The sequence below is a fragment of the Engystomops pustulosus genome, chromosome 1, assembly GCF_040894005.1.
Source record: "Engystomops pustulosus chromosome 1, aEngPut4.maternal, whole genome shotgun sequence".
NCBI lineage: Eukaryota > Metazoa > Chordata > Amphibia > Anura > Leptodactylidae > Engystomops > Engystomops pustulosus.
The window spans coordinates 93468216-93577676 of record NC_092411.1 but is presented as its reverse complement, the minus strand read 5'-3'; the positions used below and the strand labels follow the sequence as shown (position 1 = coordinate 93577676).

Below are 109461 nucleotides of genomic sequence, written 5' to 3'. Positions count from 1 at the left end.
GTTTTCTGGTGTAAAATAAGCTAACTAATAGGAGGTGCAAAGACGACTAGACAGTGTTAAACTACAACAGACTTCTCATCCAGCACTTGAATGCAATATGAATCTTGTGCAGTATAAGACTGTCTACTCTAACTGTGCACTTACAACACTTTTCATTCATCTTCCCCTATATGTTCCAAAATATGTTTGCCAGCTGTATAACAGCAGACTTGCCCTAAGTCACCAGCCTGGTTAAGTGGTGAGTAATTGGCCTCTTAGCCTTGACATAACTTCTGTGCTGAGCTTGTTATTGAGGAACCAGAAAAACAGATTTCACATCACTGCAAATGCCTTTTCTCCTTTTTAAAAATGACTTTACCGATGGAGAGTAAAACAGCTAAAAGTAAATAACCTGTACAATAAAAATGTAGTGGACATGCGTGATGGATAAATAAATATATAGACAGACAGCACAGCATTTTATATAATCAGAAAAAAAAGAAAGAAGAAAGTTGGCTCCCCTATTTACCCAAGGAATGATGTTTCATCTCTATCAACTTGCTTGAGAAAGGTTCTGCAGTTAAAGCCAATACTTCACACACTGAGTAAAGTGTTTTTTGTGTTTAAAAAAGCTGAAGTGAGGTATATATCCATAGGGGCTTATTCACTAAGGGTCCGCGGCCACACTTTCCGATGTTTTCAGGATTTGCACGGCTGTGACAGGTATTTAACAGGGAATCGAGTGGCGTGCCGTCGGATGATCCGACTGATTCGTACTGAGCACAGGATTTAACTTTCACATTGTGTCGCAAGATCATGCGCTTACATACACCAGGAAGTAGAAGGGGAACTCCGGTGGACCTGACCGGGGAAGCAACAAATGCTGGATATCGGGTGCAAGATCGTAGTGAATCGCGGCAGAGTGCTTTATCGTCGGACAATGCACTTTCTGTGAACTCCAAGGACCGGGTAAGTAAATGTGCCCCACAGTGTTATATACAGTGGGTACAGAATGTATTTTTACTCTGTGTCATTGCATCCAATTGATAAGATCAAGATAGTTCTTTTTTTTGCTCATTAATGTATACTCTGCATCTTGACAGAAAAAAAAACAGAAGTAGATATTTTTGATAAATTATTAAACAAGAAAAACTGAAATATCACATGGTCATAAGCATTCAAACCCTCTGCTGTGACACTCATATTTAACTCACATGCTGTCCATTTCCTTCTGTTCCTCCTTGAGATGGTTTTACTCCTACATTGAAGTCCAGCTGTGTTTAATTAAACTGATTGGACTTGATTAAGAATGACACACACCTGTGTATATAAGAGCTTACAAGGTTACAAAAGAATTTCTACAACACTCAAGGTTCCTGAGACCTGGCAGTCCAGCCAAACTAAGTAAATGTGGAAGAAGAGCCTTGGTGAGAGAGGTAAAGAAGAACCTCAAGATCACTGTGGCTGAGCTCCATTAGTAGGGAGAAAACTCCACAAATTCAACTGTTAAGGAAGCCCTCCACTAGTCAGGGATTTATGGCAGAGTCTACCAACAGAAGCCTCTCCTCAGTGCAAGACATATGAAAGCCGCATACAGTGTGCAAAAAACACATGAATGACTCCCAGACTATGAGAAATAAGATTCTCTGGTCTAATGAGATGAAGATTGAACTTTTTGGTGTTAATTTTGTGGTGGTGTATGTGAAGAAAACCACTGCTAATCACCTACCACATACAATTTCAGCAGTGAAACGTGGTGGCAGCATCATGCTATGAGGGTGTTCTTTAGGTGCAGGATAAAAACCTCTTCCAGACCTCTGAACCTCAGACTGGACAATAAGTTCACCTTCCAACAAAACAATGGGGGTCATTTACTAAGGGTTTTTCCCGACGTGTTAGCCGAATATTTCCGATTTGCGCCGATTTTCCCTGTATTGCCCCGGGATTTTGGCGCACGCGATCAGATTGTGGCGCATCGGCGTCAGCATGCACGCAACAGAAATCGGGGGGCGTGGCCGAGTGAAAACCCAACGGATTCAAAAAAACCGCCGCATTTAAAACAATAAAAGTGTCGCTTGGGACGCGCTTACCTTCACTTGGTCCGGCTCGGTGAACTTGAGTGCGTTCAGATGCTTTTCAGCGCAGCAGCGCCACCTGGTGGACGGCGGAGGAACTACCTTGATGAATCCCGGCCGGACCCGAATCCACCGCAGAGAACGCGCCGCTGGATCTCGAACGGACCGGGTAAGTAAATCTGCCCCAATGACCCCAAGCAAACAGTTAAAATAACAAAGCAGAGGCTTCAGAACAACTCTGTGACCATTCTTGACTTGCCCAGCTACGGCCCCGAATACTGTGATATTTTGTTTTTTCTTGTTTAATAAATTAGCAAAAATATCTACATTTCTGTTTTTTTCTGTCAATTTGAGGTGCAGCATGTACATTAATGAGCCAAAAAAAATTAATGGGATCTGAATATTTTCCATGCCCACTGTTTATCTATATTATCTTACAGCCGAGGTACCTAATTTTAACACAAAAAACTGGAAAAATCTATTGACTTGCATATAAGCCTAGGGTGGATAAAGCATTGGTCACATCCTCCACCCAGTATATAGCTCGCCAGCCCCCAGAATATATCCTGCCTCCAGTATATAGCCTGCCTCCTGTATCCAGTATATAGTCAGCCTGCTACTGCCCAGCACATTTAAAAAATAAACTTTATACTCACCTTTCCGATGCCCCCTGTAAGTCCTCTTCTTGCTTCCTAACGGTGGCCAGCAACAGGTCCATGCACAAGTCCACGGTGCACAGACTAAAATCAGCCCCTTGCTGACATAATAGGGTGTGCGCTGCCATCACGCAAGGCCTGTCGTTCCCAGCGCACACACTATGATGTCAGCAAGTGGCTGATGTCAGTGTGTGCGCCGTGGACCTGCGCAAGCACCTGCTGCTGGCCGCCGCCAAGAAGCGAGAAGTGGACCTGCAGGTGAGTATCGATTTTATTTTTTTTATAGACTTGAGAATAAACCCGCCACATTTGGTACTGAAAAACGTGGCTTATACTCGAGTATATGCAATACTTTATAAGACAAACTATTTCTTTGTCCTGTGGGCCAAAACTTATGCATATGCATCACTTTTTTGTCCCAGTTTTCTGGTGTAGACTAGACTGACTAATTGATGGTGCAATATGTACCACTAGACAGTCTTATTACATGTCAGATTTATCACTAAGAATTAGACACTTTGTTAAATCTGGTGCAGCATAAGAGCATCTAGTCTAACTCTACCCTGTTTTACTTTGCAACACATCAGATAAATCTCCCCCACTACGTCTGTACGCAGAGAGGGACATGTATTAATTTGGGTGCAGGACAGGTTGTTGATGGAATTGTGCTATATTTTTCAGTGGGATGTAAGTTTTTAGCGCAAGGGATTAATGAATTGGCGCACAGACTGAAATGTTTAAAACTCCCTAGACCAGCTTTTAGCTATTCTCTTTTTGCACCATACCTTCCGCAAAAAATCACCTCTGAAAAATAGAAGCGCCAGAAAACTGGTGGATTCACAAGTGGTGCCAAAATTTTGCACCCAAGTCGAGTGTGTCCAAAAACACCAATATTATGGCTGTTTTTTTAGAGACTGTGATAAATGCAGGCAGGAGGAGGACTGGACATGGGAGCATTTTCCTTCAATAAAACATATTAACATATTGCTATTACTGTATATACTTCAGTATAAGCTGAGTTTTTCAGCACAAAAAATCCACCCCGAGTACCCGCACTGTCCGTCGTAGGGATCGTGACGTCAGCCAATCGCTGAAATTCTACTATGTGCGCCGGCATCGGCACAAACTATGTCAGTGAGCAGCTGACGTCATGGTGTCTGCGATGGACGGTGCAGGGACATGGAGCCTATGCCGGAGCATCACTGTAGAGAAGAGGACCTGCCAGGGGGAGGGGGTGGACATTGGAAGGCGAGTACACCATTTGTTTTTTTCCTACAGGCATTATATTTGGGGCAGGGGCTGCAGGCTATATACTAGGGGGCTTACAGGCTATATACGACAGGGGCTGGCAGGCTAAATAATAGAGGTGCTGGAAGGCCATATACTACAGGGGCTGGCTATATACTACAGGAGAATGGCTGGCTATGTACTACAGGGGGTGGCAGGCTATATACTACAGGGGGCTTTCTGGATATATACTACAGGGGGCTGGCAAGCTATATACTACAGGGGGCTGGCAGGCTATATACTACAGGGGCTGGCAGGCTATATACTGGGGAGGCTGTGATCAATGCATTTCCCATCCTTGGCTTATACTATATATATAGGTTTTTCCAGTTTTTTGTGTTAACATTAGGGGTCTCGGCAAATTATACTCGGGTCGGCTTATACTCGAGTATATACGGTATCTTATATACGGCATATTCAATTATAAACATAGAAGGTTTGGAAATATATTGATTTACATTTAGGCACACTTCAACGTGTAATTTTCAGTATATGGGGGTAGCAGCATCATATACAATTGTTCACACAACTGCATGGAGATGTTATTTGGGCTGCATACTGATAATTGCACTATTCTGTAGGGTTATTCTATATAAAAGTATGCTATATGGGAGGACTCAAAATTAATGAGATTCTCTGCTTTGGGCCTAGGGGAAAACTATCCTAGAAATGTATCTAAATAATCTGGCCAGGGCAAAGCTGATTGTAAATATGTTATCTGGTATACAGCCACCGAAACACCAAGCCTTGTTAGCCTTCTGTAGAACATGTCTGGTTTATGGTACATAGGACTGAACTTTATAAAAGTATATCATTAAGTTAGTAAAGATGAGATCCAAGACAATATAATGGATGCTGTACTGGTTCTTTGTAACATCAGGTTATTTGAAGAAAATACAATCTTAGGCTTGGCTGTTTCTGGGGGTTTTGCTATGTAACACAGATTTTCTATCTTCACAATCAGTTAGCCAGTGACAATCATAATGTAAATCCTTGTCACCAGCGTGCTGGGGAGGATCTGTTTTAAGCAGATAGTCAGCTCTGCCAAGTCCAAAACCGCTGCATAATAAGACGAGTGTTAAGTAATGTCAACCAGGGATCCCCTTGATACAAGCAACAGCCACTTTATCTGATTTTCCTTCTTCCTCCGCAGTGAAGTAATGTCACTTATTTTAGTTCATTGATTTTCCTCATTTTCCGAAATGTTGAAGTTTGCTAAGAAAAATGGTTGTCTGTTTCATGAGGATTGTCTATCAACATGTTCTCTCATCTACTTTTAAAATCAATAGTAGAGAAAACACTAAAATTCTGATAAATTCTATGATTCCAATATGTAACAGATATAGTTTAGATTTAATACTCTAATGGTGATTATGAAGGGAGCTTCTTTGTTCAGTCAATACTGAGATGTTGTGGCCAGCCATATAGGAATATTACAATACATGGTAGTCATTTATTATGGATGTAATAGTATCTCCTTAGCTGGCGAAAGACAATGGGGGTAATTTATTAAGCAAAATGTGATGGAATTCATGGACAATGAAAGCTGGATAAAACTATCTATAATCCCTTGTGTCAGGTTCCAGGGGTAGTGGACGTTGACGTAAGCCAACACCTGGGACCGGAGTCTAAGTGGTAACCGGCTTTCACAAGAGCCTGCCGCAATGCTGGTTGGACTTGCTGCTTCGTGGTACCACCAGGTCGTTCCACAGGCGCGGCTTTGTCCGCAGTGGCAGTCAAGGCAGGAGGTCAAGAGAGGCGGCAAAGGTTCAGGGTCAGAGGCAGAACAGAAGGTCAGGGCTGGCAGCGGAGGAGCGTAAACGGGAATAAGAGGTCATGGGAATAAGCTTTTTCTAAGGCTGTAAGGCACAAAGATCCGCCTGGGAAGACAGAAAGGGGCTGAGAATTTATCAGGATTGGCAGCCGTCCAGCGTCAATTCTTGGTGTGCTGGACCTTTAAATCTCCGGAAGCCGGCAAGCACGCGCCCTAGGAGGCGGGGATGCCCATGCCGGCCTATTGGAGCCATCACTGGATCGTGGAGAGCCGTGACGGGCTGGGGGGAAACAGAGAAGCACGGGTGTGCCTGTTACCTTAGTGGTGGGTCGCAGGAGCACCCATGACACCTTGCACCATATTTAAGAGTCTGTGCTGAGTTACCTATTCCTGAAGTTCTCCATTCTGGTTGATTGCCTTCAGCTCTGCAGTCTGTACTGTCTGTGTCCATGCTTAGTCATTTGGTGCTTTGCACTGTGTTCCCTGAAGGTAGCTTCTATCCACATCATGACCACCACATGAGGTAGTAGCCTTGCAGCCCTCCGCAACAATACTGGGTGGGTCCCCTCTGTCCACATACAGTACTTCAGATAACGAGCTTTGGAGGACCTTCACAGGTCCCGGAAAGGTTCTTGTAGCCATGTTTGTTGAGGGTTGGCACACGTGTATGAAGAATTCTGGACTGGAAGTCCCACTCCCTCTTTATTATCTTTACAGGGCAGTATTAAACTTATTATATAGTATAATCCACAACTGTGCACATTTATTAAGGGTTTCAAACTGTTTTAGCCACCTTCCCAACAAGTATGACAAAAGGAGAATGGCCTTGTAAAAGCTGCCTGGTCCTCAGTGGAAAAGTCTGTTGCCAAAAATGTAATGCTACCAACATTTTGGCACAGTTTTCTAGTGTAAAATAGACAAACTAATATTATAAATATGACGCATCACAAGACTCTGCACTCTTCTACTTTTCAACAATTTTGGTAAATCTCCCCCATTGTCCCGGCTTGAAAACGTCATGAACAATTACAAGTTGTAAAGTAAGACGGATTGCATGAAAGATAACATTATTAAATCTGGTCCATTGTTTGTCCATCTTACTACGAGAATATCCTTCTTCATTGTGCCAAGGACACAATATTGGACCAACTAGATCCTGTTTAAGAATACTTTGCAATCATTAGTATATTTGTGTTGATTAACAAAAAAATTGTTAGAATGTATTGGATGGGATATCACATGTGCAGAGGTTAACATGATCATAGGGGAAATGCAATTTAAATGTACAGGTTGGACCCTCAGGGTGCGGTCACACATTGCAGTTAAAACTGCACCTAAAACCACCTAAAAACTAATTGCGATGCAGTTTTAACTGCAACATGTGACTGCACCCTCACAATGATTTACTCTACAGGAATCCCAGCATATCATTTAGTAAGTTAGCATCAATCTACGGTACATGTTCATTTACATGCAGATGTAAACATGGCCTTAGTTGGTAAAGTGTTGTACAGTAGTTGAGTTTATTGCAATACAAGTTATTGTTATACAAGTACAAGCAATGCATTTATATTCGCTTCAGATGCATTATATATTAACCTGCTGTAACCACTACAGAAGACACACTTGACATAAAGATGAACATAGGTGAAGCTTGACCTCTTGGGTTTTTGAGAAAAAGAAAAATGATAGCCTGTTTCTAAATTCTACCTTTTCTATTATTGTACTAGAGGACCTGACAAAAAGTCTTCCGAACTGATAGACATGTACACATAGATTTCTTTTAATCTGTTACCAAGAGAAGTCCATAACACAGACACAAAAAAGGCAACAAATACATCTTCAGAATTTTCAAGGCTAAGATTTCTCATAAGTGTCAGATAAGCGTATGCAGGGTTTTACCATAGCTATCTCAATTATATTATTGAGGTGCTCCCTCGGTGATATAGGGATGACAACGAAAAAGCTAAGATTGACCTTTGCTGTTATATGGAACTGAGCTCTTAAAGTAGAGATTGGTATCTATATATATATTTTTCATAGTAACAGTCACAATGCACCTATCATAGAACTGTTATTCCGTAACAGAATCATTTGAGAAAAATATTTATCAATATTTAATATGTTCAATGAATGAAGAAGCATGTAGAGGAATGTATTTCAAATACAGTGATCAAATTATACAAACTTGTAGCATCCCTGGTTTATATAGGCTATACATCTGAAAATGATGGTCTAATGATTCTTCTTTGGGGAGCACAGGGTTAAAAAAAAATCTGCTAAAGCGGTTGTCTGTGCTATCAGGTAGAGCTGCACTGATGTGTGATTGGTGGGAATCAGGTGAATGCAGGATAATGCAGAAGTTATTTCTCACAGACAACATTACAAAAAATGAGTCTCCAAGAAATTGCTTCTTAAATATACACCGACTAGAAAAAATAAGGTGTCAGGACTGAATCAAGAAGATGCAGAAAGGCAGACTCTGAAATGGCAGAGAGATAATAGAGGCAGCGAGTAATAGGACAGAACATTCTGAGGGAGAGGATCTGGAGATGAAGCACATGATGTAAAAATTATTTATAGATAAAATACACCCATAAGAAGGCTGTGCGGTCACCGGCCCATCTTGGAATGTATTTCCATCATAAGACTAATTGCAATTGTAGGTCATAGAGGCTCAAAGCAACACAATACCAGACTGTTACACCCACCGCCAGCAGAGTGCCATCAATAAAGGCAGACCATGTGGCTGCTACGGGTCCTGTGGGCCAGAAGATGCCAAAAAGATAATGGGGGTCATTTACTAAGGGCCCCATTCACGTTTTCCCAATGTGTTACCCGAATATTTCCGATTTGCGGCGATTTCCCCTGCATTGCCCCGGGATTTTGGCGCACGCGATCGGATTGTGCCGCATCGGCGCCGGCATGCACGCGACAGAAATCGGGGGGCGTGGCCGAACGAAAACCCGACGGATTCGGAAAAACCGCTGCAAATATAAATATAATGTCTAGCCGACCAGAAGTGTTCCTGTGCTTCTCAATCGCATTGCAGCATCTTTCTACTACCGTATATACTTGCGTATAAGCCGACCGAGTATAAGCCCGAGACCCCTAATTTTACCACCAAAAACTGGGAAAACCTATTGATTCAAGCATAAGCCGAGGGTAGGAAATGCATTGATCACAAACCACCCCCCCCAGTATATCGCCAGCAAGCCCCCAGTAGTATATATCCAGCAAGTCCACAGTAGTATATAGACAGCACGTCCCCAGTAGTATATAGCCAGCCTGCCCCCAGAAGTATAAAGCCAGCCCAGCCTGCCCCCAGCGGTATACGGCCAGCCCAGCCTGTCCCCAGTGGTATACGGCCAGCCCAGCCTACCCCAGTGGTATACAGCCAACACAGCCTGCCCCGAGTAGTACACAGCCAGCCCAGCTTGCCCCCAATAGTATACAGCCAGCCCAGCCTGCCCCCAGTGGTATATGGGCAGCCCAGCCTGCCCCAAGTGGTATACGGCCAGCCCAGCCTGCCCCCAGTGGTATGCGGCCAGCTCAGCCTACCCCCAGTGGTATACAGCCAACCCAGCCTGCCCCGAGTAGTACACAGCCAGCCCAGCTTGCCCCCAATAGTATACAGCCAGCCCAGCCTGCCCCCAGTGGTATACAGCCAGCCCAGCCTGCCCCCAGTGGTATACAGCCAGCCCAGCCTGTCCCCAGTGGTATACAGCCAGCCCAGCCTGTCCCCAGTGGTATACAGCCAGCCCAGCTTGCCCCCAGTAGTATACAGCCAGCCCAGCCTGCCCCCAGTTGTATACAGCCAGCCTAGCTTGCCCCCAGTAGTATACAGCCAGACCAGCACTAAAAAAAATAAAATAAACCTATATACTCACCCTTCGGCGGCCCCGATGCACAGCGCTGCTCCCAGGATGTCAGCGCGGCTCCTCTTCTGTCTTCCACACCCGTCTTCTGTCTTCGGTAACATCCTGCAGAGCGCGGCCACGCTCGGGAGAAAAACATGGTGGCACCCTACAGGATGTTACCGAAGAAAGAAGTCAGAAGACAGAAGAGGAGCCGCGCTAACATTAGGGGAGCAGCGTTTCGCATCGGGGCCAACGAAGGGTGTATAAGTTTTTTTTTAAGTGCTAGGCTGTCTGTATTGACTCGTGTATAAGCCGAGTTGAGGATTTTCAGCACATTTTTTGTGCTGAAAAACTTGGCTTATACACAAGTATATATGGTACCTGAAGCTGGCTACTTTATGGACATGTATTTCAGGTTTATAGAGCTAAGGCCAGTCAGCAGGTTACTGAGAGGGCTCCTAGTAGTGGCGTAACTAGAGTCCTCTGGGCCCAGGAGCAAAATTCCTTATGGGACCCCCTCTTATAATCAATATAACTAATAATATCTCTGCCTTTTAACAAGGGACCACCAACCTAAGGGAGATTGTTATGTAAACAGTCCACTATATAAATCCAACTGCTCCCTTTTTGTTGCCGTGTGCCCCCTCTTCTTTTTTGCCAACTGCCCCTTTTTGACAATACACCCCTTTTTTTCCAAGTGCCCCCTATATTTATGCCAAGTTATTGAGAAATGTCCCCCTTCTTTACCAAGGGCATGTGCGAAACGGCCCGTCGCCTAGTCGTGGCATGCATCGCCCCCCTGTGTTCGTCCAAATAAAGATTTCTATGTTACCTGTGCCAGTGAGTGCCGCGTCTTAGCTCTTCGTGGGGCTGTATATATTAGGGCGAGGCTGTATATGTAGTAAGAAAGTGCAATATATACAATTGTGAAGAGGAATGAACTGTATTGCATATTTTAAACTTTTGAAAAAAAAGCTGCAAGTCGCTTGTTGTTCGTCTCTATCAGTTTTGCACATCGAGAGACTGAGATTCTTGCCCATTCTTCCTTGAAAAACAGCTCGAGCTCATAGAGGTTGGATGGAGAACGTCTGTGAACAGCAGTTTTCAGCTCTTTTCACAGATTCTTGATTGGATACAGGTCTGGATTTTGAATTGGCCATTCCAATACCTGGATACGTTTATTTGTTAACCTTCCATTGTAGATTTTGCTTTACGTTTGGTATCGTTATCTTGTTGGAAGATAAATCTTTGTCCCAGTCTCAGGTCTTATACAGGTCCCATTCTTCTAGAATAGTCCTGTATTTGGCTCCATCCATCTTCCCATCAATTTTAACCATCTTCCCTGCTGAAGAAAAGCCCAAACCATAGTGTCGCTCCCACCGTCTCATACTCCTTCCATTTCAATATGATCACTTGCACAGTGCTCCATGGGATGTTTAAAGTGTAAAGAATATCCAGGCACACAAAGTTTAAGTTGGCACCATCCACAAGCACAGACATGCAATACCACGCAGCGTTATGCATAAATGCTGGACTCCTTTCTTACTTCCTTCTTACAGCGGTAGACGAATTAGCCAAAGGTTTATTTTAGCCGAAACGTTATACTTTGGATTACCACAATAAAACTTTTTTCATTAACTTCAACTTAAACTTTGTGTGCCTTGATATTCTTTATACATGTAATGGGGTAGGATGCCTTTCAGAAGCACCAACCGATAATAAGGAGTGCATAACAAGGACATTTGATATATAGATGTTTAAAGTTTGTGAAATCTTTTTGTATCCAAACCTGGCTTTAAAGGAAACTTGTCAACAGGCGAATCGCTATTAAACCAGGTGTGCTGTTTTCAAAGCAATGTTAAACTTCAGATTTTTTTACAGACACAGGGACAAAACGGAAGAAAAACGGAGGCAAAATGGAATGGCTGCGCAACTGAAGCTGAACAGCATCCCCAATGTGAAAGAGCCCTAACTTTACAGTTTTCACTGACTTTGCAAAAATTTGCTGTTCCTCCTCTTCAGCACATGCGGTATGGGCATACCGCGTGTGAGTGCACCCTTACAAAAATCTGTCAAATGTTGATCAATAGAGATTATTTCTGAAAAAATCAAGTAATCACACCTTGTTGATTTTTAATTTCCTACAGTCCGGCATACAGAAATATATAAAAGGACTCCGCCTTTTTAAGTCTTTGAACAGTGGTGTAACAAGGCTGTAATGGGCCCCCGGTACAAACTGTGTGTCGTGGCCCCATAAGAAAACCATTATTAATGTCCGCACCTAACACATTAAACATGAGAATATACATATACACATTACATATACATACACAAAATTAATGCAATGCACACATAAATATATACCATCATATAATACATAGTGGCAATAAATGTACTGTACAATAAGGCCGAGTGCAGAGATAGGCATCACTTACGGATGAAATCAGTCACAGTTGCTTCCTTCTCCCTCTGTGTTTGCATGGTCCACCCTTGTCCGTATCCTGGGGGCTCTTCACAGGTGACAATTCTCCATCAGCTCCATGTCATATCAAATTCATAACAGTAACCCTCTCATGTCATATCAAATTTATAACAGCCCAACCCAGTCACATCAAATTATTAACAGCAGCCACCTGTCATATTAAATTCACAGCAGCCCCCCCATATCCTGTAAAATTCATTACAGCAGCCCCCCCGCTCATAATAAATTCATAACAGTAGCCCCTACTCATAATCAATTCCTAACAGCAGCCCCCCCACTCATAATCAATTCCTAACAGCAGCCCCCCCACTCATAATCGATTCCTAACAGCAGCCCCCCACTCATAATCGATTCCGAACAGCAGCCCCCCCACTCATAATCAATTCCTAACAGCAGCCCCCCATTTATAATCAATTCCTAACAGCAGCCCCCCCACTCATAATCAATTCCTAACAGCAGCCCCCCCCACTCATAATAAATTCCTAACAGCAGCCCCCCCACTCATAATCGATTCCTAACAGCAGCCCCCCCACTCATAATCGATTCCTAACAGCAGCCTCCCACTCATAATCGATTCCTAACAGCAGCCCCCCACTCATAATCGATTCCGAACAGCAGCCCCCCCCACTCATAATCAATTCCTAACAGCAGCCCCCCATTTATAATCAATTCCTAACAGCAGCCCCCCCACTCATAATCGATTCCTAACAGCAGCCCCCCACTCATAATCAATTCCTAACAGCAGCCCCTCCACTTATAATCACTTCATAACTGCAGCTCCCCCACTCATAATGAATTCCTTATAGAAGCCCCCTTATCAGTATTCATTAAAAAAAGAATAAAATCAGTACTTACCCAGTACTCGTTCCGCTGGCCAGTATACACGGGCTTCTCCCGTGATGACGTCATCATGCACGCCATCATGCACGCCATCATGCACGCCATCATGCACGCCAGGATCATAGAAAGAATTCCAGTATCCCAGCTCTCTCCTGGTGGCCTCCATGTGAGTCCTTTTCAAGGCGACCGATGCGGTGCTGGTGATGGTGCCGGCACCACTGCCTCCTTAAGTGCAGCAGAGGGCCCAAATGCATCTCAGGCAGATGCAGGCCCTCGCCAGCACCGGGCCCGATCATGGTTGCACACCCTGCACATGCAGTCGTAATGCCCCATATATGGGAGGTCATATTTGATGTACTTATGTATATTATGTACATAAAAAAGCCACATAGACAGGATTTTATCCCCAGGTTAAACCTTTTAAGTAATAAGTACCATAGGTAGTATAACGATAGAGAATCCCCTACACCTAAAGGAAAGAAGGTTTCTTAACCTTTATAAAAGGGGATTGCTTACTGTAAGAGCAGCAAGGATTCCTCCTGTTTTCACATGGAAACAATTTGGGCCCATTTATATGTTGCATCCAGGCTACAAAAATAGACAGGCAGTCGGCATGTTTCCAGTGTGGTTAGGCATGGTGTATGCAACGTACCACACTGCATCAGGAACACCCCCAATGAAAGGCTATGGGGCCGTGAGGAGCTCTATATAATGAATCCATGAGGGCTGAGGGGAGCTGTATATAATTAATCCATGAGGGTTAATGGGGGTTGTATATAATGAATCCATGAGGGGTAATGGGGAGCTGTATATAATGAATCTATGAGGGGTGAGGGGAGCTGTATATAATTAATCCATGAGGGTTAATGGGGGTTGTATATAATGAATCCATGAGGGGTAATGGGGGGCTGTATATAATGAATCCATGGGGAGAGGGGGGCTGTATAAAATGAATCCATGGGGGGGTGAATGGGATTGTATATAATAAATCCATGGGGGGTGAGCGGGGCTGTATATAATGAATCTATGGAGGGTTAGGGGGACTGTATATAATAAATCCATGGGGGAGAGGGAGGGCGATATATAATGAATCTATGGGAGTGAAAAGGATGGTATATAATGAATCCATGGGGGAGAGGGGGCTGTATATAATGAATCTAAGGGGGATGAGGAGGGCTTTATATAATGAATTCATGAGGGGTGAAGGGTGCTGTATTTAATATAACCATGGAGGAGCGGTAAATAATAGAACCATGTGGGGGACTGTATATAATATAACCCATGAGGGGGTTGTATATAATTAAAGAATTAGGGGGCTGTATATAATATAACCCTTCAGATATCTGTATATAAAATAACCATGAGGGGGCTGTTTGGGATGATAAACTAGATAATATTTTAGGGAACAGGGGACTGTTTTAGTTCACTGAAAAGAGGCCCACTGAGGCTCTGTCACCCAGGGGCCTACTGAAACCTGGAGCCGACCCTGATTGCAACCGTATGGAAAATAGTTATTTTACTACAATCCTTGTTTTCACACTATTTTCTTGAAAAATAAGAAAAACTTTGACATCCGATTTAAGGTTTAAAGGTCGAGCTCATAGATGCTTTGTGTGTAAATAAATATCATTAAACATATCTGTCACCACCATTCATGTGCTGTAAACCCCATGTTGCCTCTTCAACCTCCATTTGGCTGCTTTCGTGTGACATGCCATTGGGGGCCGGATATATCTATACACATACAGTATTCTGAGCCAGAGATCTAGAGGTCACATCGAGTACCAATGATATGCTAGAGTACTGCCTGACTCAAACAGAGCTAGTTATTTTAACACATTTAACTAGCTTTATGCATGACCTCTTTATGTGACCCTACTATATGACCATTATATACAATAAATTATTTCATTATTACTTTAGGCTTTTGATTTTTGTGCATTGAATCAGTCATACTACTGCAAGCACACAGAAAGATTAATATAGGAGATATATATATATATATATATATATATTGAAGATAGATAGATAGATGCATATTGGTGGCTTAAATATTGATTTTCTGCATCCCTTCCAGCCATTTCAGTGGGGAAGGCCACTGTCTGGGCTAAAGGGTCTGTAGATAACATATTACAGCTGGAGGGAAAGCTGACTTGCAATAATTAATGGTGCTTCTGGTAATAGGATTTCCCAGCCCCGAGGTACTTTTTTACATAAGATATTGGCTGGAGGGTTATGATTTATAGAGCCCTGATCCCAAAGAGAATCTGTAAGAGGACTCATTCTAGAAGGAAATTCATCAGTAGAGGCAAGAGTAGACAGAAGCATAGGGCTAGGAAACTGGCAAGTCAGTGAGGAGAAAAATGAAAAGACCAGAAGGTATAGAGAAAATGCAGGAGTGTTGTATTGATCAATAGCTAGAACCGAGGTCAAAGGTTAATAGAAATCTTGCAAACATTCTGTTCTCATCAATGTAGAAGGTAATTGTTGGTCTCCAGACTCCCTCCAGTGGAAAGACTGTGCATTCTCAGGTACTTGAACTACTGTGTTTTATTCATTTACATGACTTTATTATGGTGGATTAAAGAATTCCCAGCTGGGATTTGAAGTTTTGAAGTTCAGAAAGACTTATCGCACTTCCCCCACAAACTATCATGATCAGCGGCCCCACTAATGGTCCCAACTTGCCCTCCTTTTGCAAGCGTTGGATGTGTCCCGAATATACTGCAGCAAGAGCAGCTCCACATGAAGCTTCTACCAACATCAGTTCATCCTCTGTTAAAAAAAGGATATATAGTGGTTAAAAAATATGAAGGCAGAACTATTGATCAAGGTACCAACATACCTACTACATATTAGAATTGATCTAAGAATATGAGTTTGCATATAAAGAAAAAGACTCAAAAGGAGAAGACAAACAAGCCTGAGAGCTAAAGGTGTGATCTCACAAAACTGCACCTCTTCTTCTCATTTAGCTTCTGCATAGGTCCAGTTTCCTAAGGCACAAAAACTAAAAGCACTGATACTGATGCTGGACATGTGAATGATCCCTGCGTGGAAGGACGACACTTGAATAGATAGGAGGGAGAGGGTAGGTTTGAGACTTGTCTAATTGTAATGAGGGATTAGGACAGAAATGAAGATGGATTGTCAATTTTGAAGCAGTGGCATCTGAAAAATGATCTCAAGAGTTTAAAGGCAGGTTCAAGTCTAAAATGTGAGGAATGGCATGCCAGAGGATAGGAGCAGCTGGAAAGAACTGCTAACTGTTATGAAAAGAAAGGGGTCATAAGGAAAGAGGATGATTTATTTCATTCTTAGAGAAATTTCTATATTTATAGAAATATTTCAAAAATAAATGTCTAGGTGGTGGGCGAAAGAAGATATGTACTGTATTTCTTACAGCATACAGAAATCATAGAGAGACGGTCCCGCAAAGGATCCACTCTATTGTCCTGTCTGGCTCGCTGCAAATTCCCTGACAATAACTGTGCATCTTGGGAGTTCTTAGAAATTGTGATTACATTTAGAATCTGTCACAGGCGTCAAATAAAAAAGGCATCAAACTTGTATCAACTGCTTTATTAACAAATAATAGGGTGTCGTTACAGGGGTAAAATGGAAGCAGATTAACAGGTGCCGGATGGGTTCCTATTGTAGAATTTACTAAGAGGGCCCAGGGCTTTAATTTACATGTACACAAGTGAACTTTACACAGGGAAGAAGATGATTCTTTCCACCTACCTAAGAACATCTCCACCGCCTGCAATGCCTCTCTGTCATCCACAGTCACAGAGATGACGTTATATTTCCTTGCATACTCCAGTGCTCTGTCACATACTGTTTTTGCACCTAGACATTTGGCAATGCTGTAAGAGACAGACATGTTAAACATTATTATAAGAGGGAATAACAGAGACCACTACACAAACCTATGGACGGGAGAGCGCAGCCTCCAACCTACTCATGTGGGATAAAGGGACAGTTCTCACTTCAGAGGTGTCAGATTGTCACAGTTAATTGGACAGTCCAATCTGATTGTGAGCATGAAGCTGTCAGACACAGACTGGGTCTTAATAACCCTAGTAAATTGCAGCTTGGAGAGGGTCTGTAATTACACGTACTTTTCTCTCCAGTGAAAGACAGGTGAGCTTGCTATTCTATGGTTACTGTCCATTTGGTCAGTGAAATGAGAATTAAACTACTATACTACAAACTGCAATTATTTGCTTGTAACTCCACCGTATACCCATCAGTATGAATCTATTTCCCGTACATATTCCACTGACTGTTATTATCCTTTTGGTTTACGGTTAAAATGTTGCTCCTAGAGAAAATGTCTGGAAATGTAGTAATCCCTGAAGCAAAGAATGACCATTCTGTTTTGCAAACAAAAATATCAGTGTCAATTTGCCATAGCTTATTGGATAGCATTATACTATACCGTATTGGGACCCAGGTTTATTCTGACCTATGTTCAAACTTACATTACACACATTCATTATTTCTCCATTTAAAGGGGTTTTACTAACAAACAAGTTAGGCCCTATCCATAGGATAGGAGCTAACTTGCTGATCGGTGGGGGTCTCAGTGATGAGACCCCTTCAGATCACGAGAAAGGGGTTCCTGTCGCTCCCCCAGATGAGTGAAGCGCTCAGCAATATATGTCAGCTCCATAGAGATTAATGGAGCATAACAAACAAACAGGGAGTGACGAGGGGTCTGACCGAGGTACCTTGGACCCCGTCGGAACCCCTTTTCTCATGATCTGAGACCCCCACCGGTTAGCAAGTTATGTGGGAAAACCCCTTTAATATAGTTAATACCCATTTCCAGAACTAATGCAATGGGTGTAATTTACTAAGGGCCCGAACCGCGTTTTTCCCGATTTTGCCTGAATTTCCCCGGGATTTTGGCGCACGTGATCGGATTGTGGCGCATCGGCGCCGGCATGCACACGACAGAAATCGGGGGCGTGGCCGTACGAAAACCCAACGAAACCGGAGCATTTTTTTTTTTTAAAAAGTGTCGCTTGACACGAGCTTACCTGCACCCAGCAGAGGACGGTGAACTTCAGTGCATTCCAATGAACTTCAGCGCAGCAGTGACACCAGGTGGACGTCGGAGAAACTACCTTAGTGAATCCCAGCAGAACCCAAATCCTCCGCAGAGAACGCGGCGCTGGACCGGGTAAGTAAATCTGCCCCAATATGTATATCACTATTGGCCACCATTTGTACAGTGGAAAGTCACCTTTTAATATTTTTTTAACCTAGTAACAGCCAGTACTTATATCCTCTTCTTTAAGCTTAAAGAAAATCTCTCATATGTCTAAGTCTCATGCACAAGACTATATGAAAAATCTGCATCAGTAGGCACTCTGTTCCATGTTATGCTGGATTGTATAAATGTTGCTTGTTTTCCAGTTACTGTTCTATGATGTCATACAGGTATTGTATCAGTAATAATTGCTCTGATGCGGAGGAAATAATACCGCATATACTCCACACAGCTTATACACAAATAAAAAAACTCATAGACTCAACCTCCAGCACTCCCCGCAGCTCCTCTTCTCCTGGCGGGTTCCTGCTCATGCATAGTAAGATATGAAGCCTGTGGAATTGGACCACATCTTGGCCCGATCCCACGGACTGCACACTGGATGGGATTCGCTGCATTATATAGAAATATACTGTATAATGCACAGACATTCAGTCTGCCGCAACTGTATTCATTATTAGTATGTATGTGCATTATATATTTCTATATAATACAGGGACTCCAATTCCATGGGCTTCACATGTTTGTGTGCAAAGCGAGTAGTTGGATCTGTGAATTCTGCCCACGCACACACCAATAACATCATAGTCTGTGCGAGGGCAGAGTGCATGGAGGTGTCTCTGCCATGCAGTTACACATGGAGCAGAAAGTGTAGTGGAGTAGCAGAGGGCGAGTGTAGAAGGTGCATGGGGCATTTCAGTACTGAGGAACCTGGATAGGGGAATTTTATTAGTTAGGGGAGGCGGCATGGTGCATGTCATTAGTGAGGGGTGGCTGCATGGGGCATTTCATTAGTAAGGGGCTGTTGTATTGAGCATTTCATTAGTGATTGGAGGCTGCATGGGGCATTTCATTAGCGGGGCAGGGCTCATGGGAAATGCTTTAGTGAGGGGAGGCTGCATGGGGCATTTAATTAGTTGGGGAGGCAGAATGGTGCATTTCATTAGTGAGGGGAGGCTGCATGCGGCATTTCATTAGTGATGGGAGGCTGCATGGGGCATTTCATTAGTGGGGGAGGGTTCATGGGAAATTCTTAAGTGAGTGGAGGCTGCATTGGGTATTTCGTTAGTGAAGGGAGGCAGCATGAGGCATTTTATTATTGAAGGAGGCCTGCATGGGGCATTTCATTAGTGAGGATAGGGCTGCATGGTGCATTTCATTAATGAAAAGAGGCGGCGTGGGGCATTTCATTAGTAAAGGAAGGTTGCTTGAGGCATTTAACTGGGGGAGGGCTGCATGAGGCATTTCATTAGTGAGGGGAGGGCTGTATGGTGTATTTTAGCAGTGAGTGGAGAGTTTTGGGGTGTAAAAATAGGTGCCACTCCTGTGAGTCAGTATGGATGTGTATGCTGGACCTATGATGCCTTTATACGGATTCTCAACTTAGTTCGGTTACTACTAGATCGGCGCATCCTAGGTCACAGTGTGACGTGTGCCCGGAAATCTCTTGTCCTCATTGCATTCATGCTGACAATGGCATCTGCGTCTTAAAGACACAGATGCATTTGTCTGTTTCAACTTCAGGGTTAGTACTCAACTGGCAATTTCAGGCTGCATCAAGTACTGTTACAAATATTGTCAGGGGTCGCCTATGGGGGCCCCAGCCTAGCGGCTATGTCAGGACAGGTGACGTAGCCCACCAGTCCATCGGTGGGCCAGTCCGACCCTAACTATTTGATAAGGGTTCCATGTACCAGAGCCCCACCAAACTGAAACATTTGAATGTCAAACTAAGTATGATATCTTACCTAGTAATGTCAGGTAATGTCACTGGTTTCCCAGCCTGGAGGGCTGCATTCAGGCAATGAGCACCCATGGTCTCCATTGCAATAATGGGCACATCAGACCAGCCCACTTTGACAAGTCCTTCAACCAACCCAGCCAAGAGGCCTCCACCTCCAACTGCAACCACAAGAGCACCTGGTTTTTGGTTCCCAAGGGAAGATTTCAGTTCAAATACAAGACTTGAGTGTCCTTCCCTAAAATAAACATAGAATAAAATAAATAAAAAATTAAAATGTTCTCTCCATGAAAGTCTTTTAGACCTTAGAAAAATTGGACTTTTCTTATCCTGTACTCACCAAAGCAAGGGGTGGTTAAATGGAGATATATAGACAGAACCCGGTGCTTCAGTCAAATGACGAGCATAGGTATCTGCATCATCCCAGACCTGTTGAAAATTCATTTTATTATAACTAGTTCACACATATGTTCAAGTGAATTTCTAGAATTTGGCCATCCTTAATCATTCATGGATGTGTTCTTGGTAGACATGCCGATCAATAAGGTCTCCACTGCTTTGGGTCTTGTGTCGCAGTATTCACCTGTTAGGGTGCTACTCAATAGTTTTTCACAATAATTACAGCAGGAATTGGAAAAAGTGCATATAACAAATGAGCTTAAACAGGACTTTTCAAACTTTTTTCTAACAGGATTGAGGTTATTGAAAATAAGCTAGACCAAACTGTCATTGGAGACAATCAACATAAGTTTGACAATATTTTCTCTCAACTAGAGCTGGTCCGGTCTAAGCTAGAAGACATGGAGAATCGCTTCATAGGGAGACCTTTAGGATTGGAGGGCTACCTGAAACAGAGTCTGGTCAGCAGAAATTAGCCCTCTATCTGTTTAAACAGCTATTGCCTGAAACCCCTGATCATCTTTTTGAGATTTAGGATTCATTGTAGCCTTATTGTACCATGGCCTGATGGACTCTCACACAATGGTATATTGCGACAGCACTATTACTCTACAAAGGAGAATGTGGTCCAAGTGACATGACAGATTTGAAACTGGGGGATAATCCTATACAAATTTTTTTCAGACCTCTCCCACTACAATTCAGAAAAGGAGGCAATTCATCCTCTTCGCAAGTCCCTGCAATTGTTTCCTACACCCTCAACCATGGAATTAGCTTACCCCCAAATTACTTGGCACAATTTCTGTTCTTTATTTGTCCCAGTTCTCCTCCACACCCTGTCTTTCAGCCTGGGAGTTGGACAGCGGAAGCAATATAGATTCTAAAGCTTGGTTTGGTATCTTTTCCTATTTTGCTAAAGTTACCATTAATGTCTCTTTGGTTGATGCGGGATATCAATGTCTTTTATGTTGGCATCTAATATCCTCTAATATACTTTACTCCCCTGATTGTTTTAGAGGATGGTCGCAAGTGGGTTCCGTTATGCACATATGGAGGGAATGTGTGAGAGTGACAAGGCTTTAGATTAGGATTCATCAGTTTATCTTTTCCCTCACTCAAGTAAATATCTGAAAACCCCAGAACTGACTTTTTTACATTTCTTCTCCTTCTAGGCCGCCAAGCCCACTAAACGGCTCATTATGTATATTTTTATTTGGCTGCAAAGATTACAATTGTTCACCACTACTGTAGAAGAGTCCCCAAGTAAACTTTGAGTTGTTCAAAGCAAAATAATCTTGTTTAATGGTAAATGACAAATTGTCAGGAATTTTGAATGATAAGATTTCCCTCTTTGATGCCATGTGGGATCCTTGGATCCAACATGTCAACTGACCTTGACCCAATGAGTGGTTGTTGTGTCCTCCATGGTGCAGTATGCTGTTCCTTATCTGTCCTCTCTTTATCTCCTTTCTTTTTCCTTCTTTTCTATACTTTCCCTTTGCTTCAATTACTGGCTACCCTTTGATGATTGTGTGTGACAAATCCGATTTATCACTCTGTTAGGCAGGGTGCATGCTTCCCCCCTCTGGGGGCTGCTGCCCTTATCCTTGTAGTGTCTCTGTATTATGTATTTGCTAAATGCCAGTCCATTGTTATACTATTGAATACTATTGTGCTTTGTATTTAAATGCTCTGGATTTGTCTATTCCTCTTATGTACATCTGCTTCTGATCAGCATTGTATGGTTCTATTTCCATTTGTTATAACTTGCAATAAAATTCTTTTGAAAGTTAAAACGTTAAAAATAAAAAAATGTGCACACATCAGAAAATAATCCAGCTAATGTGTTCAGATGTTTAATCTTCCTTAGCATTAAAATCATCCTGGCAAACGCGTTTCTAATTTGTCGCAAAGATCCCATAAAATGGGTCCAGTTATCCAATAATCTCTTCTTGTGGGCAGTTTGAAATGATTGGTAGTTATAATATACAGTATGTTCTATGTAATAATTCTATATTTCCCAGACTGCATAGCTTCAGATCGGTTCCACAAAAACTCTTAAGATATCTACAATTTTCCACTAAATCATGAAACCTCAAGTGTGGGGTAACAATTAAAGGCGCATTTTAAAATACATGGTGGTCATACTTCTAGGAGAAGCAGTGCCAGGCATTTCAGTTTAGGATTAGCTATCAAACGAAAAACGGTGAACTCTTTAAAGGACCAAACAAATATAAAACACTATTAAAGCATGGGAAGATCCTAAGTCCAGAGAATTAGGACTGCCCTGGCTGGTGGGCAGTGACCGCAGTTATTTGTGGATGGTTTGTTCGGTGCAGCTGGTTAGCAGCTAGTGAGTTTATGGTAGTTAGCTTGCTTCCATTGCTCCCTGTACAACCGTATTCTCAGTGTTTTGCACCCTCTACTGGATATGCCTTTTTATTTTTTGTTTACCTTTCCATTTACAATCACTTCTGCCCCCAATTCTTGCAATTTATGAACAATTTTTGATGGGGTAGTTTCTGGCACAACAATAGTGGCTGGCGTTCCCAGTTTACTGCAGGCGTAACTAGCTGCTAATCCAGCATTCCCACCTACGATAAAAGGAAACACTGATCTTAAAAAGATAGAACAATCTAAATATTTAAGAACATTTAGATTGTTAATAGATAGATAGCTGTGGACATACATAAAATATAGCAGAACACATTAGGATCATAGTATACACAGGATTTTATAAGTATTAGGGATTGTATAGATTTTGTACCTGAGGAGCAGACAAATCTCTTGCATCCCGCCTTTGCTGACTGTAGAAGAAAAAAATACTTTGATTGTGCCCTGCAATATATTCTATTTCCCAGAGAAATTAGCAGAATCAAGTCAGAAGATGTAAATAAAATAATGCTGTAGCCAGGTTAATTATAATCAAATATTCATGATTTTACTGATCATCACCTGTATGAAAGCAGAAGTTTGGGGAGTAACTGTTGGTGTCCATAATAATAAAATGTGAGCACTGCCACAAACCATCAAAGCAATTCTTTGATGGTGTTTATAGTAAACTTTCTAATATTCTTAGTTAAGAAAGGTCACTTTTTTCTGCTCTTTCTCCGGTAGAGAGGAGTGTATCTATCCAATTACTGTTAAGTCATTAGATACATTATCAGGTTATTTAAAGAGGACCTGTCAACCGGGAAAAACACCCCCAACAAATTAGCTCCCCCTCATCCCGGCCGCTTTATATTTATTGAATTTTTATTAAAATTAGTGTTTTTATACTTAGTTTTAAACGATCCGACCTCTTATGACTGTTAGCGCGCCGCATCGCATAGAGCCCGCAGTGATTGCACAATACATGCGCTGCCGGCGAGTCTCACAGGTCCCTGACTGACGGGGGCGTGAAGGGGGTGTGTCGGCCGGCCCTCTCATGAATACTTTTTATTTTTCTATTTTATTTTTTTCTGCTAGGGGGAGCAGAATTTTAAATAATAACTAATTACATATTAGCTTATAAATTAATGACCCATTTGTATATGAATTTCTGGAACTCTCCTTTAAGTCCTTACATCTGGACACATGTTTTTTGGACGCTGGGGAGGCGCTAGTCATGTAAACAGCCCAGGGCCAATGGGACTCTTAATTCGCCACTTCCCCCTACATATAAACAAACAAGTATGTTGATCCGTTTTACCTTTTGACAAAAGTGTCCTATGCCACGTATCTTGAACGACCCCACTGGCTGAATGTTTTCCAGTTTCATTAGGACCTGGGTACCAGCCAACTTGGATAGAGCTAAACTGTCCTTTAGTGGACTAACAATGTGAAAAGGAATGTCATCTTGAGTATCCATCACTTCTTAGAATGATATCTATCAGTAGATAATATAAAGAACACGGTGTTACATCGTGGGGATCCATTACTTCTTGAAATAATATCACTTATTAACCAGGTTATGTGCAACTTTCTCCCTTCCCCCATAGAGAATACATGCATGCTTGTCCTTTGTAAGTGTGCATGTGTTTAAAGGGGTCATGAGAGACAGGCAAAGTATACAATTAGAAGAACTAAAAACAATGGAATATATTCACCTACAACAAATATAAGCAGCAAAACATTACATCAAGGATTTCTCATCTTACATCCCAGTTATGGGTAATATTGGATTCCATACTACCTACCTGCAATTATATGGGAATATAATTATATTACATGTAACATTACATGGCCCCCACTCATTCTCCTTGTTGCTCAACTAAAATAGCTCCCCTATACATATGGCCATACATCAACCATTGGGTTCTCATGCCAGAATAAAAGATTTGTATTTTGCTATAAATATATTTATGTATTTTGCTATATATTGATTGAACCATAATAACTAGTCTATATTTTGGAACTGTCAAGAAGTTAAAAAACGTTGCCTTTTTTCAGAGAATTAACACCCTAAAAAATAAAATAAAATACAGATGTTATGGGTGAATGGTTCATTATTCTGTGTGAAGTATAGTATGATCCGCATATGCAATATGATCCTCCTGCAATATGTAGTCTGAAATGACATCCCTGCTACGTCTTTGACAAGAATTGTACATGCATGATCATTTTTTTTCATAGAATATTACAGATGTACAATTTCAAAGCAGCTTAAATCCCTTCCTCAAGAGAATGGGAGTTGAAGTGATAGTAGTCCACTTTGGCCACTTCACAGTTAAGGGGGTTATGCTTTTGGCTCTGTTCTCCGTGTCAGTTTTGGAGTCAGTGGCTTCTGTGTATATCTGATCATGTTGGGTAGCAGACATGATATAGCTGTATTCTTAGCTCTGTGAAAAGATCCACTCACAGAAAGAAAGCACTGTATCCAGAATCTTTGCCCATCTAGATCCTAGACCCCAATCCTCCATAAGCATACCTTGCTATTCACCGTAGTCTGTAGGATTAGCTTCTCTCTTCTTGTCCAGGTCAAGGTCCTGAAGGGCGTGTCAGCAAGAGGAGGGAGGGAGCTTCTAAATTACTAGAATGTTTTCGTCACTAGAAGTAACAAAGGGATTGTTTTTGGTTTCCCCATGTTCTACATGTTTTACAATCAATGCATTAATTTCGGTAGAAAACAGCTTTTACTTTTATTTTATGTTTCTATAACACATCTGTATGCTTCCCACTAATATTACCAGGCATTGCTTCTTCTACAATATAACACGCTGAGAAAATCCTTATGGATGGTTTAGTTTTCACAGGTTGAGTAAATTCATGTTGGGTCCTATGACCTCCTAAAAGAGCTGCATTGGCATTCTATAGCACAGTAGCTGTTGATGCAGCAAGCGTGTCATTATCGCTGTGTCATTCAGGCCTCGCATGGACTTTTGTGCTCACTTCACCCAGGAGCTGAGTACTTATCTCTAGTCTGCAGAGTCAGGATCTCATGATTTCCACAATCTACTAGAACAGAATTTTCTATATAAAATACATGTTACAGAGTTATGTTTTACTAGGCCTCAGGTTATGATTTGTATGCTCCATCCACTAAAATGTACAGTTAAACATATTACATTTCTGAATTCATTTTGGGGTTCATAACCTACATGCATTTCATTAGTTATGCATTTATTTTCTATTGAAAAGGTTAAAGGGAACCTCTTTTATCTTAAATCCACCTGTTTACCTTTAGAAACCGTTTCCAATATGCACAAGATCAGTTATGTGAGAGACTGGAGGGGGAACTTCAGATGTCAATTTCCTGGGCTCTAAAGTAGCTAGAAGCATGCTTTTCCTAATTGGATTTAGGTTAAACACAGCCTAGAACAGTGATGGGGAACCTTTTAGCGATCAGGTCAAAAATATAGCATAAAGTAGGAGGAGATTATTATTGTAGCTTCGTTCCCTGAACAGGAAGAATTGTGGGGTCCAGAGCAGGAGCTCCAACTGCAGGATGCTGGGGTGATGGCCTGGGTGCCACAAAGGGGGCTATAATGCTACATTTACACGAACATATGGGGGACGTATAAACACTTCTATGGCCTCACAGCACCGTGCGGCACTGTACCGTTCCATAGCCCGTAGAAAGATAGGACATGCCCTATCTTTCTACGATCTACGGCATCGTGCGCTGTGTATTCCTGTGGAGAGGGACACCTGCTCCTGCTCCTCTCTCGGCACCAATGTATGCCGGCCGTACTACAGTACGACAAGCATACATCGTGTGAATGTAGCCTAAGTGCCACCACTGGCACCCGTGTCATGGGTGCGTCACCACTGGCCTATAGTGTCCTCTTCCAAATCACATCAGACTTGTTGACCCACGACAAATGACGTCTTTTGTCAGTGGGCGGTAGGTATTGAGTTAACAGCACCACAGTTAAGGTGGTATAATCACTTAAAAACCATTTTTTTTTCCTTCCTGAATTATTGTTATATGTGCCTTTAAGAAAAAATGTCTTTGCTATACAGTGTTGCCATTAACTGTATGTTAATATTCCCCTACAGAAACATTTCACCATTTAATCACTGGTCAGATTCCTGCATTTGTTAAGCCCACCATACTCTGCAATTCAAAGTAGTTTCAGGAAGTAAGGCCCCTTCCACACTAGCGTTGCATTTCACGTCAGGGTGCAATGCGTGAAAAACTGACGTTTGTGGCTGCGTTTTTGTTCCATTTTTCCTTGGAGTCATTAGCGGTTTTGCGTTTTTCACGCGCGTGTTGTTCGTGTTTTTCTTGCGTTTTCGGTGCGTTTGGGTGCGATGTATGGAAACATCTGCAATGTGTTCTTCACACACATATATAGTGTTCTTCACATGCTATTTTGTTCGCACCGTTCCGCGTGTATCTCCCGACAATTAAGCAGATGTGCCGAACATCTGCAATCTATTCTTCACTGTGTTTTTCACTGTGTTTTTCACTTAAATGATCCTGTGTTCACTGTTTTTCACCTCTGCTAACTTGTTGGGAAATAATATACGCGCGGAACAGTGAAGAATAGATTGCAGATGTTTGCATATATCTGCTAACTTATCAGAAGACATTCTGACAAGTAAGCAGATGTGCCGAACATCTGCAATCTATTCTTCACTGTGTTTTTCACTTAAATGATCCTGTGTTCACTGTTTTTATTCTATTCTTCACTGTTCTTCACTGTGTTTTTTTTAATTAAATGCTCGATCTCGAGCAGGGGAAATACTCTTATTCATGTCACCTAGCAACCCATCTGTTTAAAACGCATTGCACTCGCATTGCACTTGCAATGCTTGTGAGTGCAATGTGTTTTTGATGCGTCTCCATAGACTTGAATTGGGCGGGAAAAAACGCAAATGAGGAAAGGCCCGTTGGAAACAATGGGACAGAGTGCAATGCAAGTTCTGCGCGTCAAAAGAAGGGGCCTAAGCGTTCTCCTTTTGGAGACTGCCAATTAAGGCCACGTTGTAGTCGTGTGGAGACTTAGTGCTATTGATGCTCCACTAGGGAATTCTGGGAAAATATTCAAATAAGTTTTCCAGGATAGGATAAGTAAAACCATACAGTTGGGAATCTGTTGGTGGGTCCTCAGCCCCTGCATGAGCAGCACTTGGAAAAAGTACACTTACTGTACCTCATTAAGGTACCAAATCTAAACTATCCTAAACACCTCTAAAATACTAAATGTATACATTTTTTGGATTACTTGATCTGTAAAACTAGAATATAATATGATGGCACTATATAAGTAAACTGTGGCCCCAACTTTCCAGTTCCCCCTCACATTGTGGCCCGCAGGTACTCCTGATATATGAGCCCTCCTCAGCTCTAAATAAAAAAAGCTACTTAATAAAAACAATAATAAACACTCGCTACTTACTTCTCCCTGTTCCCCCACAGTATCAGTCCTCTCCTACTGCTGTGTGTCGCTCTAAAGCCAGTAGATGGGATTACAGTATATCATTGCACCTGCCGTCCTCTGCTACACACGGTTGCAGAAGAGGCACAGTGATAATGCAGAGAGTAGACGGGTCTTGGCATTAGCACTGTCATGCCCTTGGATGTCCAGTCACATAACTCCCGCCTGAGCTGTCCGGCCAAATCTGGGACAGTTGGGTGGTATGCAGCTGAAAAATACAGTAGCCATCTTGGGCAAAACCTTACAGCCCTTTTGGGAACTAGAGTTATACTCGAGTATAAGCCTAGTTTTTCAGCACAAAAAAATGTGCTGAAAACCCAAACTCATGTTATACTTGGGTCGGCTTATACTCGCAGACTGAGAGAAAGAATAATTACAATAGGTTAAAAAGACATTTGTTAAACAAAAAGTGTCAGGATTTCCGAGTGGGGTGCTACCTTCTTACAGTATCAGTCTATTTTTCTTTTGTTTGTTTTTTTAAATAAAGGGTTCATTGTAATCTATTTTATTAATGCCATTATGTTATGTTATATAAAAAGTGAGCTTGTCATTAGAAATAAAATGCATACAATGTACAATACACAATGTATGAGCTAATTATTATCAAATTGGTCTGAAGGAAATGGTTGAAAAAAGAAACCCACTCATAAAGCACTTATCCGCATTATTAGTGCTTTGTCTGGCATATGTACATTCCTGAAGGACAACACTTAACACATAATGCAGATATGAGCATGTTATGCATCCAGATATCAATGGCGCATTCACTGTCTGAGCATTTGTTCTGTTCCTATTACTTATACTATACTCTTATACTTTGGCACAATTGGATCTAGATATAAAACAGTTTAACAGACACATTGATCTTTAGAAAATAGAACATCTGAATCTGTTAAGATAAGCCATAGTAGTGTATTGCCATATACCAATTTCATATAGAGCAGTGGTTCTCAACCTAAGGGTCGTGACCCCTTTGTGAGTCGAACAAGCATTTCAGAGGGGCTGCCTAAGAACATCGGAACACATACTTCCAATAGTCTTAGGAACTGAGACACTGCTCCCATGAATAGCTCCCAATTGTCCCGGATTCGCACATCTCCTGTGTTTCCCACCTCTGGGTCCTGACAAGAATCGCTCTTTGGGACCAGGAGACAGAACACAGAGGAGATGTGCAGGACACCACTGTTAACTGCCTCCCTCAGTGCTCCTGCTCTGCTTCACAGGTGCCCTGTCCCTCCTCCCCGAGACACAGCCTGGCAGCTTCTGGAGGGGGGACAGTACTTTAGGATATAGGAGGCACAGTAAGAGGAAGAGCTGCTGGGGAAGAGGGGCACAATAGGATGGTGAACTTAGGGATGGGGGCCCACTATGATGGGAAACGTCTGGGGTGCACACAATGAGGTGCTGGAGGGGGGAACACTATGATGGGTAGCTGTTGTGGGGCACTCTGATGGAGAGCTGCTGGGTGGCATATTATTATGGAGATCTGCTATATGGGGGGACACTATGAAGGGGAGCTGCTGGAGAGGAGGACACTATGATACGGAGCTGCTAGGGCCACACTATGAAGGAGAACTGCTGGGGGCACACTATGATGGGGAGCGGCTGGGTGGTACACTATGACGAGGAGCATCTGGAGGGGGGGACACTATGATGGGAAGCTACAATATGAGGGGGGACTGAAAATGAGGGAGCCACAATATGAGGGGGAAATGGGGGGCAGAACTATACTGTGTGGGGGTGAGGTAAAGGGCATGGCAAAAGGCATGGCTTAGCACCGCAACTTTCATCCCTTTGTCACCACCTTGAAAGTTAGGAAGTATGCTCCCATGTGTGCCAGCGGCGAATGGGAGCTGCTGCTCTCTATTTATCACACAGACTGCCCGTGCACGGTCTCTGTGATAGCAGATGCGGCACAGGCAATGTGGATATTACTTCCCCCTGCGCAGGGTTAAAGGTGAAGCAGCTACTGGGGCTTCCCTGTGACCACTGGCTACTGGGGGCATCCCTGTGACTGCTGGATGAATCAGTGTGACCGCTGACTACTGGGGGCATCCCTGTGACTGCTGGATGAATCAGTGTGACCGCTGACTACTGGGGGCATCCCTGTGAATTCTGGGGAAATCACAAAATCTCAAAATTACAGTTATGCAATAGCAACAAAATAATTCTATGATTGGGGTCACCACAACATGAAGAATTGTATTAAACGGTCACAGCATTAGATGGTTAAGAACCACTGATATATAGACATACAAGCATTTTGAAAAATTTACTGAATTTATTTTAGTTCCTTAACAATTGTCATGTTAATTATGAGGATATCACAACATTGGTGAGTTTTACTTTTAGGTTACAGACACATGACTTTGGTCAGTTTGTGAACCATGCAGTGGCCGAATTTCATGAACTCAACACTAAGCCTATGATGGGACGCATTGTAAAATTTGATGCTAGGAATTATTTTATAAGAAGATGTGGGGTAATTACACTGTGGGGTTTGCATCATACCATTGAAAGCACATTTTACGGCATGGTGAACACAAGAGGAAATAATATACCACTTTGGGAACACAAAGGGACATTATTCAACATTGGGGTGAAATGGGGACATTAAACTGTGTGGGGCCAGAAGGTGGAATTACAATGGGGACCTAAAGGAGGAATTATACCATGTGGCAGCACTGAAGGAGACAATTTTACAATGTGCAGCTGAGGGGTATACAAAGTGATGAAATTATTTGTTCAAATCCTTCTAAAGCTGGAAGGTATACATTAGCTTTGCTACCACACAACACATTGAAAAATCCATGAATCTTCTAGTTTTCATGGGTGGAAAGATTTTGTTGTATTTGGGTACTATGAGCTCCCTGTGGTCTCCTACAAGAGTTGCACAGTAACTTTTGATGCAGTAAGAGTCATTCTCGCTGTGTCATTCAGTCCTCTCTTGGACTTTTGTGCTGGTTTCATCCAGTATTCTATACTGCAGAATCATCATCTTATTCTTAACAGAAGATTATGCAACATACTGAACTGCATGTAACTAGAATATATTTCCTATAGAAAAAAAGTTATTGAATAACATTTTACATGTCTCAGGTTGAAGGTTATGGAGTATAAATTTGCTTGATTTATTCGTTCACTATGTGCTATTAAATATTTTTACTTTTTAGGTAAATTTTGGAGCTAAAAAAAAAGATGGGTTCATTTAGTTATGCAAATAATAAAGTATTTAATTAATGTTCCTATTTAATTTGCAATGAAACAAAGGTGTATAATCTGAACAGTGAATACTTCGGATCTGCAATATCAGCACAAACAAAGGCAAGTTGTGGCGCTGTTTTTGGAAGAAAGGAAGTTTATTTTTTCACCCCTTCTACTAGGTGTTTTGGTTAGAATGGGACCACCATCTATAAAAAGGTCATACCAAGGCTGGTTCTTTCCGGGGACAGGTTACTTTCTTTTAAGGGTGGCGGTCTTCTAGGACCACGGCTCCGAGTTGAGGTTTTAGAGATTTCTAGGTTTTGGTTAAATAGGTTGACGCCAGGGACAGGCACCCTTCATTTCTATTCCTATAAAGACATCCCAACCTTACCATACTCACACGTTTTAACATTCCCTTTCATACTGATCATCGATCAACTACAAGGAAATATAATTTGAGTATCGCATGTTCCTGATCCCTTTGATTTGCATATTTAGTATTAGACTAATGTAGGCACCCAAATTTTAGTATTTTTGATACACTTACCCTTATTTCAAACATTACGTTTTTCTGGTGCCTATATTACAAATTCTTGATCTTTCAACTGGCACGGAATCTCTCTTGATCATAACCATTTCAAGTTATGTTTTAACAATTCACTGGATTTAACATTAGAATTTTGTCAAAATAGTGAGGTGATACCGCTCGGGGGTCAAACCCACCTAAACATTTTTTCATTTTAAATTTTTTTTTTTTGGAAGAAAGCAGTCGTATTTTTTTAACAACCGAACAATCCTTTTAAAGCAAATGTACTATTAGGAATCTATTTTCTGAAATAGTTCTCGTGGTAGATTCCACCCTCCTTGCACCATCCACAAATGCTTTTTATCTAGTACTATCTAGCTCTGCACATGCTGCGCTCAGAGATGCACCGTAGACCACAGCAGCAGTACATTGGCCGCAGTCACAGAGTAAAGAACAACCAGAGGCTACTGCGGGTGTGGTGAATCTACCACAGTAACTACTTCAGAAAGTAGATTCCCGATTGCAGATTTCCGTTAACGTTCATGCACATGACCATATTGGGAATTTTGTCCAAACTCTTCATTGCAATCTATTAAACATAATCTACTGAACTGTACTCTTTGCAACACAAAGGGGGTCATTTACTAAGGGCCCGATTCACGGTTTCCCGACGTGTTACCCGAATATCTCCGATTTTTCCTGAAATGCCCCGGGATTTTGGCGCACGCGATCGGGTCAGCGCCGGCATGAAAGCGACGGAAATGGGGGGGGGGGGCGTGGCTGTAAAAAAAACAGACGGATTCGGAAAAACCGACGCGCTTACCTTCCCCCACGATAGGACGGTGAACTTTAGTGCGTTCCGATGGTCTTCAGCGCAGCAGCGACACCTGGTGGACGTCGGCCAGCCGGACCCGAATCTACCACAGAGAACGTGCCGCTGGATCGCGATTGGACCGGGTAAGTAAATTTGCCCCAAATTCTTTTTTAAATTCCGCAGTTTTTTCGAATCCGTCGGGTTTTCCGATGGCCACGGACCCCGATTTGTCACGTGAAAGCCGGCGCCGATGCACCACAATACGATCGCGTGCGCCAAAATCCCGGGGCAATTTGGCACAATTCGGAAAAATTCTGGAAAAAGCGAGATTCAGACCAGTAGTAAATGTGCCCCATTATCTCCATCTTCTTAATACAGATCTACTGTGCAGTGGCACACAGGGTGACTTTGACTATTGTGTCCTTTTTAGGGTTGTTAATATTTCTTGTATATTTTAATAATCTCTTTAAGTTTAGCAGCACATGAAGACTGCCACTAGAGGGTGCTGTAGCTAAAAAGACATTTCCATTAGTAATTTCAAGCACAGTCATAGCTAATCCCCAGCGTGTAAATATTAAGTATCCATCTTCATTGAAATCTACTTATCATTTGGAGTTCATTTCTTTTCTTATGATCTACATAAAATATCTATGATCTGTAATAGTTGAATTATGTGTCTCAATGTGTGGTTCAGTACATATTTTACAGGTATATTATACAGTAAAGCAATATACTTTGCACTCTGACTTCATTAGTCCCCCTATAATGATTATTTGCTGGACAATATAAATAGTAGTTGAACTATTTGTCCTCTAAAGAAAATATAATAGTGACAAAATGTATTGTGATCCCAGCCTTAAAGAGCATGTACACGTCTGCAGATAGCGGGTGTGAGCTAGACGCAAAGACAACATGGCCACAACATATATGTATTAGGCTACATTCACACGACCGCAGGGGGACGTATATACATCCAAAAGTTTGGGCCGTACATATGTCTGCCATAGGCCGGCAATGGCCGCACGGAGCGATACAGTCCCACACACGCATAAGGGGAAAAGATCCTTCCCCGTGTCACGCCGCCGAGCATCGCTATGGAGAGGGGAGGGGTCACCACTAGAGATGAGCGAGCACTAAAATGCTCGGGTACTCGTTATTCGAGACGAACTTTTCCCGATGCTCGAGTGCTCGTCTCGAATAACGAGCCCCATTGAAGTCAATGGGAGACTCGAGCATTTTTCAAGGGGACCAAGGCTCTGCACAGGGAAGCTTGGCCAAACACCTGGGAACCTCAGAAAAGGATGGAAACACCACGGAAATGGACAGGAAACAGCAGGGGCAGCATGCATGGATGCCTCTGAGGCTGCTTAATCGCACCATTATGCCAAAATTATGGGCAACAGCATGGCCATGACAGAGTGACAGAATGAAGCTAGATAGCATCTAAAACATCCAATAATTGACCCTGACACTATAGGGGACTTCATGCAGAGGCAGCAGCGGCAGGCTAGAGAGTGGCATGGCGACATACCCTAAATGGACTCAGGCTTCAAACCAATGGGTGGCAGAGAGGAACCAAAGGAGGTGAGCAAGAAGCGCTCAAATAATATCGGTACATGATAAAAGTTTGCCAGTATATTTTGTGGATTACACAGCAGGGTGGCGACAAAGTTAACATGGAAGCCATGAAAACAACCCAAAATTCTGCCTGACACAGCTCGTTTGATAAGGGGACCATGTATGGAGGCAGTGAACTAGTAGTAGATTAAAGGTGCTGCAGTTAAAACTATGTTAGTTGGATCTTGGCATGGAGCTGGCGCTCCGCTGCCAGGCGAGCTTTCGCCAATCCAAGCCCCTGTCTCTAGGCTACTCCCCAAACAGCACTTCTAAGAACCTTTTGTATAAGATCAAGTGTAATAGCGTTCTTATAAGTTTAGGATATGGCGGGTGAGGGGAATGGAAACAGATGCGCAAGAAGCGCTGAAATAATATTGGTAAATGATAAAAGTTTGCCAGTATCTTTTCTGGATTACACAGCAGGGTGGCGAGAAAGTTAACAAGTTTGATGTGGAATGCCCTGTAATAGCTCTTGGGCGGTGTGCCTTTTATCGGCTAGGCTCAGCAGTTTGAGCAACGCCTGCTGTCGCTTAGCGACGGCACTGCTGCTGTGCCTAGAGCTACCGACTGATGGCGCCATGGCCACGGATGGTAATTCGGAGGAGGTGGAGGAGGGGTGGGAGGAGGAGGAGGTATAGTAGGCCTTTGAGACCTGGACCGAGGTAGGCCCCGCAATCCTCTGCGTCGGCAGTATATCACCAGCCCCAGGGTCAGACTCGGTCCCAGCGTGCACCAAGTTAAGTGTAGTAGCGTTCTTATAAGTTTGGGATATGGCGGGTGAGGGGAATGTAAACAGATGTGCAAGAAGCGCTGAAATAATATTGGTAAATGATAAAAGTTTGCCAGTATATTTTGTGGATAACACAGCAGGGTGGCGACAAAGTTAACAAGATTGTTGTGGAAGCCATGAAAACAACCCAAAATTCTGCCTGACACAGCTCGTTTGATAAGGGGACCATGTATGGAGGCAGTGAACTAGTAGTAGATTAAAGGTGCTGCAGTTAAAACTATGTTAGTTGGATCTTGGCATGGAGCTGGCGCTCCGCTGCCAGGCGAGCTTTCGCCAATCCAAGCCCGTGTCTCTAGGCTACTCCCCAAACAGCACTTCTAAGAACCTTTTGTATAAGATCAAGTGTAGTAGCGTTCTTATAAGTTTAGTATATGGCGGGTGAGGGGAATGTAAACAGAAGCGCTGAAATAATATTGGTAAATGATAAAAGTTTGCCAGTATATTTTGTGGATAACACAGCTGGGTGGCGACAAAGTTAACAACTTTGATGTGGAATCCATGAAAACAACCCAAATTTCTGCCTGACACACCTCGTTTGATAAAGGGACGATGTATGGAGGCAGCTATATGGACGACTTTTGGAGGAAGCAATGGAGACAACGTGTGGAGGCTGCTATGGAGACAATTTAATTTGGATAGTGCCTGTATGTGGCAGTCCAAAAAAGTTTTCAAACCAGAGGAGCAGGTAGGTGGCCCTCCAGAAAAATGGAATAGATTGAGTGCCTGTATGTGGCAGTCCAAAAAAGTTTTCAAACCAGAGGAGCAGGTAGGTGGCCCTCCAGAAAAATTGAATAGATTGAGTGCCTGTATGTGGCACTCCCAAAAATTGTTTAAAACAGAGGACCGGGTCGGTGGCCCTCCAGAAAAATTAAATGCATAAAGTACTATAGGTAGAGCCAGTGGGCCCTGTCAAAAAATAGCCAGTTTCCTCTGCTTTACTGTACAAAGAGCAGGAGAAGGAGGAAAATGAGGAGGAGGAGGAGGAGTGGATAAATTATTCAGGTTGAGCTTCCTTCACCTGCTGGAGATTGGAAATTAGGAGAAATCCATGCTTTATTCATCTTGATAAGCGTCAGCCTGTCAGTCGACAGGCGTGTACGCTTATCGGTGATGATGCCACCAGCTGCACTGAAAACCCGCTCGGACAAGACGCTAGCGGCAGGGCAGGCAAGAACCTCCAAGGCGTACAGCGCCAGTTCGTGCCACATGTCCAGCTTTGAAACCCAGTAGTTGTAGGGAGCTGTGTGATCATTTAGGACGATGGTATGGTCAGCTACGTACTCCCTCACCATCTTTATGTAAAGATCAGCCCTACTCTGCCGAGACTGGGGACAGGTGACAGTGTCTTGCTGGGGTGACATAAAGCTGGCAAAAGCCTTGTAAAGCGTACCCTTGCCAGTGCTGGACAAGCTGCCTGCTCGCCTACTCTCCCTCGCTACTTGTCCCGCAGAACTATGCACTCTGCCGCTAGCGCTGTCAGAAGGGAAATACTGTTTCAGCTTGTGCACCAGGGCCTGCTGGTATTTATGCATTCTCACACTCCTTTCCTCTCCAGGGATGAGAGTGGAAAGATTTTGCTTGTACCGTGGGTCCAGGAGAGTGAACACCCAGTAATCGGTGCTGGAATAAATTCTTTGAACGCGAGGGTCACGGGATAGGCAGCCTAGCATGAAATCTGCCATATGCGCCAGAGTACCAACGCGTAAGAATTCGCTCCCCTCACTGGCCTGACTGTCCATTTCCTCCTCCTCCAACTCCTCTTCTTCTGCCCATACACGCTGAACAGTGAAGGACTCAACAATGGTCCCCTCTTGTGTCTCGCCAACATTCTCCTCCTCTTCCTCCTCCACCTCCACCTCCTCCGATATGCGCTGAGAAACAGACCTAAGGGTGCTTTGGCTATCAACAAGGGAATCTTCTTCCCCCTTCTCTTGTGAGGAGCGCAAAGCTTCCGACTTCATGCTGACCAGAGAGTTTTTCAACAGGCCAAGCAGCGGGATGGTGAGGCTGATGATGGCGGCATCGCCACTGACCATCTGTGTTGACTCCTCAAAGTTACTCAGCACCTGACAGATATCAGACATCCACGTCCACTCCTCATTGTAGACTTGAGGAAGCTGACTGACCTGACTACCAGTTCTGGTGGAAGTTGACATCTGGCAGTCTACAATCGCTCGGCGCTGCTGGTAAACTCTGGATAACATGGTCAGTGTTGAATTCCACCTCGTGGGCACGTCGCACAACAGTCGGTGAGTGGGCAGTTGGAGGCGGCGCTGCGCTGCCCTGAGAGTGGCAGCATCTGTGCTGGACTTCCTGAAATGCGCACAGATGCGGCGCATCTTCGTGAGCAAATCAGACAGATTGGGGTATGTCTTGAGGAAACGCTGAACTATCAGATTTAACACATGGGCCAGGCATGGCACATGTGTCAGTCTGCCGAGTTGCAGAGCCGCCACCAGGTTACGGCCGTTGTCACACACAACCATGCCTGGCTTCAGGTTCAGCGGTGCCAGCCACAGATCAGTCTGCGCCGTGATGCCCTGTAATAGTTCTTGGGCGGTGTGCCTTTTATCGCCTAGGCTCAGCAGTTTGAGCACCGCCTGCTGTCGCTTAGCGACGGCACTGCTGCTGTGCCTAGAGCTACCGACTGATGGCGCCATGCCCACGGATGGTCGTTCGGAGGAGGAGGTGGAGGAGGGGTGGGAGGAGGAGGAGGCATAGTAGGCCTCAAACACCTGGACCGAGGTAGGCCCCGCAATCCTCGGCGTCGGCAGTATATGACCAGCCGCAGGGTCACACTCGGTCCCAGCCTCCACCAAGTTAACCCAATGTGCCGTCAGAGATATATAGTGGCCCTGCCCGGCAGCACTCGTCCACGTGTCCGTGGTCAGGTGGACCTTGTCAGAAACGGCGTTGGTCAGGGCACGGATTATGTTGTCTGACACGTGCTGGTGCAGGGCTGGGACGGCACATCGGGAAAAGTAGTGGCGGCTGGGGACCGAATACCGAGGGGCGGCCGCCGCCATGAGGCTGCGAAAGGCCTCGGTCTCTACTAGCCTATAGGGCAGCATCTCCAGGCTTAGCAATCTGGAGATGTGCACATTAAGGGCTTGGGCGTGCGGGTGGGTTGCACTATATTTGCGTTTCCGCTCCAGCGTCTGGGGTATGGAGAGCTGAACGCTGGTGGATGCTGTGGAGGATCGTGGAGGCGACGATGGGGTTTTTGTGGCAGGGTCCTGGGCAGGGGGCTGACTATCAGCTGACACAGGGGAAGGAGCAGTGGTGTGCACGGCCGGAGGTGAACGCGCTTGTTGCCACTGAGTGGGGTGTTAAGCATTCATATGCCTGCGCATACTGGTGGTAGTTAAGCTAGTAGTGGTGGAACCCCTGCTGATCCTGGTTTGGCAAATGTGGCACACCACAGTCCGTCGGTCATCCGGTGTTTCCTTAAAGAACCTCCAGACTTCTGAAAATCTAGCCCTCGCCGCAGGAGCCCTCGCCACGGGAGCTTCACTAGTTGACACATTTGGCGCTGATGCACCAGCTCTGGCCCTGCCTCTCCGTCTGGCCCCACCACTGCCTCTTCCAACCTGTTCTGGTCGAGGACTCTCCTCCGTCTCAGAAGCACTGTGTTCACCCGGCCTCTCAACCCAGCTTGGGTCTGTCACCTCATCATCCTCCGATCCCTCAGTCTGCTCCCCCCTCGGACTTCCTGCCCTGACAACAACTTCCCCACTGTCTGACAACCGTGTCTCCTCATCGTCGGACACCTCTTTACACACTTCTTCCAGTACGTCAACAAGGTCATCATCACCCACAGACTGCGACTGGTGGAAAACCTGGGCATCGGAAAATTGCTCATCAGCAACCGGACAAGTGGTTTGTGACTGTGGGAAGGGTCCAGAAAACAGTTCCTCAGAGTATGCCGGTTCAAATGGCAAATTTTGCTGGGAGGGGGCAGACTGGGGGGGAGGAGGCTGAGGTGCAGGAGCTGGAGGAGTGCCGATTTCGGTGACATGGGTGGACTGCGTGGAAGACTGACTGGTGGACAAATTGCTCGAAGCATTGTCGGCAATCCACGACATCACCTGTTCGCACTGTTCTGGCCTCAACAGTGCTCTACCACGAGTCCCAGTAACTTCAGACATGAACCTAGGGAGTGTAGCTCTGCGGCGTTCCCCTGCTCCCTCATAAGCAGGTGGTGTCTCACCCCGCCCAGGACCACGGCCTCTGACCCCTGCAGTAGTTGGACGCCCACGTCCCCGCCCTCGTCCTCTACCCCTAGCCCTCGGGTTAAACATTTTGAAAATGAGAGTTATAACTTGAATTTTTTTTTTAACTTTTTTTTTGTTTTTTTTTTGTGTTTTTTAGTTTTTAAAACCAAACGATGCTATCCTATTGCTATGGCTATTTTCTAGCCAAGTATGAAAGCACACTGCTATGCCAGATGAGATGACGCCGAGTTATGAAAAAAATAAACGTAAAATAAAAAAGGAAATGGCAGACTGTGCCTAATTGAAATACAACCCCGGGCCCTAATAAATTTTCCCACTTCGGTCTTTGCGATGGATATGTGCGTCACTAAAACACAGTGGTCGCAAGTCTGACTCCAAATTGCTCACAATTTGCTAGTAGATGCACTGCAACAACTACAGCCACCAGCAGATCAACCAGAAATCAAATATATATAACGCTACTGTAGGCGTAATTAAGCCGTTTGTATTCTCCTATGGCTATTTTCTAGCCAAGTATTACAGCACACTACTATGCCAGATGAGATGACGCTGAGTTATGAAAAAAATAAACGTAAAATAAAAAAGGAAAATGGCAGACTGTGCCTAATTGAAATACAACCCCGGGCCCTAATAAATTTTCCCACTTCGGTCTTTGCGATGGATATGTGCGTCACTAAAACACAGTGGTCGCAAGTCTGACTCCAAATTGCTCACAATTTGCTAGTAGATGCACTGCAACAACTACAGCCACCAGCAGATCAACCAGAAATCAAATATATATAACGCTACTGTAGGCGTAATTAAGCCGTTTGTATTCTCCTATGGCTATTTTCTAGCCAAGTATTACAGCACACTACTATGCCAGATGAGATGACGCTGAGTTATGAAAAAAATAAACGTAAAATAAAAAAGGAAATGGCAGACTGTGCCTAATTGAAATACAACCCCGGGCCCTAATAAATTTTCCCACTTCGGTCTTTGCGATGGATATGTGCGTCACTAAAACACAGTGGTCACAAGTCTGACTCCAAATTGCTCACAATTTGCTAGTAGATGCACTGCAACAACTACAGCCACCAGCAGATCAACCAGAAATCAAATATATATAACGCTACTGTAGGCGTAATTAAGCCGTTTGTATTCTCCTATGGCTATTTTCTAGCCAAGTATTACAGCACACTACTATGCCAGATGAGATGACGCTGAGTTATGAAAAAAATAAACGTAAAATAAAAAGAAACTGGCAGACTGTGCCTAATTCTACTCAAACCCCTAATAAATTTTCCCACTTTGGTGTTTGAGGTGGATATGTGTGTCACTAAGAGCTAAACACAACGGTAGCAAGTCCCCCTGCAAATTCCTCACAATATGGTACTAGCTGCAAATAAAAAAAAAAAAAAATTATAACGTTATTGTAGCCCTAAGAAGGGCTGTTGGGTTCTTTTAGAATCACTCCTGCCTAACAGTAAGCTAATAGAACACCCTAACGCTTTCCCTGACCAGCAGCAGCTCTCTCCCTAACGGCATCCAGACAGAGAATGATCCGAGCAGCGCGGGCAGCGGCTAGTCTATCCCAGGGTCACCTGATCTGGCCAGCCAACCACTGCTATCTACGTGTAAGGGTACCACGTCATGCTGGGTGGAGTGCAGAGTCTCCTGGCTTGTGATTGGCTCTGTTTCTGGCCGCCAAAAAGCAAAACGGCGGGAGCTGCCATTTTCTCGAGCGGGCGAAATACTCGTCCGGACGAGTATGTTCGCTCATCTCTAGTCACCACTCCTCCTCTCCATCGCGGATAACGTAAGCCTTCTGGCTATGGCCCGGAGGGCATACGTTCATGTGAATTTAGCCTTATACTCATTGTGTCTCACCGCACTGTGTCCGAGCCGTGCAGCCGTACGGCAGAACATAGAGTCGGTCCTATTCCTGACCGGCTTTGCGAACCGGCTGCTTAGCTCCCTAAGGAGAGGAGACAGCTCAGCAACTATTTAACTGAAACGTTACATAGCAAGCAGACAATAACACCGCATGTGCTATGTTTATCCAGCTGTCTAGGCCACTATGATAAAACTGATGTGCAGAAAACTTCTAAAGAGCTCCTAAGATAATTTAAAACGCTGGAGTAGATCGCTACCTAATACTAAATCTGCTCCCATGAGTTCTAATAACTAGTAATTACAGCAAAACAAAAGCATTTCCACAATTTACTTGGCATGTTAGCTAAATGTAAACTCATTATTAAATGAAATCAGTGAAAGCAAGATATATGCTTCCATATACACCACAGATTCCTAGGCTCTACAAAAGATATCATGTCCATTTATAACTATTAAGTGACACGTCAACTGCTATTTTCCTCTTGTAAAAAGAAATATTCAAGAATTTTTCTACAAACTTCCCCTAAAAAGGGTGGATATTACAGCTGTGTAAGGTTGGGCACGGTAAGGCTAAATTCATGTCTGTGTTACAATTTATAGTACTATAGGATTGAATATAGGGGAGTTTAAAATGACACTTGCCCTAGAGCCCCTAAACTTGACTCATCTCAGGCAAATATGACTCTTCTATTCTCATAAATACAGTACATTAATACATATTACAAGGTTTATGGTCCTCACTATTCATCTATGAAATTTTGTTAAAAGTTTAGTTACACTTTAGAGATACCATATATGTATTGGTTGTAAAAATGTACACTTTTCTTCCAGTTAGATTCCTTTATCATCTGTTAGCTTGTGGGTCATGTAAAATAACTCTCCAAGGCATCTAATACTGATGTTATTGTGCAGACTTGCAGGAAGCTTCACGCTGCTATTATGCCATTAACACCGGAAAAATAGCACTGTAGACAGCAGAATGATATGGACAGGGCCTTGTTCCCCGATTTTTACATATGTTTTTTTACCAATTTAGCATTCATATTGTGGGCATAATCATAAAAAATGGAAGCAATAAATTAGGGAAATGATGGATACACAGCAATGTATGTATGTGTGCTTCCACATTTATTCTTTATACCTGAACGGAAGTATGTTAAGCAAATGGTCTTAAATGTTGTATTTTCGACACACTCCTTGTTTTAACTGTGCAGAATACTAACCAGAATACTGACATTTGAAACTGGCCATAGAAAAGTTCATGGGAAGAGCGGTGCATATCATACCATCTATATTGTATACATTGGTCTCCAGAGGGCAATAACAAAATCTCAACATATAAGAATTTAAAATAAAATTTAAAGAAAATAAGCAGATAATTGGTAGAGATTGGAAATAGCAGGTCTGTCACTAAGATCTGTTACTATTACAGCCAAGAACCTCTCCGGTATCAAAGGTATTTAATGCTCACCATAACTGGTCCAGTTCTATGCATGAATCATGACATATCCGATGGAGAAAGTGCTGCGTATGACCACTCTTCTTTCAGCTTCAGCGGAGCATCAAGCACATAGTCCCCATAAAGTTGAATGGGGAATGGCTGCGCATGCGCAGCATTCTCTCAATACAACCTGGCTGCAGGAAGGAGGTCAGAGGACTTCCATGTCCAACATAAATGTGGGTCCCAGAAGTTGAACCCGCATCTTTCATCTATGAACAGTTAAGCGGAAAATACCCCTTAAAGAGACTATGATACATCTTTGATATAGCAAGAAAGATGACAGGATAAAATTTATATAACCCAAGATCCCTCCCAGTTAAAAGCTCTGGAGAGAATGGTTAGTTACAAGGCAAAGTAGGGTGTTATAAAACTCTTAGAAGAGGCCTAGCAGCATGACACAGCACATTCCCAGTCTAAACTGAGCAGTCCCAGGCCCGACGACCTTATGCCTGAGGCCATACAAGTCTGACATCTAATAGAAGGAGAAGGTGGTCTAAACAAATATCACATAAAATAAATTTACCCATGAATATAGTTTCACAGCTCAATAAAACTTATATCCCCCTGAAATGCTTTATAGTGCACATGTAAAATGAAAGTCGAACTACATTAAAGGGAACTGGCACTGTAGGAATTACCTAGTATATCAGTAATTCACAAACATTAGAATTTTCCATTGTGTATACAACATCATACTATTATACAGTCACTGAACTCCTTGGAAACCACTAATATGGTTATCATCTACAATAGGTGGAATGTTATCCCACATATTATCAAAATATCTCTGAAGAGCAATTCTGATATTGGAATTCGTTTTTGGAGAAAGGATATAAATGCTGTTGAGTAATATCTGCACATTACAGGGACATCTCATGACTTTTGTACAGGTACAGACATGCTGGCAACAATTAAAATCTTTTCTAAGAATAGTACTTAAAGGTCTTAGCGTGACATATTTTCTTTTGGCAGATAGCAGTTGAAGAGTAGTTGGTCTTATTAGCATGGCCTAGGGCTCTAAAGGGGTGAGAGGTGAACTTAAACAAACCTGTCACCACTTGACATGACCATTTTAGAAAATAATTGCATTCCCCATTAAAAATAATTTCTAAGTGGAGCAAATGTGTTACATTTGTGTTTAATCACTTGAATTTGGCTATACTTAAGGTATAAGTAGACAACATTACTGATGACTCCGTTCCACTCATGGGTCACAGATCCTTCATATGCTTTGGCTATTGGGTTTCTTCTAAAATGGCTGCTGTCTATAGAGAAGCTTCCGGTAGCTTCCTGTGGCTCATCAACACAAATGTCCTCCCCTCCCCTCTTCATAGAAAGCTGGGCCTGGCTTGGTCACAGTGCGAGAAGACACCTCTATGGGGGCTGTGATATGTAAAAAAGGGTCCCACACGGTCATATGCATAGGATCTAAGTCATAGGTCCACTCTCTCAGATAAGAGCAATGTCTATATTTTACAAACAGCTTCTCTTTGGAAGTTATCATTTAGGAGAGAAACTGTATGAGAGACCCAAAGAAAGAAAGGAGGCAGGGTACCAGGAGGGTACCAGGTATTTTGACTATTAATGCTTTATAATTTTTTGCTCAGTGTCAGACTGTCCCCCCAGAATATAAACTCCTGATAGAGAAGATCAGAGATTTAGAATTATGGTCAAGACCTGTTAGAGATCAATATATTTACTCAATTTGCATTCCTGCAAGTGAAGGTCTTTAGACCAAATTGAAAAGATAGGGAAATTAATAAAATTTAACTTTTATTGTATTCATACTTTTTTTATAAAAACAGAATAATGTCTGTGTCTTGTCACTTTACTGGGGTTTATGTGCTAAACCGAATAGTCTAAAAGTTTTTGTGGTGGTAGTGGGTTAATGATAATACGTATTTATGACACTTTAGATGGAGGGCGTATTGTGCTGTACCGATAGATGGTGTGTTAGTGGCTACTCTTTTGTCTCTACCAGGAAGGAGAAACGCTTCTCCGACTCTGGTGGTGGGTCCTACTGGGATATGGTCCTTTCAAATTGTCCCCAAGGACTCTAGGTATCGGCACTGCCAGGTTGGTTCGGACCAGCAAAATTGTCCCATGGATTATTGATGTCCACAAAAGGAACCACTAGTTGTGACGTGTGACTTGTCCTCTCTATAATTAGCAGTAACGCTGTTGGTGGTGTGTATTGTTTAAAAGCTCCATGGCTCACAGTCACACATGCTCAACTATTGAAAGTGGTTCAGAGTTCACATACACACATTAATCTACTAGCTAGCATTTGGCTAACTCCATTGCTATTACCATTGTGTGCCCTAATCGGTGCGGGATGTAGGTCTAGGGATCTAGCACTACGTCTCCTAAAGTGTTCAGCTATCAGTATAGATTCTAGATCAGATCCTAAACTATGTCGCTGCAGTCCGACACATTTGGACCATTAGGCTTCCCACTACTTTACAACACAATTGTTTTAAAAGATAAGTCACTCAATCAGCCCCCCCGACATGTTTCGCCATAGACAGGCGTCCTCAGGGGGTATCAGGGCTGAACAGACTGTCCCCCCAGAGCACGAAAGGATCAACGGGGGTGGGGGTGCGGCCCAGGCTTGTTATTATGATGACTGGGTTAATCCAGAACTTCCTAACACAGGTGGAAGGTAGTTCTGCATAGTGATTTAAATCGTTACTCAAGTGGACAAAGGTAATGATACTTAGAGAACTGCTTGGGTGACAATTTTCTGATATATAGTGTATCTGTTATTGGAAGCTTTCCCTTCACAAGAAGGGATGATACATTCCAGACAAATATTGTATACTGCACTTTTCATCTGACAGTAGAAACAGGCTGTTTGATGTGTTTGATCCCACGTCATACCTGTACTTTATACGTGACACCTATTTGCAAGTACTTTGGTGGCCCCTCTGAATGGCACACACCCAGACAACACTTGTATTTCTTATTTATAACAACAGCAATAAAAGGCAGCATACATGAACAAGTGGCCGGGTCATACTCTGTACAGGCAAGCTCTATATTTATTAGCTTTATATCTTTCCTCTGCTTCATGTCACAAAGCATACATTTGCAGCAACAGACATATCTTAGAGAACGCTACTCAGGATCCCCTTCATGAGCATGAACAGCTTCTACACTGATGGACTTCCACGAATTGCACAGAATGTCTACAGAGAATGTCAACGAAAGACTGTCCTGGTAAACTGTCCTTTAGTTATAATTGTATATAAGCTATTTGCAGGATCACTTTTTTCAGAACAACTGATGTATGTATTTCCATCTGGAGCAGTAAAGACAATTTAGCATCTTTCCCTGAAAGTCACCAAGTAAGTTTGTTTGTCAATGTCTGATACAAGTTAAACTTAGTGATTAAGACTGTATATCCTAGCATGGATTAATGAAGGGGTGGTCCAGGATTTAAAAATTCCAGAAATAGACTTCTTTAAAATGCACTGGACTGACACCACCCTTATGCCACGTTCACATGCAGCATTTGTGTTTCCCAATTGGGAAAATTAAAATTGCACATACAACTCCAAATTGATACAATATATTGACAAGAACAAATACAAACACAGACACATCACTTATCTATAACTTAAAATTCATAAAGAATATAGAAAGAATGTATTTCTGTCACTTACCTAATATAATAAAATACAGTACAAAAACAATGCATTGTATAAACGTATTGCTAAACACACTCTTCCTCTCATCCTCTTCTGAACAATCATGTCCCATTTCTCTAATTCCAGTCTAACTATAGACCCATCTTTTTTAATAATGGTACTTTAAATTTACTTTTAATTTACCATTTTGTTATACTCAGCAACTTTAACCCCTTAACGACGATTTTACAGCTTTCACTGTGCGCCCCAAATGACAGGTCTACTTTATTCTTCGGGTCAGTGCGATCACGAGGATACCAAATTTGTATAGGTTTTATAATGTTTTCATACATTTACCAAACTTGAAACATGTACAAAAAGTGTTTTGGAGATTTTGCCATTTTTCAGGTGTCAGTGGTCAAATTTTGTGCACCTTTTGATGATGTTTTCAATGCTACCATTTTTCAGACTGTAAGACCTTTTGATCACTTTTTATAGAATTTTTTATATTTTTCAAAATGGCAAAAAAGTACCATTTTCGAATCTGGGTGCTATTTTCTGTTACACAGCTAAACGCAATGAAAAACCGTTATTATATTTTGATAGACGCAGTGATACCTAATGTGTTTATGATTTTTACTGTTTATATTTATATTAGTTCTAGGGAAATGGGGGGTGCTATGAATTTTAAGGTTTTTTTATTATAATTTTTTTTCAAAACTAATTTTTACTTTTACTATTTTTCAGACCCCATAGGGTACTTTAACCCTAAGTTATCTGATCGATCCTACCATATATTGCATACTACAGTATGGCAGTATATGAGGATTTTCCACGTCATTCATTAAAATGTGGAAATCGCACATTGTAATGAATGGGTTAAAACAAGACAGGCTCGGGTCTCTGGAAGACCCGAGGCTGTTATGCCGATCGATCACTAGTCCCCAATGACACCAGAGGGAGCGGCGATCGTCACTTTCTGAAGCCGCCACCGGCGATCAACAGGAAAACACCCACGAACGGTGCTAGCACCGATTGCGGGTGTTACCGGTAAGTCTTTGCTGCAATATGACGCAAAGACTTACCGGCTATGGAGAGGGCTCAGCCCGTGAGCCCTCTCCATGCACTCGCACCCGACGTGCGCCATACTATTGGGGAGCGCATTGGGAAGGGGTTAATGCATGATCCCCAGGACGCTACTGCAAAAAAAGGGCACTGGCGACAACAGTTTAACAAAAAAAATTTCAGCAAGCGATTGCAAATGTTAAAGGATCATAAAGGAATACAGTGTGGTATTGTCTTTCTTAATCTGATATTGATATTCCACATGTGTACGCAAATCTAGATTATTCTCCAGGTTTACAATCTCTCGTGTTTAGTAATAGCACTTTCCTACAATGAGGAATTTTTGCCCGGGTAGCCTACTCATAGCACATTTTCAACGCAGCAGTCAATAATTTTATCCTATGAAATCATCACCAATGTCACACCCTGCGGGGGTGGGGAGCTGTAGCAATGACTGCTACTAGGTCTTTTTTTCAAGGGAGGCCTTATATTTCTAAGGGTCAACACAATTGCACTAGGTCTTATTTTTTGGGGTGTCTTATTTTCAGGGAAACAGGGTATCAGATAGACGATTAGAAACAGTTTTCCTGTAATTTATGGTATTAGGAACAATTCCTTCATGGTCCTTAACCAATGTGAAATTCCCTAGCCCTTGGGGGTTGTTTACTAGCCCAACGGCTTCCTTTCTTGGTTTCTCATCCTTTGTAATCTGAGTTGTTGTTGTTGTTATGTTAATATCTGTTATCTCCCATCCTCCTGATTATCCTCCCCCATTCCCCTTTTCCTTCCCCCCTTTCTCCCCCTCCCATTCCTCAGGGCCTGCATACACATGATCTTTGAATTTATGTGATCTACTCCCACCTCTGTACCCCTCATACTTATACCTGCTGATTTCTTGAATTGTAGGTCTATTTGACACAGATGGCTTAATTTTACTGTAAAATGGCCCAAATGTATTAAACTTACTGCGCCAATTTTCTATCTGACTTTGCACTAGAAAGAACATCTTTTGGAAATGTTTGCGCCATTTTTGTATCGCAGCTGCACTGTGCCGACAGAAACATTGTGCACCAAAAGGATGGTACACACTTCCAGAGCAATGCAGGGTCTGCCATATAATTTAAGACCATGTGCCATTATTAGATAATCTGGTGCACCCTGCACTTTTGATAAATCTAGCCCACTATATCCAGGAACAGCAGGAACACCCATCTACAGTATAGTATTTCCACATAGTATTCACATGATTTGCATCTAATTCATTTTTGTCCAATACACTTTTGTCCAAGATAAAAAAAATCTTCCGGAGTGAGCTGCAGGGATTATCATCCATGCAGTTTCATTATCTAGAACGTAAATTTATGTTCAGAGATTACAAGAAGCTGAAGCATGAGGCACTACTAATACAGTGTCTACAGTACTTGCTTACACTTCAGAGCAATTCACAGCATTTGCTTGGTATGTGAAATCCATACACTGGAATTCTTACAGAAACATTCAGTAGGTCATGCTGCACAGACACTAGGTTCACACATGTAGGAACATTGGCTATGTGCTGAATGGTGTTTTAGAAAAAACTAGTTGCATATTGCAATCTTTCCAGGTAACCCATACACAAAAGTCACAGTGCCTGGATCGATGAGAAAATGCCCCTACTTAATCATGCTTGACTTTGACCATCCTATGGGCTGCCCCAGAATCCTAACTCATTTAAGACCTAGTAAATGTGGTTTTCTCAGACACCATACATAGAAAACCAATAAAAAACCTTTTGAGGCGACCACCAATTATTGCAATGGTGGTCTTCCCCAAGAAAATCACTTGTGTTGGAACTGGAAATTTTGGAAACATTTCAATCTAAATGATGCCCAACTAGTATTTTTTTTACCTAAATGAAAAACATCTGAGCTAGAGTGTCTTCACATATATTGTGCCAATTTTTCCATCCTCAAATAAGCACAACTGATGGTTACTGATGCTGAGAAACGCACCCTAGTACTGTTAATAAAGGGGCCCCTTTTCCACATGTCAGTGCTGGTCCTGACAGCTACTTTAGTTAGAGCTGCTACATTAAATATTGTTCCTTGCCTTTTGTCATGTCGTTGTCTTACTTGTAGGTGACCCGCAGATTGTCTTATGTCAATAGTATTTTACATTATCCCTTCATTGACCTGTAATGATGTATATGTAGAAGAAAATATTGAAAAATTGTTCTCAATTAATATTAATTATTTGCTGTGATGGAAAGGGAGGATGGTGTCTTTTACTTTGCAAGCTGGCAGGGTAATTGCTCTGTAGACCTGTGGGAAAAGGGTCCTATTGTTGGGGACCTTTATCCATTATAACGGAGGATGAAGAGGGTGTGAACGATAAGGGCCGAGTATAGTCTGACGAATTCCACTCAAGGGAAAGGGCACTGCTCACGAGTGCTAGCAAAATTATATAAGTAGTCAGGAAGGTTTTATTGTGCATCCAAAACATTTGAGTATCCTAGAATGGATGAGGGCATGTAAAAAGTACAGGATGCCAAGATTTAACTATGGATTCTTATGAAATAAGGCTTCAATACAGTCTATAGGTAACAAAAAAATAAGTAAAAAAGTAGCATCAAGAATCCTCCAAGTTTTTATAAAGATTTTTTTTTAATTAGTATTATTTTAACATACCAGTCTTCATAAGCCTCAGCTCTAGGGGTATCTGTATACAATGCACCCCTGTAGTTGTAAAATTCCTTCTAGAATCAACTTTTAAAATTATGCTAAAGAGCCTGAGAGGCTCTGGGGTTCTTTCCAGAGACACTCAGAGATGTCTTTTCACTGATTGTTACAATACACAGAGCAGGTCTCTCCTCTCCCTGTACTTCCTGTTGCTGCAAGATTACATAGGGAGGAGGGAGAGAGCAGAGGGTTGTAACAGCCTATGACAATGCAGCACTAACGGGCTCTGAAAACACCAACCAGAGCCCCTCAGGCTCACTAGCATAATGTTCTAAGTTTATTTTAGAAGGAAGCCATGGATAACAAATATAAGAAGTTCCTTCATCTATGAGTAAGTGTCCCTGGTTTATCACACTTGATTTTGTTGTTAACAATGGTTAAGAAAGCAATGTTCCAGTAGTTGTATATTCCCAAATATGTCTATAAAGAATCAATAAATGAGTATAGTGTGACACAGGCTCAATAATTTATTCTTCAAACTCCACCCTGTCTGAATCAAAATAATTGTGACTCAGAGTCTCCACTATACTCACACTAACTGAATATACAAAGTTCCACCCCACAACTATACATACAAGCCCCCTCACACACTCACATGAAGCTTCTAAACCAAACAAGCATTTAAAGGAAAGGTTTAGTGTTCCAAATGGCCTTGGATCCGTTTCATGCAAACCTTGTTCGCTATATCCCTCCTTCATCTGCTTGCTGTAGCAAATTAATCTGGTGTAGTACACCCTGGGATTATCCTGGCTCCATTTGCTGCATCACAAAGGAGGCCATGTCACAGGATATTCCGGTGTGAGTCACATCTAAGTAAGTATAAAAGTTTTTTTTTTCCATTTTTCACCATTTATAGCCCTCAAACAGATGGATACCATAAACCACAGGTCCTGTAGTAGTTGGTTTAGGGCCTCAAATCGACATGACATGTCCTCTTTAAGTATCCCATCAGTTACAAAGGAAAGGGAGGGGAATTTACTGAGAGAGGGGAGTCAAGTTAGAGGCAGAACAGCAGAGTTTAAGGGGAGGAAAAGCTATTGTCAAGGAAAAGGGAAGGTATACAAAAACTCCACTAGCTCCACTAGTATAACTTCACAGGGAAAAATGAGGTGGAAGTCTTCTGGATAGTCAGCAATTTTCTTTGATGGCCAACAGTCTCGGTAGGAAGATCTTTCTTACTTCCTATTGCCAGAAGTCCTCAGTCTTGGAAGGGAAATCATTTGTACCCACCACCCTCAACTCCAGACCTCTTCTTCAATCTGCCCTGTATGTCCTTTACTGAAACTAGCAGGAAACAGATGTTTTACCCATCTTATATTTTATATGTCCACTATAGGATCTATCTTCTGTTACCCAACTGGGCCATGAAAAGTTGGATAAAGATGAAAAGTATCCCCCAGTCACACACATCAACTACCAGACCTGACATCCTGCTGCTGGAGGAGAAAGAGGTGTGAAATAGTTAGGAGACAGCTGGACACTTTCCCTTGATATAGAGGAAGGCAACACAATTTCAATAGGTATATATATATATATATATATATATATATATATATATATATATATACACATACAAACATCTATATATATTACACATCAAATCACTTTACACCAGCTCTATACTGAATGACAATTGTTTTCATTTGGGCGAGTTGGGATATTAAACCACAAGTCCATAGAAACAGGTTGGTCATTTAGTGTCCCACATAGCCCTAACAGGTTCCCTTTAAAAATACTAACTGATAAATGTGGTGTTTGCATAGAACCCCATACTGAAATAGCCCTGGGCCCTGCCTTTTGACTTATACACATGGAAAAAGGACATTCAGATTGTAAATGAGGAAAAGTAGCACTCATGAGACCTTATCAAAATATTTTTACCTAGGGAAAAGTCATAAAAAAAAGATAGCCGTTGTTTCTCCTCTATAGTATCCATCTCCAATGGTAAAAATAAAATTTCCTACGTTGTAATCTGCCCATTGGAACAGTAATCACCTCATTATGAATTATCTTGTAATAATAGACATGATCTGATAATGTCATTTACAACCTAAAAGTAGTAAAATGAATTATCTATGTCAGATAAACACCTAAACAAAAATGTACTGCATAGCCAAATAATCTGTAAACATTAACATGTTCACACTTGCAATAAGGTTTATTTCTGGTCTGTTTAATTATGTATAAATTATGATGATCTGTCATCACTTTCATTCAGTTTTTTTTACTGCAAACATGTTGTTGCAGTAACCTGGGGACTGCCTGTACTGGGAATATTTTCCTTTCCGGAAGCTCTATAAGCTTGGTTATAAACCTTTAAGAAATCCTATGAGAACCACAATACCAGTCAATTTCCGTTTTTTTCCCAGGTATAAAAAAAATATTCCTATTTTAAGAGGTTCTCCCGAGGTCTACAATTATTAGAAGTCCTCAGAGAGGTGATCCGTAGAACAAGGGTTCCTGTGTCTCCTAAATCAAAACCACAGATTGGAGAAGTTTGAATGGAGAAAAATGTAAGCAAACTGATGTTTGAGAGTGTTCACATATATCAATTGTATCAGTTTCTTTTATCCTCAAATCAGCATAACTAATGGTGAAATTAAATAAATACCGTATATACTCGAGTATAAGTCGACCCGAGTATAAGCCGAGACCCCTAATTTTGGCACAAAAAAATGGAAAAACCTATTGACTCGAGTTTGGTGGGAAATGCATTAGTCACAGCCCCCCCAGTATATAGGCCGCCAGCCCCCTGGAGTATATAGCCTGCCAGTCCCCTGTAGTATATAGCCAGCCAGCCCCTGTAGAATATAGCCTGCCAGCCCCCTCAAGTATATAGCCTGCCAGCCCCCTCAAGTATATAGCCAGCCTGCCCCCTCAAGTATATAGCCAGCCTGCCCCCTCAAGTATATAGCCAGCCTGCCCCCTCAAGTATATAGCCAGCCTGCCCCCTGGAGTATATAGCCAGCCTGCCTGTCCCATCAAGTATATAGCCTGCCTGCCCCCTCGAGTATATAGCCTGCCTGCCTGCCCCCTCGAGTATATAGCCTGCCTGCCTGCCCCCTCGAGTATATAGCCTGCCTGCCTGCCCCCTCGAGTATATAGCCTGCCAGCCCCTCCCGGTCCATCGCAGGCACCATCACCTCAGCCGCAAGCTGACATCATATTGTGTGCCGATGTGGCTGACGTCACAAAGACTGTGACGGACCAGGACCCGATGTCGGAGCCGCGATGGATGCCGGGGAGCGTCAGAAAGTGAGTTCACTTTTTGTTTTTATTCCTTGACTCGAGTATAAGCCAAGTTAGGGTTTTTCAGCACATTTTTGTGCTGAAAAACTAGGCTTATACTCGAGTATATATGGTAATGCTGCTTTAAGGATAAAAATCAGTTCATTCAGTTTTTCAGCCCCCTTGTCTTGACATCTACGATGGAAACAAATCATTAAAAATACAATTAGAGGAAATCTACCATCCAAATCAAACATGGATAAACCAGGGACACTTACCATACTCATAAAGCAAGGTACCATGATTATGGTAAACTTCTTAAATGTGTTATCCATGGCCTCCTTCTAAAACAAACTTTTAAATTATGAACCAGAAGGGCTCTGGTGATGTTACCAGAGCTACTCTATGCTCTTAATTCACTTGCTGTTACACTGTTCAGGTCTACCCCTCTCTGCTAAGAAGATTACCAGTCACAGTTCCTGGATTTATGAGTAAGTGTCCCTGGTGTATCAAGCTTGATTTTGATGGTAGATTTCCTTTAAAAAAAATCAAGATAGAACTGAAGAAACATGCTAGTATAATTTGGGATGTTGGAATCTGTCAACAGATCAATCATTATTTTATCTTTAACAAGTGTGCTTCAAGCATAATAGGAACATAACATTCCTAGTCCATTTGTTCCAGTATTCAGTGATAAAACAGCAGGGTACAGTAAGTACATAAACATGTTGTTGCAGTATGAGCTCATACTGAGTGCTTGTTTACAGAATATCATAGTTTACATCTATCTATAGGCACGACATTCCTGGGTGTTTATCTGCTATAACTATTCCATATAGAAGAACATACCTGGGTGTTTTTTTACATAGATCTTAAACCTTTCACACAGCCCCCGCTTCTTGCCTGGGGATCTCAGTATAGTCTTTTATCATGCGCTTGACTGAAAGGCTCCTTCTCCCCCTCCTCATGTTTACTGTCTTTTCTAGTAACCAGTCTGACCAGCTTGAGCTGGTCTATAATATAACAGGAGGAGGGAGGGGGGCTTCTATGCGCCGGCAGGGGTCTTTGACCTCCTTTTGGTAAATGAACCTTAAAATAGCCAGCATTTCCTTTAGCTGCTTGTTACCTCCCACAACTGGACCCTTTTGGTATTGTCTAAGATTAACATTTCCTTTAGCTGTAAAACCTGGCAGCTGTGCATGCAGATATGAGGGAGGGTGGGTGGAGGGTGTGCTTGGGGTGTGTTTTTAGCAGAGATCTCATTGGTGCCTGGAAATGGTCCTGTCCTATAAGTTTATCGGTGTGAAGCATCCATCATCTTCTCTGAAGCAAGCAAATCATATAGGCTCCAACACCAGGTAAGCTACCCTCCACCTTCATCAATATAGAAATGATTTTATGCCTCCTTTCTACTTCCACTTCCTACTTCCCAATTTATAATATGTCCCATTCCAGAATTTCACTCTCATGCCTTACTGCTGATTAGTATCAGATATTGCATTATTTTAATATATGTAAATTTGCTAAGACATTAAAAAGGTATTTAGTGAGCTGGAAATCTGCATGTGTTATGCAATAAAATAGAAAAATCTGATAGAAACACCCGACTTACAGATGCCCCCTAGTGACAAACGGACCTCAGAATGTGGGTAATTTACTGTTCTTTATCCTCGGGATACAATGATTAGCTGTAAGAGTTATCAACTGTATCTGCAATTAGGCTTTATTGTTACTACTGGTTTTTACGACAACCCAAAAGTTTTAAAATCCAATTGTCATACAGACCAAAAATATTTTGTCTGGAGTTACAATTATAAAATAAACAGTTCCAACTTATATACAAATTCAACTTAAGTACAGAACCTACTTTGTACGTAACCTGGAGACTGCCTGTACTGGGAATATTTTCCTTTTCGGAAGCTCTATAAGCTTGGTTATAAACCTTTAAGAAATCCTGTGGGAACCACAATACCAGTCAATTTCCGTTTTTTCCCAGGTATAAAAAAAAATATTCCTATTTTAAGAGGTTCTCTCAAGGTCTACAATTATTAGAAGTCCTCAGAGTGGTGATCCGTAGACCAAGGGTTCCTGTGTCTCCTAAATCAAAACCACAGATTGGAGAAGTTTGAGCAAAGTGATGTTTGAGAGTGTTCACATATATCAATTGTATCAGTTTCTTTTATCCTCAAATCAGCATAACTAATGGTGAAATTAAATAAATAATGCTGCTTTAAGGATAAAAAAAAAGAAACTGATAGCATAAGGAGCCAAGAGAGCAAACCAAGTACAGACAGCATCTGCATCTTTTACATACACTTAAGTTTTTAAGTAACTGCATGGGAGACTTGCTGGGAAACCCTAGTACCATGTACTACATGCACAATATGCAACACCAAATTCTGGGCTACATAAACAAAAAGGGGTAATAAAAAATAGTGTATTTAATACCCATTACGCCATTGCCGTGGTAAACTCATTTAAAGTAAGTCCCTTTCTATTGTTCCGTCAAATTATACAATTGGCTATTTAGAACTATACACCTACAAGCAAAACACTTAGCCAATTTAGCCAAAAATATGAAAGCTTTATTGTGTACTTAATTTAGATAAAACATGATGATGCATAAACAAAATCAACAGTGGGGGGATCGCGAATGGTCAATGAGAACACATAGGAACATTAAAAAATATATAGGACAGAAATGAGAAGCAGGGTATCCAATAGTATAAGGTCACATGACACAGTACATGAATTGTCACATATCGAATGGTGAACTGTTTGTGCAAATACTTGCAATAAAGTGTACCAAGTGCTAACAGTATCAGCCTAGGGCAACATTACATCCCTGATAACATATAAAGTGTTCAATGATGAAATGTTGACATACCCATAGTCATGGTGTGCCTCCCGTCTGCCATGAGGGGAATTTACTCATGGCAGACGGGAGGCACACCATGACTATGGGTATGTCAACATTTCATCATTTGCACATGCAGTGAACACTTTATATGTTATCAGGGATGTAATGTTGCCCTAGGCCAGTGATGGCTAACCTATGGCACTGGTGCCAGAGGTGGCACTCAGAGCCCTTTCTGTGGGCACTCAGGCCATCACCAGAGATGACTCCATGTATCTTCCTGCAGTCCCAGACAGCCCAGGACTTGCTGTGCACAGAGCTATTTTAAAGTGATAGCTCTACCTGACTATTTTCTGCTTTATTGGTGTCCTCAGAGTGCTGGTATCAACGAAAACTGTGACAGAAAAGGGAGTATAAATCACAAATTAAATTTATATGTTGGCACTTTGCTATAAATAAGTGGGTCTTTGTTGTAGTTTGGGCACTTGGTCTCTAAAAGGTTTGCCATCACTGCCCTAGGCTGATACTGTTAGCACTTGGTACACTTTATTGCAAGTATTTGCACAAACAGTTCATCATTAGAAATGTGACAATTCATGTACTGTGTCATGTGACCTTATACTATAGGATACCCTGCCTCTCATTTCTGTCCTATATGTTTTTTAATGTTCCTATGTGATATTCTCATTGACTGTTCGCGATCCCCCCCTTGTTGATTTTGTTCATGCATCATCATGTTTTATCTAAATTAAGTACGCAATAAAGGTTTCATATTTTTGGCTAAATTGGCTAAATTGGTGTTTTGCTTATAGTTGTATAGGCAACAGAATGCAACAGAATTTTGGGGTATGTTACTGAAATTCCAAAAATGAGTAATTAGATAATAGATTATTATGAATACATAGCATGTGAACATTGTTCTGTAAAGCATGGCACTTACTTGCTTGGCTGTGGATGAAGATCTTTGAATACTGATCATTCTGCTTAATGTGAGCACATGCACAAGTGCATCATGGGTACTTTTTTCTCGCAAGTCCTGGTTCTTAGGAAACTTGGAATACAAAGAAGAATGGGGAGCAACTAGAATGTTCTGTTTTTCACTGGGATTTATGAACAGACAGGAAAGCAACGTGCAATTCAATAAAAACCGTTTTGGAAATGCACTAACCATTTATTAAAAAAAACATTTTCAATATACAGTACTATAGAACACAGCAAAGTCATGATTACTTATTTTAAGACACAAACCACAGTTGTATAGTTAATGTATAGATAAGTTATAATGTATTGATGTATTATGCTTCATCAGAATAAGTAAGATAAGATGTAACAGATTCCAAGATTCAAATCTATAATGCTTCTCATCTCAAGATTTCCAATAATAATACGGACGGACAACTATGCAAGATATGACCTTTTATACTCTCTTACAGATAAACATGCCAGAAATCACCAGCCTGCACCTGAACACTCCACTAAGAGACAGCGTACCTATGTCCAAAGTCGCTGGTACCAAGGTCATTCTAAAACTTGACAATGCACAACCAACAGGGTCCTTCAAAATTCGTGGAATTGGACATCTTTGTAAAACTGTAAGTAAAAAAAAAAGGAATTATATAAGCAGGAAATATTAAATCTAAAGAAACAGTACAAATAATCCTATGTATTTCTATCTTACAGTGGGCAGAACGTGGGTGCAAACATTTTGTATGCTCTTCAGGTAAATTTCATGATTGTTTCCGAAATTGCAGTACATTTTTCCATTGTTACATTGGATAACTGTTATATATAATATTCTATAGTTTATATAGAGTCATAGAAAACTATTGATTAGCATTTTCTAACCTTTCATGTGGATAGAAGATTGTGCTTTTTCTGACAATTTTAGGCTCAATGGTTTCCTATCCATTCTTGGAAAGCCCAAATTGTGGCACAATTCCATTTATCTCAATCCACTGCTGCCAACATAGTATGATAGTGATAGGGAAATAGGTGCTCAGACCCTTAATTCTAACAATTGGTGCAGCTTTGAGGTCATGACAATCATTAAAACTTTTTGATATGTGTCCTAAGTTTAGTCATCTCTGTCATAATAAGTAGCATGTCATTAAGCTTACTATATTGATACAGCATGAATGTTCCAGTAATTGTCAGTAGATATCAAGGCTGATCATGTTATTATTTTTGTAGGAGGTAATGCTGGCCTGGCAGCCGCTTACAGTGCCCGCATGCTGTCTATTCCTGCCACTATTCTTGTGCCAGTGACTACTCCAAGTTTTACAATTCAGAGGGTCAAAGATGAAGGTGCTACCGTCTGTGTGGTCGGAGAGGTAGGTTCATTCTTCATTTGATAGAGAAATTATTTAAGATATATGAAAAACAAAAAAATTATATATTGTTGCATTGAACTTTTACCTACAATAAACTTTAAAAGAACCTTTGGCTAAGCACTTCTGAAGAACGCTACTTAACAGTGCCACTTACCTGTTTGTAATAAGGGAACCCTCTGTGTGCATTTAGCCTAAGGCCTCATTTACATGACTGTGGGCTCACCCACACCCACCCCTCCCCTTTCAATTAAAAGCCGCCCGGCTAAGTCATAGTGCGGTGAGACACTGTAGGGTTTATTTACTAAAGGTAGCGCTGCTCACTTTTGTCAGACTTTGCATCGTTTTCAGGGATTACACTGCTTGGACGGGTATTTAAGAGGTGTCTGTGCTTGGATTTTGGCGCATGTTTTTTGGGGAAGCTGTACTTGCTTCCATGCTACCCACATTGGGGGGGGGGGAACAGGGGGAGCGCCTTTGAACGATCCAACTGATTTGCAGGATTTAACTTTCAAAGTGATTGCACTTACATGCACCACTTAAAAGATGGTGAACTCTGTTGGACCTGAGCGTCACATTCATGATATCAGGCACACGATCATAGTGAAGAGCCACACAGTTCATTATCGTCGGACAATGCACTTTTGGTGAACTCCAACAGGCGGCTAAGTAAATGTGCCCCTTTGTGTTCACCACACCGTGACCGGGTGCCATAGACAATTTGTGCGGCCATATCACTGGTTTTTTAATGGGGCATTGTCCGATTCCAGCACATTATACCATGTGAGCAGTTTCTTCTTCTGTAGTAAATTGCACATCGTTGTCAGACATGCACCAGTTACCTGATCATATGCATAGTACCCTGAGGTATGGAAAAGATGTAGTACCCAAATTCATATCAAACTACTCTTTAAAAATTCCAGGACAAAACTAAACATCAGCAGAAAATGCAGTAGTTTGGCACAATTCATTGCTGTGTTGCAATTTTCATCCACTATTGACTCTTGAGCAATACTGCAAACTTGTGCACAAACTCCTATGAGTAAGTAAGCATGTGGTTTTCTTTTCCCTTGGTTCTCACAAAGCCTATTTGTCCTTGTAGATGCTTGATGACACTATTGAACATGCTAAGGAGCTGGTAAAGAATAACCCAGGATGGGTGTACATCCCTCCATTTGATGACCCTTTAATATGGTAAGAAACTAATCAGGCTCACTTAACGGAAATGTCACATCTATTGCAAATGCGTTGGTTTTAGTTTATTATCAAATACTTATTGTTACCTATACACTTTAAAGGGAAGGTCACACATCACTGGTAAAAGAAATGAAGGAAAGCCTGCCTTCCAAACCAGGAGCAATAGTCCTTTCAGTCGGTGGTGGCGGCATGCTTTGCGGAGTTGTCCAAGGACTCCAGGAAGTCGGATGGAATGATGTTCCCATAATTGCAATGGAAACCAAAGGTGCCCACAGTCTTAATGCCGCACTGGAAGAAGGAAAGCTGGTAACTCTTCCAGAAATTACCAGGTACATAAACCTTAACAAGTTAGCAATAGACTATTTGTGCTAAGTCAGTAGTTAAACATTGTAAAAAAAACTGTTCAAAAGGTTTTAATGCAAAACTTCACCAGGTCAAACCATGCATAGTTTTGACCACAATCACAGCACGGAGGCCATATACATCATGAAGCCTAAGCCTAATGATGTATCCACCCTGGCGGTGCTTTATCATACGGATAACTCTCCCTTTGTGAGTTGTTAGTCCATATATTCCTCCTAATAAAGTAGGGACCCCTCCTGTACAGAAATAAGTGGCAGTTAAAAGCTGCCATAGATTTAACCTATAATACATTACAAATTATAATACATTTTTTGGACTGAGCTTAATTTTATGCATAATATATATATATATTTAAAAAAAAGCTTCCAGGTTAACTTCAAACACTACCAGTGCCTCTAAGTAACACATATGTAATCACAGTATACATACAGTTTGCTTATGCCAATATTTAGGTATATAAAGTTGCAATAATTGAAGAATGTACAAAACAATTGGTAATCCACCTGCACTAGTCCTCACCTGCAGCAAGTTCCTCATTTATTGGTATACAGTGCTATTGAGAGCGCAGCAGTATCCTATGTTGAGATGATTGAAGAATGTGGTTAATAGATGACGAAGCCAGCGCTCTCAGACTCACTGGCAGTTGTAGGGGACTTCATTAAAATAAAAATCAGATTATAAGATCTATCATAATGAACTATGAAACTGCATTAGTGAAAATATGTACTGAAAACATTTTTCCTATCCCTTAGTGTGGCCAAAACATTGGGCGCCAAAACTGTTGGAGCACAAACTCTGAAAGTGGCTAAAGAACACCCCGTATTCTCGGAGGTCATCACTGACCAAGATGCTGTAATGGCCATTGAAAGGTTTTTAGGTAAGTAATAGTAAGCATTGCAACCTTGCAGTAGGCATAATAGATTGTGGTGCAATACAATGCAATACTTGAAGCGCTTCTTTCTCCAGGAATGTCATGTTTAGCTAGTAAACAGATTCCAATAGTCGATGCTTTGCCGATTTTAAAATGCCTTAGTCAGCATTCTGAATCATAACAGTAGTAGTGTGATGAGTCCCACTTCCAGTCATGTGCATTGAGCAGAGGTGAGCGAGGGGAATGGTGTGCAGGAGAAGTAGAAGAATGCACAAGGAGACATGGGCACACAAACTGACTGCTGCAGCTGCCACTTTCCAAGGGACTGTGTTGCTGGCAGGAAGCCCAGTAATATAAAATAAACTATTATACACTACTGAAGCGATTCAGAATCCTCACTCACAACACTATTTATCCTTTCATAGGTCAATAATAATTCTTTATTTATATAGCACCTACAGATTACAAAGCATGGCAAATTGGTCAATCCACAATTAAAGTTATTTCTCTGCAGCCTAGCTAGCATATTACACATAGTACATTGAAATCAATGCAAAAAAAAAAAAAAAAGATGCAAGGAGTTGAACAGCTCTTTCTCTCCCCATTAACTTCAATGGAATGCTTTATGTTTACATTATTTGTAGTGGGGGAACAACAAATGATGTAACCTGCAAAACACAGGTGTGAACTTAGCCTTACTCCATTGTCCATTTGGGTCACACATTAAATCAGAGCTTAATCTTTGGGGTAGGGTGTATGATTTTTTTTGTTATCTGAACATTGTGTTAAGTGTCAGTTTTCTCCGTAATAGATGATGAGAAAATGCTTGTTGAACCGGCATGTGGAGCAGCTCTGTCTGCAGTTTACAGTGACGTGATTGGAAAACTGCAAAAGGAAGGCAAGCTGGATCAAGATCTCTCATCAGTGGTCATTATTGTGTGTGGCGGGAACAACATCACTCTTACACAGCTCTTCAGACTCAAGGAGCAGTTGGGTATAGAGTCTATAAGTGCTGCATAAGAAGAACTTGCCTTCTGGCCACACCTGCTAAATCTTTGTACCAGTTTCCCGGGAACTCCGATGTTACCAAGGCAGAGCAGGAACCAGAAAACAGTACAAAAAAAAAAAAAAAAAAAAAAAAAAGGTTCAGTTTTCATATGGCCAAAATAACTAAGGCATTAGGTGCCTTTTAGCCGACATTCCTCGACTAGCGGTACTAAAATTACTACGTTGGTGACATAAGGCAACTATACTGAATGCCAGTTATTCTAGTGCTACATGCACAAGACAAGTCAGTACTCCTCATCTGACTTTATTCTCTGGCATCCAGAGACATTAATTGTTTTGTTAGTGCCATTATCCTTGACAAAATCTTTGTTAGAGTATTGCATGGATTGTATAGAGATGAATACTGTATTTATGGGAGTAGAACAAAGAGGAGAGCATGGTTTGTATAAAAGGCTAATAAACGATAGTTGAGCGTCATTATTTCAATGTAACCACTACCTCTGTGTTCTGTGGAACTTCACTGTGAATGGATTGTCGGGCATAGATATGCAGAAATAGCACAACTGCTTTTTCTATTGTAATGCATACGATTCATGTGAAAACTATTATGCGGCATTAAATGATAATAAATCTATTATGAACACCTCTGATTTGACTTTCTATATGTGGCAAAAGAGGATTCAAAGTAAAATTATAAATTTAATATCTTTAAGCAAATTGATGAACAAAAAAACAAAAACCAGAAACCAAGTACACAGCATTTTATCTATACCAAACGGGAAGGTAAAAGTTATCAGAGCATATATCAAAGCCCTCAACATGTATAACCCGTTTCCAGGTGTTAATTGCATAGATATTTAGCAAGGGTTGAGGATGACAGCAAATTATTGCCAAACTGTAGCTCCTTAGGAAGTCATTAAAATATTACATTTATTAAACCTATGAGATCAGATTATGACTCCATGTGATAAATATCCTGAATATCACTATTATCTATACATTATTCTGGATGCTATTTCACCCCTAGCCCTATGCCAAGAGCTACAGTAAATATAAAGTCAAAATTCAAAAGAAAAGCCCTGCTAGATTTTAATCCAAGAAGCGTGAACTTAAACAACTCAATTAAGTCGAGACAGCAGGCATTTTGCTTTAACACTGTTTAAAGGGAACCTATCACCAGGGACCTCATTTTCACTGAAGACAGGTTGAAGGAGCCCATCACACCTGCAGTGCAAATCTGCCTTTTCTAAGCATTTGCATTACAATATAATTGTGTGTTATAACTTACCTTGCACCCTTACAGAGTCCCTAGGCTTTGGTTTGGACGCATTTAAAAAAAAAAAAAATGTGACTTGTCTGTTACTCACTCCTCAGCTCTTGGCCCCCACCTTTGTGCTCCTGTACAGCTCCTCCCTCCTTCCCCGAGGTCACCGCCAGGTGAGCTGAGAGAGGAGCTGTAGAGGAGCATAAAGGTGAGGGCCAAGAGTTGAGAAGACTGCAGTACAGACAAGTCACATTTTTTTTGAACTTCATCCAAACCAAAGCATAACCCGTGGGACTACAGAGGATTCTGTCAGGATGCAAGGCAAGTTATAAAACACAATTATATGTTAATCAAATACTTAGAAAAGGCAAATACATACTTGCACTGCAGGTATGATGGGCTTCTGGAACCTGTCTTTAGTGAAAATGAGGTCCCTGGTGACAAGTTCCCTTTCAGACAAAGTTAGCATGTACATCTCCCCTACACATAGTGGACTTGGCAAATGCTTAGATTACATAAATTTCAAAGAAATTTTAAATATCAATTCAGAGGATACCATACATTATGCCACTAGGAGTCAAGTCTACACTATATAAACTACTTAACCCTTTATCAGTACAGGATGCTCAGTTTCCAAGTGTTAAATAAATCAACTAGTTCAGGTTTGGGTAAATCAATAAGTGCCATCATATTGGGGAGCCAAGAGTCAAGAGTGTATTAAGTTTATAATCCTTCTATAAAATGAAAATATGATTGACAAGTGGCCCGAGTCACATTTTATATACCAAACATAAGGTTGGCAATAGAATGGATCGCTTTGGTATGATAATACAATAGTGCAAATTTTGATTTTCTCCCAACTATTAACAAGTCTTTGTTCTAATAAACATTCAGGCCAATGACTACGGGTAGTGGTCAGTTAATTCTCTTGTGATTACATGGTCAAACTAACAATTTATGTCAAGTTTCTAATCCAAGAGGGGATTTAAATTATTCCTACATTTATTTGGAGTTTAAACTGATACCATTACTCCTCCACTGCCACTCACATTCATCACAAGTTCCCTGACTGCATTAAAGAGAAGCAGAGGGGATCTTTATACTTGATCCCTTCATATAATGCAAATTAGGCACAAATTTCATGTATGGGGGAAAAAAAAAAAAAAAAAAAAAAAAAAACACACCACACTTTACAAATCGTAAACCGGCCATAGAAAACACAGTGGTATCCCTTATTACATTGTTTCTCAGATTGTATTCACTGCTCTAAAAAAAGAGAGCCTTAACAATAACATCAGTACCACGTCCTAGCAGATAACATAATTGCTGATCAAAAGTGCATTAATTGAAGAACATAAGATGAAGTAATTGGCTCAATCCCAGTTGATGACAATAGGAGAAAAATTCCAGAGGTCTGGATGGCCCATGTGCATGAGGTTGCTGAAGGGAGAAGTGCTCCACTGGAAGGCTGGAACCTGGTCCCATGTAGGACCATTAACAGCTACCAATTTATGATATTTGGCAAATTCGTAGCTTGTAACCTGTGCAAGGAGAAAAAAAAGGAATGGTCAATGAAGTTAAAGTAGCGAGCAATTAAATATCAATCACACACACATCCCACCTTCATATCAGTTCCCCCATGTTGTCGCTGACGCATGGCTCCAAATGGGTATGTTCCATTGGCAGGGTTCAGATCTGATCGAGCAGAGATTGCATTTTCTCCATTTTGTTTAGGATCGCAAGAGTTACAACGTGAGAGAGGGTCATGAAGAAAATCATTGTACCTAAAAAATTAAAGATCAAATGCTTTTCTTTAAAACTTTCTAAAGACTGGTACAGTATGGATGGGGTCAGTAATGTATCGAAATACCATAGGATGTTCCCCTTCCCACCTCATAAGGTTGATCATAGATTTTAGGTCCTGTACAAGGGTTTGATTTCTACGAAATATTTGAGCACGAGGAGTTTTTGAATAACTGAACCAATCTCCAAATTTTTTCATAAGGTCCACTTGCCCACTTGCATTAAAAATCTCTTCAAAGTACCTATAAGGAGATGGCAAACATGACTAAGAATTGTCCTTACACATAAAATCCACTATAGGTGTACATTCTCAGCTATACAAACCATACATGTACTTACGGAACATTGTAACTGGCCCAATATCCTGTTTCATAAAGAAGATCAGACTTATCTGCAGACACCACCATACCCCTAGACAAAGGAGGGATAAAAAGACAAATAGAAATAGGTTACCATATACACCAATACTAACATTTATTTATTAGTTTTATATATTGATGACCCACCCATACCACACAAACATGGAGTTATCCACTTCAGGATGCAATTAGAGAAAGTTGTGACTTACGGAAGCTGCTCTAGGACTGTGAGAAGTCCACTAGGAACTTCTGTGCTTCCCGCATTGAATTTACTGTAATCCACAACCATCCACTGATTATTATACCTAAGGGGAAAATACAGAAACTGCTATTTAACATCCTCCTGCTTTGTCTAGAAACAAGATGTAATTATATACTGACGTTCCACTATTGAACTTTGTGAAGAGATCGGCCCATTGCTTTCCATCTGTGGCCAGCCGGTTTGCTACAATGTTCCTTAACCACTCCAAGACAGAATTTTGTGGCTGGATGTATTTCCAGAGATCAGGATTGCTATTCCCAATGGTTGTCTCCAAAGAAACCTGCAAAATGGCAAATTAATAGTTTTTAGAAAATGTAAGAAAGTTCACAACTTTAACCCCTAGGGGACACAGCCTATTTTGGCCTTAAGGACGCGGTCCCATTTTTCAAATCTGACCTGTGTCATTATAAGTGGTTATAGCTTTGGAACGCTATGAGATATCCAGGGGATTTTGAGATTGTTTTCTCGTGACACATTGTACTTCAAATTAGTTTAAAAATTTGGATGAAATCTTTTGCGTTTAGTTATGAAAAAAAACAAAATTTGGCAAAAATTTTGAAAAATTCTTTATTTTCAACGTTCTAAATTCTCTACTTTTGATGCAGATAGTCATAGCTCCCAAATAAATTCATAACTTACATTTCCCAAATGTCTGCTTTATGTTGGCATGGTTTTTTAAGATTCCACATATTTTACTAGAATGTTATGAGGCTCAGAATTTGGGTGCCATTTTTCACATTTTTTGTAAAATCGCCAAAACCCGTACTTAGATGGACCTGATCAACTTCTAATTGACACTGAGAGGCCTAAATAATAGCAAGACTCGTAAATTACCCCATTGTGGAAACTACACCCCTCAACGTATGAAAAACTACTTTTAAGAAGTTTGTTAACCCTTTACGTGTTTTATAGGGGTTAAAACAAAATGGAGGTGCAGTCTGCAAATTGTAATATTTTTTCACAATACACTCATTTTGGGTGGAAAATTAAACATTTAAAATGGATTAAATTAAAAAAGGCTCCACAAAGTTTGATACCCAATTTCTCCCGAGTACACGGATACTCTATATGTGGTGGTAACTTCTGTATGGGCGCACGGCCGGGCATAGAAGGGAAGGAGGCGCCATCCAAATCAGATTTGCTATGTCACATTGTACAGGCTATAATTTTTTTCTTTTTTTTAATGAGGACCTATAGGGGCTTATTTCTTTTGCCACATGAGATGCACTTTTTTGGTATGTAATTTTGGGGCATCTACAGCTAATTGGTGAGATTTCATTAACTCTTTGTTGGTGGAGGAAATGAAAATCATCAATTTTTAGGAAAATTTTTATGTGTTTTTTATTTGGCCGTTAACCATACCATAAAAATAGTATATTATTTTTATTCTATGGGTCGCCACGATTATGAAAATACTTCATTTATATATATTTTTTACCATTTTTACTGAATAAAAAGTAATTTGGCAAAATTGTTGTTAATTTTGGCATCACCGTCTTTCATATGTATAACTTTTTTATTTTTCACCTCACAAATCTGTTTAAGGGCTTATTTTTTGCAAGAATGATAGCTCTTTTTAGTGGTCTTATTTTAGATTGCGTAACTTTTTAAAATCACTTTTTTTAGAGCATTTTTAAAGGGCATTAATAAAAAATCATCTTTTTCAGAGAGAGTTTTTTTAGGTTGTTTTTTACGGGGTTCACTTTGCGGATCTAATAACAATTCTGTTTTATTATACAGATTGTTACGGACGCAGGGATACCAAATATGTGGGGGTTTTGTGTATTTTATTCAATTGTACTGAATAAAAACTAATTTGGAGAAAATCTTATTCATTTTAGCATCACCATCTTTTCATATGCATAACTTTTTTATTTTTTGGCTGACAAATCTGGTTAGGGGCTTATTTTTTGCGAGAACAGTTGTTCTTTTTAGTGGGCTTATTTTAGAGTGCATAAAATTTGTAAAATCACTTTTTAGAGCATTTTTTATAGGGTATTAATTAAAAATTATCTTTTTTCGGAAAGTTTTTTGCGTTTTTTTCCTCCGGCGTTTACCGTGCGGGTCCAGTAACAATTCTGTTTTATTATGCAGATTGTTACGGACGCGGCAATACCAAATATGCAGGGTTTTTTTGTGTTTTTATGTTTTTTATACTTTATTAAGTTTTTTATGGGAAAGTGACATTTTAGGGGCTTATATTTTATGTATTTATTTTTTATTTATTATAATGTGTAGTGTTAACTGTTTTTGCATTTTTTTTTACTTATACATACTTGAACTTAAACCAGTGATGCTCTGATCACTGGTTTAACATCAATACACTGCTCTACAATACTATTTTATTGTAGAGCAGTGTAAACTGTCTGAGCAAGCTTGCGCATGCTCAGACAGTTTGCAGTCAGACCCGGAAGGGGTCTGGCTGCCATGGAGACCGGGCAGCTCCGGGGCACATGCCAGTCCTCGGAGCTGCCCGGAAGAGGATCGGATCCCCCGGTAAGCGGCACGGGGGATCCGATCCACAGCAGGAACACCCTTACACGCCGCGGTCATGCTTGACCGCGGCGTGTAAGGGGTTAACACCCGCGATCGGAGCCGGCTCCGATCGCGGGTGTTACAGCGCGGTGTCAGCTGTGATAGACAGCTGACAGCCGCTGCTTCTGGTACCGGCTCCGTTCGTGAGCCGGTCCCAGAAGCTAGACGTTATACTACGTCCCGGTGCGCTAAGCATCTAGCCCCGGGGACGTAGTATAACGTCGTGGTGCGCCTAGGGGTTAAAAGGAACCCGTCATCAAGGCACTATTTTTGGGTTATTACAGCTTCCAAAAGCACATGTGCTTTAGTCATGTTTGTGTGATGTATACATTAATATAGGCATTAAAGTACAATTCCTGGCTCCCTGCCAACGGTCCCCCTGAAATCCCAGGGGCAGGGACTCAAATTAAAAAAAAAGTCTGCCCCTGGCTCACGTCAGCCCACACGCCAAATTCACACCAATTTATACACCAATGCCTATATTAGCTGATACATGAATAAAGCACAAATGCTTTAGGAAGCTGTAATAACCCTAAAAAAAAAAAAAAAAAGGGGCAAACCCAGAACAGTATAACCACTTTCCATTACAATGTATACTCACGAGTCCACTGCTGAGTATGTAGAAGTCATCTCCAGAGAAGATAGTTCCAGGGTAAGAAGAAAAGGTCTGAACAAAGCCTGGTACCACAGAACCACCTGCAGAGAGAAATCGTTTAAGAAGCGCTCCTAGTGCAATAAAGAAAAAATGTTTTAATGGCTTTCCACCAATAACAGTCAAAGTTTCCCAGTTAGAGGTGCAACTTGAGATCAACTGTGAGGGTATATTCACAAGTAACTCTCTATACACAAAGTCCGCCCAGGGAAGAGACTACACCTGTTCTTGAGGGAACATGATTCAATGAAAGCGTGTGAAACCCAGGGTAATGAAGGTAGTAAAAGGTATTCTGCTTATGACATGAATTTTTAAGGGTGCAGCCACATGTGGCGTATGCCACATGCATTTTAAAACACAATGCAACATTGCCTACTTAAGATGCAGCTGACATTTGCTTTTATAGAAACCCACCATTAACCCACATTAACATGGTGACAGCATATCTATATGTTAACAAAGTGTTACTGCATGTGTGAACATTAAGTTAAAAGTTGCGATTTGTAAACACAAATATTAACAGCAAGTCACTTTTTAGCAAAAAATGATCTTGCTAAAGAGTGCCATCATCTTATCGTCTGAAGGTCAGGAGTATCCAGCAGTGGCAGCCCCCTCCTGGCGTTTGTGTTGTGTGTGTTTGATTGCCAACACACAATGGAAATATCAGTATCGTATTTGCAGTTACAGCTTTTATGATGCAACTTAAAGACAACAGAAAAATAGTCCTCATCAAATAAATAAATTCTTGAACCACTCTTATTACATGACTATCATTGCTGCAAATCAGCTTTGCTCACCATCAGGATTAGTGCGAAAAGGAAGTGTGTACTTCTTGACGATGCGTAACATAGACTGGTAAGTGTTCCAGGTCACATGAGACACCAGTAGGTCCTTATTGCCAGGAAGCAGCTTGATCAGGGCAGAGCATGACCCCGAACCCAGCTCTCTAGTAGCGTCTGACTTATTCAGAGCAGCTTCCAGATCTTCTAAGTCACCACCAAGTTGAAAGAGTCTGAAATGAAAAAAATATTTTATATAGGTTTAGATAAGCGTTATATAATATGAGCAGTGATGGGTAACATAGTATTTGAAATAAAAGGTATTGAGGGAGGTGAAGAAAGAAAAAGCTCATAAACTGTCCATAGAATGTAGGATCAAAGCTTCCCAAAACAGAAGGCCACCAGGCGAATTGTAAAAGAAATCACATTTAAAAGCGGTTTCCAATGAAAGAAAAAAAAAATAAATTCTCAAATCTCATTCCCCTAGTGATGTTTACACAATAAAAAATAATTTTTAACCCCTTACTTTACAATTTTACTCTAGTTTTATTGCTATTTTAGCTCCTATCACTCAGTGATGCTCAGTGTAAGATTCCAGGGTGTGGGCGGGGATTCTCTAAGCAGACACTTCAGGATTCCTCTGTGCTTAGATTATCACGGTACAAGGTTTATATACACTTTTGTTTGGTTTTTGAACATTGTACTAGTATTTGACACATAGAAAGAGAGTTGAGACAGATCAGAGATGCTTTTTACACACTGTCAGCTTTGCTACAGATGTGCTCTCAAACTATGAGATCTCCAGTGCCTGCCTACCCCTTCACAAGGATAACTTATCTGCCTGTACCTGTTTTCTTCTAGGGGTGGACCCCTTGAGGTACAATAGGATGTTGATTAAATTACTAGCCACTGTCTAGGGTGCCATTATAGGGGATCTTGACGCTTAGGCAAATGAAATGTGATGATCCCACTACACCTGTCTCAATTTTGTTTTCTAATCTGCCTGTACCTTGCAGCTTCTCTCTCCTCACGATGTGTTTGCTGGCAGGAAGTGAGTGAGTGTCTGTGAGCTCCTTGAGGGGCAAGAGACAAATCTCAGCTCCACGCCGTCACATAGTAATCCAAGATGGCTTCCCCAACCCAAAGTCATAAGTTACAGGGTCGTGTCTAGTGGCAACTGAAATTGTGTACATCAGGACTGATAGACTGGTTATACCTGTGACATGCTGTATTTATGTTAATAACAGTGAATTACAGAATGTTAGTTTGTTATCCTGTTATATTTAAGAAACTTGTCATCCTTTAACTATAACTCTACATGTTAATGCTACATTGAAAGTAATTATATAAAATTAAAACTGAAACGGTTTGGCTACAGTATTATTTATAGATCATCATTAATTCCATGGTGCTGTACAATCAATAAGGTATTCACCTAATTCCCATTAAAACAAGAACAAATGCAAGTACAAAAACTATAGAGATCTGAAACAAGTGGAAGGAGGATGCTGCCCATGAGGGCGCACAATCTATATGGGAAGGTAGATTCATCATGACATATTGGATTTGAGATTACTGTATATGTTTGTGCAGTGCATACATTAGTATTAATTATGGACATTTTAAGAGATTTATTATGCATAATGAATATGGGGGAGATTTATCAGAAGTTTCTGAGAGTATAACAATTCTTTTCCCATGGCAACCCATCAGAGCTCAGCTTTCATTTTCCCGCAGCTGTTAATAATATTAAGGCTGATCTCCGACTGGTTTCCATGAGCAACTAGAACAGCTTTATCCAAGACATTTCTGATAAATCTCCACCATAGTCTTAACTGTGTGTTTTAATGAAGGCATTGGTTTTATCTAGTAAGTGCTTCTGCATACATGTACATATTTATATACATAGACGTGCATCCTTTAAAATAGTCCAGCGTGTGCCATGTAGATAGGAGTTTAAAGTGTTTTTATAATAATATTTTTTTTCTAATATGAAATCATTGCTGACAGTTGTCTAGATATAGGCTTGTAACTTCCAGCAAATGGTCATGTGATGTCACACAGGTTGAGGGGCTCATTACATGACGAACCTCAAATGATTGTCCCTGCGCATCTATCCAATGACCATGGACTGACAGAAAGAAGAGGAGATCTGGATAACTGGGAGAAAGTTATTGGATTATTCACTGGATCATACATGGTACCAGAAGCGTAACTTGAGGGGGTGCAGAGGTTGCGGTCGCACCAGGGCCCAAGAGGTTTAGGGGGCCCTTATGGAGCCAGTTTCCCATATGAGAAGACTATTACTATACTCCATGCATTATAGTCGAGGGCCTGGCACAGACTTTGCATTGGGGCCCATCAGCTTCTAGCTACGTCACTACATTGTACCATCCATTCCATGACGCCAGACCATGATGTAGAAGACACATATGACAATGACCCAGAATACAGTGTATGAGGAAGTCATCTAAAACTCACAGGAATCCAAACGGACTAAGAGTGAACTTTTTCAGGGGAAAGAAGATTCGGCCACTATAGCTGTCCTCTAGGCCTTTCAGTTGCAGCAGTGCAAGACGAACCTGTAAATGAACAGACTCACTTATTAATAAGTTTAACTATTGACAAAGACATTTGCCGTCTACTGAATCTCTGATACACGTCATGGAGAACAGGATCGTTGTCATTCTTGTACAAGGCCCTGCTCTATTACATCTGGATGCCACTGGTACTAGTGTGTGGGGTACAGATTGGCAGAGGGCTTGCTCATGTACAATTTGGACTTTATTCTATCACAGATGCTTGCTACATTGTAGTCAGGTGGAATTCATAAAATTAAGAAAACATTAAGAATTCTGTAAAACCTATGCCCATTTTAATAGAATTGACCGTTTTCCTGCAGTGTTTCCTCACTAGCATGGACTGGTGGACTGATGTGGCAAATATAAAGAACAGCAAGTGGAAACGGTTACATCCAGCAACTCTAAAAGGACATTACCATCCGATAACTGACTTCCCAGTCACCTGGTGCATTGATCATCTTTTATTTTCTTTAACTTGCAATGGCCGCATGTAGGAGAAATTTAACTTTAAAAAAATATAAAAATTAATATTAAAAAAAAAGTGCTCTGCAGAGTACCCCCGCTATATAATTTATTCATGCCCCCGACCCTACTGATCTAATGTTATATTTCTCCTAAATGAGGCCATTGCAAGTTATAATAAAAGAAGATCAGTGCACTCGGAGACGGGGAGGGGAGGTGAGTTGTAATCATCTACCGTCAGCTAATCTGATGGTAGAGGTCCTTTAAGAAATGTAAAATAAAATACAGAATTTGCCATTGTTCACATCGCCGCATGTCCCCTGTGGATTCTGTCATCTAAGAAGCTAGGACACCCAACACTTACCTGGTGCCAGTATTCCTGATTTTGATCTTTCTCCATCTGTTCCTGCATCCAAGCTAAATTTGCTTCTAGATAGTTCCTCAGCCTTTCACAGTAAGGAGTTTGGTATTTATATGGCCCACAATAACCAACCATTGTATTCATCCAATGCATGTAGATAAGCTGCAAACATAGATACAAAAACTATTCACCATACTGTAAGTGATTTCTACAAAACACATGGATACTATTGAGCAATGTCTTATTTCAGGCTCTTCCTGTTTATTTGGTTATTTTGCAGTTTGAGCAGCCTCCACATCCCTGGCATGTGATATCACCAGGATACAGAACAGCTCTTGGCATAAGTGGACCAGGTGTTCTCCATTCCTCCAAGCACACACCCAGTAACATGGAAGTTCCATATGGCACAACACATGGTCCTAGACATTGTTTAGGCTTCATGCAGAGAGATATAATAATACAAATATATATAAATATATATACACACACACACACCACATCTGTGCCTGAACATTTAGTCTTGGAGTTTTGTTACTCTAGCATAAAACACAGTTATCCTGCATGCACATACTGCACATCCATACCCGCTGAGTAACTGCAGCTTCAGCCACCCCTGCCGCATAAGCCTGGATACTATCATTATACTTTTCATTGCTCTGTAGTTCAAGAACTGCCCATCTGGGGAGACAAGAAAAGAGAGGGGGGAACTCATTATTGGGAGCCATCAGTCATGTGCTAAAACATTGGAGTGACCATTTATTTCTACAATATAGCAGGCCAACAGACAGTGTGCACATGAATTGTATCCTAACACTGTGCAGTAAAATGATGAGAAGGTAGTCCTAAAGAAACTAATGAGGTAGTGTGAGAGATATATTCCTCTACAGATGCCATTTTGGACCAAGCAGAAGCCATTTTAGTCTTAGCTGGGGGTCATGCTGACAACTGTCAAGCCATGTCATGATTCAAACTTCATTTTGTTTAGAAATTAGAATGTCCGCGCTGTTCACTTTATCTTTCTGCAGCTTCTCTGTTTGAAGGCCACGTTGTGACTTCTACAAAGCTAACACAAGGACAATTAGCATAAACATTTTGTTTATATGAGAACAAGGCCTCTGGAAGAAATGGTGCATAGCTCATCAACATTTTGTAAGAATGTCTTAAAGGGGATGTTCTGGTATATTCAGTATGGCCTATAGCAGTGGTGGCAAACCTATGGCACGGGTGCCAGAGGTGGCACTCCGAGCCATTTCTGTGGGCACTCAGGCCATCACTTCAGGATAGAGTTCACCAAATAGGACCAAATCCACCAAACCTTCCTGCAGTCCTAGGCAACTTAAAAGATGCTTCCCTCAGCAGTTTTAAAGCGACAGTTCATTGACTGTTTGGAACTGCGGGAAAAGTGAAAAGGTTTTGACAGAACTTCGATAACTTTGGAGGTCCTCATTCTGCACCCACCATTCTTCCTCTACAGAGAGACCCTGGAGAAAAGCTACAACGAGAGTCTGAATTTGCCCTTCTTCTTTCAACTGTATTGGTTGCCTCAGGGGGCCCGATACGATTGAAAGATGTGGAAGAACAGGTATCAATAAGTTACTGCTTAAAATTCCATGTTGGAACTTCATGGTAAATAAGAGGGCTTTGGGCACTCGGTCTCCAAAAGGTTCGCCATTACTGGCCTATAGCATTGCAGTGTTTTATCCCCTTTTCACGCCCCTATGCAGTTGATTTTCTATGTTTTATATATGTGGCTGCATTCTAATAAAATTGTGAGTCTGCATTTTCTAAGAGACTGGTGTGTCTTGGTTTCTGGGGAGCCATTTTTTTTGGCTAAAATGGTTAATTCGAAAGTCACCTTACAACTGCAGGGTGGTTTAAGCCCTAGATAACGATCTTTTAGAGTAATAAATCTGGTTAAACTTCCGTATAGGAACATACATACATTCTCACTTCCCTTCATATCCAGAAGTATCCACTTCTGCTGTGCGATCTTCCTTCCCTATATCTTTGTATTCTGCTCCCGCACCCAATTGTTTGGCTTATAATAGTGCATGAAACAAATGATAACCTCTGACTAAAGGGTCAGACCAACAAGGTGTGGGGGTGTTGCGCTATTTGGATATAGTGTAGTGCAGGGAAGCCTAATTCTAGCAGCGCCACCTTACACATGAGTGGTGCCCACCTGTGCCCAGTGCCCTGTCCTCTTACCCGTTGTCCTGGATGGAGTCTTTGAGCACAGCCCAGGCCACGGCATCAGGTCTCCTCTCGGGCACAGTGCTGAGCCTCCCGGTGCTGGCGTCCAGGATGACGGAGACCTCGGAGCCCTGCACCCACCCGGGGGCCGGAGCCGAGAGCGCGAGCAGCAGCACAAACAAGATCCCCCGTGCGGCCATCTCTGCGCTCACGTGACCGGAGTCCAAAGTCATGTGAAGGGGCCTCTCAGCTGACACCTGCGGGGAGGAGCCTCACGTTAACCTCTTGCTGACATGTGATACAGGTATGGGTGGGTGATGCGCTGCTTTGCTGTTCCTCTTTCATATAACAACTGCTCACCTGCTGCGGCTCAAGGCGTCACTGCTACTTTAATAAGTAACCCACGCCCTCTATACGTGTTATGGGCGGTGCTTGTTCCTCTCCACAATCTGTGCGGTCAGCTGATCTACCCGCTGTGTACTTACCGCTTGTGCTGCCGTCCTGGGACATGTGCCCGGGGGTCACATACTGAGCCGGCATCGCACAGGTAATGTGCTGTATAATACAAGAGCAGGTAGGTGGTCAGGTGATCACTAATGTCTCCACCTGAACTCCCGATCATCTACACCACATACTGTCTGTATGTAGATCTGCCCTGTCCTATAGCAAACTGTAGAGGCTACTTGTCCATCATGACAGCTCCAGGGTCCACCACAGGTCCCTGCATACAGCTCTCAGGAAGTTGGGCAACTAGATGTGCGGTGTAACTTGTGAGAAGTATAGTACAGTGTGTGGCTATGGCACAGACATAAAGACATTGTAAAGTTAAAGTAACTATTGTTGTTGGAAAGCTCTTGGCCTTCTACTTCTGGAGGATACGAGTTTTGGTACGCAAGCTGCAGGACATAAATACGTACAGGACTAAAGAAAATGAAGGGGGCACTTCTTCATGAGAACCTATCATCTAAGGTTAATTTTTTTCAAACAGCGGTAACAGGTTCCCTTTAACGTAGAATCCAATAAGACTTGCAATAGTAGACAAAGAGAGATGGACCTGGTAGTTTGGAGCCAGAAGAAGCGCACAGCTGCAAAATGGCCGTCGCTTGAGGTGGTGATTTTGTCCTCCATATACATTGCCTGTATCTGCGTATACAGGTGGTCCTGTACTTGAGGACACCTGACTTACATACAACTCCTTGTTACAAACGGACCTCTGGATGTTGGTAATTTACTGTACTTTAGCCTTGGGCTGTTATAAACAGCTTTAACAATTATCAAAGGTGTCTGCATTGAAGCTTTATTGTTAATCCTGGTTCTTATGACAACCCAACATTTTTAAAATCCAATTGTCACAGAGACCAAAAAAAATTTAGGTTGGGGCTACAATTGTAAAATATACAGTTCTGACTTGCATACAAATTCAACTTAAGAACAAACCTACAGACCCTATCTTGTACGTATCCCGGGGACTGCCTGTACTCTGATAAACATCACTTGAAGGAAGAAGAAACTAAGGGGTGAGTGTCATTCTCTTTGTCTACTATTGCAAGTCTTAAAGAAAATCTACCATCTAAATCCATCATGATAAACCAGGGGCACCATAGATCAAGGTACTGTGACTGTAGTAAACTAATTATATTTGTTCTCGATGGCCTCCTTCCTTCTTATATCAACTTTTAAAATTATGGTTACGAGCCAGAGGGGCTCTGGGGGTGTTTCTGGAAACACCCACCAGGGCTCATCAGCATCATTAGCATAATTTTAAAAGTTTACTTTAGAAGGAAGGAGGCCATCGATCACAAATATAAGAAGATTACCACAGTCTCAGTACCTGGATCTATAAGTAAGTGTCTTTGGTTTATCATGATGGATTTCAAAGGCAGATTTCCTTTAAATTCAAGGCACAAGGTACAACCCCACCTGACCCAGGAGTCTTGGAGGGTCCATAAGGTGTCTATAACCAATAGAAAGAGACCAATACTAGAAATTGTATAGTTGAGAACTTCAAATTATATCTCTGAATGCTGCTACTTCAATAGTCTTGATTCACGTTGCATACATTATTCAGGACAAGTCTCCTGCTGTATTAGATAAAACTAATGAGTCTCTATTGACTGCTTATATCTTCTACTAAATGAAGTTATGAAACTGAGATTTTTTTTCCTTTATCCTCTGACTCCTCTCTCCAGCACCCACTAATATCCCAGCTCTTGCAGGGTTATGACGATTGTTGCCCATTTCCTGCAGCTCTCCAATTGCATTATTTGTTATTTCAAGTAATATTTATTTATTTTATTCCCAGTGTTCTCCATTCACCAGAAGCTCCAAGCATCTGACAGTCGTAAGTTCATGCCTGTTTGTTTAACACTGATGATTGAGTAACTTTGCATCCCAAGTTCAGATATACTAGGTACATTGCCCACAAGACTCGACTCGTGTAGGATGAATCTGCAGCAGAAATGCTCCAGTAAAGCACCTCATTGGGGGTTTTACTACTGGGAGCCCCAGCAGTAGCACAAAAAATTGGTACCTGTGATTTTTATTACATGAGGCACATTTATTGGACGCCTGAGCATCAGAAGAATCATAAAGAACATCCTAGAAAAGTATGGACCAATACTCGTGCGAATAAAACACTTTGGATGAAATGTACTTTAGCATTTTAGCTCCAGAAGCCGTCTCTCACTCTGATCTTTCTCACCCCTATCCTTTAAGTCTTAGAGAGGAAATGTCAGTAAAGCCTCATGTACATGACCATGTGCAGAAATGGGACACAAACGGGGGAAAGTTTCTGGTCAGTTTCAGCCAAGCGGAGATGGGTGGAGGGGAGCACTGCTCCTTCTCTGCATTCGAAAATGTGTTCAAAACAGCCTAAGACTGCATGTAAATTTTTATTTTTACGATTCCATGTGAATATACCCTATACTGCACCAATGATCCTAACTTTTATATTAATGAAAGTTACACTGGATACAACGGAAACTTGAGCATGCAATTCCACATCCTTGTGCTTGATTCAGAAAAAAATGTAAAATGCTCAAAGATAAGGAACAGAGACAAGCTCACTGAGCATATACAATCACAGTTGTATTGTTGAATATGTACAGTCACAAAAAGAGTCTTAACCTACCCACATAACAGAAAGCTAATAAGGAATAACTAGTGACTAAAACTGGTGTAAAAAGGTAAAACTTACCAACACTTGTCTGGAAATATTTCACATGTCCAATAATGAGATTCTAAAATTAAAATAAATAATTAGAAGGCACATGGATTTTTCGAGTTCCGAGCTGGGAAAACCTAACGAGTGCTGGGTGTGTCAAGAAACTTAGGTGGACAGTTCCCTAATATGCATCCTACAGCTTTTTCAAACTTTTTAGTTTGTAAAGTACATCTACCACCAGAAATAAGGACTGTATGCAAATGAGCCAGAGGGAAAATTTCTAATTAATATCTGGAGAGTTATAATTATAAACATTTTTTCCCCACACTTTTTAAAGGGAATCTGTCAGCCGGTTTGACCATATAAAGCTACATACAGTGTTCTGTAGGAGCCCTGGAGATCTTGTGTATTGTATTAGTAGCAGTAGGAATTTGAAAACTGATTTTATATTCCAGGATTGCTGCTGGGCGTAGAGCACACTGAACACAGTACAGCCTTTCCTCTCATGTAACCTCTGTAGTATTCAAACAGGAGCCTGATACAACAATTACTCGTATCAGGAATGCTGCTACAATCTATACAAGTGTATAAATGGTTTTTACAGATCTCCCAGGCTTCTAACCACATACTACCTACAGATTTATATGGTCAAGACTGCTGACAAATTTCCTTTGAAATAACACATTTTAACTAGGTTTTTATGTCCAACATATCTTAAGATTTCTTGTTGTGTTTTCAATTTTATTTGTTGGCAATTCTGCTGGTGTTTTCTGTGCCCCATTTGACTCATTTTCATCTGAAACAAAACGGACAGCATAATAATTGAAGATAATACTTCAATGGAAAAGATAATCATTACCTCTGCTGATAGATGATGCTTATCTCCCCCCCCCCCCCCCTTGCTCAGAGATTGCATTGTACCCGGCTCCTGGGCTATTAATCCTTTTGGTTACGCACCTTTTCTTTTAAGACCACAGACCTGTGGCAAAGCGTGCAGTGTTTAGCAGGGAATGAATTGACTTGCCAGCATTAAGCATAAGTTCATTGATCTTGCTATGCCTGGAATGCCCAGTACATGCTCTCATGGACACTTGCTGTATACTTGAGTGTCTAGTGCTATTCAAGGAGCAGTCATTAGTATGAATCCTTATGATTGACTGATTTTGGAAGTATGTTGGGTAATAATCTCACTTTGTTGCAACCCTAAGCTAAGCCTAGGCACACAACTATTCATTTCAATTAATCTTAAAAGGCAATGTGTCTTGTGAAAATCATAATATTTAAAGCGAACCTTTCACCAAGAATTTTTAGCTGGTGACTGGTTCAAAAAGTCTATGCTATGTTGATTTCTAAAATGCTTTCATCAGCATTCTGAATAATTTCAAGGAAACCTACCATTTGATTTGATGCATTATGAAGCAAACATACCTTGAGAATGCTGTAGCAACACTGATACAGGATCGGATCGTAATCCCTGAGTTGAGTGGTTTTGCTGAAAAAACAAATAAAACATTCAGGACCTCGGGAAAAGCTGGGTCAGGCTGGCTGACATAAACACATTACACACGGAGCTTGTAATTACAAATGGAGGTTAGTTAAGCATGACTAATCAACCTGAGGTGAATCATTCATACACAGCAACTAGGGGATGGTGCAGCAATTGATTATTCTGCCTTCAGGCACAAGCCAGATTGCATCATCCGCTCCTGCAGAGGAGAAGCACTGAACCAGCCATAGAAGCGACAGAGCTTCATTATCATAATGTTATGTCTGTTTTATCAGCAAAATCACTCCGCACAGAGATTAACGCATATATGACCCTGGATCAGTGTAGCTACAGCAGTATCAAGGTATGTTTGCTTCATAATGCATCAAATCAAATGGTAGGTTTCCTTTCAGTACTTTCAAAACTTTATTTTTACATTTCCTGCAGCCAACGGTGAGTGGCGAGTCCCAGGGTGGGGGCAGCTGTAGCAGCCCATGTCTCAGTCTCCTCATGCATTCTCCCTCCTCTGCCTGCTCAATGCCTATGGCAGAAAGAGGGAGATTGCAGTGGTGAACGGGGGAGGGGCAGAAGGAATTGGATGAGTGAAGAGAGGAGAAAGACTGCATTGAGGAGGCAGGGGCTGGGGCAGTTAATATCTATGTATCGCTGATAGAGAAAAAATAGTAAATTTATCTACATAAAGGGCAGAAACTTCCTTCTCTACGAACAGCTGGCATATTTGCATATTTCAGCATTTTCTCTTGTTTCAGTGGTGGATCATGCGCTGGCAGAATAAACTGAGTCTTGTCCTCTGACATGCCTTTGGTATGGTCATTAGTTGTGCAGAACTACAACATTCAATGCACCATTTGTTTTTATGATTTGTTTCCAAACTAAAGAGCAAATTGGTGTAAAACCAATAAAAAGCATGAAATTAAGCCGCAGGGTGGTTAAGCCGAGACAATTGTCTATTATCCACAGTGGTTTATTATATAACTGCTCTATTTCTTTTAGTCATCTAAAGCAGAAAGTGTGGATATACAAATGCATGTTCTATTTCAGAGACATTGTATCACTATGCTGAATCGACTGATAAGCTTAAAAAAATGTTTTATCACTGTCCTCAAAAAGAAACAAAAAAAGAACTTGTGCACATAAAAAACTTTCTGTGGACCATTCCTTTTATCGAGTGGTTCTCTACTTGCAATACACATATCTAGGGGAAATCCCACACTGCTTTTCCTGGTTCCTAGAACGTTCATCTTTCCTATCCAGAAACAGATGGGTGCTTCTAGAACCGCTCATCTCCGTTCTTTGTATTGGCCGGGTCTGGTTACTGCAGCTGAGCTCCCATTTAAGTGCTTATAAAGTATTTACTATAGATTGTTTTATTGCAATAGTTAATAAGAGGAAATCTGATGGAAGATTTCCTCTTTATTAACTACAAATGTTTTTCGTAGCTTCCAGCAGTGTAGTTAGAACAATACGTACTCTACTTTTAATGAACCTTATTTTTATGTTAATGAAGCACAAGTGCTTTCTGGGGTGTCACCCCAGAGAAAAGTGTATTAGCTCAGTGATGTTTCTGGCAGAAAGTGGGAGGGGGGAGCGGCTAGGTAACGGTTGGTGAGAGGAACTTTTGAGGCAATGATTTTGAAGCACTTGTGCTTCATTAAGATAGAAAATGAAGTTTATTTTTAAGTAAAATACAGAAGCAGAGCTCCTAATAAACATATAGCTGTAATCATGCTGCTGGGATCTTCCAAGCAGTATTAATGGTTAATAAACAGGAAATCTGATGGTGAATTTCCATTAAATGCTTTTATGGCATATCTGCCATAAAAGTCTGGAAAACTCTTAAATGGTGCGCCCTAAATCTTCATTCACATCCATGGTAAAGCTGGAAGTAGACACACATTTGGGAAGGGCTTAAAGGGAACCTGTCAACAGGGACCTAAATTATACTAAAGACAGTTTGGAGAAGCCCATTACATCTGCATTGTAAATATGTCTTTTTGCTTTCTGTGAGCATTTGCATTTTAATATAATTGTGTGTTTTAACTTACCTGGCTTCCTGATAAAAAACTCTGTTTAGTCCCAGGGGTTGGCTTTGGTTTGCATGCATATAAAAAAAAAAATATGCAACTTGTTTGTGCTGCTCGCTCCTCAGCTTTCTGCCCCCACCTTTGTGCTCTTGCAGAGGAACAGAGCTCACAGAATCGGTGGGGGAGGGAGGAGCTATACAGGAGCACAAAGATGGGGGCTGAGAGCTGAGCAGTCTGCACACACGTCATGTGTTGTTTTTTTAAATAAATGTAAACCAAAGCCCAACCCCCGGACTACACAGCGAATTCTGTCAGGAAGCCAAGTTAGTTAAAACACACAATTATATTGTAATACAAATGCATAGAGAAAGCAGAAAGACATATGCAGGTGTGTGGGGTTTCTGCAACCTGTCTTCAATTAAAATAAGTTCCCGGTGACAGGTTCAATTTAAATAGAGAGTTAATGGTTAGAAGCATTAAATGGAGGCCCATGTAAAAAATGGGACTGTATTTATGTAACTTACGATCATCAATCACATCTGTTGTAACACATGGCAGGGCTTCCGTGTATGTTTTTTTTTTTTTTTTTTTTGTCTTGTCCAGCCACAATTGTTGGTTTTACACAAGTGTAAATGAAATGTGACTTGCTTACTTCCTCTTCTGATTCACATGACTGTGCTCCAGGAAAGAGTTGTATGCATAGTGTAGAAATAACAGTGTGCAGCTATGGCGGTGGTGTCTGAAAATTGCACTGAAAATGCTAAAGGATTTCTTAGAATGTAATTACTGTAATGTTTACTTGTATAATATTTTGTTCTTTTAAACACGCAGGATGCCCCTCACTACTTTACAATGGCTCATGACTACCACATCTTTAAATCCAGAACCCTTCGACTTCCTTCTGCATTCAGACCATTCATCTATAGAGAAGCATGGGAATTATACCACAGAGGAAGCTGACGTGAGTATGAGTGTATATTTGTCCATAATTTTACATTGTTTGAATGATTCAGTATTTTATAGAATTTAGTAGCACTGTCGGGCTACATATTTATATTACATAGGATATCACAGCACAAACCAGAGACCTAAGGTCCACCTGGTCCAAAGGATAATAAATCATCTAATTTGGATTGTATGTGTAATTATTAGAATGGTAGCTTAAGGCTAATAAACTGCATATTTATTGAAAAAAATTATAAAACAAAGTAACATAATAAACAAACAAAAAATGATCCAGTCTGCTTTATTTCCTAAGGTCTCTCAAGTCCTTTGATGTGAGTTGTAGGCTATTGAAGAGGTTTTACCAAACAGTGATGTAGAGTTTTAATGTATGCAGCAGCAGAGCGGTGTAGGAATCATTCTATGGACAAAACTGAAACTTGATACATTTATTACAAGGGCGAGCTCAATAATGGGTTTAAAACTGGAGCCATGAGAGAGAGTTATGAATCGCAGAGTAGTAGAAAGGTTTCAGAAAATCATCAGTAATCAGGAACACTCTCAGTTGTATTGAGCGATCAGTCGAGTTCTTTAAGTGGTGATACATGCAACCAAAGAGTAGAACTGAAAGGTTTAAAGGTAGTTCAATTCCAATAGCAAACCATAGTATAAATAAAAGCAATTTCACTCCCAGGACACTTGGTAGCACTTTATGTAAATATCTTTTATCATTATTTCTGTAATTTTACATTTTAGTTTTTAATGTAAATGTAATATATGTTTGTATATTATGAGAGCTGTATGAAATAGTAAATTTTCCGTTTCGGGACAGTAAGTATTATTATTATTATTATTATTGAGGATGCTAAACATCTGGCTTTAACAGTAATTGTCCTGGAATGCAGTTGATACATTGTATATCCCGTTGTTCTATTTATAGGGTGGACACACCTTGTGATGTCAGCGCAACATATACTTAAGATCCTTAGCTCTGTATAATCCACCAGTATATCTCATCCCAACTCCTGTAAAGCACCTCTTGCTGTGCTCCTCCCTGACATTCTGTACATAATATGATATTCCATTACACAAGGTTATGTATTTATACAACAAATGCAGTGCCCTGCTACAATATCTATATGAATGTTTGTGAACAATGAAACAAAATATGTTGCAGTTTATCCAGTAGGGAAACCGGTATTACATGTTTAACCTGGCCTGACTGTATGTTACTGGATAGATTACAAGTGTTAAGATAAGAATGTGGAACCAGCACTGGAGTTTTTACAAATTAACTATATAAAGATTATTAAAATGATTGCATAAAAGCTAAAAGAACTAATTTGGAGCATCAGAATTTGTAACAACCGGGTCCATAGATGCAGTAGTATGTATGTAATGAAACTTCATATTTGAAAAGATTAAATAAGAAATGTTATCAGGATGGGTAAATGATTCACATTTCAGCTATTATTATATGTTTTATTATACACAGTGCCGGGAAGTTGGGAAGATAAATGTTTCCTTCCGCTGTGAGTTTATCAGGAGAACCTCAGATTGCAACGAGACTGAAGGATACATCAGTTACTTGGAAGGGGCCTTCTGCAGCTTCCCTCCTTCACTGTTTCCTTTAGCGATCTTCCTCTATGTAAGTAACTTGTATTATTCTTATAGGTGGTATGGCTGCTTGCTTGTCCTATGCCCTCAAGTGGGTGGGAAGGACTCGATCCACCATTGTAGTTCAAGTTTCTGTACAGATTGCAGGGCAAAAAGCAGACACTTTTTGTACATAGTAGTAACATTGGTTGTGCAGTTCGGGCTACTATTTACTTTAATGGGATCCAAACTGAAGTTCTCAGGGTACAGAGCTGTTTCAGATATAGTGCCATCCATTCCAAACTATAAGCCACACATTTAGAATTAGTAACCCTGTGTTATTACCAGTAGTTGGAGAAAATCTGTGGTTCAATACATGTAAGAAAGTCCGGAAATAATGGGATTTTATACCGAGCCTATAACAGTAATTTTTAATTTTCAGCCAAATCTTTTCTCTTAGCAAGTGGAATCTTTCACTGGATCTTTATCATTAGTCATGAGGAAGAGCACTGTAGAAAATATTGTTCCACATTTTTTTTATTCACACAGTAAGGCTATCAGATCTTACTCCACTACTCTGGTTGTATGTCTGCTGAGAAATTGTAAAAATCGGCAAATAATATTCCCCATATAGAGTTAGGCCTTCTCTAAAGAAACTGAATTCACAGCGTACAATAGTTAATGTCCCTTTTTACGGGATGGGATATTGAGCCCATTGTAATATAGTGACTTAATTTTATTGGATTCTGTGCACTAAATCTGTGTTTATTCATTTTGAGCTTTTTTATGATGGATTTAGAACTATCTAAATCTAATAATAATTGTTTATTTTCTTATCAGGCCCTATGGCTCCTCATGCTTTTCATAATTCTTGCTGTTACTGCAGAGAAATTGTAAGTGTAACATTTTTATCATTTCATAAATTATTGATATAACCTTCTGCGGCACTGTACAATAGGGGAAATCATAAATCTCCAAAATGCCAGATCGCACGTGTAACAAACTGAATATTCCAATTCCTTATGATATATTAAAATAAGGGGGGAAAAAAAATTCAGCTCCCCTTCCATTATGCTGCTACCAGTACAAGGAATACTTTTTTGGGGGCCGTTTTCTGTGCAAGAGGAAAAAGGGGGAGGTTTCCAGCATCCAGGCTTGTAATGCTCAGCTTAAAGGGGACCTACCACCACGATTCTACCTATAAAGGTAGAATGGGTGGTAGGTGGATGAATGGGACGTAAGGATAGCCCTTTTTGGGCTAATCCTTACGTCCCGGCTATCCTTTTGTAAACTTTAATCAGTTGATATGCTAATTTATTTAAGCGGCTACTGGGGCCCCAGTAGCCTTGTTCCTCCGCCTACCATGTAATCTTCGGCGCGCAGCTCCTCGTAGCTGTGCGCCCTCGTGCGAATATCCTGCGTTCTGCGCATGCGCAGGACGCAGGCCTACGGGTGCGCGGCCGTAGCTCCGAGGCCGGCGCTACTGCGCATGCGCAGACGCCGGGAGCTCGGACGAGGGCGCGCAGCTACGAGGTGCTGCGCGCCGAAGATTACATGATAGGCGGAGGAACAAGGCTACTGGGGCGTGGAGTAGCCGCGACTAGTAGCCTCATGTCCGGCTACTCCACGCCCCAGTAGCCGCTTAAATAAATTAGCATATCAACTGATTAAAGTTTACAAAAGGATAGCCGGGACGTAAGGATTAGCCCAAAAAGGGCTATCCTTACGTCCCATTCATCCACCTACCACCCCTTCTACCTTTTATAGGTAGAATCGTGGTGGTAGGTCCCCTTTAAGGTCCACCTTTATTGCAAACTTTAAAACATTACGGAGCCACTAAAAAACGTGATTTCTGACTTTTCAATCCGTATACAGTTCTAGGTCATAGCAAGTTTAGTAGCAATATTTTTTGGGCTGGGTGAAAATTAAGCAAATGTAAAGAGTCGGTGAATACAGTGGTAAGAAAAAATAGATGCATTATTATTCAGTACTGTTCAGTATGGAGTTTGCTTTTGTTTTATTTCTTTTTCCTCAACATTTTTCATAAAAAAATTTTTTGTTACAGCTTTTGTCCAAACTTGTCTGCAATCTCTCGAATACTTAGGCTATCACATAATGTAGCTGTATCCTTTTTATAAATATTGTAGCTGACAAAATGCATCAGGTTGGACTTGTGTACCATTTATATTCTACTGACATTAGCCCCTCAAAAACATTTCAATAAGATTTGTCAACAGCTTGGCATAATAACTTCGATGATAGGACAGAGAAGCAACTCAAAAACTTTATCAACTTTTATGTGCTATGGGAGTAAAAAGTGGTGCCTATGCAATCCACTACTTTTGGACTTCTGTTTTGGTACACAGTGGATGATCTTGGTGACAAGATTTTATGATTTATTGTAAATTATAAAGACAAAAGACCATATCTCGTGCTGCCAAGATGGGAGAAGTACTTTTCCTTAACAACTGACCTCCATGGTGTCACATTCCTGGCCTTCGGGAATGGTGCCCCTGATGTGTTCAGTGCTGTGGCGGCCTTCTCTGACTCCAGGACTGCTGGGTTAGCCATTGGTGCGCTTTTTGGTAAGTTTGTTCAATTCTTTCATTAAATCCTTTCTTTCCACTATGACTAATAATAATTTGAGGTTATGTATAACATTAGTAAGAATTACTATCTCTTCCAGGTGCTGGTGTGTTTGTCACCACTGTGGTGGCTGGCGGCATTGCATTGGTGAAACCATTTACAGCTGCTTCTCGTCCCTTTCTGAGAGACATTGTATTTTATATGTCTGCTGTTTTCCTCACGTTTTATGTGCTCTATCGAGGTTATGTGAGCTTGCCAGATGTTTTGGGTATGTTTTTTTTCCTATTGTAGCCTCTTTTTTTTAATTTAACTTAAAGGAAATCTACTTGCCAAAATCAAGCATGATAAACCAGGGACACTTCAGGCACTGTGACTGTAGTAATCTTCTGATATTTGTTATCCATGGCCTTGATCCTGCTAAATATTACAATTATGCTAATGAGCCAGAAGGCCGTTACTATAGCCCAGCTTCACAGGATTTTATACTGTGCAGAAGCACCCTCCCCAATACTGTGTTCTGAAACTTTCTCTGCTGCCATGAGATTACAGCAGATGGGAGGGGGGGCCGATGGACAGACAGTGTAACAGCCTGTTAATCTGCATTCCCAGGAGCCCTTCTGTCTTATTAGCATAATTTTAAAAGTTGGACTTAGAAGGAAGGAGAACATGAATAAGAAATATAAGAAGATTACCACAGTCATGGTGCCTGGATCTATGAGTAAGTGTCCCTGGTTTATCATGCTTGATTTAGGTGCTAGATTTCCATTAAACGTATGATGGCATTTTTATATTTAATGCCAGTCATTCATCGTAAGCCATTGGCACTTCTTATCTCAGTTTTCTTTTGTAATGGAAATTATTTATTTATTTTGGTCTTCCATGTTTATACAGTGTACTTGTTGCTCTACGTGGCTTATGTACTCGTGGTAGTCCTGTCCACCTGGGTCTATCAAAGGATGCGTCATCGGCTGTTGTCGGCCCCCAGCTTAGAAGAACCAGGTATAGGCCACAATAACCTCTTTCAAATTTTTATATGGCAATGCACGATTTGATCAAAGGATAATGCTGTCTTTGCAAATAGGTCACAATGGTGCTGAAATTATGTTGGTGCAATAGAGGTTTGCTTACTTGTTTAAATGCATAAATAGTTGACAATGGCCAGAAAACTGCAAAAGTAATAATAAATTTTAAGTAACTGAAAGTCAACTAATGTAATTTTTAACAGAAACATATAAAAAATATAACCTTGTAATACTGGCTTGCACAAAAATGAGCACCCCCTATACTTAATATTATATTGCACAACCCGTTGAGGCAATTTTTGTAACTCTCCATGAAGCTTTTGCACCTGTTCACAGGTATTTTGGTCCGCTCTTCTGTCAGCTGTCTGGGCTCCACATGTTTAGCAGGATTAAAATCAAGGCTCTTCAAAATTGCCCAATGATTTACTTCGCCATTGTTGGATATTGTAGTTGGGTGTTTTGGCTTAACATCCTGTTGAAGGACCAAAGACCTCCAACTGAGACCAAACTTTCTGAAACTGTGCAGTTCCAGAAAGCTTTGTTTATCTTGAGATTTCATTTTTACTCTGCAAAGTTTCATCCTTCATCCTGCCAGATGCTGCAGAGCAACCCTAGAACATAAAGCCACCAGCATGTTTTACAGCATGTACAATGTTATTTAAAGAGTTACTGTCATTTTAAAAAAAAAAACTTTTGATATGTTGGAGGACATGCAATTTTAAGCCCTTCTGCAATTTGATTTAGTTACCCGAATCTTGCTCCTTTCACTGCTATTCCACACCCTTCCCTCTTATCGGCCTCTGTGAATAGGGAGTGAGAATGTATATGTGAGACCCCCTCCCTTTCTCCTTGCTGTCAGCTGGCTGCCATATAGTATATAGAAAGGTATTTTCAGTTTTTCTGTACAACCAAAAGCAATGTTTGATCTGCATTAGTTTAGTTTCGGTAAATTTAAAGTTATTATTACTTTTATTGATTTCAAGTTATTTCATGACCATTATCTTTTTTCCTTCTTTAAATGAAGAGAACCAACAATTCAATGTGGATAGCTTAGGACAGGGATCCCCAAACTTTTTACACAGGGTGCCAGTTGGGCCCCTCAGTAATCTATTAGTTAAGCCCCCCCCCCCCCCAGTAAGCCATAAGAAAGGGCCTACCCCCCCCCCCAACTCCCCAACTCTGTAAGCCAAAAATGGATAGCTCCCACCCCCCTTCGGCAAACCATTTGTTAGGGCCCCCACTTCCCCGTATTTATTATACATTAGATAGGGCCTCCAGTGAATATAACATACATAAATATTCCTGCTCACTAACAACTATTTCCCCCAGTAATACAGGCGGTCCCCTACTTAAGGACACCCGACTTACAGACAACCCATACTTACAGACAGACCCCTCTGACCTCTGGTGAAGCTCCCTGAATGCTTTACTATAGTCCCAGACTGCAATGATCAGCTGTAAGGTGTCTGTAATGAAGTTTTATTGATAATCTTTAGTCCCATTACAGCAAAAATGTTTAAACTCCAATTGTCACTGGGGCCAAAAGTTTTTTTTGTCTGGATCTACAATTCTAAAATATACAGTTTCGACTTACATACAAATTCAACTTAAGAACAAACCTCCGGACCCTATCTTGTACGTAACCCGGGGACTGCCTGTACATCTATTTACAGCAGCCAACCCTTTCCCGAAGTCCCCTCCCCTTCCCCACAGACACATATTGTGCTCAACTCAACAGCCTGGTTAAATGGCCTCATGGAGTGAGGGGCAAATGCAGCCAGCAGTCGTAGTTTGGCGACTCCTGGCTTAGGATGAAATACATCCCAGTCACTTTCATGAATCTGTTTAACATGAAATCAACATTTAAAAAAAAGATATTTAGCAAAAGTATGCCAAATGGATGTTCTTTTGTACAATGTAGGTATCGTGGTGTATCCGAAAAATTGATTACTGGATACATGTCATGTAACCACTATTTACCTAACAGATCTAGCAATTTGGACAAAGACCGAAACCAGTGGGAGAATAAAAACTGAAATTGCAGCAGTAATTGATATGCTGACATTTGCTTTCTCGTTTATCTCAGAGCTACTTACAGACGCAGAAGACACAATTCCCACCCCTCATGGCTCAGAATATGGTAAGATTTTCCTTTTCAGGCTGCCTACCAACACGTATGTATGTATGAATGCATGCGTTCATACATCTTTACATACATGTTGTTATATTATATTCTATGCACTCAATTTTGAAGCCCAAACAAGGACATAATGGGAGATCAACCTGAAGCTTTGGACCTGTAACTGAAAGAAATCCTCTCAATGAAATACATTTCAGATTTTTATTATACATTTTAAGGGAATTTTTAATCATTCATTATTACAAAATTTTGTAAAAAATGGCAAGAGTCAAAAATTCTGTTTGATATAATCAATTTTAAAGCTATAACTGAAGAAACTCCTGGAAACTTAAAGGGAACCTGTCACCGGGGACCACATTTTCACTAAAGACAGGTTGTAAAAGCCCATGACACCAGCAGTGCAAATCTGCCTTTCTGCCTTTTCTAAGCATTTGCTCTACAATATAATTGTGTGTTATAACTTGCTCTTGCATCCTGACAAAATCCTGGGGTAGTCACAGGGGCTGGACTTTGGTTTGCATGCATTTAGAAAAAACATGTGACCTGTTTGAGTTGCAGGCTGTCTCCATGTTTGTGCTCCTGTACAGCTTGTCCCTCCCCCACTAATGTCAGGCTGACCAGGCTGTGACCTTTGAGAAGAAGCAGGAGAGGGAGCTAGACAAGAGCACAAAGGTGGGGGCTAAGCTCTGAGGAGTGGGTAACACGGGCAAGCCACATGTTGTTTTTTGAAATGCATCCAAACCAAAGTCCAGCCCCTATGACTACCCCAGGATTTTGTCAGGGAGCGAGGTAAGTTATAACACACAATTATATAGTAATGCAAATGCTTAGAAAAGGCAGATTTGCACTGCTTGTGTCATGGGCTTTTACAATCTGTCTTTAGTGAAAAATGAGGTCCCTGGTGACAGGTTCCCTTTAAAGATTGACCCAGATAAGAGGGAGAGAAGACAGTTTCCATGGCTTTGGGATATTTGTATAAAATGTTGTTTGTGGCCGATATTTCTGCTGTCTGCTGACCCTGTTGCACATTCCACTCGCCAGATGTCATTCTGAGATGTAGCGGATCTACATGTCCATTACTATATACGGCTTAAAACATAAATTGAAAATTATTCAATAATAGGACTGTATGTGTTGTGTTATGGACTGTAAGGGTCATTTTTTCATTTTCAGGAGATGAGTATCAGCCGTTATTGCCTTTACAACAATCTATTTGGCAGATACTATGCAATGGGATCAATCCAATAGACTCAAGGAAGTGGAGGCAGAAACGCTGGCATTGGAAAATATTAAAGGTTTTCAAGGTAAGGGAAAACTTTCTGGTGTAAGTTGAAAATGCACCAGCATAGTGTTCCTGTTCTTCAAGTAAAGGACAAAGACATTGCTTCTATTGAACCTGACACGTCAGTGAACCTCTGTCTGTCTTGTTAGATTTATTTATTTGTAATTTGCCAGAGGAAGGTACATGAACAATGCATAAATGTTTTCACAAAGGCATGAAGTGCAGAAATAAACTACAAAAACAGTATTTGTTTGTATGTTTATGGTATAAGACATGAATCCTCCTGGCCCACCACGTCTAAACGCCAAACTGGAATACTACAGTGATCTTTAATGGAACTTGTACTTGTTCTCACATGTCCGTTACGAATGACAAAAATAACAACCGTGGTAGAATAAAGATGGTTGTTGTGTTATGAGAGGTGTATACAAGCAATATGCATTTAGAGGACATGCCCAATTTATACCTACTAGGGTCCTACATATAATCTCCCCAAGGTACCTCCAAGATTCTCTGTGTGATACCAGACCATGTTGCAGAATCTCGACATGAAGGCCCTCATTTCACCCTCCAACAATTGGTAAACAATAAAACTTCTTAATTTACGGAAGAAAGCTTTAGTAGCCACCCCCCCCCCCATGTTCCGCTTTTATTCTGTCTATTTCTAGATAGTTTGGCTTGGGACAATATTTCTTGGATTGTAGGCATGGTGGACTCGAGCCAGTGATTCAGGAGGCATTGCTTTGCCACAAGTAGAAGAATATGGCCTATAGGTGGTACTGTGGGTTCTTCTTCACCTTCTGATAGGAGTGGAACCATGGAGTGAAATATTGCAGTCTTTTTTTCAATTTTGGTCTCGTTACTATGCTGACTATGCTAACATTGTTTGCACACTCCTCCAGTAATTTTGTACTAAGAGGCATGTCCATATTGCGTGATGGAGATTTGCCAAAGGCAAGGAACATTTCGGGCACATTGTAATCCTATCAGGTCACAAGTTCGATGCAGAACTATTGGAGGCGTAGATAGCAGCATAAATAAATTTAAAGAAGGTTTCCCGCCATTTTTTACTTATGACATGTTTTCATCAATAAACTAATTTTATTCTGAGGGGTTGGGAGTAAAGTAAGGGCAGACAGAAGTTCTTTCCTCTGATAAGTTATATCATCAAGTTTCTTATATTCACCTGTACTGTTGACTTGTGGAAAGTTTATTGAAAAGTCAGTGACCATTTAAGCTACCGCTTTGTGAATGAGCTGTTATTCTTAAAGGGGTTGGTCACTTTACCTCATGTTTTTTATTATGGGGGGGGGGGGACAGGATATTAAGTTTTCCCAATATACATCTATTGAAAGTTCTGCACCTGTTCATTCCTGACCATGAAATGGCCGCAGAAGGAGGGTGTCTGGCTGATGAGGTAAAAGACAGGAGGCGTCACTTTACATATCAAGAAAGCGTTGCAGAACTTTTTATAGATGTATATTGGTAAATTACGGTACCTAATATCCTAGAGTAGACCTGGCAGAAATTTCTAAACTATAACTTTTCCATGTTTCTTATAAAAGCTTGTTGTGTAGCTACTCAATACAAATATATTTGTCACATATGATCGCCTTTAGGTTCCTGTAGAGATTCTGCTGCTACTTTGTGTGCCAGTTGTAGACCCAGATAAAGAAGATCACAACTGGCAGAGGCCTCTGAACTGCCTACATGTAACCACCAGTCCTCTTCTCTGCTTATTTTGTCTGCATTCAGGAGCTTGTGAGTACCAGCTATAATGGCATTGAAAGGATTTTAAAGGAAACCTGTGTTATGTGTCATTTAATGGGAGAATTGCTTTGTGTACCCTTAGATGCATGCTATGTAATCCAGGGAGTGCTTCCAGTGTGGGCCCTCATGTTACTGATCGGAATCCCTTTGTCACTTATAATTTTCTTTACCACCAAGAATGGAGAACCACCAAAATATCACTGTGTAAGTGATTATTATGTGATTATGTATACTTGCTTTTCTTTTAACACACTTTAACATACTCCTATTTTCCCCACAGATCTTTTCCTTTATAGGATTTGTTACAAGTGCACTGTGGATAAGTGCTGCAGCAACAGAGGTTGTCAATCTTTTGCGTACTTTTGGAGTCATCTTTCGCCTGAGTAATACAGTCTTAGGTCTAACTTTGCTTGCCTGGGGAAACAGTATTGGTGGTGAGTGTGTAAAATTAAAACTACACTAAAAGCTTTGTAGCATTGTATAAACATTACATAGTGTATTTTACTAAGCTGAAATCACAGTGGTATTTCCCTTCTGGAGTTACATTAATATTTGTAAACACTATATAACTAAAGGAAATCCACCATCACAATTAAGTTGTTAAACCAGTGTCACTCAATGCTTGATCCAGTGATGTGATTTAGGGGTGGTCAACAGAGCAACTCCAGGCCCCTGCTTCACGGGCTATTACATGCTACCCCATGCTGCAGGCTATTACATAGTACCCCCAAAGTTTTTTTTTTTTTTTTTTTTTTTGATGAAAGAGGCATTAGATAAGAAATATAAGAACACTTCACAAATCTCTGTTGCTATATCAAGAAAAGAGTGACACTGGTTTATACACTTACATTTTTATGTTCGATTTCCTTTAAAGCTTTGGAGCAGAAATGTATAATGGTCATTGTTTAACTACTTCTTGTACCTGTATGTCCAAATCAGCAGGTAGTTGGTGCAATGGATGTACAGGTAGGTCCTGCTGAACATGCAGGAACAGAAGCTCTCCCCAGCATGATCACCACAAGACCCTTGCAGTAAGAAACTACCAGGCACCTGACAAAATTGTTGTTTCCCATCCTTCCTCAGAAAGGGTTAATAAATTAATGAGAGTCCTGTGTACCCCATTTTTTACTTGCTTAGCTTATACCAAAAAGCGCCAAATATAATAACAATACAGCCAGTAAAGCAAACAATTTAGAGACTGAGACTTGAGTTGTTACCAACTGAGACTTGGTGGTTGGTAACAAATATATTTTGTACACCAACATAACTGTAACATTGGTTGGTGTCTAAATTTAAATATTTGTGGATTTCAGTGTGCTTTATGTTGTTTTATTTATTCCTCAGACTTTGTATCGGACCTCACACTGGCTCGTCAAGGCTATCCTCGCATGGCGTTCTCTGCTTGCTTTGGAGGCATCATCTTCAGTATCCTTCTACAGATACCTGCAAGAAACATGTTAGGAACAATTGAAAGCAGTATATTGGTCTTTAAAAAGTCAATTTTTTTTGGCATTTGCACAGCTTTTCCGTGACGTAAATATAGCAGCTGACAGAGCTAGATAAAATGTGCAGTGATCTAAAAATCTGCCTGTATATCTCTTTTATCGAGATGGGCATACAAGACGTTCTTTATAAATACCTTTTTGTATTTCTTTATATAATCGGAGGCATATTGAAGTATTTTACAGGGCCCATGTATTTCTATGGAAGCCCTTCTCTGGTTTCATGAAAAAAATGCAGTATGATCTTGTGCTTGACTTATTTGTATGCATAAAACCTAATGTTGTCAGTGTGCTATCAATTAATTCAACAGATGGAAATAAATTTGTCCTTGTGCTATTGACTAATACACATGGCCTTGTAGCCTGAGCGGCAAAACTCAGTGCTGGTCCTATTCCAGGCTGAGTTTGTGACTTAAGCAGTCTTTTCTATTGTCGTTGGCGTAGTGGACCACGCACACTGACCGTAAATGGACTGCAAATAACAGACTACGGATGCTTTATTAAAAAAACAAAAATGCCAAACGACATACACGCCTTTCATATGCAAACGTTTTAAACCAGGGCAATCTAGCACCTGTATTAGTAATGTCAGGACTGGCCTAGACCTCTCCAATGTACAAACTTACTACATAAAAATGAGAAAAAGAGATCATTGTAGCCTTGGACCAAAGTACAGTAAATTACCAACATCCAGAGGGCTGTTTGTAACTAGGGGTTGTATGTAAGTCGGGTGTTCTTAAGTAGGGGACCACCCTATCCACAGGATACAGATCACGTGAAGGGGGGGGAGCTTGTCAGATAGGGTTAGGGATAACCCGGATAGGGATAGAGTTACCTCCATTGTACCCCTTGCTGTTCCCTTAGATGAGGAGAACTGATCAGGATCGTATGGATAGGGCCTAACTTGTTTTGTGGGGAAACCCCTTTTAATTGTATAAAATTATGTAAAAATTATATACTTTATTTGTATGTCACTAGTGTTTCCTCCTTGTAGTTGCTTTAGGCCCGATAAAGCACACTTTCATGTGCAGGTAGGTTTCGCCTTCTTGCCCACAAACTATTGCAGTCAGTGAAAATCTCTCTGTGCGCTGAAGGGATCTCCTGACCTGAACCTCAGGTCACAAGAATAAACTCAGCGGGGCTTATTTACAAAGGGTCCCTCGAACGCATTTTCTGTCGGGTTTTCTGACTTTACGGGGATTGCGGCAACGGGACAGGGATTTAGAAGGGCATTTTTGGGGGCGGAAAATTCGGAAAAACCCCCGGATTTTACTTTAAAATTGTGTTGCAAGCCAAGCACTTGCATATACCGGGAAGAAGGTGAACTCCAGCGAACCTGAGCAGGGAAGCGACACATGCAGGATATCGGGTGCACAATCTAAGTGAATTGCTTCAGCTGTGCATTCTCGTCGGGGAACGCACCTTGGGAAACGCGCATGGACAGGTAAGTAAATGTGCCCCATCATGTCAGTTCATTCCAGAGGTTCGGGTCAGGAGATCCATTCAGTATACAGAGCAATTTTCATGAACCGCTTGCACTCCTTGGTCAAGAGGCCTTAGTTTGATAACAATTGCCAGAGTCTATCAGTTTTTATTTTTTTGAAACCTAGTTGGTGTTTTAATTTTTTCCTGATCTGTTACAAGATGTGCTCATTGGTGTTGGTCTTGGTTGTCTTCTACAGATGGGTCCATCCAAGACAGAGTTACAGGTTAGTCAAGATTTGTGTGGTTACCTTTTAACTATCAATCTGCGCTGGCACAATTTTCTTGCCTGTTTTGACACGTCCTGTGAAGAAATTGTCAATTTATTGCATTCTGTGGAAGATTGTGATGCTAGTCATAAAGCTGCAGGTTTTTCCTCTCAAAAGGGGAGAAAAATTCACATGTGAATTCTTGCCATGGCCTCTCATGAATTGGCCCCGTGTCATGTGGCTAAATCTAACCTGCAGATCCATGGCATGACTTAAAGGAAATCTCCCATCTAATTCATACCTGACAGAGCCGTGACAGAATCCACTTTGCACCGTGAAGCAGGATTGAGCCTTGAAATCTTTTTTTTTTTTTTTTTTAATGGTTTCCTATTCCCAAAAGTTCTATTTTAAAAATACGCTAATGAGCATATTAGCAAGTGCTCCAGGGGATGTATAACTGCCCGGTGGCAGACACAGCATGGTGGGGCTCTGGTGATGCCCCTGAAGCACTTGCAGATCATTAGCATATTTTTTTTAAAACACAATTTTTAGGGGCACTCTACTTTTAAAAGGTATGAATCAGACATTAGATTTCCTATAAAAATCACTTATTTTATTGGTGGATTTATAAATCCCTAAATAGAAGCAAGCATTGTTTAAGAACTAATAATACTTTTGTCAAATAACTCCTAATTCTTTATTTTTTTTCTCTACAGCTTGAAGTGCATGGCCTTTTGGTGTGGGTCCTAGCTGGAGGTCTTGGAATCAGTCTGGTTTTCTCCCTAATAGCAGTACCCATACAGTGCTTTCATCTACGTAGAGGCTATGGAATTGCCCTGCTCGTCCTCTATGTACTTTTTCTACTTGTCGCTCTTTTGACTGAATTTGGCGTCATCAAACTAGCAATCTCTTGATGCTGGGGAAATGATTGATGGAAGCTCACTGGCACCTTGCTGACCCTATTACTGAAGATCACCCATACCTTTAATGGCTGCATTGTTGTCTCAGGATGTTTTTGAAGAAGTTATTTTATTTTTTTTTAAGTATGTAATCAAGATGTCTTTAATATTTGTTTTATTTTATAAAACCTTATTTTTAAAAAACTGCACATCCTTGATACAAGTGATATTTTTATCCATATTGTGGAAACCTTAAACTGCTGCAGCAACACGGAGCAACAAATACAAAGGTGTTCTGCTACTTTGTGAGGCACTGAATATATTTTATACTGTATTTTTTTATTTTAAATAAAGCTGTTCCTTGAATTGTTTATTGTCATAGTCAAAATATCACTTGTAGCCTCTGCCCCCAAGGCTGCCATTAGGAATTGCAGAGCCCCATACGGGACATTTTGTATCCCCATAAAAAAAAATGTTTTTCACACAACTCTAAGTGGTTATATTCACAAACACATTTAGTAGCTAAATCTACACAAAGGAAAATACGGAGAAGAAAGTAAAACAAATTTATCCCACTCATCCCTCATGGGGTTAATACAAACTATTTATTTAGCTCTCCACCTCCATGTCTGTAAAGCCAACCAATCAGGAGACACCACGCTCTGCTTTAATAAACATCCCCTTACACGTAACGCCTATTTTTTTTCCACATCGTTGCTGGAGTAACACAACCATAAAACTGTCTCCACTATCTGGACGCCATGTTGTAGTCACTTCAGCTATTCACGTCGTCCGTGCGTTTACGTCAGTGTAGATATTGGAGACACTTTGATGCACTGTAACTTCTTCCCCTGGTGTTTGAAACGGCATAACCCTACGCCCATAAGGGGACGCGATAGGCTGACAGAGCTGTAACTTAATTGATTAGCTTGGGCGCAACCAATGGTAAGAGAAGATGACGTGGGGGCGGGCTCATGGTGAACTATGAGATTTGCGTCATACAAACTAGGAAGTGTGGTAAATTCCAGGTGATGGGGGTGTACGGGAAGTCTCATGTATGTACGGGTATTTAGGGGGAGTTTAGTGGGATAATGATAGAGATAACTAGGAGCTGTGTGTGGTGGGCGGTCCTGGGGATGTGGGCCTCGTGTTGGCTCTATAGCTCTGGCTTGCTGGGACCTGTAGTTGTTGTTAGTTGCAGTACAGTATTCTGTGGGTGTCAGGGCATGTACAAGCGGTGTTCCCCTGGCATCATTTATGTCCTTTTTATTTGTGGTGTTGCAGATCCGTGGTGACATACAGGAAGATGATCCTGCAGCGAGAGCCTGGAGTTGGGTGATTGACACTTCAATGGCAGTTACAGAGTTTCAGTGGCCGCAGCCGGGTGCTCGTTACGGTCTGAAGGTGGCGCTGGTGGTGTTGTCGGGGTCACTACTGGTGGCGCTTTTGCCTCTAAGTGGACTGGAGGGGCATTGTAAGGCGGCTCTGAAGGTCCTGCTGCAGTGTAACCTATGGGGCGGGAACGAGCGGCTTCATACGTATTCCGGACACTCCACCAGTCTCGCTGTCGCTTCAACCGCTTTTGAATTACTCGTGTTTAAACCAAAACCATCTGCAGGTAAAATATAAATCTATGACCTTATACGTAGAAATATAGGACTGTTATAAATTGGAGGGTTATAAAACATAAAACCCACCTAAAAGTGATTACCTCACATATTATACATAAAAGATCAAAATTACGGAATCCGTGAGCTAAAAGTCACCAGCTGTTACTCCCTTAAACTACCAGCCCCCCAAGTGTAGGCTATGAAATGTTCTTTTTAGAATTCCCTTTTATGTGAAATCTTGCCATTTACCTATAAACATAAAATCTCCTCCAGGGTCATGTGAATATGAGAACAGAAGAGACATATTTCGCCTGAGATGAGTCAAGTTTAGAGGCTGCAGGAGGAGTGTCACTTCAGATACCCCCCTTCTCAGGTAATAGCAAGGGAATAAAGAATTGGGCACTGTCTTTGTGAAATCCATGAAGATATTTGATCACTATATGGTGACCTACAAACTTGAGCTGCTGGTGTTATATTATAGATATAAATCTATAGAAGAATAAGAATTTTCTTAAGTCCCAATAGTAGTATCAAAAAACAGTGAAAACGGCACTCACCAATCTTCTTCCTTAAAATGTTGTCTTTATTGATGCATACTCACAAAAACTCTTAAAATACAGACGATTAATGGCAGGGGTTAGGGAGGACACAAGTAGACTCACGAGACGACCAAACACATGACAGCTGTTTCGCGCTCACAGCGCTTCATCTGACCTGAAACAGGTCAGATGAAGCGCTGTGAGCGCGAAACAGCTGTCATGTGTTTGGTCGTCTCGTGAGTCTACTTGTGTCCTCTCTAACCCCTGCCATTAATCGTCTGTATTTTAAGAGTTTTTGTGAGTATGCATCAATAAAGACAACATTTTAAGGAAGAAGATTGGTGAGTGCCGTTTTCACTGTTTTTTGATACTACTATTGGGACTTAAGTACACTATTTTTTGGAATCAGAGCACCACCCCACTTCGCTTGTCAGGTCTTTGCCACAAAGAAAGAAGTATGTCGTCACACTCAAACATGACCATGGAATAGTGCCACCCTACTTCTATATCTACCAAATCTTGCATAAGAATTTTCTTAAGATCACAACAGAATATTGTTCATTTTTAGCTATAGAACCAGATATACAGGCAGTTAAAGACATAGTTGGAAATATGAGTAACAGTTAAAAATCCAATTCCCACTGCCTATATCTTCTATAGATCACAGAATTACAAGCGACGTGAAAGATTATTCTAGGGGCATCTCAACTGAAACTCCCCCTTCAGCCTCTATAGGTGACTCATCTCCTATAAGAAAAGTGTGAATTTACTCAGATCATTTGCATTTCACATATTATGGGTAATTCTAGAAAGGACATTTCCATACCCTACCTGAGGGTAGTTTAATGGGGTAACATCTGATGACACAGTCCCTTCAAGCCTCCACCAGTCTCCAAAATGAAAGCAGTGGATTGATCATTAGGACAGACGTGTAGGAAATAAAATCTCTGTGCAAAATACACAGAACAGTGGGGAAGGTGAACCAAGAAAAATATGTAATTGGCACAAGAAGTGATGTAAGGGAATTCTTTATCTAGTGAGTAATATGTAGAGGGAGGGATGGAAAGAAATTCTTTGGAAAAAAGCCAAAACCAGTGAATGTTTGCCAGATAATTTACATATGACAGGTTACCTTATTCAAGTCTGTGTTCTCAGCCATAGCGCTCCTACATAGAGGTGATCTCAGCTGTGTTAGGGGTTAATAGACTACAAGATTCTTTCACAGAAAGCTCATGTTTATATGCCCGGCTATGTCAGTGTTTGATTCTTGCAGTCTCTGTTAAAGCACAGAGCAGCATTTACAATTCTGCTGCTTATGGGAAAGATCTACAAGCTTGTCAACAGACAAACAAATCACTGACAAATCAAGTTCCTATTTTAATTGTTGTGGGATTTCAGCTCTGAAGCCTGCAGAATAATGCATACAGCGCTGCACCATAACGATAGCTGTAACCTTGTAAGAAGGGGGTGCGCTGACTGGATTTTACTGTGCATCACAGTGAAATGTGATCCAAGGAGCCCCTACTTCCCAGAAAAACAGGGCCAAAATGTCATCATGATCATAGTTCTGCACTGTTCTTCTGCCAGGTGACACCTTGCATCCTGTATCGCTATAGTGCACATCCGCCTATCCTCTTCACTTTGCTCAGTCCAAGAATCCGGCCAGCACATGGTCCGTTTTTCACACAGGGCAAATTTATTTTTCTTTTCACTGCAGTTTTTATGGGAACAGATTTCCCTGTAGCCAAATGTTTGTTGACAGCATAGAAAAGACACACAAAACATTTAAAAAGTAGCATTGAAGGTATACACTATGAAATACATAAATAATAACATATTTTAATATTTCAGATGTAAAGTTTGAAGCCAAAGCTGCTTTGAACCAAGCGCTTGAAATGAAGCACCAGGGCAAGAGAGACAAAGCGCATAAGCTTCTCCTCCACTCTCTGAAGATGGATCCGGATCAGGTGGATGCCCTCAATGAGCTTGGCATTTTTCTAGAGGAGGAGAAGGATATCATACAGGCAGATTATCTGTACTCTAAGGCATTAATGATCTCGCCACACAATGAGAAAGCGTTAATAAATCGCGATCGCACTTTGCCTTTAGTGGAAGAAATCGATCAGAGATATTTTAGCATCATTGACAGCAAGGTTAAAAAAGTGATGTCCATTCCTAAGGGTAACTCTGCCCTTCGCAGGGTCATGGAGGAGTCTTATTATCATCACATTTACCACACAGTTGCCATTGAAGGAAACACTCTTTCTCTGTCTGAAATCCGCCATATTATTGAGACGCGGTATGCTGTGCCTGGTAAAAGCCTGGAGGAGCAGAATGAAGTCATCGGTATGCATGCTGCTATGAAATATGTCAACACCACTCTGGTATCTCGTATAGGATCTGTGATGACCAGCGACATACTGGAAATACACAGGAGAGTGCTGGGTTATGTGGACCCTGTTGAAGCTGGGCGATTTCGTACAAACCAAGTGTTTGTGGGCCACCATATTCCTCCCCATCCCAGAGACGTAGACAAGCACATGCAGGAATTTGTCCAGTGGCTCAATTCCGAGGATGCCATGAACCTGCATCCCGTGGAATTTGCAGCTCTGGCACATTATAAACTGGTCTATATCCACCCATTTGTGGATGGTAATGGAAGGACTTCACGTTTGCTTATGAATGTGATCTTGATGCAGGCAGGTTACCCACCTATAACAATCCGGAAAGAACAGAGGTCTGAATATTATCATGTGTTAGAACTTGCAAATGAAGGTGATGTGAGGCCTTTTATTAGATTTATTGCCAAATGCACAGAGACCACTCTAGACCTCCTGCTGATAGCCACAGCAGAGCACCCCGTGGGCCTCCCAGAGCCCAATCCGGACAGCTTTGAGTGCAAACAAACTATACCAGTCAAGACTTGAGTGCCGAAGCAACTCACTGGCCCTTGTTGCCTTATTTACACCTCCGAGGATGTTGCCTCTTACCATCAACATCTCTAATTTTTTTGCTGCTAGTGTGATTTCATGTTACTGGATAATGCTACAGGGTGGTTGTGCTTCACAGTGTCATAAAACAAGGCCTAGGATATCGCCCATATTTAGTGTGGTCTCTGAAGACAACATCCTCCAATTCTTAATCCTGTGCCAACCCTTTGACATGTCATTGCATGGGTCAGAAACACTGAACGGGTGCAAGGCTTTCCACTATACCTTATCTCTGTGTAGATTCACCTCTCACAGTCACTGATGGAGAATACAGCCTAATACGGTCCATATCACACAACAGTATTCTGATCATTATTTTTCATTCATATTTGTAAACCAAAACCCGAAGTGGAACCCAACAATGAAAAGATTTCCTGTCCTTCCTTGTTTCCAATTCACTCCTTGTTTCCAAGTTCACACCTGGAAGGTGCCACTGCACATTTATTTATCAAATAGCAAAAAATAATTAATAATGGAAAGTAACTTTTCAAACATTGAAGTCAAGGGGGAAAGGAAGGCTTTTAGTTTCTGTGACACTCTCCTAAACGAAGGTGTGAACTGGGTCTTACAAATACTGCAGGAAAGGACTGATCAGAATTCTGTTTAAATAGAGCTGTCTTTTAATATTGCCTAGTGTAAAGGACAGGCCCATTCTATTATCCCAGATGGCACAAAAAATGATTATGGTTGGTTTACAGCAACAGCAGACTCTTAAAGGGAACCTGTCACCACATTTGCACATATACAGCCAGTGACGCCCTTCTTTTAGCTAAAAATTACATCCAGTATTGTGCCGTACCAATGGTTGTGCTGTACCATTATATTAGTTGAGATGACTTCAATAGTTGTGAATCCCACCTGTGTACCAAGCGCGTACGTATGGCCCGGCAGCATGCCTCCCTATGTAGAGGTGAGGGTCGAGCATCGCTTACCCCTCCTCCATTGCAGCCCAATGCATGCTACACCCAGGTCCTGGCCTGGGCATAGCATTCGTTCATGTGTAAGGAGCTGTACTCGTGAGCAACTTCCCTTAGAAATCAGGGTCAGACAGTAGGTGTTCTCCTTACGGCATGTGGAGACTTAAAGCCATAGATGCTGCACTAGGGAATTCTGGAAACATGATGTGTTGTTAGACTTCTTGTAGGTGATACTTGGTGTAAAGGGGGCTGCCTTTCAAGGTAGCAAAAGGAGGCATTGTTTTCCATTTAACACCTTGTAAAACATATTTGCATACTTAGAAATCAGGAGGAGTTTTCCAGTGTATCCAGCCTCTTTACCCATGTTTGGGATTGGTTGTAGCCTTTTTCCTCATTAATACACCATATTCTTAGCATGCCCACTGTCTCTATTGGACTCTACAAACCAAACAGTACAGACTGGAGATTAACTAAAGTAAATGCACCATAATTTGGGCTTATTTTGTGCCAAAAGCACAAGCATTATTTTCTTTAGATACCTTTTGTTACTTGCGGCATGGCCTGCCAGGAAGGTTGTCCACGAAAGAGCCTTGTTTTGGCATTGATCACACCAAAAAATGACTTCTCTACTATATTTTTGTGCTATTTGGCCTAATTTAGCTCTGTCCCTGCTGCCTTTTACACGGTGCAACATAATCTGATCAGCATTAGACCCGCTACACATAGTATAGTCGTCTAAGAGCCAAACTTAGTCACCGGGTAATAATATGTCCCTAGACAACCATACAAATAGTCACCAGTAGATTTCTGGGACAGGATGCTCTCACAATTCCAATGGCTGACCTAGTCCTGTATGTAGCGGGCTTGTGGATCCATGCTTCTGATCTGCAATGCTGCACCATACAGAGTGGATGAAGTCATTTTATGCACAATGTGAAGAAACAAACTAATGGTAGCTATGTTCCTATACATGGGTCTAGATTACTATATAGAGGGTTATATTAATAGAATGGAAAAAGTACTAATCTCTCCACAGTTTCATTTAGTAGAAAAGCCTTTTTCTTGGCTCCAGAAATAGTTGTGTGATTATACACACATTGTTACATCAATGTACAGGCCAGATTTACTGAAGATTTCTTCCAGTCTTTACCCAATTGCCGCTACTATAAATCTCTGCATCTTTCCTTTCGTAATGCGGAAGCCAAGGGGCGTACAGACCCATGGAGGATACAATATTGAAGAAGCACTTTTCTCTTATCCATTTCAATGTCCACATCAACTCATTTTTCCCTAGCACCGTGTGAAATGAAAGCCGCGTTGTGCTGGAGACACGTCATGTGACACAATCCATGTGGTTATTACATGTAATACAGTAGGGAATTAGAAATGAACTGATAAAGAGTTATAATAGATTTACATTTGAGGAAGCAGTGTGCACTTTACATGGTCAGAATTGTTATATTGTGTGTAATAAATTATTTTGGTATTGGTCCCTGTGTCAGTATATGGTATATTACTCACAAATCGTAGAAAATGGTTTGGTGCATTGCATCTAGACAAAGCAAGACATGCTGCTTACTGGAAATACAACATAATAGCCTATTTATTTATCTTTGTAAACCTTGTGTCACAGCAACTTGTAATGCTACATGCAGCTTCTGTTATAATAATAATCTTTATATAGCGCCATCATATTCCGTAGCGCTTTACAAATCATAGTGGACAAATACAAATAGTGTTCCTTAGATAGGAGAGGATCGGTATCCGCCGCTGTGGACCTCAGCCGTTTAGAAGCCACGTTCTGGTCTCTGTGGCTGCTTCTGGTTTTGGTCAACTCTCCACCACTTTACAGCTCCAAAAAAATTTAAGACCCCAATTAATTGTGTCAGTTTCCATACCACAAAAACCAGTCGAATGAAAATCTGATTTTTTTTTTCTCGCACCGACCATTAATAAATGAGTCAGAAAGAAGAACAGATGGGAGCGCCACAAAAAAGGCAAAACCCCATCGTAAATGCCCCCGTGTATTTACATCGTGTTAACTTTGAATCTGGTTGAGTCAAATGTTAACAGTAATGCAATAAGGGAAATCTCTCCTCAGATGTTGTACTGCATCTGAAAGCGCAAGTATATGCAAAAGAACAAGTGTGGAGAGCAGATTTGCCTAATTACATCAAGTTTGCAAAGCACAGTGTGGGATGGGTGCTGATGATTTGGTGGACACTGTATGCTCCCTCCTTTGGCTATTATTTAACACATCTCTTATAGATGGCTATGGGGTTTCCCCACATTTAGAATTGGAAGCAAGAAAGGAGGACAGCAGAAATCTGACTGCACAAAGTATCGGAGCCGCTGATTCATTGGTTGCTCCTTGACAGCCTGCTAAGCCATTTCTCCAGAAAATGGTCCTAGTGCCACAAAATTAAATTGGTACCTCATTGGCAACAGATTTTCGGAAAGCACAATGTAAACGCCTTGTGTGAACACAGCCTAAGGCTACATTCACGCGATGTATGCCTACCATACCACAATACGGCAGGCATACATCGGCGCCAGGGAGAGGAGGGGACGCTCACCCCCAGCCCCTCTCCTTAGCGATATATGGCCACGGCGCCGTATTACGGGAGAAAGATTGGACATGTCCTATCTTTCTTCCGGCTACAGAGGTACCACTCCCGTAGGGTGTCATGCGCACATTGCCGTGTATGGGGGGGCGTATATTCATCCCCCATGTTCTGACACCCTCAATCCGTCCCTGTGAACGAGTTGTCAGACAGCTAAACTCTTTTCCTATCAATTCATTGAGCTGGACGCAGGGGGTCCTTTTCAACTTTTATTAATAGGATCAGTGTTTAGCTGTCTGACAACTCGTTCACAGGGACGGATTGAGGGTGTCAGAACAGTAAAACGACTGTTCTATGATGAGGAAAACAACAGATTAACTGTCCAAGAGAGAGACAGTGTGTGCAGCATCTATAGAGCAAGATGGCTGCTGCAGAGGCATGGGGGCCAGGCTAGAGAAAGGCATGATGGGAAACTAAGGAAGCCTACGTAGGAAAAGTTTGGTCTGCAGGTAAACATGAGGCAGAATAAATGAGGCTGCAATACAACAACTTATCAACAGGTGGAGCAGCTGGCAAAATTAACTAGATATGTGCCTGAGAAGGCATGACACTCCCCGTCTGGTTTCCAGGGGATACCACATTTCAACTACAGAGTAACAGAACAAGTTCAGAAACTGGTCTAAGAAACAGTTTTCCATTTTGCTTGGGAATCTTGATCTCCACCTTCCGGACTTTTCCATCTTGACTTGGGAAGACTTTAGTCACCAATCCTAAAGGCCACTCATTCCGCTTGGACTGGGCATCTTTTACTAGGACAATGTTTCCAGGCTCCATGTTGGGCCTACTATCTTGCCATTTGTTTCTTGCCTGTAACGTGGAAAGGTACTGTTTTCTCCACTTGGTCCAGAAAAGGTCTGCTAATGTTTGAACTCTCTTCCACTGTGATTTGTACAAGTCCTTAGTAGTGAACTCTTTGGGTATAGTTACGGTTGCATTAAATTTTTGGGTGAGGAGAGCTGCAGGAGTAAGCAGAGCTGGGTCTTCAGGATCGTTGGATAAGGGAACCAGCGGTCTAGCATTTATAATAGCTACTACCTCGGCCATGAAAGTAGTGAGCGTCTCGTGAGTGAGCTTCAAAGGGCCTAGTTGGAGAAAGATGGAGTCAAGTATTCTTCGAGCAATGCCAATCATGCGCTCCCAAACACCTCCCATGTGAGATGAGTGAGGTGGGTTGAAGGTCCAAGTGCAGCTTTGTTCGGAAAGGTATCTTTCAACTTGGTTCACATCCAGATTTGAAGGAATCTTTAGTTCACTACAAGCTCCAATGAAGTTAGATCCTCTGTCAGATCGGATATGCCTTACATTTCCTCTGAGAGAAATGAAGCGTCTGAGGGCATTGATAAAGCTAGACGTGTCCATTGCCTCAATTACTTCTATATGTACAGCTCTAACACTCAAACATGTAAATAAGACAGCCCAGCGCTTGCTGTTTGCTTGTCCTCCTCTAGTCTGTCGTGTGATAACTGACCAGGGGCCAAACACATCGAGACCCACATTTGTAAAGGGGGGTTCAGTACTCAAACGGTCCGCTGGAAGGTCGGCCATTTTTTGGAATTGGCATGCACCACGGAGTTTTCGGCAAATGATACATCTGAAAATTACTCTACTTATAAGTCTCTTGGCTCCTATTACCCAGAATCCAGCCTCTCGTAAAGCTCCTTCAGTTATCAAGCGTCCTTGATGCTTCACCAGTGCATGATAATACTCGACCAGCAGAGAAGCAACATGACCATGAGGGATTATGATAGGGGTACACTCATTAACTTCGAGCGTTGCATTTGAAATGCGTCCACCAACTCTCAATAGTCCATCAGCATCTACAAATGGGTCAAGTTTCTTAAGAGGGCTATCTTTAGGGACGCCCATGTGGTTTCTGAGGGACTCTATAGTCTGGGTATAAGCCTCATACTGGACACAATGGATAATAACCTGTTTTGCCTGCAGGAACTCAGTGCCACAAAATTAAATTGGTACCTCATTGGCAACAGCTTTTCGGAAAGCACAATGTAAACGCCTTGTGTGAACACAGCCTAAGGCTACATTCACGCGATGTATGCCTACCATACCACAATACGGCAGGCATACATCGGCGCCAGGGAGAGGAGGGGACGCTCACCCCCAGCCCCTCTCCTTAGCGATATATGGCCACGGCGCCGTATTACGGGAGAAATATTGGACATGTCCTATCTTTCTTCCGGCTACAGAGGTACCACTCCCGTAGGGTGTCATGCGCACATTGCCGTGTATGGGGGGGCGTATATTCATCCCCCATGTTCTGACACCCTCAATCCATCCCTGTGAACGAGTTGTCAGACAGCTAAACTCTTTTCCTATCAATTCATTGAGCTGGACGCAGGGGGTCCTTTTCAACTTTTATTAATAGGATCAGTGTTTAGCTGTCTGACAACTCGTTCACAGGGACGGATTGAGGGTGTCAGAACAGTAAAACGACTGTTCTATGATGAGGAAAACAACAGATTAACTGTCCAAGAGAGAGACAGTGTGTGCAGCATCTATAGAGCAAGATGGCTGCTGCAGAGGCATGGGGGCCAGGCTAGAGAAAGGCATGATGGGAAACTAAGGAAGCCTACGTAGGAAAAGTTTGGTCTGCAGGTAAACATGAGGCAGAATAAATGAGGCTGCAATACAACAACTTATCAACAGGTGGAGCAGCTGGCAAAATTAACTAGATATGTGCCTGAGAAGGCATGACACTCCCCGTCTGGTTTCCAGGGGATACCACATTTCAACTACAGAGTAACAGAACAAGTTCAGAAACTGGTCTAAGAAACAGTTTTCCATTTTGCTTGGGAATCTTGATCTCCACCTTCCGGACTTTTCCATCTTGACTTGGGAAGACTTTAGTCACCAATCCTAAAGGCCACTCATTCCGCTTGGACTGGGCATCTTTTACTAGGACAATGTTTCCAGGCTCCATGTTGGGCCTACTATCTTGCCATTTGTTTCTTGCCTGTAACGTGGAAAGGTACTGTTTTCTCCACTTGGTCCAGAAAAGGTCTGCTAATGTTTGAACTCTCTTCCACTGTGATTTGTACAAGTCCTTAGTAGTGAACTCTTTGGGTATAGTTACGGTTGCATTAAATTTTTGGGTGAGGAGAGCTGCAGGAGTAAGCAGAGCTGGGTCTTCAGGATCGTTGGATAAGGGAACCAGCGGTCTAGCATTTATAATAGCTACTACCTCGGCCATGAAAGTAGTGAGCGTCTCGTGAGTGAGCTTCAAAGGGCCTAGTTGGAGAAAGATGGAGTCAAGTATTCTTCGAGCAATGCCAATCATGCGCTCCCAAACACCTCCCATGTGAGATGAGTGAGGTGGGTTGAAGG

The 109461-nt window shown here is 41.4% G+C and overlaps 5 protein-coding genes across 16 annotated transcripts; 3 read left to right on the top strand and 2 right to left on the bottom strand.

Moving 5' to 3' along the window:
- Positions 1-15007: 15007 nt before the first annotated feature.
- Positions 15008-57364, bottom strand: LOC140127349 (serine dehydratase-like). 4 transcript variants are annotated; one of them, XM_072147951.1, is made up of 9 exons: positions 57238-57364; positions 25284-25402; positions 24066-24242; positions 23142-23181; positions 22829-22968; positions 20316-20404; positions 19983-20213; positions 16698-16822; positions 15009-15728 (listed from the first exon to the last, which is right to left on the bottom strand). In XM_072147951.1, the coding sequence occupies exons 3-9, from the start codon at positions 24222-24224 to the stop codon at positions 15535-15537; spliced, it is 978 nt and encodes a 325-aa protein (XP_072004052.1). In that variant the 5' UTR covers positions 24225-24242; positions 25284-25402; positions 57238-57364; the 3' UTR covers positions 15009-15534. The 4 variants fall into 4 exon arrangements, with proteins under 4 accessions (XP_072004070.1, XP_072004052.1, XP_072004043.1 ...); XM_072147942.1 differs by lacking the exon at positions 57238-57364 and adding an exon at positions 54290-54441; XM_072147960.1 differs by lacking the exon at positions 57238-57364 and adding an exon at positions 25543-25561.
- SDS (serine dehydratase) lies at positions 54239-62708 on the top strand. The gene is made up of 8 exons (XM_072147932.1): positions 54239-54798; positions 57731-57889; positions 57978-58017; positions 58488-58627; positions 59727-59818; positions 59923-60150; positions 60937-61061; positions 61867-62708. The coding sequence occupies exons 2-8, from the start codon at positions 57737-57739 to the stop codon at positions 62073-62075; spliced, it is 987 nt and encodes a 328-aa protein (XP_072004033.1). The 5' UTR covers positions 54239-54798; positions 57731-57736; the 3' UTR covers positions 62076-62708.
- A 1842-nt stretch (positions 62709-64550) lies between these two features.
- On the bottom strand, positions 64551-78528 carry PLBD2 (phospholipase B domain containing 2). 2 transcript variants are annotated; one of them, XM_072147859.1, is made up of 13 exons: positions 78512-78528; positions 75331-75572; positions 73707-73800; positions 73126-73284; positions 72199-72299; positions 69736-69950; positions 68888-68982; positions 65871-66031; positions 65699-65794; positions 65470-65541; positions 65220-65372; positions 64949-65111; positions 64551-64868 (listed from the first exon to the last, which is right to left on the bottom strand). In XM_072147859.1, exons 2-13 carry the CDS (start codon positions 75546-75548, stop codon positions 64701-64703), a joined length of 1695 nt encoding a protein of 564 aa, XP_072003960.1. In that variant the 5' UTR covers positions 75549-75572; positions 78512-78528; the 3' UTR covers positions 64551-64700. The 2 variants fall into 2 exon arrangements, with proteins under 2 accessions (XP_072003960.1, XP_072003970.1); XM_072147869.1 differs by lacking the exon at positions 78512-78528 and adding an exon at positions 75676-75726.
- On the top strand, positions 75549-97775 carry SLC8B1 (solute carrier family 8 member B1). 4 transcript variants are annotated; one of them, XM_072147837.1, is made up of 17 exons: positions 75549-75619; positions 77618-77656; positions 82841-82970; positions 84447-84599; positions 85388-85440; positions 86613-86671; positions 87028-87132; positions 87234-87401; positions 88025-88132; positions 90242-90295; positions 91469-91599; positions 93197-93338; positions 93430-93551; positions 93628-93781; positions 94692-94772; positions 96494-96558; positions 97257-97775. In XM_072147837.1, exons 3-17 carry the CDS (start codon positions 82842-82844, stop codon positions 97452-97454), a joined length of 1722 nt encoding a protein of 573 aa, XP_072003938.1. In that variant the 5' UTR covers positions 75549-75619; positions 77618-77656; position 82841; the 3' UTR covers positions 97455-97775. The 4 variants fall into 4 exon arrangements, with proteins under 4 accessions (XP_072003938.1, XP_072003929.1, XP_072003919.1 ...); XM_072147828.1 differs by lacking the exon at positions 75549-75619 and adding an exon at positions 75660-75889; XM_072147818.1 differs by lacking the exon at positions 75549-75619 and adding an exon at positions 75661-75862.
- A 379-nt stretch (positions 97776-98154) lies between these two features.
- Positions 98155-104986, top strand: FICD (FIC domain protein adenylyltransferase). 5 transcript variants are annotated; one of them, XM_072147918.1, is made up of 3 exons: positions 98155-98384; positions 98724-99057; positions 101440-104986. In XM_072147918.1, the coding sequence occupies exons 1-3, from the start codon at positions 98382-98384 to the stop codon at positions 102513-102515; spliced, it is 1413 nt and encodes a 470-aa protein (XP_072004019.1). In that variant the 5' UTR covers positions 98155-98381; the 3' UTR covers positions 102516-104986. The 5 variants fall into 5 exon arrangements, with proteins under 5 accessions (XP_072004019.1, XP_072004001.1, XP_072003992.1 ...); XM_072147900.1 differs by having other exon boundaries at positions 98379-98456; XM_072147891.1 differs by lacking the exon at positions 98155-98384 and adding an exon at positions 98405-98467.
- Positions 104987-109461: the final 4475 nt, after the last annotated feature.

Coding starts and splice junctions, on each gene's coding strand:
- LOC140127349 (XM_072147951.1), bottom strand. CDS start 24,224: ATGGATACTCAAGATGACATTCCTTTTCACATTGTTAGTCCACTAAAG. Junction 20,214..20,315: donor TTTAACCACCCCTTGCTTTG/GTGAGTACAGGA, acceptor TGTTTATTTTAG/GGAAGGACACTCAAGTCTTG. Junction 15,729..16,697: donor GGCGGTGGAGATGTTCTTAG/GTAGGTGGAAAG, acceptor TTTTTTTAACAG/AGGATGAACTGATGTTGGTA.
- SDS (XM_072147932.1), top strand. CDS start 57,737: ATGCCAGAAATCACCAGCCTGCACCTGAACACTCCACTAAGAGACAGC. Junction 58,018..58,487: donor ACATTTTGTATGCTCTTCAG/GTAAATTTCATG, acceptor TTATTTTTGTAG/GAGGTAATGCTGGCCTGGCA. Junction 59,819..59,922: donor TTTGATGACCCTTTAATATG/GTAAGAAACTAA, acceptor TACACTTTAAAG/GGAAGGTCACACATCACTGG.
- PLBD2 (XM_072147859.1), bottom strand. CDS start 75,548: ATGACTTTGGACTCCGGTCACGTGAGCGCAGAGATGGCCGCACGGGGG. Junction 66,032..68,887: donor ACATACTCAGCAGTGGACTC/GTGAGTATACAT, acceptor GCCATTTTGCAG/GTTTCTTTGGAGACAACCAT. Junction 65,542..65,698: donor ACAGTCCTAGAGCAGCTTCC/GTAAGTCACAAC, acceptor TCCTTTGTCTAG/GGGTATGGTGGTGTCTGCAG.
- SLC8B1 (XM_072147837.1), top strand. CDS start 82,842: ATGCCCCTCACTACTTTACAATGGCTCATGACTACCACATCTTTAAAT. Junction 93,339..93,429: donor TTGTCTGCATTCAGGAGCTT/GTGAGTACCAGC, acceptor GTGTACCCTTAG/ATGCATGCTATGTAATCCAG. Junction 93,552..93,627: donor AACCACCAAAATATCACTGT/GTAAGTGATTAT, acceptor TTTTCCCCACAG/ATCTTTTCCTTTATAGGATT.
- FICD (XM_072147891.1), top strand. CDS start 98,414: ATGGTGAACTATGAGATTTGCGTCATACAAACTAGGAAGTGTGGTAAA. Junction 98,468..98,723: donor GGAAGTGTGGTAAATTCCAG/GTGATGGGGGTG, acceptor GTGGTGTTGCAG/ATCCGTGGTGACATACAGGA. Junction 99,058..101,439: donor TAAACCAAAACCATCTGCAG/GTAAAATATAAA, acceptor TTAATATTTCAG/ATGTAAAGTTTGAAGCCAAA.